Source organism: Myxine glutinosa, chromosome 6, assembly GCF_964187855.1.
Source record: "Myxine glutinosa chromosome 6, kmMyxGlut1.1, whole genome shotgun sequence".
Taxonomy (NCBI): Eukaryota; Metazoa; Chordata; class Myxini; order Myxiniformes; family Myxinidae; genus Myxine; species Myxine glutinosa.
The window spans coordinates 62,168,326-62,290,221 of record NC_136266.1 but is presented as its reverse complement, the minus strand read 5'-3'; the positions used below and the strand labels follow the sequence as shown (position 1 = coordinate 62,290,221).

The window sequence follows — 121,896 nt, the reverse complement described above, 5'->3', positions numbered from 1 at the left end:
TACGTACCCAACCCTTGTGGTGTATAATCTAGATTACAGAAGATCTTCCCTCAGTTCTGTAAGTAAAACTTACCTCACTGATGTCTGGATTTTCCTCCAAATTTCTTTGTGTATTGATATAAAGAGCATTAGCGACTGTTTAAAAAGCTAATCATGTGTGTTTGTGGTTTATAATATTTTACAAGCCGGCAATGCTGCTGTTGGACTTCCGGTCTTGTTTATTGTTCAAATCACTGCTGTTAATTACAATTCCTGATACTTGCCCACGTGGTGGTTGTATTAATTGGAGGAGAGAGAAGCCAAGGGTGTGTGTGTGTTGTGTGTTGTGCGTTGTGTGTGGTGTGTGGTGTGTGTGATAGTGATACTTTTCGTGTCTATTAATTACCTACTATTCAAATGTACCTTTTAACCCTTGAGACTGCTGAGACCCCTTAGAGCTCAGACCTTGGAAGACCCTTTAACACTTGAGACCCAAAAGTCCTTAATGACCCAAAAGTCCCCAAGGACCCAAAAAGTTTGAAGATGACCCAAAAGCCCCAAGAGACCCAGATGACCCAAAAGGCCTTGATGACCCAAAAAGTCCCCAAGGACCCAAAAAATTATTGATGACCCAAAAGTCCCCGAGCACCCAAAAGATCCCGAAGACCCAAAAGTCCATAATGACCCAAAAGTCCCAAAGGACCAAAAAAGTCCGTGATGACCCAAAAGTCCCCAAGGACCCAAAAGACCCAAATATCCCCGAGCACCTAAAATATCCCGAGCACCCAAAATACCCCAAAGACCCATTTGACCCAAAAGTCCTTAATGACCCGAAAGTCCCAAAGGACCCAAAAAGTCTGTGATGACCCAAAAATCCCCAAGGACCCAAAATACCCAAGAGTCCCTGAGGGCCCAAAAGAGCCAGATGACCCCAAAAGTCCTTAATGCCCCAAAAGTCCCAGACGACCCAAAAGACCCAGAGGAACCAAAAGACCCCCCCTGAATCCGGCAGGCAGGGATGCTAAACAGCCGGTGTGTAGGCCACGTTTATAGACGGTGAAACAGCCAGTATGTAACCACGTTCATAGACGGTGAAACCAGCCGGTATGCAGACCATGTTTATAGAGGGTGAAACAGCTGGTATGTAGACCACATTTATAGAGGCTGAAACAGCCGGTATGTAGACCACGTTTATAGACGATGAAATAGCCGGTATGTGGACCACGTTTATAGATGGCGAAACAGCTGGTATGTAGGTTTAAGGCTTGATCTCCACTTGTTTTTCTCCAAATCTTGATCTCCACTTGTTTTTCTCCAAATCTTGATCTCCACTTGTTTTTCTCCAAATCTTGATCTCCACTTGTTTTTCTCCAAATCTTGATCTCCACTAGTTTTTCTCCAAATATTGATCTCCACTTGTTTTACAGCAAATATTGATCTCCACTTGTTTTTCTCCAAATCTTGATCTCCACTTGTTTTTCTCCAAATCTTGATCTCCACTTGTTTTTCTCCAAATCTTGATCTCCACTTGTTTTTCTCCAAATCTCGTGCACAAACGATCCCATCCTGCCATGTTCCACATGTTACTTCCTCGAATTCATACCGGGGGTTGGAGATGGGGGATGTTTTATTTAGTTAGTTTAGGTGGAGGAAGTTGCACGTAATTATATATTGCGTACATAATAAATAGATGGTTTGGAGTTGCGCAGAAAATTGGAAGGACAACTCCGAAAGGAGTCGCAGCGATCCCAATTAATGGTCATAAAAAACAACAAACAAGAAAGAGCAAACACAGATCGCAAACCCTCGCCAGGATGTATTTTCAGTGTTTTTTAAGGCTTTTGTGTTAAAACAAATATGGCGGCCGAACCACGTGACCAATGACGTCATCATTTTTTTTTTCTAAACCAAATTATTCCTAGATTATGCTCAAGAAATTTCATCTTGATAGGATGAAGTTTTGTACTTGTCGAATTATAACGTCATAATGGAAGCATCTATGACGTCATCATTAACATATTTTATTCCCCATGGAGAGTTCTTTACAATGAGCCATGTCTCAATTTTTTCTATTGAGCGCTTTTGGAGATATAGAGGTGCAAATGTTTTCGGATTTTCCAAGATGGCGGCCGAACCACATGACCAATGACGTCATTATTTTTTTCCCCCTCTAATATATGCCGACATGACGCTCAAGAAATTTCATCTTGATAGGATGAAGTTTTGTACTTGTCGAATTATGACGTCATAATGGAGGCGACATCATCATTAACACATCACCTATGACATCATCATTAACATATATTATTCCCCATGGAGTTCTTTACAATGAGCCATGTCTCAATTTTTTCTTTTCGGCGCTTTTGGAGATATAGAGGTGCAAAGTTTTTCGTTTTTTTCAAGATGGCGGCCGCACCCCGTGACCTATGACGTCATAATTATCACACAAAAATTATACAGGGGGAGTTGCACCTATGGTGAAAATGTCCTGTCAATCGGATCAACGGTTGCAGTGAAAATCATATTTATTCTGTGTAGACAAACAAACAAACAAGAAGACGTCATGCGGAGCACGATAGTTGCAAAATCCGCCCCCCACCCCCAAGAAAAAAAAAATTCCATTGATACAGCAAATTGTCCATTTCATCAAGATTAAAATTGACAATCTTGAACAAAGCTCGGGTCAACATGAAGAAAAGTGATGATTTTTCAGATGAAAAATCATTTTGTAAGGTTAACCTTGAGTTGACCTTTGACCTTTTGACCTCAAATATAGTTAGTTTCCCTATATAGTGACCCAATGTGCAAATGCTGTTCAATTTTCAAGTCAATCAAATGAAAATTGGTGATTTTAGAAATTCGGCCTATGTTGACCTTTTGGCCTATGCTGACCTCAAAAATACTTGGTGGTTGAATTCAGTGACCATATATGCAAGTGCTCTTCAAAGTTCAAGTCAATCGGATGAAAATTGAGGATTTTAGAAATTTGGCAAAATTGGTGACCTTTGGCCTATGTTGACCTTTTGACCCCAAAAACAATAGGCTTATCAATTGGGACGACCTATACAACTTGAAGTTTTGTGACGATTGGTTTAGAATTGTGACCTGGAGACCGGTGACAAACAAACAGACAAACTAGAAGACGTCGATTTTGCAAGTACCAAGAAGTCATGCGGAGCACGATACTTGCAAAATCCGTCCCCACCCCCAAGAAAAAAAATTCCATTGATACAGCAAATTGTCCATTTCATCAATATTAAAATTGACAATCTTGATCAAAGCTCGGGTAAACAGGAAGAAAAGTGACGATTTTTTCAGATGAAAAATGATGATTTTGGAAGGTTTACCTTGAGTTGACCTTTGACCTTTTGACCTCAAATAGTTCGTTTCCCTATTTAGTGACTCAATGTGCAAATGCAGTTCAATTTTCAAGTCAATTCGATGAAAATTGAGGATTTTAGAAATTTGGCCTATGTTGACCTTTTGGCCGATGTTGACCTCAAAAATACTTGGTGGTTGAATTCAGTGACCAGATATGCAAGTCCTCTTCAAATTTCAAGTCAATTGGATGAAAATTGAGGATTTAAAAATTTGGCCTATGTTGACCTTTTGGCCTATGTTGACCTCAAAAATACTTGGTGGTTGAATTCAGTGACCAGATATGCAAGTTCTCTTCAAATTTCAAACCAATCGGATAAAAATTGAGGATTTTAGAATTTGGCCTATGTTGACCTTTTGGCCTATGTTGACCTCAAATATACTTGGTGGTTGAATTTAGTGACCAGATATGCAAGTCCTCTTCAAATTTCAAGTCAATCAGATGAAAATTGAGGATTTTAGAAATCTGGCCTATGTTGACCTTTTGGCCTATGTTGACCTGAAAAAAACTTGGTGGTTGAATTCAGTGACCAGATATGCAAGTTCTCTTCAAATTTCAAACCAATCGGATAAAAATTGAGGATTTTAGAAATTTGGCCTATGTTGACCTCAAATATACTTGGTGGTTGAATTCAGTGACCAGATATGCAAGTCCTCTTCAAATTTCAAGTCAATCAGATGAAAATTGAGGATTTTAGAAATTGGCAAAGTTGGTGACCTTTGGCCTATGTTGACCTTTTGACCTTTTGACCCCAAAAACAATAGGCTTCTCAATTGGGACGACCTATACAGATTGGTGAAGTTTCGTGACGATCGGTTTAGAATTGTGACCTGTAGGCCGGTGACAAACAAACAGACAAATGAAAAATCACTCAGGGAGAGACACTTGGCAAAACAGTACAAAGTAGAATGCCACTCAGTAGGGAATACTTTTAACCTTAAAAATAGTTGGTGGTTGAATTCAGTAAGCCGATATGAAAATCCCATTCAAATTTCAAGTCAATCGGATGAAAATTGAGGATTTTAAAAATTAAAAAAAAAGTGGTTGACCTTTGGTCTACGTTGACCTTTTGGCCTACGCTGATTTCAAAAATAGTTGGTGGTTGAATTCAGTAAGCCGATATGAAAATCCTATTCAAATTTCAAGTCAATCGGATGAAAATTGAGGATTTTAAAAATTTGAAAAACGTGGTTGACCTTTGGCCAATGTTGACCTTTTGACACCAAAAATATATAGGATTTTGTCGGACCACGAACTCCTCCACCATTTGGTAAAGTTTCGTGAAGATCGGTTTAAAATTGTGACCTGTAGGCAAGTATAAGTGAGCGGACACACAAACAAACAAATACACAAACCGGAGTGATCAACATACAACAACATTTTTTTGCCAACTAACAAACAGACAAAGAGATAGACAGAACCACAAACGCAACCGACCAATATACTTGAAAAATCTTCCACTTTGCAAGTAATAAACGGACAAACAAATGGGCTCAAATCAATCCCAAATGTTCAAATGCAAATGCAATACTCAGGCCAGGGTAACAAAGCGGCATGAGAAGAGTTCGCGGGATCGGGGTTCGTGTTGTTGATGCATGTTGTTGATGTCTCTCATCACCCCTCCTCCTCCCCGCCCTTCCCCGCCCCTTCTCCCCCTCCTCTCCTCCCTCCTCCGCCCCAGAGACCGAACGTTCATCGCACGAATAGCACAAATCTGCGGTGGGTGAGCGAACAGGACCAGCTCGGCTCAGGACGCTCGGTGACCGGCGCCATTTTCTGTTGCTAGAATCTATTTCCACAAGTGGAACACTCTAATCGGCAGTGAGAGCTTGCAGATCATCAGCCTTTTGGCCACGTTGCGTCATGTCGGTGAGTACATGTTTCGTGCCGGGAATTCCACCATCATGGTGCTGCAAGCCCACGTTTCCATCTTTTACTCTTCTCTTTTTCTATCGTACTAATGTACATATTAATATTACTAGGGCATTGCCCGTACTATATCTATATCTAAAATTATATCCCCCCCCTCTATTTACATGAAATGGTTTGGTCCAAAGCGAACGGCTTCCGGAGTTTGGTAAAGAAATCGCCATCGCGTGCACAAACGCGCAGGAAAGCGAATGAATCGCAAATTCGTTTTTATTAGTTTTAAAACATAGTTTAACGCCAACATAGTTTGCAAACGTGAAATAAATGAATACGCTCTCAAATGTGCCATCCGAGGCAGAGTGTGTCCGCCACGTTCGGCACACGCGATAGTTCGCTGCTCTCTGATTGGTTGAATCGTTTTTTGGACATAGCTCGGTAAGTAATTGTCCGATTAATATGAAACCTTGAAAAGGCACATCCTCGGGTCCCCAGCAATATACCTGGCAAGTTAAAAGTATATCGGACCCGTGGTTGTCGAGAAACAGCGGTCACAGACAAACAAACGTACAAACGTACAAACAAACAGAGATTACTGGAATTATAGATAGATGTGCTGTGGCAGAGTTCTGCATTGTGCAATGATGCGTTTGTTAAAGTTGTTGATACGTAAAGAGGATTTTTAAAATTATTATTCCGTCTGAAGGAACTGCGCTCCAACGCGAGTCGAAAGAATTGACGCGACCAAAGACGGAATTCGTCCGAGTTGCTTTATTGAAACAAAACAGCTCAGGTATTCTGACAAGCCCGTTTTTCGGGCAGCAATATATATACACATTTATGTCGGGAAGTTTGCCCGGCAAAAGCTATACCGGGCATGCCCGGGTATCAAGGGCGAGCCTTGGAAAGGCGAGTCTGGACCTGCCCGGGCGTGTTTGGCTGCGGCCTGGCAAGTCGAGGCTGGGCGTGCCCGGGCGCTCTGGTCGAGCACTGGAAAGGCGATAGCGGGCATGCCCGGACGCTCTGGGCGAGCCCTGGAAAGGCGATAGCGGGCATGCCCGGACGCTCTGGGCGAGCCCTGGAAAGGCGATAGCGGGCATGCCCGGACGCTCTGGGCGAGCCCTGGAAAGGCGATAGCGGGCATGCCCGGACGCTCTGGGCGAGCCCTGGAAAGGCGAGAGCGGGCATGCCCGGGAAAGACGAGACCGGGCGTGCCCGGGAGGTTCGGGCGTGCCCGGGAACAGTGAGTCCGGGCATGCCCGGGAGAGGCGCGTCTGGCCGTGTTCTGGCCGGTGCAAGGCGATTATGTACATCCAGCGGTAACCGCTACACACGCCCCTCCAGAATCGACCTGCACCGGCAGGGTCAATTTAAGGGGGGTCCGGATGACCCGGCCGAAGCGACCGCTGGAGGGTCGTGGGGAGGGGTCTGACGTGGTGGTGGGTGGTCGAGCGGGGGGAACTGTGGATGGGGGGCGGCCTCGCCGCGGAGGAAGGGCCAACCGTGGTGGTCGGTCGACGTCCATGTGCGCCGGTTTGAGGCGGTGCACAGAAATCCGGTCCGGCCGGCCGCCGAAGTCGACGATGAAAGACTTGTCGCCCCGTCGCAGGACCCGGAAGGGCCCGTCGTACGGCGGCCGGAGTGGCCCCCGGTGCGCGTCATAACGCACAAAGACGTACTCCGCTGTGCGAAGCGCCGGGGGGACGTAGGACTGGGGGCCACCGTGGCGGGACGTCGGCACGGGGGCAAATCGTCGGGCGGCCTCCTGGAGGTCCGAGCGCTGGCGAGCGGCGGACCAGGGACTGGTAGCGTCAGGCACGAATTCGCCCGGGACGCGGAGTGGCTGGCCGTAGACGAGCTCGGCGGCGGACGCCTGGAGGTCTTCCTTGGGGGCCGTGCGAAGGCCCAAAAGGACCCACGGCAGCCGGTCGGCCCAACCGTCGTCCTGAAGGCCGGCCATGAGTGCGGCCTTCATGGAGCGGTGAAACCGCTCGCACAACCCATTGGCTTGGGGGTGGTAGGCCGTGGTGCGGTGCAGCGTGACCCCCAACGAACGGGCGACCGCGCCCCAAAGCTCAGACGTGAACTGTGGGCCGCGGTCGGACGAGATGTCCGCTGGTGCGCCGAAGCGCGCGACCCAGGTGGCGATGAACGCCTGCGCCACGTCGGCGGTGGTGGTGGAGGTGAGGGGCACGGCCTCCGGCCACCTGGTGGTCCTGTCCACCATGGTGAGCAGGTGGGTGAACCCCCGCGAGGGGGGCAGGGGACCCACCAGGTCCACGTGGACGTGGTCGAAACGCCGTTCAGGCACGGTGAAAGGTGCCAGCGGGGCCTGGGTGTGGCGGTGGACCTTGGCTCGCTGGCAGGCCGTGCAGGCGTTGGCCCAGTCGCGGATGTTTCGTCGAAGGCCGTGCCAGACGAAACGTGCCGACACCAGCTTCTGAGAAGCTTTCCGGCCCGGGTGAGAAAGGCCGTGGATGGAGGCGAAGATGCGGCGCTGCCAGGAAACGGGCACGATGGGGCGAGGCTGGCCCTGGGAGACGTCGCAGAGCAGGACGGTGCCCGCGAAGGGGATGTCCGCCACGCGGAGTGCCTGCACCGAGGCGTCGGTGGTCTGGTCGGCCGCCATGAGCGTGAAGTCCACGCCGAGGTGGACCGCGTTCGCGCTGGCCCGCAAAAGGCAGTCGGCCACGGCGTTGTCTTTGCCGGCGACGTGCTGGATGTCCGTGGTGAACTCCCACACGGCGGAGAGGTGGCGCTGCTGGCGGGCCGACCACGGCTCTGTGACCTTAGCCATTGCGTAGACCAACGGCTTGTGGTCGACGAAAGCCGTGAACGGGCGGCCCTCCAGGAGGTGTCGGAAATGGCGAACGGCCAGGAATAGCCCGAGCAGCTCGCGGTCGAACGTGCTGTAGTTTAACTCGTTCGGCCGGAGTTGCCGGCTGAAAAAAGCGAGTGGCTGCCAAACCCCGTCCACCCATTGCTCATGGACGGCGCCCACCGCGTAGTTGGAGGCGTCCGTAGTGAGGGCGATGGGCGCGTTGAGCACCGGGTGAGCCAGCAGCGTTGCGTCGGCGAGGGCCCGTTTGGCACTGGCGAAGGCCGCGTCCATGGCCGCGGACCAAACAATGTCATGCTTGGCCGGCTTGCCCCGGAGGGCCTCGTAAAGGGGCCGCATGAGCTGAGCAGCGCGGGGCACGAATCGGTGATAAAAATTCACCATGCCGAGGAACTCTTGGAGGGCCTTGATGGAACGGGGACGCGGGAACGTGGTGATGGCCTCGACCTTGGTCGGCAGCGGCACGGCCCCGGTCTTGGTGATGCGGTGGCCCAAAAAGTCAACGGTCGTCGCGCTGAAGTGGCATTTGACCGGGTTGACAATTAAGCCGTGCTCGCTGAGGCGACCGAACAGTGTTCGGAGGTGGAGGAGGTGCTCGGCGCGGGACGTGCTGGCGACGAGGATGTCGTCCAGATAGACGAAAAGAAACGGCAGGTCGCGCAGCACGCCGTCCATCAAGCGCTGGAACGCCTGGGCCGCGTTCTTGAGGCCAAACGGCATCCGCAAAAATTCGAACAGGCCGAACGGCATGATGACGGCCGTCTTCGGGACGTCGGCCGCCCGGACAGGTACCTGGTGGTAGCCCCGTATCAGGTCAATTTTCGAAAAGATGACCCGTCCCGCCAAACGGGCGGAAAAGTCCTGAATATGCGGGATCGGGTACCTGTCGGGGGTGGTAGCGTCATTGAGACGGCGGTAGTCGCCACACGGGCGCCATCCACCCCCCGGCTTTGGCACGATGTGCAGTGGCGAGGCCCACGCGCTATCGGAGCGCCGCACGATGCCGAGGTGCTCCAAAGCGTCGAATTTGGCCTTTGCCACGGCGAGCTTGGCTGGGTCGAGGCGGCGGGCCCTGGCGTAGACCGGCGGGCCCGTAGTGGGTATGTGGTGCTCGATCCCGTGCCGCACCGCGACGGCCGAAAACGTCGGCCGCGTGAGGGCTGGGAATTCCACGAGCAGGCGAGCGAACTCGTTCGTTGCCGGGAGGGCGCACGCCAGTTCGGTCGGCGCGGAGCTGCTCATTGTGCACGCCAGGGAGTTGAAGGTCTCGGCGTGGACAAGGCGACGTCGTTTGACGTCGACCAGCAGCCCGTGCGCGCAGAGGAAGTCGGCGCCCAGCAAAGCCACGGGGACGCTGGCGGTAACAAAAGTCCATTGAAAGCGCTGGCTGCCGAAGCAGAGGGTGACGACGCGTGGGCCGAAAGTGCGTATGGCCGAGCCATTAGCAGCGACCAAAGAGGGGCCGCAAACTGCGTCCAGCCTGTCCTGCTCGGAGGCAGGTATGACGCTCAGTTGGGCGCCGGTGTCGCACAGGAAACGCCGTCCAGACGCTTTGTCCCGAATAAACAGCAAGTTGCCCGAGTGGCCGGCGCTCATGGCCGGGAAAGAACGCCGGCCCGGCCGTTTCCCGACCTGCCGAAAGTGCACGGGGGCCGGCACGTCCGAGCCTTGTGTCCGAACCTGGCGTGGTAATAACACCACGCCCGGTCAGGTGGAGGCCCCGGCCGTCGTGTCGGAAGTGGGCGGTGCGGCGTGGCGGCCGCCAGTTGCACCTGCAGTTCGGCCTCCAACCGCGCAGGGCGCTCGGGCGTCGTGGGCGTCGCCTCGGACGGCGGCGGGCTCCAGGTAACCGCGCCGATGTGCTGGCCCGCCGAGGAGATCTTATCGGCTTCCCTGGCGAGGGCGCGGGAATCCGTGATCAACGTGCCAGCCAGGGCCAGGCGTACCGGGTTAGGCAGCTGACGGAGGAACAGCTCCCGGAACAGGAATGCCGGAGAGTGCTCGCCGAGCAACGAGAGCATATAGTCCATGCGCTCGGACGGGCGCGTGTCGCCGAGCTCGGGCAGGTCAAGCAGGCGCCGTGTGCGTGCTGCCGGTGAGAGGGCGAAAGCGCCGAGGAGGAGCGTCTTCAGCGCGTCGTATTTGTCAGCAGCCGGCGGGTGCTGGAGGAGGCTCAAGGCGCGGGCCGCGGTGGCGGAACCGAGCGCCGCCACAACATGGTGGAAGCGGGTGTCGTCCGCGGTGATGCCTCGCAGGGCGAACTGGGAGTCCGCCTGGGCGAACCAAACAGCCGCGTGAGCCTCCCAGAAGGTAGGCAGTTTAAGCGTCACTGCCATATCCATGTCGGTAGGTCACCAATGAAGGAACTGCGCTCCAACGCGAGTCGAAAGAATTGACGCGACCAAAGACGGAATTCGTCCGAGTTGCTTTATTGAAACAAAACAGCTCAGGTATTCTGACAAGCCCGTTTTTCGGGCAACAATATATATACACATTTATGTCGGGAAGTTTGCCCGGCAAAAGCTATACCGGGCATGCCCGGGTATCAAGGGCGAGCCTTGGAAAGGCGAGTCTGGACCTGCCCGGGCGTGTTTGGCTGCGGCCTGGCAAGTCGAGGCTGGGCGTGCCCGGGCGCTCTGGGCGAGCACTGGAAAGGCGATAGCGGGCATGCCCGGACGCTCTGGGCGAGCCCTGGAAAGGCGATAGCGGGCATGCCCGGACGCTCTAGGCGAGCCCTGGAAAGGCGATAGCGGGCATGCCCGGACGCTCTGGGCGAGCCCTGGAAAGGCGATAGCGGGCATGCCCGGACGCTCTGGGCGAGCCCTGGAAAGGCGAGAGCGGACATGCCCGGGAAAGACGAGACCGGGCGTGCCCGGGAGGTTCGGGCATGCCCGGGAACAGTGAGTCCGGGCATGCCCGGGAGAGGCGCGTCTGGCCGTGTTCTGGCCGGTGCAAGGTGATTATGTACATCCAGCGGTAACCGCTACACGACTATTGATATATTCGAACGATGGATGACGTGTACAAATGTATGCTCACCGTCGTGATAAGCAAGGAGAAACTGCCTTTTCGGACTTTGCTCCCTTCTGAACAAAAGAGCTGGGAGCACGTGTTTTCCCATCCCCCATAGCCGGCCAGAGATCAGGTGAGGATCCACTCACTGCCGCAGGTAAGCGGCGTCTTCATCGCTCTCTGTCCATTTGTACAACGTTTGAATGCCTTATGGGGGCGTGGCCCGTGCAGGTAAAGGTGCAGCAATCAAGAAAGGTAGGAATGAAGCAGGTGAGTTTTTCTTTGTGATGAAATTATTCAATATCTACATTCTTCATTCTGCAGGAAGGATCAGAGACATGGAGTTGTGTGTAGTTTTGAAGGCGCACAGATTAGAAGCATTGAAGGAATGTTAAATGCCATTGTATTGGGTCATGGCAGAAGGTGTTGGTTGTAGTAACTTTTTGGGGAAGGTTTATTTGGAGGATTTCAAATACCAGGATATTGGGAAAGCGGCTGGAAGCAAAGGGTTCTGACGTCATGTTTTTGGGATTATCCCAAGATTAGGAAATGAAATATAAATTATGAGCAGAGCGATATACATCAACCTATGCCTGGAAGAATGGTGTATAGAGGAAGGTTTTGCATTCACAAAGCAGTGGGAATCATTCCAGGGACAAAGGGATTATTGTTTCCAGGCTGAAAGAGAAAGTTCTTTATACATTAGAAAGGACGAGGATATGAGAGGATTTGGATTTGGATCAAATGGATTTTTACCCCAATAAGCAGTTACTCATTTTGTTGACATTGGAAGGACGACAGGCTGAGTCAACCCACCTGGTGTTAATTCAACGGTTAGACAGTGACTCAAACTCAAAACCCTAAGACCGTAAGCCAGCCACCTTAACCATTAAGCAAACACCAGGCATAGATTGAAGTGTCATGTCTGAGAGGGTCTCTTAGAGGCATATTGCATGGTCACTGTTGTACATTCTTCACCCTAAAACTACCTTCATCCACCCCATCTCCCTTCTCCTCCCCCGTTTTGCGAGTGGAACACCTCCTCATGTTCGCAAAAATGGCCACAGTCGTCAAATTAAACATTGGGGCAATACCCCCAGCGCTCACCTGGTAGAATAAACAGCATACTGCACCGACTATTTTAAACCAATTTCAATGGTTGCTCGAAGACAGGGCAGCTTGTAGAACAATACTAACATAATCATAAGAACTATGAACAAACAAAGAAAAAATTCCCTATTTTGGGGGGCAGGATATTGGGAAAAGCGATTTGTCGTTAAGCTTTAAGGGCAGCACAGCCCATGGTTTATTGCGTGAAAGGAGTCGCCACAACAAATACTCAGGCAAGACTTTGCATTGTTTGATAAGGAATGACATTGAAAAAAAATACTGCTGTACTGTACAAAGGAGCTTTCTGTGGTGCTTGCAACAGGAAAAAGTTATTTCCACCCCCCCCCCCCCTTCTCCCTATTTTCTTTTAAAACCAATGGTTTAACAACATTAATTTGGTCCAATGGTCATGCATGATACATTTAACTTTTTGAAATATCGTGCTGTATATCATTTCTGCTCCTATCTCTCCATGGGGAAGAATCAATTTTAAAAACATTACAAGTCATGAGACGACGATGGTTCACGAGCGAGCGGTATTCAATGACAAAGGACGGACTGTAACCGAAATAGGCCGGACAGGCCAGGCCCGGAAATGTCAAAACGAAGGTTACTGACCTTGAAATGAGATAGAAAATAATGTATAATCAGTTATGAGGTTAGTTAGCTACGCAATACCGAAAATTCGGTGAAAAATGAAATGAAAAAAATGAAAAGGAAAAAAAAGAAAAAATGAAAAATCGAGCTCCGTGGGGCTAAACACATAATAATAATAATAATAATAATAATAATAATAATAATAATAATAATAATAATAATAATAAAGGAGTCTTATATAGCCCCATCAAGCAGAGTAAACGACCCTCATGGCGCTTTACATTATCATGTGAACGCACACACACCGCACACACACACACAAACACACACACACAGACACACCTTCACTCTTGCCCTATTCCTCTCCCTCCCCATTCAAAACCCACAGATGTGTACTCCCCCTCCTCCTCCCCTCCCTCCCCCGCACATGTACACAGACATACTCTCGATCTCTGTCCCACCTCAAACCAAAGGGAAAACAGGACTTAGACTTTGAAAGACTTGTGAAACAGATAGGTTTTGAGGGAGGTTTTAAAGGCAGGAAGAGAGTCAACATGTCGAACAGAGGAAGGCAAGTCATTCCAGAACAGAGGTGCAGCAAAGGAAAAGGATTTCTCACCAAACGAGCGGCGGCTCTAAGGTCATAGAGTCATCGCTTGAACGAAGCCGTCGCCGAGGTTCATAGAGAGTGAGCAAATCGGAGAGATAGTGAGGTCCCGTTCCACACAATGATTTATAACATAGTGTGCAAATTTTGTATTGCGCACGAGCAGAGACAGGCAGCCAGTGTAAAGATTCAAGAAGCGGAGTAACATGGTCAGACTTCTTCGCCTTACAGACAATGCGAGCGGCAGAGTTTTGAACCCTTTGTAACTTATCCAAGAGAAACTGAGGGCAGCCAGCATACAAAGAATTACAATAGTCTAGCCTTGAGAGGACAAGGGCACAGACCAGAGTTAGAGCAGCTTGACGAGTAAGAAAGTGGCGAATGGATGCAATCTTTCGCAGCTGAAAGTATGCTGATTTGCAAGTTTGAAGTACTTGCTTGGAAAATGTCATGTTACAGTCGAAAACCACACCAAGGTCCTTGGCCGACGAAACAAAGTTTACATCGGTTTCACCAACATGAATAGTGGTAGGAAGTGAACATTGTAGAGGACATCTGTGCGATCTTACAATCATAGACTCTGTTTTAGCATCGTTCAGCTGAAGTTTGTTTTGGGTCATCCACGCCTTCACGTCGGCAATACAGCCTTCTAACACTTCAACAGTGGGCACGATTTGTTGAATCGTGCTTACTTTGTACAGCTGATTGTCGTCCGCAAAGGCGTGGTGATCAACTGAATGTCTGGCAACAAGATCAAATAGAGGCTGAGTGTACAAAAGAAAGAGGATAGGTCCCAGGACTGAGCCCTAGGGAACGCCAAAGGAAAGTGGAGAAGGGGCTGATTTCTGGCCATTGACAACAACTGTTTGCACTCTATCAGTAAGATAGGACATCAGCCAAGAAAGGGGAGTACCAGTTATACCAAATGTGATTTCAAGACGACGAATTAAGACACTATGGTCAATCATGTCAAAGGCGGCAGACAAGTCCAAAATAGCAAGAACGGAAACCTTACCACAGTCAAGAGAGGTCAGAAGATCATTGGTTATTCATAGGAGAGCGGTCTCGGTGCTATGGCCTGGTCTATATGCTGATTGGCGAGAATTGAAAAGATTATTTGAAACTAGATGGTCATTCATCTGTGATAGCACAATTCTTTCTGTGATCTTTGACAGGAAAGACAGGTTGGAGATAGGACGGTAATTTTTCATGTCGTTAAGGTCAAGGGTGGGCTTTTTAAGAAGTGGTTTAACAAGAGCTTGCTTAAAGAGCAGCGGAAATGAACCCGTAGTCAGAGAATCATTGATAACTGCAGTAATAAATGGGAGGAGGGTGTCCAAACACTCAATAAACAAATCAATGGGAAGGGGGTCAAGATCACATGTTTTTGTGTTTGACTTGAGGATTGTACATTTGGCAATTTCCTCAGTAACAGGAGTAAACGAACTAAGAGGTCGTCCGTGAAAGCAGTGTTCAGCATCATCGAAGGAAAGGAGTAACTGCTTGTCAAGATTGTTTCTTATTGACTGAATTTTATTGTGAAAGAAATGCAGGAAGCGTTGGGGTAGTTCGTTTTGAGGAAATACAGTGGGAAGAACGGATTTATTTTTGGTGGCAAACAGGCGGTTGGTAATGCTGAACAGTTGCTTGCAGGAGGAGCTCCTAGTAATCCGATCAGAAATATATGACGTTTTTGCTTTCAGAATGATTTTTATGACGAGTCTTTTAGCTATGTTATACAACTGTTTATGGACTGTGAGGCCAGTCTTCAGCCACTGTCTCTCGGCACATCGTCGTTCCTTTTTGGCAGCCCTGACTTCGTCGCTGACTGTGCTGAACCACGGAGTACTCCTGCATCTGGGAACGGCGCGCCGTGTCGCTGGAGCATGACAGTCCAACGCTGTGCGGAGGCAACAGTCGAGGTCTTCTGCAGTGACATAGGAACGGCCAGAGAGACCGGTGTGAAGGTCCTCTTTAAAGGCGGAACGGTCGATGGCACGAATGTTGCGGGCAGTGATGAAGGTGGGCTGAAGACGAGGAACAGCAATACTCAGGTGGCTGGTGACACAGAAGTGGTCCGAGGTGATAGCACAGGTCACTGACATGGACTGCACCAACTGATCATCGCATCTGTGCACTAACCAATTCAGGATGTGTCCTTTAACGTGTGTAGGTTGGGAGACAGACTGAGACAGACTAAAAATAGAAAGGAGGTCAATGATCTTTGAAGTGAGAGGAAGTTGTGGTTGGTCGTAGTGGACGTTGAAATCTCCAAGAATCAAGACGAAACCAGGAAGAGTATTGCAGTGGTCGAGCAGATTAGGAAGCTGGGTCACGAACATAGAGTCAGTAAGCTTGTTTTTCCGGTTAGGTGGAGGTCGGTAGAGGCAGAAGAAATGAAGAGTGTTTTCTGACAGAGTGAAGGTGACATGGGCTAGCTCGTAGGATGAATGGTCGAACGAAAAAGTCATGGTGAAGGAGACAAAGGGAGAGAAGTTGTCTCTGTAAATAACAGCCACGTCCCCACCCCTAGAGGAGCGAGGAAATGACTGCAGGGTGTATCCAAGTGGGGTGAGATCAGCACATCTCGCTTCGTCACCATTGGGTCGGAGCCAAGTTTCGGTCAGAAAAAACACGTCAATATCGTTATCTTGAATAAAAGAGGTAATTTCGGTTCGCTTGTCAGGACTACTTACAGACTGAGCGTTGAATAAGGCGAGATACAGGTCAGAACGGTGTTGTTTTGGTGCTGTGTATGTTCTTCAGGGATAGATGAGGTTATTGAAGTTGACAGGGGACACTTTTTTGCAGGAATTATTAAAATGTGGGCCGGGCCGTCGCTGGTCACGAAGAGAAATCACAATCGGTATTTTTCTCTGCTTTCTCCTCCCGCCTCGCTTTGTGCGTTTTCTCGGGAGACCAACGCCGATTTCAAGTTCTCTGAGGCCTGACACGAGTCCAGGAGTTAATCGAGTGGTGTTGTTTAACGACAAAAGTTTTTGCCGAGTGTAGCGAATAGGCCTCGGGATAGAGGAGTTAGAGCGGATAGTCGAGCTCGGTACATGCAGCGTTGCGTGCAGAAGTGGAGCGAGCGATGGGGCAAACGGTGGGACGAGCGATGGGGCGGGCGATGGGACGAGCGGTGGGACGAGCAATGGGGCGAGACGGGGAAAAGAACTGTCTTGTTGAGAGGCGCACACCGGAGCTGCATGAGGCTCAACGAAAAAACATGGCGGGTACTTACAGTTCGAAATTTTCAACTTGGTGGCGAGTAAAAACCAAAGTACTGCAAATCTCACGGGCAGACACGCCGCCATAAGCCAGGAAACGAAACAGGGATCCATCACAATCATTCACACAAAGCACAACACGACAGCACACGCTAAATCCAACAGAATCAATCAAATACACAGGACGACCGACTCAGCTCAGCCTGCTAGGCGAATGACCCGGAAGTTCTTTTTCTTCCGGACATTGGCATTGGCCTAACCAAATACCGAAACCCCTGTCAGATTCCACCAAACCCCTCGGAGAAGATGCAGCTTGAAATCGATTACCCCCTAAAAAGACATCTTTTTTGGGCGTGGCTCCGCCCACAATGGGCGCAATACGCCCACTCTAGGCAGGACACAACTAGATGATGATATCAACCTCCCACCCAAGTTTCATCAAGATCGGATGATATCATCGGGTAGTTATGCTGCGGACAGACAGACACACAGACACACACACAGACAGACGCACACACATGACGAATATAGTGGTCACTTGATAACTCGTGAACCAATAGTACACAGATCTGGGATCCGGATCCAGATCTTCACCAAAATCTAATCAGTTTGTACTTCACACACACACACACATGTCCACCAAGTTTCATCCGAATTCATCCATAACTTTTTGAGATGTCCTGTTAACAGACAAAGACAAACAATAACAACAACATGCATTTTAAGGCCATTTTCCCTGCTAGAGCGGGGGTTAGCCTTGCGGTCCCCATGACAATCTTCTCCATTTTGCCCTATTTTCTGCATCTCTCCTTGTTAACCCCCTTGCCCGCATTTCTTCTTCCACCATCTTAAGCCAAGTCTTTCTCAGTCTTCCCCGTCCTCTACTTCCTTCTACATTCATTTCCATCACTCTTCTCAACCAGTCACTTTCATCCTTCCTCAACACATGACCAAACCATCTCAACCTGTTCCTCTTCACAGCATCCATCACAGGCTCTATTCCCATCATCTTTCGCAATTCATCATTTGTCTTCCTCTCTCTCAACGATACTCCACACATCCACCGAACCATTCGCATTTCCACCCTTTCCAGCCTTCGTTGCTGCTCTACATTAATGACCCATGTCTCGCTCCCATAAATCATAACACTTCTCACACATGCAGCATACACCTTTCCCTTCAGCTTCAACGACACTCCCCTCCTCATCAGCACGCCACTCAGTTCTCGAAACTTCTTCCATGCACATTGTTAACAGACAAAGAAACAGACAGAAAAGCAGGGGTGAAAACACAACCTCTGTCTACTTTCAGGGGCGGTCAGGGCAGTCCACTTTCAGTGGCAGAGGGAATATATAATGGGGAGGGGGACACGGGAAGCCAAAATGCAATTAAAAGACATCGAGATGTCCAAGGTCAGGAACACAAGATGAACAGGAGAGCCGACCGGGTGTATCGGGGTGTGTGTCTTTACTGGAATGCCAAGATGCGTGATACAGGTATGGCCTCAGAACCCCCTCTCAGTCTGGGCTAATTCCTAGCTGCCCCTTGCTGCGCAGCTCTGGCAAGGCTTCCCCACAGCTAGCTAAGTGGCTAATTTGACCCGAACTATTATTGCACTTTGGCTGAGTGCTCTGGGCTGGGTGTTCAATGGCTGGACGTCTACTTTCTGGGCGTCCGGGCTTGTGTGTCACAAGGTGCTATCATCGCTGCTTTACACAAGCATCCCTTTGGTCCCCTGCTCCACAGGTCTTGTGCATGTATGTGCTCGCAAGTGCTAGATAGCGCGTGTGGCTATGCCATGTTTGTAAAACCTGTGTTCGAGGCTTGAAATAACGCATGTACACTCCATGCTGAGGTATGATTTAAGAAACACACAAATGGGACACGAAAAAAAAGAGAGACAAGAGGCTGGGGGTGACAGGGAATCCAACGAGACACCCACTTGTGGTAAATGCTGATTTAAGTTTACAAGCACTTATGCTGATGCTCATTAAGATATAATGATTGGGTAATTACCTCCTAAGTCACTTTTGTTAACAATACAATGAAAGTCAATAAAAAAGGTGATAAAAACCCCAACCTCCCAAACCCATGTTGTTTCTTACTCCTCTCTTCCCTGACTCTTGACCCCCTACTGCCAGATGCCATTTGTTTTATCATACTTAATCTCTCCCGAATTATCCTTTTCTCCAGAAAAATAAACAAAACAAGTACAGATACATTCAAAGTACACCGCCCCCATGCCAAATAATTAAATACTAGCTGAAACCCGTGGAACATCCACAGAAGGGAGGATGTGGTGTATGGAAAGGGTGTACCATTATGGATGGCATAGGGGATTTGCTTGTCCGAGTAAGAGTTAGGAAGAAAGATGAGAATGAAGAGTGCATATATGAACAACGATCGCCGACACCGGCACAAATGCATGCTCTGGATTGTCCACTTAGTGGACTGTTTGCTTTCGCCTTTCGCCTGTCCAATCAGCGGACGGCTTGCTTCACCTTCGCCCAGCAGACGCCAATACGATGGCGTCGTAAGATGGCGTCGTATCGGCAGTTAATCGGATGCTTTTGGGCCCCAACGTCGGCTAATTCAGATTTTTCAAGTATGGCTGTACGTGATAAACAAAGAGCGTGGTTCGTAGATCGTAAATCCATTAGTGCCGTGGGCATCGGGTCACTGGGTGCGGCGTAAAAGGGATAACAAAGTTGAGTCCTTACGCTATTATTATATAGATCCTACAGCGCGGCATTGCCAGGGCGCCTCTTGCGCCCGGCAATACCGCAGTGCAGCTCATAGAGACTGCATTGGGAGGGAGAGGTGTACAATAATTGATTGATTAATTGTATAATTAAAATCGATAAAAGATTATCACAAAATATTTTCTTAATCAATTGGCTAATAGCATAACTAAACCACTTGTGCTTCATCCGAAGATGTATCTTTTAGAAATTTAATTAAATAAGTCATTAATAAAAATTAAATAATTAATTGATTAATCAATAAATAATTAATCGATTAAATGATTAATCAATAAATCAAATATATCCTTGATAGCCACATCACTTGTTCGCTGTCATGTCCAAATATTAGCTTCCTAGCTCAAAAGGTGCCTGAGATATTGGCCAAATGAGAAAGAAAATAAATAAATGATTACTAATGAAAATAAATAAATAATAATCATTAAAAAATGAAATTATTAATCAATTCGGTCATAGAACACATAAACCACCACCATTTCATCAGAATCTGTAACAAAAAAAAAAAAAAGTAGTCATTAATAATAATCGAATAATTAAATAATTAATTGATTAATTGATTAATGAATAAATCAAAAATAGCCTTTGCAGCCAAATCACCTGGTCATTGGCATGTTCAAATATCAGCTTCCTAACTCAAAAGGTGCCTGAGTTAATGGTCAGAAGAGAAAGGAAATTTAATTAATTAAATAAGTACTTAATCGCTTATAATAAAATAACTCCTCAATTAATTGATTAATCAAAAAACAAGAAATACCGTTTTTGACAAAGGACTTGCTCACTATTGTGCCGAAATTTAGCTTCCTAGCTCAAAGGATGGCTGAGATATAGCCCGGACAAACAAGAAAGCAAGGAAACAAACAAACAAACAAACAAACAAACAAACAACCAGAGTGAAAACTGAGTACAGCAATACCCCGGCCTACGTCATTAATTGGTTCCATAAGCCGTGACGTAACTCGGTTTTTGACGTAAACCGGGCGTAATGCTTTAAAAATGCCTTAAAATGTTCCTGGGCGGCTACGGTGTCGGCAGCTGCGGCTTCGCCCTGAATCTTGACGTTGTGCAAGCTGAAGCACCGTTTAAAGCGTGCAAACCATCCAGAGCTTGCAACGAAGGTTGTGTCCTTATCCTCTGGGTACTTCTTCAGAAGATCCTGGAACAAAGACTTTGCCTTCTCCATCAGCAGCTGGCTCGTTGGCATGCGTTCATGGGTCTGGCGGTCGATCCACAACGAAAGGAGTCTCTCCATCTCGTCGAAAATCTGACCCCTCTTCACATTCATGACAACTGTCTTCGCCTACGGCGCTTTTTCAGTGACGTATGCGAGAATACGTTCCCTATCATGAATGATGGTCAATACCGTCGACCGTGGCAGCCCGAAGGCATGCGCTATCACCGACACTTTTTCACCTTTTTCATACCTTTTAATCAGATTTAACTTATCTTCCATCGTAACCACATTACGCTTGGAAACACTAGCACTATCCTTCTTAGGACCCATGGCTAACACAGACACAGTAAAGGAATAATCACAAAAATAACAGCGAAAGGCAAAGCAAGCACACGACCACAGCACAGGATAAAATGCATATGGCGTCGCCTTTGTTTTGAATGAGAACCAGCAGCTACGCATACATATACTGTATGTACATCTTAAAAATATTTTTAATGTGCTTTTTATTGTATTTTAAATTGTTTTTTTAGCTTCTTTTATTGTTAATTTTGATGTACTATTTTATTTATTTTAAATATATTTTTAAGGAAAAATTAATTTTTTTCACGTGCTCCTGTTATGATGTAGGAGCGACGTAAAGTCGCACATAATGACGATCGCTGAACTGAAATTTACTCTAGAAGAGTGGCGTAAAGTCGGATTTGACGTAGGTCGAAATGGCGTAAAACAGGGTATTGCTGTACTCACTTTCAGTGTGTGTCATTGCCGAACCCCCTTCGGTGCCCGGCAATGACGATATGCAGCACCTGTAGATGGCATTGGAAATGTGCGGTGTCCAAAATACTGTTACATTTATGGGTGGCGATCTAACCCTAACAACTCGGGTGGGGTTGGGGGGGGGGGGCGGAGCCAGGGTTAGGGGGGCACGATACAGAGGGTCATGTTTGTGATAAGAGAGAGCGTCTAAAGTTAGTTAAACGTGTTTGAAACCTCTTGTAAACATCCACCGGGCGTGCCGGGTGACATCTCTGGAGAACAGAGTTTGCACCAGCCTAGAATGAAGGTGAAATAAAAGCCATGGGAGTCTTCCAGGCAAGGAAAGAAGGGGCGGAGCTATGAACATACACTGGAAGGGGGTGGAGCCCAACGCCTGCTGGTGGGTTGTCAAGGGAGACGAGGCAGGAGCCAGTAACTCTTGGTTCTCTTTGAAGTGGAGAACGGGAACAGATCCGAGGAGAGCTTACAGTTCTGTGAGGGAAATGCATGAGATCTGAGGAGAACTTGTTTTTTGTGAGAGAACCGAGGAGGACTGGTGAGAACCGAGGAGGACTGGTGAGAACCGAGGAGGACTGGTGAGAACCGAGGAGGACTCGTGAGAACCGAGGAGGACTGGTGAGAACCGAGGAGGACTGGTGGGAACCGAGGAGGTCTGGTGAGAACCGAGGAGGACTGGTGAGAACCGAGGAGGACTGGTGAGAACCGAGGAGGACTGGTGAGAACCGAGGAGGACTGGTGAGCACCGAGGAGGACTGGTGAGAACCGAGGAGGACTGGTGAGAACCGAGGAGGACTGGTGAGAACCGAGGAGGACTGGTGGGAATCGAGGAGGACTGGTGGGAACCGAGGAGGACTGGTGAGAACCGAGGAGGACTGGTGAGAACCGAGGAGGACTGGTGAGAACCGAGGAGGACTGGTGAGAACCGAGGAGGACTGGTGAGAACCGAGGAGGACTGGTGAGAACCAAGGAGGACTAGTGAGACATGAGGAGCACTGGTGAGAAATGAGGAAGAGTGGTGAGAAATGAGGAGGAATGGTGAGAAGTTAGGAGAATTAACAGTGTGCTGAGGAGCTTGTAGTTTGGTGAGGAGAATTAATAGTGTGCTGAGGAGCTCTCGTTTTTGTGAGGAGAACTGAGGGAGTTCTGAGCAGAATTGGAAGGAGAGCTTTAAGGAGGTTGTCCTGCCTGCCTGCCTTGACTCTGGTGTTCTTGTCTTCTCCCTTGCCTGTTGATCGTCCTGTTCATCTCCTCATTACCTCTTCATTGTCCTGCTGTCTCCTCATCACATTACACATCTCATTGCCTGCTCCGTAGGGGAAGGCGGGGCAAGTTGAGCATAGGGGTAAGTTGAGCCACCACCTCCCAGCCAGTTATGAATGAGTCAGACTTTGTGGTGGCGCCATCTATAGATGCCCCATTGCATAACTCCAAATTCTGCCATATTGTTTTCTAAATTGAAACAGAAACCAGTGTTGCAGAGGGAAAAATCCAATTTTCAGCCATAAAAGTAAAAAGGTGTAAAACAGGTAAGTTCACGTTTCTTCCACATGCAGCATAGATATAATATGGATATCAGATGACAATTGTTATCCAGGTATGTGTCTCCATTCTTGTCATAGACTTTAATACGATGGATGCATAGAATATGTGTGTATGTGGAGACATCTCAGAAAGTTCAGACTGGGGCAAGTTGAGGCAGACCCTACGGGGCAAATCGAGCCGTGGCTCAACTTGCCCCGTAGGGTCTGGCGCAACTTGCCAACTCATGTTGGTGGAGATAATAATAATTAGCATTTATAATGCGCTTTTCCCAAAAGGCTCAAAGCGCTTACAGAATACCATATTATTACCCCGGTCATTGGATACATTGCGAGCCTGCACCACACTGGGTGTACCATCTCCACTCCCCGGAGAGCATTCCTTGCCGTGCTGCCATTTCAAGCGCTCCGAGCAAAGTCATTCACAGAGGCTTTCACATCCTACCAGGTCCCCATTTCACTCCTGGGTACGCGGAGCGGCAAATGTGGATTAAATGCCTTGCCGAAGGACAAAAGTGCCACGATTGGGGATCGAACCCGGGACCTTCTGATTGAGAGTCAAGCGCTCAATCCACTACACCATGACACCCCCAGATATATATAGATATATTTCCTGGGCGAGCCCTGGAAAGGCGATAGCGGGCATGCCCGGACGCTCTGGGCGAGCCCTGGAAAGGCGATAGCGGGCATGCCCGGACGCTCTGGGCGAGCCCTGGAAAGGCGATAGCGGGCATGCCCGGACGCTCTGGGCGAGCCCTGAAAAGGCGATAGCGGGCATGCCTGGATGCTCTGGGCGAGCCCTGGAAAGGCGAGAGCGGGCATGCCCGGGAAAGACGAGACCGGGCGTGCCCGGGAGGTTCGGGCGTGCCCGGGAACAGTGAGTCCGGGCATGCCCGGGAGAGGCGCGTCTGGCCGTGTTCTGGCCGGTGCAAGGCGATTGTGTGCATCCAGCGGTAATCGCTACATATATATATATATATATATATATATATATATATATATATATATATATATATATATATATTGTTACGGTTGCGGTTTAGATGTTATGATGGGCCGAGCGGATGGTCCAACCGCGACCGTTACAGGATCCCCAATTGGCCCGACTCCCCCAACGTTGACCAGATCGCACCACAGATATTCAATCGGGAAACCTCTAAAGCGACCGAAAGAGAAGGAAAAGAGAAGAAGACAGAGTACGGAGGAAGAACAGATTTATTATACACACACAAGCAAAAAGAAGGAGCGACCAAAATTATTTACAAGCAATGGATGGAAGAAGCAGTCACACAGTGAATCGTTAGCTTATACTATTCAATTTACTTAACCCCAGGACAACGATTAAGACAGACGACGTTCACACTTACACGGGGGAAATTGCAGGCAGGATTGGCGGACGTGGGTTGCTGGAGAGGGAGGCAGGGTCAGGTCCCTGCAACCGGCAGGGCTGGAGGTAGCAGCTCTCAATTCTTCGCGTTTTTGGCGGGAAAACCCTCGGTCGCGTCGACGCTGCCGATGCTGTAGACGTCACGCGCTGGCTCGGTCACACCTGCTCCTCTCCTTCTGGTGGAGCCGTCTCCCTCCTCTCAGCGCGTCTCTTCAAAGCTGGTTTCCTCTCCAAGTATCTCTCCTTTTTGGTTTGGAGCGTCTCTCATCTCACAGCTCACAGCTCACAGCTCATCTCTCATGTCCTCTCTCATGTCATCTCTTCTCTCCTCTCCCGAAGCAGTCCCTTCCAGTCGCTTTTATTACTCGGGGCGGAATCAAGCCGCCGGCTGCGAGGGCACGCCTACCGGGTCGCTAACCGCGGTGCTGGTTGGCTGTTAGGGCTGTCCGATTCCTCCTTTGATCATGACGACGTGCCACACCTGTGAGTTGGCGGCTCCTACCCCCCTCTTCTCCGAGATGAGCACATGGGCAATGGCGGCTTGCGGGATTGAACACCACTCGCACCGCTTTTGAAAGGAACTTTGGAGAGCGGAGATGATTGGGGAAATTGAAAGGGGCCTACGCTTTATTTCGTTTGATGCAATGCAGAGTCAATCTAGTGGGAAACACATATTTAGCCTACATAGAATAAGGAAATAAACTATTTAAAAAGATATATCGTGGCCTGTGTGTAAGTTTCATGGAATTAACTAGGAGGACGGCTGCGACCATTATTTACATTACGAGGGTGTTACACACAACAAAACCATACTTTTCACATTCGTTACACTTTCTCCAAAATTGTTACACTTCTCCAAAACTGTTACACTTCTCAAATTCGTTACACTGCACCCTCCTTTCTTCAGGCCCGTCCTCGGACCTACAAAACTTTAACTTAGTGTGACACGTAGGTGTAATTCCCTCTACAATTAACCTGACCCTGAGTGTGACAATCTTAAAACACAAATAAGTATGTCCCCCTATTGCATTGCACCCTGTCTAACAGACTCAAGCCCACAGCTAACCGAATTACGGAATTGTTTTCAAACTATACATTTACGGTGGGGAGCATTATTTACAGTGACGTTATTTCTTATTTACAACGCAACCCAGGACCTGTGTTTTTTTTCTTTTTTTCTTTTTAGGGAACAAGAAAAAGAAATTCCTGTTGGGAGGGAGGAGACAGCACGCATTGCATCGATGCACCAGTACCAATACCACCAAAGCACCCAAAAGCACCAAAAGCACCAAAAGCACCACAAAGCACCAAAAGCACCACTCGGCGCACAGTCACCACGGTTCATAATAACCACAACAAAACAACTGGTGATGGTCTTCTCTTTCTCTGCTGGGCCGATGTTCTTCCCGACGTCTTCTGGCTTCATGCGGCCTACTTGGAAATAATAAAAAGCACAACTTGTGTTCGTTTTTATTTAGGGCCTCAGGGGCCAACTAAGGGTGGTCCACCTGTTTGGCATAGGTGCCGCCTTACCGAGGTCCGCAAGCAAGATTCCCTGGCCACTATGGCCGGTCTCCAACAGAGGTGCCCTGCCCCAGAACCTGGGGTCCATCAAGTGGTACTTGGCCGCAGAACAGCGGTCCATAAAGTGGTACATCAACGCAATGCATGCTGGTTCTGAGGATCTCGTGCGCACAATCGCCATCTCACGCACGCTCCCCTCGGCACCCAATGGCGCACAGGTCCTCAAGTGGGAGACAAAAGGGGGGAAGGCAAATGAGCGAGGGGTAAGGTCACAAGGGTACACGTCAATAAAGGCAATGCAGGGTGAAGTGCGTACGGAGAGCGAAGTGAGAAAAACTCGTCCCTACCGTACGTCACCCCCCCCCCCCCCCTGTCACCTACACTACCCTTGCCCTTACCCCATATTTACAAGAATTTACACCTTTACAAATTCGTCACTACGTCTTGTCTTCCCCATCTTTCCCTTCTACACCAAATTCGTCTCCAATCCCTCTACTTCAAAATTTGCCATCACCAATTCATCATCAATCCTCATAAGGAGGGAGAGATGGAATTATGCACAATGTCACACCCACGTCATGATGCGTCTCACAATCCAAAACATTTGCATTAATGATAATTAAACATGGCATGGTGTGGAGTTACCTCATCTCAGGTGAGTGGATGCAGATGGTGCGAGGAGACTTCAATCCTAACTATCCTCTAAATGACTTTAACACTCTTTACACTACCCGGGGTCTTTCCCTGCCAATCCATTGGCCACTTACACTATGGGTTCTAAAAACCAAATTCCCATTGACCAAACTGTGGTGCTTCTCAATTTGGGGTCTCACTCCCCCGATTCATCTCCCGGTGCCCTCGCACAATTTCTGGGCTGCGACGTGTAGCTCTCCCAGCAGGTCTACCCACCTGCACACCTCCACCACTGCAGTTGCCACCCGAGCTTACCTAGCTCCTCACCCTAACCTAACTAACTGGGGAAAGCCCCTCCTGGCTCTGTCACCCCACTCGGTGCCCTCTGGCACTGGGCTACCCGGGTCCGTCCTCCGGATCCTCGGGCCCCATCCACAACAACTACTACCGGCTCCCAGAGCCCACCTGTGGTCTCACCTGGCCGACATCCTCACAGTGGTGGAGTGCCCAAACCAACTACACACACTAACAGGCTACACGCCCAGCCATTTCCACAACACTAATGCACCCATCCAAACATCATTCTTCCACTCGCACCACAGATGCCAATATCCAACCACAATTTACCTATACCCTCTACCTAACACTTACTCTACCCGCCCCGGGTATCCGTGATGGGGGTCCACTCTTCCCCCATTCACACCTTCGCACCATCCACTCCACTCCATAGTTTCCACCATACTCACTCCACGACCATCCATCCCAATACGCCATATATCCCATACCATTTATTCCACACAACCATTCTCCATACCTGTTGTTGCCCACCTGTGCATTCACACCTGGTGCCACCTGCACCCTCCTTTCTTCCTGGACCATTTGGTCAACACAACACGCAATCACCATCACTCACTCATACACTGCTCCATCCACCTGTTCAGTTGCACACCTGTGCAATCACACCTGTTCAATCCTCACACACACGGCATCATCTCATGTAACTACTCCCCTCTGAAACTTGCGCTTCCCAGTCGTCCCTTTAAACTATTGCGCTCCCACGTCATTATCATCCACACTAAACTACCTGCGTCCCCACTACAGGTATCATTGTCACTAACTAATCTTAACGTTACCTAATGTCATCTTCGCTAGATCCCTACACACAATATCCTAACCCACCCGGGCTAGTTCTCACTGCCATCAACCCCATAAGCTAGTGCTCCTTTGCCCCCCCCCCTGTGAGGGATGGTGGATTTGCCATCCCACCACATCGGGGAGGTCCTACTATCAATTTCGCTCGTCCAAATCCAACAAATCAAAAATTTGTCATTTACTGCTAATCACCGTACCAATCATCAAATTTTGCCTTTTCTAATTTTGGGTCCAAAACACTATCCTCATCACCCGTCTACTTATTAGATCCTCTCGGTGCGCCAATTCCCTTCTAAAGCTCGGCTTCGTACAGCCGAGCAATGAATGCGGGTTGTTTTGTGCCAGCGGCTGGATACGTCCCGCATTCGGGGCAGGGACGGGGGCTTACCCGTGCCGAGATCCCACGCACCACCTCGGCGCGGAGCCATCCAATTGCCCGATCTCGACCTGCCGGAACGTCTCAATAAAAAGTGGTCGCCATGACGACCCTTCCTATCGGGCTGCCCGCTCCGCCTAGTGGAGCCCGGACGCGGCCGTTCCAAGCGAGGCACAGCGTGGATCGCGTACGGCTGTCCTTTCGAACCCGCCGTGGCTCGGATCCCCGCTGGTTCTCGCGGCACGCGAAGCCCGGCACGCACCGAGGGCCCGATTCGGCTAAAAGTCGCTCTAACCGCTAACCCGGTTACCGTCGATGCCTCACCTGGATGCTTACACGCATACGCTACCCCTTTCTTGCTACTACCTCCAGCTGTTCCCATGCTCCTCGTACCTTTCCTTACACACCTCGGTACACTCATTCCGCTCACAGACTTGGTCACACACCTGACCACCGAACACCTTGGCACACATTCGTCGCTCGCACACCTCACCAACACACCTCTTCGCGCCCATTCCTCGGTCACCTCTCTGTGACAATCACAGGTGTGCTTTCACTCGCACACCCACCCACGTGCCTCACGACCAACTCAAGTGTGCATTCCCACACACGCTCTACCATTCCAGGTGTGCATCCTTCCATTCCAGGTGTACATCCTCGCTCACCTGTCACAACCAACTCACGCTCCGTGCCACTCTCACTACTCTCACCACCACTCTTGACAACGCACTCACCCTTACTCTCGACAGCGCACTCTTTCCTCATGCACCTGTCCGTTACACACCTTTCTCGCGCATCCTCTCCCGTTACATCCTTTGTAACACTCACCACAGGTGTGCATTCTCCCTTACTCTTGACAGTATGCGCTTTCCCCATGCACCCGTCCGTTACACACCTTTCTCGCGCATCCTCTTGCGCACACTTTTCCGTTACTTCCTCCGTAACACTCCCCACACCGCGCTTCCAGGTGCTCCCTCGCACACGCGCTACTACCGACTCACTCTCGACAGCACACTCACTGGTCGGCGCGCACTTTTTCCTCACACACCCCATGGTCGGACATTCTCGCACACCTCTTTTTTCGCACACCTGACCTGTCACACACTTCACCAACGGCCTCTCATGAACACCCGGATCCAAACCAATCCCCAAGCCGACTGAAGCTTTCCTCACATCATGTACATTGCCACTCACCTCCGTACCTCGTCGTCGCACCTCCTCTGCCACCTGCAAACTTTTTATTTGGTTAGTGAGCAGCACATCACGATTCGAGCACAGACCTTGTACCAATTCCATTACTTCCTCCTTTATCTCCCTCTTAGTTTCCCTCCGTCTCTTCTTAATTTCACTCACCCCCTCTTCCACTTCCTCTAATTTTTGCTTCACCTCTCTTATTTCCCGGTGCTTCTCCTCAAGTTCGTCCTCTAAGGCTACCGTGACCGTCTCTATGTGCATCCTCACCTGCCGGTCCTTTGTCTCCATTATCTCTGTCACCTCGGCCACCCTCATTGTCAGTCCCTCACGTACCATCTGACATTGCCTCTGTGTCGCTATTAATTCGTTTTTAATTTCTTTTTGTGTCACCTTTAACCCTCCTAGTACCGCAGTGTTCCTTTGAACCTGCTCCACTAACTCAGTCTGTCCCTCCGTCAGCTGTTCCACCTCCTCCGTCAGATCTTCTATTCCCCCCTGTAACCTAGCCGTATTATTTCTCACCTCTTTCTCCATACGCTTCTCACCTCGCTTTACCTCCTCGCGTAGCCCCGAAACCTCCTCACCTACACCTCGTCGTATCTCCTCCATCTCCTTTGTAGATGCCACCCTCATCTGTCCCAATTCATCCCTCTGAGCATCCAGTTTACTTTCTAACCCGATTTGCACCTCCTCTATCTGGTTCCCCATTCGTTTGATTTCCCTGGCAGATTGTTCCCCTATTTCCCGCAATTTGTCCTCCATCCTATTTTCTAACCCCATTAACCCATTTTTCACCTCTTTTATCCCATTGTCTAACCCCTCAAAATTATTGTCTAACTTCCCAAATTTCTTGTCTAACTCCTCAAAATTATTGTCTAACTTCCCAAATTTCTTGTCTAACTCCTCAAAATTATTGTCGAACTTCCCAAATTTCTTGTCTAACCCCTCACCGGTACCCCTCACTTCGTCCCTCATTACCCCCAATTGCTCATTCTGAGCCTCCATCCGGTTCCCCATTACCCCCAATTGCTCATTCTGAGCCTCCATCCGGTTCCCCATTACCCCCATTTTTGCTTCTAGCCTCTCCATAAGGGCCCCCATTTGTAACATAAAAAGGTTCGAATCCACCAGCGGCGCTGCTACGGGCGCGGTCGCCGTGGCCATGTGCGAGGCGCCATTTTGCGCGCCCGAAACCTCGTGCGCGAGGACGCCATTTTGTGCGCCTGATACCCCCTCAACCGCCTCCTCATTGCTCTCCTCCTCCCTTTCTTCCCCTAAGTCCTGGGTTACCCCTAACCCGTCTATCTCCCCCACCGACATCCGATCGCCTTGATTGTCCATGGCGCGATCTCAAAATTCGGGTTTTATCTATCTATAATTCCAGTAATCTCTGTGTGTGTGTCTGTGTGTGTGTCTGTGTGTGTGTCTGTGTGTTTGTTTGTCTGTGACCGCTGTTTCTCGACAACCACGGGTCCGATATACTTGAAACTTGCCAGGTATATTGCTGGGGACCTGAGGATGTGCCTTTTCAAGGTTTCATATTAATCGGAGAAGTAGTTACCGAGCTATGTCCAAAAAACGATTCAACCAATCAGAGAGCAGCGAGCTATCACGTGTGCCGAACGTGGCGAACAGACTCTGCCTCGGACGGCACATTTGAGAGCGTATTCATTTATTTCACGTTGGCAAACTATGTTGGCGCTATGTTGGCGTTAAACTATGTTTTAAAACTAATTAAAACTAATTTGCGATTCATCGTAACTGCGATATGCGACCTTCCGGACAGTCAAATGAGGACGTCACTTCCGGACTTACGGATAGTCATAGTGACGACGTACTGATGCTGAACGTGGCGAGCAGACGCTGTAAGGTACGATCGATTGTAGTACACGTTTATAATAACTCTGCCGATACAGGCCCGATTAACTGCAGCGCCATCCGAGCTGCGGCGTCGGGACGATACATTCATTGTACGGTCACATCACGCACTTACGGGCACGCCCATGGGCACATGGGCACGCCCATGCATGCATGGGCGAAGACATTTTTTTTTTTTTTTTTGGCAAGGAACGGGCACCCACGTACGGGCACGTCCTAGTTACACAAAATTTCGGCAGCTCGTAATTTTGACCAAAATTTTTTTTTTCTACACCTTTTAAAAATTTGGTTCGGGCCTCGAATCCCACTCCCAGACACCAATTGTTACGGTTGCGGTTTAGATGTTATGATGGGCCGAGCGGATGGTCCAACCGCGACCATTACAGGATCCCCAATTGGCCCGACTCCCCCAACGTTGACCAGATCGCACCACAGATATTCAATCGGGAAACCTCTAAAGCGACCGAAAGAGAAGGAAAAGAGAAGAAGACAGAGTACGGAGGAAGAACAGATTTATTATACACACACAAGCAAAAAGAAGGAGCGACCAAAATTATTTACAAGCAATGGATGGAAGAAGCAGTCACACAGTGAATCGTTAGCTTATACTATTCAATTTACTTAACCCCAGGACAACGATTAAGACAGACGACGTTCACACTTACACGGGGGAAATTGCAGGCAGGATTGGCGGAGGTGGGTTGCTGGAGAGGGAGGCAGGGTCAGGTCCCTGCAACCGGCAGGGCTGGAGGTAGCAGCTCTCAATTCTTCGCGTTTTTGGCGGGAAAACCCTCGGTCGCGTCGACGCTGCCGATGCTGTAGACGTCACGCGCTGGCTCGGTCACACCTGCTCCTCTCCTTCTGGTGGAGCCGTCTCCCTCCTCTCAGCGCGTCTCTTCAAAGCTGGTTTCCTCTCCAAGTATCTCTCCTTTTTGGTTTGGAGCGTCTCTCATCTCACAGCTCACAACTCACAGCTCATCTCTCATGTCCTCTCTCATGTCATCTCTTCTCTCCTCTCCCGAAGCAGTCCCTTCCAGTCGCTTTTATTACTCGGGGCGGAATCAAGCCGCCGGCTGCGAGGGCACGCCTACCGGGTCGCTAACCGCGGTGCTGGTTGGCTGTTAGGGCTGTCCGATTCCTCCTTTGATCATGACGACGTGCCACGCCTGTGAGTTGGCGGCTCCTACCCCCCTCTTCTCCGAGATGAGCACATGGGCAATGGCGGCTTGCGGGATTGAACACCACTCGCACCGCTTTTGAAAGGAACTTTGGAGAGCGGAGATGATTGGGGAAATTGAAAGGGGCCTACGCTTTATTTCGTTTGATGCAATGCAGAGTCAATCTAGTGGGAAACACATATTTAGCCTACATAGAATAAGGAAATAAACTATTTAAAAAGATATATCGTGGCCTGTGTGTAAGTTTCATGGAATTAACTAGGAGGACGGCTGCGACCATTATTTACATTACGAGGGTGTTACACACAACAAAACCATACTTTTCACATTCGTTACACTTTCTCCAAAATTGTTACACTTCTCCAAAACTGTTACACTTCTCAAATTCGTTACAATATATATATATATATATATATATATATATATATATATATATATATATATATACACCCCCAGATATATTACGAAGCAATTCACATGGTATTTTAGATTTTTAAAAACAAACAAACACACCTGGAAAATCTGTTTAAATGTAGACAAAAAGGACCAAAAATCATTGTAGTATTTAGAGCATGTTTTGAGCCTATAGTTAATAGGCAAGTGATAGGCCTATTTGATTAAGAAAGGTCGTGCTGGAACTTGCCCCATAGCTTTTGTACACACGGCGGCCATTTTGGAAAAATAATATAAAATATCAAATAACGTGGACCTGCCTCCTCGTTTTTTAAAATCCTGATGAGAAACTATTATATTAATTCTTTTTACTTGGCCTTAAACTCATTGCATTGAAGTAATAACAATGTTTTGAGGTGGACTTTCATTACCATCTAAAACATATATATTAATATCCATTTTTCTCTTTCAGAAGCACATGAGAAATGCGTAACGACAAGCGAAAGACAAACCGAGGACAAACTCCCCACGATGTTATGGAACGAGCGGCTGATGCTGTTTCTGGCGGACAGAGTGTGCGGAGTGCAGCTAAGGACTTTGCCATCGATCGAATGACGCTTAAACGATACATTGGAAAGAGAGATAGACAACAAGGGACTGCCTATGCACCCGTCGCCTTGCGGCATCTGGTGTTTTCTCCTGACATGGAGAAAGATTTGGGCAATCATGTGAAACAGTTGGCAGACATGTTTCATGGTTTGTCGTTGAACAGGTGCTGTACATTGGCATATGAGTTTGCCAAACGAAACAATGTTGATGTGCCAGCCAGCTGGGATCGTGAGAAGAAGGCTGGCCAGGATTGGTGGTCAGGCTTCAAGAAGCGACAAAACCTGGCAATAAGGCAACCAGAGGCCACATCTTTTGGACGTGCCACTGCCTTCAACCGACCAGTGGTTGATAAGTTCTTCAACAATCTTGCCCAGGTGATGGACAAATATAAGTTTTCACCATGTAATATCTACAATACTGACGAAACTGGGTGCACCACAGTTCAAAACCCTGCAGCTGTTGTGACCGAGAAGGGAAAAAAACAAGTCGGCGCAATCACCTCTGCTGAACGTGGGGAACTGGTAACCGTTGTGTACACTGTGAGTGCAGTTGGCTCAGTCGTGCCTCCTTTAATAATTTTTCCAAGAGTACACTAGCCTACAGAGAACACTTCATTAGGGGTGGACCAACTCAGTGCATAGGCAGAGCAATGCGCAGTGGCTGGATGAATGAGGAGACATTCGTGGAATACCTAAATCACATCATCAAGCACACCAGATGTTCACCAGAGAGGAAGATTCTCCTGATACTCGACAACCATGACACCCACATTTCTCTCAATGCTGTGGACACTGCAAGATCTCATGGTGTTGTCCTGCTGACAATACCACCTCACACTTCGCATCACCTCCAGCCTCTTGATTGATCAGTGTATGGGCCATTTAAGACCGCTTACAACAGAGCCATGGATGGGTGGTTACGTTCTAACCCTGGGAAAACCGTGACAATCTACGAAATTCCAACCATCGTGAACCAAGCCCAAATGATTGCCTTGACGCCATTGAACATCATTGCAGGCTTTCGAGCAACAGGTATCCATCCATTCAACAGGGACATTTTCAGTGACACAGATTTTGCCCCTGCTGCCCCAACCGGCCGTGAGCAAGATGATGCTGTTGCAGATGGCGCTGAGGTGAATCCAATCCCTGAAGATGCAAGGCCACCAGATGAGACTCCTGCTGCTGACTTGTCATGTGATGATGTCCAGCCACAACGACAGCAAGTAGATGGTGTTCAACCAACCACCTCCGGGAAACACAATTCACCCAATCTGAGGGATGTCGTGCCTCCTCCATACGTATCACCATCTGATGTTCACCCATTTCCGAAAGCAACAGCAAGAAAGAAAACGAAAGCTGGTCGCAAAAAAGGCAGCACAAAGATTCTGACTGACACCCCAGTACGCCAGGAGCTTGCAGCCCTATCTGAAAATCGCAAACGGAAGCCATCAGCCAAGAAATCAAAGAGATGCTTGTTCAAAGCTAATGGGAAAAAGACATGTCCCCCAAGATCAAAAACCCCTAGTTCCAGTGAGACAGATGGTGATTCAGAAGTTGAGTATGATGACGAATCAGATGTGGACAGTGATATGGATATCATTGAAGGTGACTTTGCAGTTGTCAAATGTGCTGGCAAATCAAGATTTGTGCATTACATTGCTCGGGTTGATGTACTGAATGGAGAGGAATTTCAGTTTGAAGGTGTCTTCCTGCAGAAGGTTGCTGGAAAAGTTGGATCTGACAACCCAGTGTTTGTTCCAAACCCAAAGGATGAAGCAGGATTTGAACTGGAAGACATTGTGCGTAAGCTGCCACAGCCTAAGTGCGTTGGCAGTTCTGCCCGTTGTTCTGGACAGCTTGTGTTCAATTGTGACTTGTCAGTTTGGCAGTTTAATTAACTTGATTTCTGACATGTTTTAGTTTTAGTTCCAGATCCAAATGATGAAGCTGGCATTGATGAGCAAGATATTGTGCCTTAATTGCCACAGTCTGACTGTTGGCCTTTCTGGGTGTATTTGGGACACTTTTGTTTTATTGTGACTTAAAACTGTGGCAGCTGTTTTCAACTCAATCCAGCTGCCACATTGAATTATAACCATGAACACAAGGCACATGTAAATATTTCGTTCAGTGTTGTAACAAGTACATTAAATATTTTTCAGGCAGACCAATTTTTGTACTTCAGTTATCTTTATTTGGGGCAATGATCAACTATTTGGGATACGTTTTGTTTAATTGTGACTTGAAACTGTGACAGGTGGATTGAGTTGACTTTTCTTACCACAGTTGACAATCTTGTTTTTTTATGAGAGTGACTCAATTTGTTCGTAACTGATTACTATAACCATGAACACAAGGTAATCATTTCGTTCAGTGTTGTAGAACTTTACAACATTAAATATTTTTCTGGCAAAACAATGGTTTTCTACTTTAGTTATCTTTATTTGGGGCAATGATCAACTTACGCCTATGTGGTACAACTTACCCCAGAGGTTGGATCAACTTACCCCTCAGGCGGGCAAGTTGAGCCATTTGGCCTCCGTTTTTTCAAAGGTCACAGTGACTTTCAGTGTGGGGATAGAAAGTAAGAACTAGCTACAAAATGTTTCCCAAGGATTAAATTAGAAGGCAAGATACTCATTTGTGCAAGATCATCAGTAGGTTCAGTCCTAACATTCCAAGAACAAAAACTGGCTCAACTTGCCCCGCCTTCCCCTACTCATCCTCTCCTCCCCTCCCCTGCTGCCACCAGAGATAAGGTTTTGTCCCTCTTCCCCGTCTATGACTGGAGTGAGGGGCCTTAGTTTTTATACGATGTATTTTACTTAATTGTAAATAGTGACTGATTGATTATTTGATACGTGTTTCCCTGTTTTCCCTCCCCCAATCCCGTTGTCGAATTCCCCGTCGTGTCAATAAACATCGGGGTCAAATACCCTTGGTGCTCACCTGGTACAATAAACAGTATACTGCACCGACTAAGGTTATTTGAAAACAATTTCAATGGTTGCTGGAAGACAGGGCAGCATGGAGAATCATACTGACATAATCATAAGAACTTTAAACAAACAAAGGAAAAAAAATACCTATTTTGGGGGGCAATCCCCTCTCCCCCAAACCCATATACCTCCTAAGACCCCAATTTTTCGAATGCCTTGAACAAACATTGGTACATCATGGGTGATAAAGGTTGTGGTGAAGTTTCATCAAAATTGCATGTGTAGTTTTTGAGAAGAAAGCAAATACCTATTTTGGGGGGCAAACCCCCCCCCCCCACCCCCATAGATCCCCAAAGGGGCAGATTTGTTTAATGCCGTGAACAAACTTTGGTACAGCATGGGTGGTCTTGGTGCTGTACCATGGGTTTGGTACAGCACCAAACACGAAACTCAGCAACCACATGTCCAATTATTTCTCGGAAACCGCTGAATGGAAAAAATTTAAACTTGGCACATTGTCAAGTACTCCCAATGGGGAACAAAAGCATGATAATGATGACATCATAGGTGAAGTGGTCAGCCAAAAATGTTTTACTCGAATTCCTTATCCTAAAAATCTGAAATTGCATGCACATGATCTATGACCCATTTGTATTGAAATATTAAATTTATGACATCATAGGTCACATGGTTTGGCAGCCTTATTGGATTTAACCTAAAACTTTAAAAAAAAACACCTTCTCCCAAACAACCAAATCGATTGACTCGAAACTTTAAGTGTGTCATTGACTAGGCATGTCGATTACAAGTTGATCACGAAAACATCATTGGTCACATGGTATGGCAACCATATTGGATTGAAGGAAAATATTAAATAATTATATCTCTGAAACCGCTTACTCTATTGATGCGAAATTTTGCAAATATCATCTAACACCATTGTTGCATATGGTTTGAAAATGATGAAGTCCTAGGTCATGTGGTTTGGCAGCCATCTTGGATAGAAAAACGAACCTTATCCAATCAACACGAAACTTCACAAATGTGATCCCCTACCCATACAAATGCAGAGTGAACATTTTTTAAGGTCATATGTCACGTGCTGTGGCAGCCATATTAGCTTGAAAGCCGATATTGAAAAAAATCCCTTCTCTGAAACCGCTTCACCGATCGATGTGAAACCTGTCATGGCTGGTGAAAATGTTAAATTTGAAAACAGCTGAAGGGATTTAAATCAAACTTGTTTATTTTTAAGACAGTGAACGAGGGCATCTACTCGTGGGACGATGCGGAGGCACATTGGCGACAGTTGCATTGCTCTCGTTTTAAAATAACAATATGATGTAAAAGCAAATGTATAAATGTATTTATTATTTAGATATACATCTCATGCACTTCTTTCTTATCTTGCAATTGTGAGTACTGGATATCATGAATATAACTTATTGAATGCCGCATCCATGTACATTTAGACCTGAGTGGTGATGACTGTGATTTTGAAGACCATGGGGCAAGAAGTCATGTGGAATCTTTACGTTTTGGGGTTCTTTGTCTTCAACAGGCCATGATTGAAAAATTAACCTTCCCAGGGTGGCTGCAGACACGGGGCCTGAGACCAGAAACAGCCCAAGCCATAGTCACGGACCTGGACATTAAGAGCCGTGATGCGCTTGAGGCATGCACCGAGTCAGTTTTGTTGAGAACTGAGCTCCTCTCGCAAGCAAAACAAAAGTTTCCTTTTGCAATTTATGCGGAGATTCACCGATTCATGGAATCTTGTGTGAAGCCACGAGGAGATGTCCAGCCTACTGCCTCTTCTTTGGTTTGCATTTTCCGCGCGATGCTTGAGCCTGCAAGTCAAGAGTTTCATAGCTGTGCCCAGAAACTACGCCTCTTGAAATCTTCATTCACACGTGCTGGAGTTGGAAATGTTCAGATGCCCAGCACGAGTAGTGCACATGAGACCAAGATACATGACAACCGCAACCGCAAACGGAACAATAACAGAGTAAACCCTAACTCAGGTATGTGATATTGACTCGGGCAGCTTTTTCTATCAAATGTTTGCTTTCCAATATTTCTTTTTCTTTTTAGTTTTCAACAAAATTTCAGTGATATATTGTGTAGTTTGATATGTGTTATCCAGATTTTGAAGTTCAATTTAATAATTTTTGTGAATAAAGTTAGATATCCATAATTTTTGCCGATTCATAATTTTGCCGCAGTGTGTTTTTGTTTATTGCTGTCACCAAGTTGTTCAAGAGATTTCGTTTTTACCCTGACTCAAATATCGATAATATTTTTTTTATATTCAAAATAGTGTTTTCAAGCTTTCAGCACCTTTATTAACGCACAGGTTGTAAACCTGTGCGTTATAGCGTTTGCCTGGGAATTTCGGGCGCTCAAAAGTGAAGCTAGTAGTCCTTGAGCCAGACCAAAAGTAATGCTCCGGCGGAGGGAGTAATTCTCATTATGATTTTCCATTAGACCAATGTCTCAAGTGTCAGAAAAGGTGTGATGGACATCTGAGAACGGTAGCTTAGTGCCCGGATGGACGCCATCTTTGAAACCACCCAGCTCGAAAATGCCCATTTGGTGGGGTACATTGTTGCACGTGTATCTGGACTTCTATACTAGCTATCGATGTGCGGTTGACGACTAAATATACGTCCGATGTGTACCGTCTAAATAAAAAATAATATGAAGCATTTTGTTTTAGATTAATTATTATAAAAATCAATTATCGAAAAAAAATCATATATTTTTCAATATTTTATTATTAGACTTGTACTTTTTTTAGTGAAACAACACTGGTATGATTTTCCAAATTATGCATTGTGCTACACCGTTTATCTGTCTATAAAAATAACTCAAAAACTAAAACATATCATCCACCACGAGTTTACAACAAATAAATGTAAAGAGGCATAAAATGACTTAGGCCGCCGCTGGCATTATCTATTCTGACGATAACGCCTGTTAGGAATGTCGTCCGGAGAGGATTTTAACACCATACGATATCTAATAAGCAGGCGGAAATTGTTACATAGGAAATCTGCACTTTGGTGGCCATCTTGGATTTCAAAATGGCCGCCAATTATATTAATTATTCATTACTAGAGTTTGGAAAGACGTATGGAGCTGATTTTAACACCATACGATGTATATTCCTAATAAGCAAGCGGAGGTATCATTGAACATGTCATGTTTTAGTCAAATAACACCGGTATGATCTTCCAAATTATACATTTTGCTAAACCGTTTATCTGTCTATAAAGATTTTCAGGCAATTTGGCCTGCATTATAATAGAGAACAACATATGCTATACAATATACAGTGCACACAAAGTTAATCATCAGAGTCGCCATCAGAGTCATTGGCATCCTGAGCCACGATAGCATCATCCTGCACCATGTTGGAGCATCCCTGCAGCTTACACACAACAGTGCACTTCAACCCATTCAGTATGCAGGAGCAATCTGACGGTCGACACGTCCTTCTGCATGTGCATGAGATGAGATTCAAGACGACATCTGGAGCTGGTAGACCCGCCATCCATCGGATTGTGAGCGAACCGCCATCATCGAGTTCCCAACCATGTCCTGCTGATGGTGTTGGGACGTCTGGTAGGTTTTCAAGGCTGCGTCGCCAGATAGCCGCCTGATAGTTGGCCCTAAACGTATGCTGCATCAAGGAGTCTTCACAAGGCGGCAATTGTCCAGATTCGATCTGGCCCTTCTTTGCACAGAACATGTGATAACGGAGCGAATTAACACCGACGATCTTCGTGTTCTTGGCGTACAGCTGACACGTGAAGGCCTGAATGCTATTGAAGACGTCTGTTGGTACATTCCACGAAGATCCCAGATCTGTGAATGCTTGAAGATACAGCTCATTCGCTTGCACAAGCTTCAAAGCCTTTATCTTTCCTTGGCTAGCCAGAGCACTCACAGTGTCACACCCGCTCCTTGCGTGAAGCCCTGGCAATGCACTGCAAACTCCAGACCCCAATACCGCAGCCAACTTTCCAACGTCGATCATTCTGACTCGAACCTTTGTTCCTCGTCTGATGAAGAGCTGACTATCGATGGTTCTGCTGAGATGAAGACTGATGATCAGAACGTCGGTGTCATCTGCCACTAAGATGATCGTCTTGTAGTGGGTAGCGGCGTGCTTTGCGTGGAGAAACATACGCGTGTCTGCTTCCTCGTGGCTACATTCGAGTGCTTGCACCAACTTCCACCTATCGCGGGTCAGTACCAGACATTTTTCACCACAGGTGACATACAGTGTTCTGTTGCCTAGCTTTTCGCGATTTGTTTCATGTTTCCACGACTCCGCCAGAAACACAACCAGTTTCTCCTTTGTCTGGCTGCAAGCAAGGAGACGCCGCCAGTTCATGATTTTGTGTGCGGGTCTGATCTCGCTGAAACTGATGCCTTCATTTGAACCGCGGTTCACACGCTCAGCTGCTTTGATGGATTCTTCTGTGTATGTGTCAAAGACAACATCGATGCGCTCACTGCCTTGACCAGCGTGAAGCGCTGCAGCAAGGATGCGGTCAGATAGTTCTTCGAACGTGTCGTTCTCGCCATGCATCTTTTGTATGAGAGCCATCGCATCAATTATTGTTGCACTTCGCTTGTCAACGTTCTCGGCTGGTTCCACAAGACCTTCCATGTGTTTCGCAAGTGCAGCTTTGTTCGTTTTTTTCATTGACCCATCAACGTTTGCCAAAGACCATGGTAACGGCCCTAGTGGGTGACAAAGGACAAGTTGCATGTCGAGGTTCCTTGTCTTGGCGATGAGTATCATGGTGGCAAACAGTTGTCTGTCAGCTCTCAGGACGATCTCCTTGTTTGTGCCCTTCACAACTTTCTGCTTGATCTTACCAAAGGTCTTCAAGTTTAGCTTGTTCAATGTGTCATGAAAGCCTGTTCCCTCTTCAAGACGTTTCTGGAAGCTTTGATACGCCGCTTCCCCCTTTTGCAGGGTGTTGAGTAGGTCATTAGAAACGTCCTCCCTCGCAGCCGCTCCGGTAGATATACTGAGAAGACATGACGGATCATCGGCGAATGGATTGGTCCAGTCATTTTCCAGTAGATCACAGATAGCTGTGACGCCAGACTCATCACGTTTGATGCGAGAAGTAGACAAGTCAGGGTGCTTGGCGTGAGATGTGTCGCTGCCATTCACAAGGATAGTTTCTCGTAGTTGCCTCAGCGCAGTAGCCCGATTTTCTGCAGTTAGATAGTATCGTGACACAGCCCCTTGTCGAAGACTAAAACCTCGTGTTCCTCCAGCTGTTTGCGTATCTTTGTTTACTGTTTCTTCTGTTGTCTGATCAACAGCGATTCTGGCAAATGGATTCCCTGGTCTAAGCTGTACGGAGAAGTAGCCTTGATTGAAATGCCTGTACAACTCGGGGCATGTTTCGTGGAGTTGCGTCATCTGTGCATAGTACACTGGTAGATATCTAGCATAGTTCACCTTGTTCATTGCGAAACACCAAGGGATCACTCTTCTGACACAAGCCAAGTGAAGCATCCAGTCGCCTTCTCTATCCGCACGAATCAACCCCAGCAGGGTCTCTACCATATCAATATACATCATCCAGAAGCGAGCCAGGTCTCCATGTTTGGTTCGCAGAAAATGTAGGTATTTCGCGAACATGTCAAAGCTCTGTACACATGAATCATCATCGAGAGCAGCAGCGAGAGTCTCGTGGCAAACATCCTCCTTGATGCTGCGAATTTTGAGGTCAGTGCTTCGAATCTGGGGTTCCTTGTCAGGATGATTGCTTTCTATCCACACCTGGAAGCCCTTCCAAATGATGCGCATTAGTGCCTCGTACATCAACTTGTGGAGTCGCACAGCACGGTTGTATTGCTTGCCTTCCAGAACCCTGTTGATGGAACCTTCAGCGATTACTCCTGACTCAACAGCTACATCCCGAAGGCCTGCATCTCCAAACATTTTCCCAATGCTCGACATGAAGTTACAGATGGTATGGAAGTTCCCCATCATGAGCACGATTCTTCCATATCGATCGACATCTTTCCATGCTATTTCGGTCGCCTTAGCAAATAGTGCCTGGTCTAGCACCACCGGTATACGCTCAAGCTGAAGTGATGACATGATGTTCAGAGCTTCTCTGAGGATTTCTTGCACTGTTGCCATATCTGTGGCAGGCGCGTTTATAGTCGGCAGGTAGCCAACTACATCTTCCGTCACCTGAACACGATCTCTAGTCATGATGTTGAAACCAGTCCACGAACTGATTGTCTGGTCGCATGGTTCCAGCATGCGAGTCATAATCCATACGTGATTTCGGCGCTGCGCAAGGGATGTTGCGCCTGCAAGAGTGTCAGAAAGATCTGCAGGCTTGATTGCAGGTGGGCCCTCTCGTTTCCCACCGCTGTATATTGGAACTAAATCGCTGGATGACGGGATAGATCGCTTCTTATCTGCTTTGGATACTGCCGATGGAGGTTGGGGCGGCAAACACGACTGCGACTTCGGTTGGACGATGATACCGTTGACGCGATGCGATGTTCCGCCACCACTCAGCGATTCCTCTAGCCTGTCGATGTTATCGAATGCTAATACAGTCGGGACCGAAGGGTGCACATGTGACGGAAGTGGTACTGTATCTTTCTCCACACTTGCTAATTTGTCTATGCATAGCGCTGTCTCGATTTCTTCCAGAACTGTGTACGAACATCCGTGCCCGAGTCGATTCAATATTCTGATGACCTCTGTATTACCGGTGAGCGTTTTCATGACCCACGGAAGTAGGACATGCTTCGATGTTCTGATGGTACCCCGGTGTACAGCATTGATGATATCTTGAGCCATCGACCATACCAGTGTGTCGGCACGCGCAGAGCTACCCCCACTCCCGCAAATCAAAGTATGCAGAAATACACGAAGAGAATCTGGTATCTTCACGTAATCTGAAGTGAGTTCTGCTGGCTGAGGCGGCCAACGTTCATTGTAATGAGCATCTTTGATCTGGTGTCGCAGTGAAGTAGCTGCACGCACAATGTTACTTTCACCGTCCGTTCGTTCAAATGCTTTCACTTCTGCTTTCAGGTTTACGCACTCTGCAGCAATCTCTCGCTTTGTCAGATTATCGGGCATCAAGTATACACGGTGTTTCACATTGAAGAAGATGAGCGATTCTCCAAACTCTCTTTGTAATGTGCGCTGCAGATTCTTCTTGATGGAGTCACGAACATCAACTGAAAATGTATCTGAAGACAGGATATCTGTTGCAACATCAACTATTGGAACAATCCTCGGGTTTAAGAACAAGTCAGTGCGAATGAAATTGAATATACATCGTATCATTTCTTTTTTCTCGATATTATCTTCAATGTCAGTTTCTACTTGAGGTTTTTGGGGCCGTGTGTAGTTTCTATAGCAGGAGAAGTGGTAGTGAGCCTCAGCTGCAACCATATCTCGTGTAGTCAATGCCAAAACTCTCTCATCATTGCGAGCTGTCGCAGCATCTCTTATTGTCTTATCTGCTCGAAGTTCAACAGCCAAGACAACTGTTTCACGGGTACGACTGCCTTTTATGAATTTTGAAGCACGCTGGCAAAAAATGCATTTATCATCGTAGACCGTTGAAGTTGATCCTGTCTCTTCCCGTGATGATCGCCGTCGCACCGCATCGCCAGTATCAACTGAAGAACTTCTAGCTGCATTGGTCAAAGTAGCTAGGTGGTTTTTGTGAGTGAAGTCTGATCTACAAGCCCTATGGTATAATATTGGAATATTAGGAAGTTCAACTGCGCCTTCTTGGACTAGCTTTAGAATTGGATAAAAGTTTCTAACTGCGGCTGCGTCACACAATGTCTTCCAAGAACTGTTGCCCGCTGCCTTGCTTAGTTCAGAGAGTGGCGACTTCTTGCTGCACAGGATGCACGTTCCGGACTCAGGTTCAATCTTCGCCCGTTTCGCCTCGACACCGGCCATCTCAGCTGAAAGAACAAAAAGACTGACGTTAGATTACTCCGATATCCGAAAAGCTCGCCAGCTTACATAGACATACTCATCCAAGTCAGTGAACATGTTAGATGGCGCCACAATACAACTCTATAATAGAGTTGTATGTGGCGCCATCTAACATGTTCACTTTTAGTTCTTAAGCCACCCACCCCCCCCCCCCCCCCCCCCCTCAGAAATTAATCAGGTCACCGCAACAAATCTCAGACTGAGATATAGAATATAGAATATAGATATAGAATAGACTGACGTCACTTTCGGCACTGGGTTCTGTGGGTTGATTTATCGGCGGGAAATTCCAACTGACATAGTTTCGGTTTGTGGAAAGTGCATGCCTTTTCATATATTTTTTGTGTACACTCGTGGTGGATGATATGTTTTAGTTTTTGAGTTATTTTTATAGACAGATAAACGGTGTAGCACAATGCATAATTTGGAAAATCATACCAGTGTTGTTTCACTAAAAAAAGTACAAGTCTAATAATAAAATATTGAAAAATATATGATTTTTTTTCGATAATTGATTTTTATAATAATTAATCTAAAACAAAATGCTTCATATTATTTTTTATTTAGACGGTACACATCGGACGTATATTTAGTCGTCAACCGCACATCGATAGCTAGTATAGAAGTCCAGATACACGTGCAACAATGTACCCCACCAAATGGGCATTTTCGAGCTGGGTGGTTTCAAAGATGGCGTCCATCCGGGCACTAAGCTACCGTTCTCAGATGTCCATCACACCTTTTCTGACACTTGAGACATTGGTCTAATGGAAAATCATAATGAGAATTACTCCCCCCGCCGGAGCATTCACTTCAAAAAATGGCCGGTTGGCTCAAGGACTATAGTTTCTGTCACCCATTTCTGTCGCTCATTTCTGTCGCTCATTTCTGTCGCTCAGATGTGTAAACATGACGTCATCAAATCTATATTTATAGGATAGGTTATAGGAGATATATATATGTTATAGGATAGGAATATAGGACCCAAATGACCCAGAGGACCCAAATGACCCAGAGGACCCAAATGACCCAGAGGACCCAAATGACCCAGAGGACCCAAATGACCCAGAGGACCCAAATGACCCAAATGACCCAGAGGACCCAAATGACCCAGAGGACCCAAATGACCCAGAGGACCCAAATGACCCAGAGGACCCAAATGACCCAGAGGACCCAAATGACCCAGAGGACCCAAATGACCCAGAGGACCCAAATGACCCAGAGGACCCAAATGACCCAAATGACCCAGAGGACCCAAATGACCCAGAGGACCCAAATGACCCAAATGACCCAGAGGACCCAAATGACCCAGAGGACCCAGAGGACCCAAATGACCCAAATGACCCAGAGGACCCAAATGACCCAGAGGACCCAAATGACCCAGAGGACCCAAATGACCCAGAGGACCCAAATGACCCAGAGGACCCAAATGACCCAGAGGACCCAAATGACCCAGAGGACCCAAATGACCCAGAGGACCCAAATGACCCAGAGGACCCAAATGACCCAGAGGACCCAAATGACCCAGAGGACCCAGAGGACCCAGAGGACCCAAATGACCCAGAGGACCCAAATGACCCAGAGGACCCAAATGACCCAGAGGACCCAAATGACCCAAATGACCCAGAGGACCCAAATGACCCAGAGGACCCAAATGACCCAGAGGACCCAAATGACCCAGAGGACCCAAATGACCCAGAGGACCCAAATGACCCAAATGACCCAGAGGACCCAAATGACCCAGAGGACCCAAATGACCCAAATGACCCAGAGGACCCAAATGACCCAGAGGACCCAAATGACCCAGAGGACCCAAATGACCCAAATGACCCAGAGGACCCAAATGACCCAGAGGACCCAAATGACCCAGAGGACCCAAATGACCCAGAGGACCCAAATGACCCAGAGGACCCAAATGACCCAGAGGACCCAAATGACCCAGAGGACCCAAATGACCCAGAGGACCCAAATGACCCAGAGGACCCAAATGACCCAGAGGACCCAAATGACCCAGAGGACCCAAATGACCCAGAGGACCCAAATGACCCAGAGGACCCAAATGACCCAGAGGACCCAAATGACCCAGAGGACCCAAATGACCCAGAGGACCCAAATGACCCAGAGGACCCAAATGACCCAGAGGACCCAAATGACCCAGAGGACCCAAATGACCCAGAGGACCCAAATGACCCAGAGGACCCAAATGACCCAGAGGACCCAGAGGACCCAAATGACCCAGAGGACCCAAATGACCCAGAGGACCCAAATGACCAAGAGGACCCAAATGACCCAGAGGACCCAAATGACCCAGAGGACCCAGAGGACCCAAATGACCCAGAGGACCCAGAGGACCCAGAGGACCCAAATGACCCAGAGGACCCAGAGGACCCAAATGACCCAGAGGACCCAAATGACCCAGAGGACCCAAATGACCCAGAGGACCCAAATGACCCAGAGGACCCAAATGACCCAAATGACCCAGAGGACCCAAATGACCCAGAGGACCCAAATGACCCAGAGGACCCAAATGACCCAAATGACACAGAGGACCCAAATGACCCAGAGGACCCAAATGACCCAGAGGACCCAAATGACCCAGAGGACCCAAATGACCCAGAGGACCCAAATGACCCAGAGGACCCAAATGACCCAGAGGACCCAAATGACCCAGAGGACCCAAATGACCCAGAGGACCCAAATGACCCAGAGGACCCAAATGACCCAGAGGACCCAAATGACCCAGAGGACCCAAATGACCCAGAGGACCCAAATGACCCAAATGACCCAGAGGACCCAGAGGACCCAAATGACCCAGAGGACCCAAATGATCCAGAGGACCCAAATGACCCAGAGGACCCAAATGACCCAGAGGACCCAAATGACCCAGAGGACCCAAATGACCCAAATGACCCAGAGGACCCAAATGACCCAGAGGACCCAAATGACCCAGAGGACCCAAATGACCCAGAGGACCCAAATGACCCAAATGACCCAGAGGACCCAAATGACCCAGAGGACCCAGAGGACCCAGAGGACCCAAATGACCCAGAGGACCCAAATGACCCAGAGGACCCAGAGGACCCAAATGACCCAGAGGACCCAAATGACCCAGAGGACCCAAATGACCCAAATGACCCAGAGGACCCAAATGACCCAGAGGACCCAAATGACCCAGAGGACCCAAATGACCCAGAGGACCCAAATGACCCAGAGGACCCAAATGACCCAGAGGACCCAAATGACCCAGAGGACCCAAATGACCCAGAGGACCCAAATGACCCAGAGGACCCAAATTCTATGTATGTTTCTATGATGATGTATGTTTTGGTGAAAGTACATAATGTGAATACTAGTAGCAATTTTACAAAAACCATGGCATAATTTCAAATCTTGACCCGAGATGATAATTATGCTATATCATAATTTCCATGTGCCAACCTGGGCGGAATCCAAGTGGATTCACTTGACTTGTTTTCTGAAACAAGTAATGTGGTGAAGTACAAAGGAAACACCATCCTATTGGTGGACGAATGCATAATACATGGAAATTGTTTATGACTCAACTTTATTTTACTTTTTTATAATGGAAAGGTTCTGTTTTATTTTAAAGAAAGTGTTATTTTCAAGTTGATTCATTGTTTGAGGTTTCAATGTGGAACTGTGTGCTGGTGAAGATGATCCGGAAAAGGCAACAGATCTTGCTCGAAACACCCATAAATCCTCCGTTCTTATTAAAGAGTTAGAAGTTTCATCAGCACAAGAGTCCAACAATGCTTCATGTATTGATCCACGTTTGTGATTTTCAAACAAATTGCTTGATTCCACCAAAACCATGGGACTTTGTTCACCTTTCGTGAATTGTATCATTTAGGTTCAAATTATTGTTAGGGTTGGGGTTAGAGAACTCTCTTCATGGAGGAGAACGCTCTTCACGTTCAAGTTCGCAAAGTCATTTACTTTAGCTTCTGCCATGTCAAGCTCCTTCATAGTTTGAAGCCTTGCAATTTCCGCTTGAGCTTCTGTTTCACGCCTTGCAAGTTCTGCTTTTTTCTTGGCTTCCAAGTGGAAATGCATTTGTTTTGTCTTCAATGCAGTGCGTTCCCCCAGAGCTTCAGCTTTCGCAGATGTAGTTCATGCTTTTGAGGACCGAGAAACATTATATTTGGTAGAAGCTCGACTCTTCAGGGAAACCTGGGCGTCTTTCTGCCATCATGTGGCGAATATGATCTGCATTAGATTTGGACAGATGGTAACTATCCTGTTCCACAGATTGATAGTGCAAGTCAGTATCTGGATCCATGTGTGTAGATGGTGTTAATTGATCAAGTAAGTCATTTGAAATGTCATCCATGTGTGTCTCGAGATCTCATCTTTCTTTAATAACTTCCAAATCACACGAGTCTGACACCAGTGTTTCCATCCTTCTTGTCATCTTGCACCAGTTTTTAATGGCTAATTTCAAAATTTGTTCATGTTTGCCAAGCTTCCATCCAGTGCAATTATCGGTGGGTTTGGGTTCTCGACCTCTCCTTCATGCCTTTGTGTCTGTACATCACTGTTTACATCAGACATGACTCGTGGTTCTTTACCTGTGCTCATTTACAGTGTAAACAAATGATTACAAGTTCCAAACAACTTCCAAATAAAGTTATGGATCTAAATGTAAAAGCCCTACAGGATCAGGTATAATTAAGATCAATCAGGTATGGACCAACATCTATCGACTCATCCCAACTCTCTCTTCCTCATATGTGGTGACTTCAATTGTCACCATGCCAGTTGGCTGGGTGTGGGTACCTCTCTCACCAGCCATGGCTCCTCAGCAAAGGACTTCTGCGACTCACTGGGACTGACACAATCTTTCAATTTCCCGACCCGGATCTCAGTCAACGGAGCATATTCTCTTCTAGACTTGGTTATGACGAACTTCCCTGCAAATGTCTGCTGCTCTTCTCTTTGCTCCAATTGGCTCATCTGATCATGTGCTTGTTAAAGTGGACATCTCTCTGACCATTCTCAGAGAGCCTCCTCAGCGTCGACGAGTCTGGCATTTTACTCAGGCCAACTGACACGGTCTTCAAGCAGCCATCAATCTTCTGGACTGGTCTCCCATCTCCAACACCTCTGACATCAACTCATCCTGGGAATTCTTCCAAAGTAAACTGCTCTCTCTCTCATGCACAGATTTATCCCATCTCGTCTTCAGTTGTCATACCCTTCCTCCCGTCCATGGTTCACGGAATATTGTGGTGAGGCAGTTGCCCAGAAACAACTTGCCTTTGCCTCCTGGAAAGCAAATTCAACGGAAGGAAATCTCATTTCCTTTCACAAAGTCCGAAACAAGTGTGTGTCTACCCTCAGGAGAGCCAGGAAACAATATCTCTCCTCTCTCAAGACCGAACTCTCAAACCTGTCTCCTTCTTCCAAATCCTCGTGGCATCTGGTCAAATCTGTTTCTGGTGTTTGTTCCCCCTCCATCCCCTCCCTTACCTCAAACGGCTACAGAGCTGACTCCGCAAGTGAAAAAGCTGAATGCCTCAACTCTGTGTTTGCCTCTAAATCTTGTGTCCCAAACCCATCCCTCTCTGTACCCACCATGCCCAGTCGTACCCAGCTGCTGCTGCACTCTGTGTCCTTTTCTCCTGACAATGTGGAGAAGTTTCTGTCAACCCTCGACTCTGATTCTGCATCTGGACCTGACAGCATCAGCCTTCGGGTCGTAAAATCCTGCACTGCCGCGCTTTCACTCCCTCACTCTGTTCTCTTCACCCTCGCTTTTGCTCAAGGACATCTACCATCAGCTTGGAAATCAGCCAACATCACTGATTTACACAAAAAGGTGCAAAAACAGATCCTTGCAACTACAGACCAATCAGCCCTCTCCCAATTATCAGCAAAGTCATGGAATCCATCATTGCTTCGGATATCAAATCTTTCCTCTTCTCCAATGGCTTGGTCTCAGACCATCAATTTGGTTTCAGACCAGGTCACTCTACTCTGGACATGCTGCTTCTGCTATCTCAACAATGGATGGAGGTCCTCAATGCCAAATAGGAAATTAGAGCTGTCTCCCTTGACATATCACATGCCTTCGATACGGTCTGGCACCCCGCTCTGCTCACCAAAATCTCCTCCTATGGCATCCATGGAAATCTCCACGCATGGCTTGCGGACTTCCTCTCTAGTCGTAGTCAACGTGTGGCCCTGAATGGGTTTCTCTTATCTCCCCTTCCTGTTCAGGCTGGAGTTCTCCAAGGCAGTGTTCTGGGCCCTGTGATTTTTCTGGTCTTCATCAATGATCTCTCTGACTCTCTTGAAAATCCTCTCTATCTCTTTGCTGATGACTCCACTCTCTGCCGCTCCATTCCTCATCCCTCAGATCGACAGTCTGCAGCCTCCTCACTCTCTGCAGACCTGGACAAAATCACAAACTGGTCAAACAAGTGGAACATGTCTTTCAATCCTGACAAATCACACACTCTTACTATGTCTCTCCGAAAAGACCGACTGGACAGCCCTCCCATCTACTTTCTGAACAATCCTCTCCAAGAAGTTCTGTCGCTCAAGCTTTTGGGTCTCACTATCTGCCATGATCTTTCCTGGGAAAGCCACATTTCCAATCTGGCCTCCAAAGCCAGTCGCCGACTGGGCATCCTCCGTCGTGCGAAGTCCTTCCTTGGCACACCTGAGCTCCTCACCACATACAAGGCTTTCATCTGCAGCTCAATGGAATACTGTTCTTCACTCTGGGTCGGTGCCCCTGCCTCACACCCAGCTCGTCTTCACGCTGTTGAAACCAAAGCTTTCAGAATCATTGGAATCTCCCGCGATGAAGCTAACTCCGAGGGCCTTTCACTTACTCACCGCAGGCAGGTCGGTAGTCTTTCTGTCTTCTACTGACTCCTCTCCGGCCTTGCTCCCCCAGCTCTCTCTGGGCTCTGTCCCCCAAATATTCCTGCAGGTCGCACAACATCTGCCTGCAACCCTCTTATGGTTAAACTGCCAAAATCAAGACTCTCAGCTCACCTTCACTCTTTCATTCCTCTTTTCTCCCGCCTCTGGAACAAACTCCCTCACTCTCTTCAATCCCACTCCTCCCTCCAGGTCTTTAAAACAGCTGTTCACCACCATCTCTTATCTTCCCCTACCAAAACCTTGATCTTTTCTACCCCTGCTAATTTCACCCCAGATCCACTTTTTTGAAATACCAATACCAACTTCTTTCCTGGAAGTCCTTGCAGTGTCCTTGTGTTTTATACGTCTCCCACCCCCCACACCCATTCCCACACCTCCTCCCCCCAAGCCCTCTCCCTCCCACAGATCTCCCGATGTCGCTGCTCTCAAATGTTGTGTTTGTGTGCTTCCCCTTCTCTCCCCATCTTGTCTACCGCTCCCCTTATTATATGTTTTGTGTGTCTGTTAGATTTTTTGTGTGATAAATGTTAGCTCTTTCACGAGCCTCGATCCTGCATAAAAAAAAGGAAAAAAAGTGGGTTGACTCTTCCTTTCATCCTTCCAAGGTCAGCAAAATGAGTACAAGCAGATTGGTAAGTCCCTTATTGTGTCCAGTTGTCATCGAAGCATACTCCCATCTAAGCGAGAAAAAAAGTCACTGGTCTGGATCTCAGAAACTCGCATAATTTACATATAGTCTTGAGAAAAAATTCTGTAAACTCTAGAATTTTCTGTATTTCTGCATAAATTTGACCGAAAATATGATCAGATTTTCATTCAAGTCCTAATTAATCGATAAAGAGAGCCTGATTAATGAAATAGCACACAAAAAATATACTTTTTTATTTTGTTCATTGAGCAAAATGATCCAACGTTCAATTTCTTTGTGGGTAAAAGGTACGTGAACCTCTAGGTTAATCAGCTCAATTGAGGTAATTACAGTCAGGTGTTTCAATCAATGGGATGACAATCAGGAGTGAGTTTGGGTGGCCCTGTCCTAAATTAAAACATAAACTTTCTTCCTCACCATCAGTCTGGTCTTCACTACACAGGTTTGTGGAAGCGTGTCATTTCCCAATTAAAAGAGGTTTCTGATTACCTCAGAAAGTATTGCTGATGCTCTTCGGTCTGGAAAGGGTTACAAACCATTTCTAAATATGTTGGGCTCCACCCATCCACTGTAGGCAAATAGTGTACAAATGGAGAAAATTCAACACCATTGTTGCTCTTTCCAGGAGCCACTGTTCAATGAAAATCGGTATTAGTTTGGGAAAATTGGCATTTGAATTTACCCAGATAATAGCAGGGACCTGCGGAACAGTTCGTGGAAAACTCTCCCATTTTTTGGGCAGTGTATAGGCAATGAAGCGCTGCCTCGCATACTCCCGGAAGTTTATGTTTTAGCCATATAAATGTCGGGCATGGCAATTGTGGATATGACAGGTTTACATTATTTCGTGAGTAGTTAACATATAAACTTTTAACATGAACAAATGTCAAAATGGTTAACAAGATTGTAACTGTTGTCCTTGCAAATGACTGACAATGGGTTGTGTGCAGGTAATGAAGATCCAGATGATATGGGAAATAGCAGTGATGAAGAGTCAGATTATAGCAATGATGAAGATCCAGATTTTACAGTAAATGGCAGTGGTTCATCTTCTGAAACTGGTGAGCAGAAACCTACAATTGTTACGTTTTTAATAACAAAATCTAAGTGATGGATTGGTGACATTAACATGGTGATGGAATGAAGGGAAAACAAACATAGGCAGTGTAAGTATGGACGTGAAGACAGGACAAGGTAAGCAAGTGGGCCAAGTAGCCACAAAAAGCTGATAAACAGGGCAAATGTGGAGAAACAGTGAGAGGAAAAAAAGATTTGGAATAGGAATAGTGGATAACATGAAATGGTCATGGCTCACCACTTTTATAGGAGTGGAGACAAGAACATGATTGGATGGTTTGTGCAGAAAATTCCACAAAAGTGATGTATGATTTAAGTTAGTATGTGGTAATACTGAAGATAATAGTAATAATTAAATATGTTTGAATAAGGATATTGCATTGCTGTGTTGACTGACTGCCTCGGCACAAGTTTGAGGTTGTGGGCCCATTGATGAGTAATATACTGATGTGGACCTGTGGTCAGGGTTGTGGATCCCCCGCTTGGAGAGTTTCTGGGCTGAAAGGATCAAAACCGCTTTGCAAATCGGTGCCCAATTGATCCAGGCAATTGAAAAATCAGTCACTTGCTCTCAGGTTAAGGTTTCACTTCAAATATAATACCTTTTACAAGTACTTACAAGTACGGTGTGTGTGTGTGTGTGTGTGTGTGTGTGTGTGTGTGTGTGTGTGTGTGTGTGTGTGTGTGTGACAATTGAACATTCAAAGTGTACAATCTAATATTATATTACAGTACAATATAATACAAGTACAGTACAATATAATATTATTCATGAGATCTTTATGTAAATACAGTACAATATAATAATTAAATATACGACAAATTAATGTTGCTAGGAATCAGTGGTTGCTAGGATACGGCAGCATGCCAAAAACCGTTATAAATGACAGTTTGAACATTCAAAATAGAGTTTGATACAAAAGGTAGGTGGTGTGGTCATGCTGTTTGGTCGATTGATGTGTTTAAGGGTAAGATGTGAATGATTTAATGATATTATCATATTATGGAGTGTGTAAGGGAAGTTATAAATATATGATAACACATTAAATCCTATTGCAAGTAAAGTTGGAATAAGTGATGTTGCATTGATGGGTTGACGGACTGCCTGGACGCAACTGAGGTTGTGGATCCACTGATTTACCATCAATTGATGTGGATCCATGATCGAGGTTGTGGATCCGCCATTTGGAGAGGTCCTGGGCTGAAAGGATTGAAACCTCGAGGAAGAACGGTGCCCAGCTGATGATCCATGCAGTCGGGAAACTAGTCAGTTGCTTACGGGTTAAGGTTCTTGCTTTAGGTGGAGAAACGAAGTTTGAGGTTTACAATTTAAATAAAGTTGAATATGGGACGTTGTAAAATTAACATCATTTACAACAATCCTTTAAATTATTTAAGTTTAGGAACAACCGATGCTGTACAATTAATTAATAATAATAATATAATAATACTGTTACGGACCGCGGATAAGGTGTTGATTTGCCGAGCGGATGGCGGCCGCGGCCCGAACTATTAACAATGACTAAGACCCGATTCCTTAAACGTGGGCCAAATCGTGCCACAGATATTCAATGGGGAAAAGACAAAGGCGACACGGATGTGAAGAAGAGGAAGACAGAAGTAGGAAATACGAATATAATTTATTTGCTATTTACAACCAAAAGAAACCAAGGAGAAGGAAGGATAATAAAATAATTTACAGAAGAAATCAAGGAGACACAGTGAAAATTCTAGCTTACCTATGCAGTCTTACTTAGAAACCCAAGGACAAGACAAACAAAGACGGACTCACACGAATGGGGAATTTGCAGGCAGGAATGATCGGAAGGAGGAATAGCTTGGCGGGAGAGGAAGGTTCAGCGGGGATCGGTCGGGCTGGAAGCGGACAGCCGCCGTCAATACTCGAGCTGGGATCGCCAAACCGCCGCGGGTCCAAACTGCACGGCGAAGCTCCTCCGGTGCACCGTGCGCTCTCCAAAGCTGCTCCTTAGAACTCTCTCTTGGCGCTTCTCACTTGGCACTTGGCACTTGGCACTTGGCACTTGGCACTTCGCACTTGGCACTTCGCACTTGTTCTTTCGCACTTGGCACTGCGCACTTGGCACTGCGCACTTGGCACTTCGCACTTGGCACTTCTCACTTGTTCTTTCGCACTTGGCACTGCACACTTGGCACTTGTTCTACTTGGCACTTCGCACTTGGCACTTGGCACTTCTGCCGTATCTCTGACTCTCTCAAAGGCTTCTGCGCACGCTTTTTATATCCCGCGGGCGATCACGCCGGCCTCTAGAACACGCCCATCGGTGAGCTCGCCTCGGCCCTGATTGGTCGGCACGGGCTCTCTGGCTCCGCCCTTGATGACGAGGGGCGGCCAATGCCCTGGATTCGGCGGCTCCTCCACCTTCTTCTCCAAGCCCACCTCGTGGCTGATGGAGTCGCGGTGAAAACCGCCCAATAGCTGCGGCGAATGCAGTTGGCAATTGAGGCTTTATTAAATGAAAATGAAAGGGGATCTATCTATTTGAATTCGGTGCAATGGAGTGTCAATTAATGGAAGACACAGCCTTAACCTACATAGAATAAGGAAATAAACTACCAACAAGGAGGAAATCTATGATTGGCTAAACGTGATTGTTTATGACCTAATTACGGGACGCACTTTGACCTTTATACACAACTGGAGGAAGGAGGGCGATATTTTTACAACAATTTACACAACAATAAAAAAACACAATCCTCATTTCCACAACACTGCACCCTCCTCCTCTTAGGCACGTCTCGGGCCTATTACCTTTACGTTTAGTGTGGCACGTAGGTGTAGTTCCCTCTACATTTAACCTGACCCTGAGTGTGACAGTTTTAAAACATAAATAAATATTTCCCGCTGCTCCATTGCACCTTGCCTAACAGATTCACGCCCACAGCTAACCGAATTGCGGAATCGTCTTCAAACTATACATTTACGGTGGGGGCGCATTCTTTACAATGACTCTACTTTATTTACAAAACGCAACCCAGGACCCGTGATCGTTCTTTTGGGGGGGGAGACAGTCTGCCCTGCATCGATGCACCATGAAAGCACCCACAACACACCAACACACCCTCAAGCACCAATCAGTGCACAGTCACCACAGTTCAATAAAAATAAAAACAACAAACCCTGGTGCTGGTCTTCCTCTTCGGCTCCCTCTGCTGGCTATTGTTATCTTCCTGGTGTTGTCATCTTCTTTGCTGGCGGCCTATTTGCACATAAAATAAAATGCACCAAACGTGTCCATTTTTATTTATTTATGGCCCACAGGGCCGACTAGTGTGGTTCACCTGTGGGGCATAGGTGCCCTGTGACCAAGGTCCACCAGCAAGATATCGGGCCTTCATGGCCGGTTCCAGCAGAGGGGCCATGCCCCAACCCATGTGGTCCATCAGTGGTGCTCAGCCACATACATGTGGTCCATAAGGTGGTGCATCGATGCAGACAGCTGTGGTTGCGAGAGTTTCGGGCGCACAATGGCGGACTCACGCACGCTCCCCTCGGCGCCCAATGGCGCACAGTCCTCGTGTGGGAGACAAGGGGGGTGGGGGGGGAAAAGACAGATGAGCGAGGGGTAAGGTCACAAGGGTACACATCAATGAAGGCAATGCAAGGCGAGGTGCGTATGGAGACGGAGCGGAGAAAAGCTCGTCCCTACCGTACATCACTCCCCCTGTCACCTACTCTACCCTTGCCCTTACCCCATATTTACAACAATCTACACATTTACAAATTCGTCACTACTGTCACGTCTCCCCATATCTCTCCTACACCAAATTCGTCTTCACTCCCACTAATCCAAAATTTGCCATCACCCAATTCATCATCAATCCTCATAAGGAGGAAGAGATGGAACAACAGCACAATGTCACACCCACGTCATGATGCGTCTCACAATCCAAACAGTTGCATCAAAATAAAATAATAAAAACAACCTGGCATGGTGTGGAGGTACGTCATCCCAGGTGAGTGGATGTAGATGGTGCGAGGAGATTCTTAATCCTAACTACTTCCTAAATGACTTTAACACACTTTACACTACCCGGGGTCTTTCCCTGCCAAACCATTGGCCATCTTACTCGATGTGGTTTTAAGAACCAAATTCCCATTGACCAAACTGTGGTGCTTCCTCAATTTGGGGTTTCACTCCCCTGATGCAACTCCCTGTGCCCTTGCACAATTTCAGGGCTGAGTCGTGTAGCTCTCCCAGCAGGTCTACCCACCTGCACACCTCCACCACTGTAGTTGCCACCCGAGCTTACCTAGCTCCTCACCCTAACCTATCTACTGGGGAAGGCCCTCTGGTGCTCTCCCCACTCGGTGCCCTCTGGCACTGGGCTACCCGGGTCCGTCCTCCGGATCCTCGGGCCCCATCCACAACTCTAACGGCTCCCAGAGCCCACCTGCGGCCTCACCTGGCCGACATCCTCACAGTGGTGGAGTGCCCAACCAACTACACACACTAACAGGCTACACGCCCAGCCATTTCCACAACACTAATGCACCCATCCAAGTACCATTCTTCCACACGCACCACAGATGCCAATATCCAACCACAATTTACCTGTACCCTCTACCTAACACTTACACTACCCTCCCCGGGTATTCGTGATGGGGTCCATCCTCCTTTCCCCCATCCACACCTTCGCACCATCCACTCCACTCCACAGTTTCCACCATACTCACTCCACGACCATCCATTCCATACTCCATATATTCCACACTCCATGTATTTCACACAACCATTCTCCATTCACCTGCAGTTGCACACCTGTGCAATCACCTGGTGCCACCTGCACCCTCCTTCCTTCCTGGACCATTTGGTCAGCACAACTCAGATCACTATCACTCACTCATACACTGACTGCTCCATCCACCTGTTCAGTTGCACACCTGTGCAATCTCACTACAACTCACACTCACAATCATTTACTCATACCCTGCTCAATACACTTCCAATCCTCAAACACACGGCATCATCTCATCTAACTACTCCCCTCTGGAACTTGCGCTTCCCAGTCGTCCCTTTAAACTATTGCGCTCCCTCGTCATTATCATTCAAACTAATCTACCTGCGTCCCCACTACCGATATCATTGTCACTACCTAATCTTACCGTTACCTAAGGTCATCTTCTCTAGATCCCTATCATTATCCTAACCCTCCCGGGCTAGTTTTCACTGCCAACCCCATAACTATTGCTCCTTTGCCCCCGCTGTGAGAGATGGCAGAGTTGCCATCCCATCACATCGGGTATCTTCCACTACCAATTTTGCACTCAATTCCAGCTAATTAAAAATTTGCCAATCACTACCAATCATCTGCCAATCATCACTCTGCCAATCCTTGCCAATCATTAAATTTTGCTTTTTTATTTCGGGTCCAAAACACTATCCTCATCACACGTCTACTCACTTGAGCCTCTCGGTGCGCCAATTCACTTCTAAAGCCCGGCTTCGCACAGCCGAGCAATGAATGCGGGTTGCTTGGTGCCGGCGGTTGGATCCGTCCGGCATTCGGTGCAGGCAAGGTTTACTCGGGCCGAGATCCAACGCACCATCTCGGCACGGAGCCGTCCAATGGCCCGATCTCGCCCTGCCGGAACGCCTCAACAAAAAGGGGTCGCCATGACGACCCTTCCTATCGGGCCGCCCGCGCCGCTTAGTGGAGCACGGATGCGGCCGTTCAGAGCACGGCCCGGCGTGGACCGCGTACGGCGGTTCTTTCGAAACCGCCGCGGTCACAATCCCCGCGGATTCCCGCGGCACGCAAAGCTGCCCGGCACGCACCGAGGGCCCGCTTCGGCTAAACGTCGTTCTAACCGCTAACCCGGTTAGCGTCGATGCTCCACTCGCATGCTTACACCCCGCAGCCCGTTCCTTGCTCATACATCCAACCGTTCCCATGCTCTTCGTCATTGCATCTTCTCTTACACACCCAGGTACACTCATTCCGCTTACAGACTTGGTCACACAACTGACCACCGCACACCTTTGCACACACTCGTCGTTCGCACACCTCACCAACACACCTCTTCGCGCCCCCTCCTCGGTCACCTCCTCTGTGACAACCACGGGTGTGCACTCACTTGCACACCCAATCACGTGCCTCACTACCAATTCCAGTGTGCATTCCCATACGCGCTCTACCATTCCAGGTGTGCATCCTTCCATTCCAGGTGTACATCCTCTCTCACCTGCCACAACCAACTCACGCTCCGTGTCACTCTTACTACTTTCACCACCACTCTCGGTCGCGCATTCACCCTTCATGCACCCGTCCGTTACACACCTTTTTCGCGCATCCTTTTGCGCACACTCTCCCGTTACACCCTCCATAACACTCACCACAGGTGTGCATGCTTCCGTTACATCCCCTGTAACACTCCCCACTCCACGCTTCCATGTGCCCTCCCGCACACGCGCTACGACCAACTCACTCTCGACAGCACACTCACTCCTCGGCGCGCACTTTTTCCTCACACACCCCATGGTCGGACATTCTCGCACACTTCCTCTTTCGCACTCCGTACCTGTCGCACACTTCACCAGCGGCCTCTCATGAACACCCGGGTCCAAACTAACCCCCAAGCCGACTGAATCTCCTCTCACACCATATACATTTCCGCGTATATCGCCACTCACCTCGGTACCTCGTCGTCGCACCTCCTCTGCCACCTGCAAACTCTTTATTTGGTTAGTGAGCATATCATCATGATTTGAACACAGACCTTGCACATACTCCATCACTTCCTCCCTTATCTCCTTTTTAGTTTCCCTCCGTCTCCTTAATTTCACTCACCCCCTCTTCCACCTCCTCTAATTTTTCCTTTACCTCCTTCATTTTCCGGTGCGCCCCCTCAATTTCGTCCTCTAAGGCCACCTTGACCGTTTCTATGTGCGTCCTCACCTCCCGGTCCTTCGTCTCCATTGCCTCCGTCACCTCTTCCAACCTCTTCGTCAACCCTTCATGTACCATCTGACATTCCTTCTTTGTTGCTATCAATTCGTTCTTGATGTCTTTTTGTGTCGCTTTTAACCCCCCGATTATTGCAGTGTTCTTTTCCACTTGGTCCACGAGTTCCTTTTGTCCCACTGTCAGCTGTTCTACTCCCCTCGTCAGACCCTCTATGCCCCCCTGTAACCTAGCCGTATTATTCCTCCCCTCTTTCTCCATATGCTTCTCACCTTGCTTTACCTCCTCGCGTACCCCCGAGAACTCCTCGCTTACACCTCGTCTGATCTCCTCTCCCATTTCTCCCATCTCTTTAGTAGATGCCACCCTCATCTGTTCCAACTCATCCCTCTGGGCATCCAATTTGGTTTCTACCCCGATTTTCACCTCTTTTATCTGCTCTCCCATTTGTTTAATTTCCCGGGCCGATTGCTCCCCTATTTCCCGCAATTTGTTTTCCATCTTGTTTTCTAACCCCCCTAACCCATTTTTCACCTCTTTTATCCCGTTGTCTAACCCCTCAAATTTATTGTCTAAACCCTCAAATTTGTTGTCTAAACCCTCAAATTTGTTGTCTAAACCCTCAAATTTGTTGTCTAAACCCTCGATTTTATTTCCCATATTACTTAACCCGTCTCTGATTTCCGCCCTTGATTTGTCCCCCTGCAGGTTGAGGGACGCCTGCATTTGTGCCATAAATTGCTCCATGAGGGCCTGCATTTGGACCACCCCCATTGGCGCAGCGGGCGCGGCTACCGCGCGCTCGTGCGAGGCGCCATTTTGTGCGCCTGAAACCTCGTGCGCGAGGGCGCCATCTTGCGCACCTGATACCCCCACAACCACCTCACCATTGCTCTCCTCCATTTCCTCCCTCTGGTCCTGGGTTACCTCTAACCCCTCTTCTAGTTCCCCCACCGGCATCCCGCCGCCTTGACTATCCATGGCACGATTTCCAAATTTAAGATTTTAAATAAAACAAATTTTTTTGGCCACCCGTAATTTTGAGCGCGCTATTCGCGCTTCAGGTCCGAATCCCACTCCTGACACCAATTGTTACGGACCGCGGATAAGGTGTTGATTTGCGGAGCGGATGGCGGCCGCGGCCCGAACTATTAACAATGACTAAGACCCGATTCCTTAAACGTGGGCCAAATCGTGCCACAGATATTCAATGGGGAAAAGACAAAGGTGACACGGATGTGAAGAAGAGGAAGACAGAAGTAGGAAATACGAATATAATTTATTTGCTATTTACAACCAAAAGAAACCAAGGAGAAGGAAGGATAATAAAATAATTTACAGAAGAAATCAAGGAGACACAGTGAAAATTCTAGCTTACCTATGCAGTCTTACTTAGAAACCCAAGGACAAGACAAACAAAGACGGACTCACACGAATGGGGAATTTGCAGGCAGGAATGATCGGAAGGAGGAATAGCTTGGCGGGAGAGGAAGGTTCAGCGGGGATCGGTCGGGCTGGAAGCGGACAGCCGCCGTCAATACTCGAGCTGGGATCGCCAAACCGCCGCGGGTCCAAACTGCACGGCGAAGCTCCTCCGGTGCACCGTGCGCTCTCCAAAGCTGCTCCTTAGAACCTTTTCTTGGCACCTCTGTGTAACTCTCTCTTGGCGCTTCTCACTTGGCACTTCGCACTTGGCACTTGGCACTTCGCACTTGGCACTTCGCACTTCACACTTCGCACTTGTTCTTTCGCACTTGGCACTGCACACTTGGCACTTGTTCTACTTGGCACTTTGCACTTGGCACTTGGCACTTCTCACTTGTTCTTTCGCACTTGGCACTGCACACTTGGCACTTGTTCTACTTGGCACTTCGCACTTGGCACTTTGGCACTTCTGCCGTATCTCTGACTCTCCTCTCAAAGGCGCGTGCGCTTTTTATATCCCGCGGGCGATCAAGCCGCCGGCCTCTAGAACACGCCCATCGGTGAGCTCGCCTCGGCCCTGATTGGTCGGCACGGGCTCTCTGGCTCCGCCCTTGATGACTAGGGGCGGCCAACGCCCTGGATTCGGCGGCTCCTCCCCCTTCTTTTCCAAGCCGACCTCGTGGCTAATGGAATCGCGGTGAAAACCGCCCAATAGCTGCGGCGAATGCAGTTGGCAATTGAGGCTTTATTAAATGAAAATGAAAGGGGATCTAGCTATTTGAATTCGGTGCAATGGAGTGTCAATTAATGGAAGACACAGCCTTAACCTACATAGAATAAGGAAATAAACTACCAACAAGGAGAAAATCTATGATTGGCTAAACGTGATTGTTTATGACTTAATTACGGGACGCACTTTGACCTTTATACACAACTGGAGGAAGGAGGGCGATATTTTTACAACAATTTATACAACAATAAAAAAACACAATCCTCATTTCCAAAACAATACATTTATTTTATATAGCGCTTTTCAAGAAGCCCAAAGACGCTTTGACAGCGTACAAAAAAACAAGTGCAAAGAGACAAAAATCAACAGCTAAATAATCAAAGCAAAAGGAAGGAGAAGGAGAAGAGATAGTCAGGGGTTAAATGCTGTGGGTTAAATGTTGAATGCAGTGTTGAACAGGTGGGTCTTGAGTGATGTTTTGAATGTGGTGAGTGAGGAGGAGTCTCTGATGGTGTGAGGTAGTGAGTTCCAGAGGGTGGGAGCAGCGATGGAGTAGGCCCTGTCCCCCCAGGATCTGAATTTGGTCCGCATGGGGGGGGGGGGGGTCAGGAGGTTGGTACCAGCAGAGCGGAGGTTGCGGGTGGGAGTGTGGCTGGAGAGGAGGTCAGTCAGGTAGGATGGGGCCAGGTTATGGAGGGCTTTGTAGGTCAAGAGGAGGATTTTGTACTGGATTATCTGGGGGATGGGGAGCCAGTGAAGCTTGTAAAGGACGGGGGTGATGTGGTCACGGGTCCGGGAATGGGTGAGTAAATGGGCAGCGGAGTTCTGAATGTATTGGAGTTTATTGATGATTATTGAGGGTGAACCAAACAGGAGGCTGTTGCAGTAGTCCAGATGGGAGGTGATAAAGGCGTGGATGAGGGTTTCTGCAGCCGTGGAGGAGAGGGATGGACGGAGACGGGCGATGTTTTTCAGGTGAAAGAAGGCTGTCTTTGTGATCTGTTTAGTGTATTTGTCAAAGGAGAGGGTTTGGTCCAAGATGATGCCAAGATTCCGGATGTGAGGGGAGGTGGATACTGGGAAACCGTCGATGTTGAGGGCAAAGTTATGGGTGGATTTGGTGAGCGTTTTTGGGCCAATGATGATTATTTCAGATTTATCATAGTTAAGTTTGAGGAAGTTGATTTGAAGCCAGGATTTTATTTCAGTGATGCAGTTTGTCAGGATAGAGTGGGTGGTGGTGGAGATGGACTTGGTGGAGATGAAAAGCTGGATGTCATCGGCGAAGCAGTGGAATTGAAGACCATGACGGCGGATTAAGTGACCAAGGGGGGACAGGTACAGGATGAAGAGGAGGGGGCCAAGAACTGAACCTTGGGGGAGGGGAGCAGTGGGGGATTTGCAGTTATTGATGGAGATGAATGGGCGTCTGTCGGAGAGGTATGATTTGATCCAAGAGAGGGCAGTGCCGGTAATGTTAAAGGTGGTTTCAAGTCGGGTGAGGAGGATGGTGTGATTGATGGTGTCAAAGGCGGCGCTGAGGTCGAGGAGGATGAGAATGTTGAGGTTGCCAGCGTCAGAGGAGAGGAGAAGGTCTTTGGTGATTTTGAGGAGAGCAGTTTCAGTACTGTGGTTGGAGCGGAATCCGGATTGAAATGTTTCATACAGGTTATTGGCAGAGAGGTGATGCTTAAGTTGAGTGGCTACAGTGCGTTCCAAAACTTTTGACAGAAAGGGTAGGTTGGAGATGGGTCTGAAGTTGTTTAGGGTGTCAGGGTTGAGTCCAGGTTTTTTCAGAATGGGGGTAACAGCAGCAATTTTGAGGGATGGTGGGACGATGCCTGTAGACAGGGAGGAGTTTATTGTTGCAGTGATAAGTGGAGAGAGAGCAGGAAGGGAGGCCTTGACAAAGCTGGAGGGGATGGGGTCAAGAGTGCAGGTGGCAGTTTTCATTCCTATGAGGAGTTCAGAGAGGTCAGTAGGGGAGACTGGGGAGAACTGAGACAGGGGTTGGCATGATAAGGGGGGGGGCAGGTGGTTTGAGGGGGGGCAGGTGCGGTGGTGGTTAAGCTGCTGTAGATGTTGTCAATTTTGCTTTGGAAGAATGAAAGGAAGGAGATGCAGTTGTCTACTGTGAATGACTGGGTGGTGGTGTCCAGGGGGCTGAGGAGTTTGTTTATTGTAGAGAAGAGTGCTTTTGGGTTTCCAGAGCCAGAGTGGATAATTTGAGAGTAGTAGGCGAAGCGGGCGCAGGAGAGGGCATCTTTGTAGTGTTGTAGGTGGTCCTTGTAGGCTTGGAAATGAATTGTGAGACCTGTTTTATTGCGGGGTCTTTCAAGTTGGCGAGCACGAGTTTTCATCAGGCGGAGTTCAGGGGTAAACCAGGGAGCAGAATGGGTGAAAGAAACTGTTTTGGTTTTCACGGGCGCAAGCTGGTCAAGGCAGGAGGAGAGAGTGTGGTTGTAGTAGTCAGTGAGGTCAGAAGGGGTGTGGAGGTCAACGAAGGGAGAAGTGGACATTTTTTCAGAGGGTGGATGAGAATGAGTTAGGTGAAAGAGTGTTTAGCTTACGGAAATTGATAGTGCGATAATGCCTTGGTGCTGGGGTGGGGATGTTGATGGTCATAGTGATGGCTAAGTGGTCAGAGAGGGTGAGGTCGGAGCCAGAGAGATGGTGCAAAATTAATCCAGTAGAGCAGACAAGGTCCAGAATGTGCCCACGGTTATGGGTAGGAAAGTTGATATGTTGAGTGAGGTTAAAGCAGGTGAGTAAATCAGTGAAGTCAGTGGTTATTGTGGAGTCACTGGAGTCCATGTGGATATTGAAATCACCGAGGAGGAGGATTGAGGGGGAGAGGGAACAGAGCTGGGTCAGAAAGTAGGAGAAGTCAGACAGGAATGATGGGTGTGGTTTGGGAGAGCGGGAGACGACAGCCATGACTGACTGTGTGTGACCAGAGAGTTTAAAAGCCAGGTGTTAAAATGATGGAGCAGATGAGATGGAGATGAGGCTGGTCTTGATGTCCTGTTGGTGAATTACGGCAATTCCACCACCTCGGCCCTCCGAGCGTGGTTTATTGATGTAAGAATATCCATTGGGTGTAGTGAGGTTGAGTGAGAAGTAGTCCAGAGGTTGTTGCCAGGTTTCAGTGAGACAGAGAAAGTCCAGTTTATTTTCCAGAATGTAGTCGTTCAGGATGAGGCTTTTGTTGTTGAGGGACCGGGTATTGAACAGGGTGAGCTTGATGTTGCTTTGTACGGTGGGGATGAACTCAGGTGATTTAGCCAGTAGACTGCATGCTGACCCCGAAAATCTTTCACTTTTGTGACCACCGTGCTGCAACTACATAATATCCTAACATGATGTATATAAATGTATTTCAGTAAGTTTGTGAAACTCGTCAAGAATATAACTTGCACAAAAGAGAGAAAATGAGAAAAAACGAACAAAAAATTAGCTTTTCCTATCCAAAATATTGACCAATCACAGCGCGTGTCTTACGCGAAACCGCAATCGCCATCTCCTCTTAACCAATTATGCCTCTTGTTACATTTGCGCGATACTAAACAACATGGCGACCTACATGCCGTATGTGTCTTCCATGTCGTCTGAGGCAGATTCCGAAGGAAAATCTTCTGCATTTTGCTACATGCACACAGTAGACACGCATGGCAAGGTTCTTTCTTTCAGTGAGAAAAGTTTTAAAAAATTCAAAGAATGTGCCGAGCTGTGGAAAGAGTTGGATGGGAGCCCGGAAAGTGCGATTGCTGTGAATGCAGAAAGTCTGGAATTCGACCGGGATGGTGCTCGCATTAAATCACGCCATGGGTCAGGATCAAGTGAAGTTGAAAGTGGACATTCCACACGGTAGGCCTTCGTAAACAGTGTTTTAGATTGTGTATTTTGGTAGAGTCAATTTCGTTGTATAATGTCATGGTTTATTAGGTCTAATTTGTATTTTAAAACAAATAAATTAGGGGTCTATAGTCGGTCGCCGACCGTCGGAGCTAGTCTCGACCCTCCTCTTGTCAAGTCAAGCCAGGCTCAACTTCGGTTCGAGTCAGGCCAGGATACTTTCTGTATGATCTGACTCGGCTTTGAGTACAAAGAGTGGCCAGCAGTGGCTGAGTAGAAAGAAGGCAGCAAGATTTGTTACCAACGTAACACTCATCAAGGTCTATCACGTATCACTATCAGTATCAGCATTGTCAACCTGTGTTATCTTCTCTGCTCATGATCGATGATCATCAGATCAACACGAGAACAGTGTGAACACTAAATCCTGATTGAAAGTAAAAAATTCAATCAAATTCAGTTGACAATTACACCGCCCACGGTCCACAAGTCTATTCTATTCTATTCTTTTCTATTCTATTCTGTTACTCATCAAAGCCTGTTCACCGTCCTGATGAGGAGCGGCAATTGTGGATGAAATGTCCTGCCGGAAGGACATAACATGTGTCAAATACTCATCAAATGTGGAAGCAATATGAGAGCTGGATAAATAAAATGTATCCCAGTTGAACGAAGCTTTATATTTATGACTAATTTGGCACAACATCAGCAATTTGCACACAAGCACAAGTCACTGTACACAGGTACAACTCAAGTCATGATAACCTTGCTGGATTGTACAGAAACCTACACTACCGATACAGATAAGAATTAGATCTAATCATGGACCCCGCATGTTTCAATACGTAAAGAAAACTGTTTCTTCTAAGTTGGCTATGCTCAATAGAATTCGCGACTGTGTTCCCCAAAGCAGTCTGCACACTCTTTTTACAAGCTTAGTTTTGCCATCTAGAATATTGTTGTAGTATTTAGGGAGGACAGTACGAATCGCACAATACGATGCTGAAGCTGAATAAATGTTTAAAAAGAGCTGCAAGAATAATTCTGAAATGTGCCTTCTAAACTTCCTCAGCTGATATGTTTGCAACATTGTAATGGCAGCTTCGTCATCTACCGGTAATGCATATGGGTGTAGGTTACTAATAGTAATAGGCTAATGCATTGCCACTAATAGGAAAAACAATTGGTACCTAAAACTTTGAAAGTTAACACAGCTACAAAGTTGAATCTGTCACATCAAATCTAGTCCAATAAATCTGACGTTGCATAGATCGAGACCTTGGTCTTTTGATATGTTTTACTTTTTATCTGTCGCATCAGTCGTGTGAAAAAATTATTTGACGAGGTGATGATGTTACACTCTGATGCCCCATGATGGTGTTTAACAACACACTTCCATGATAAATCAGTGAAATTTTGTCGATTTTTGGATACGATGGTTCTAGCAACTAGCCCTGTCATAAGAGATGTAAGCTGTACTCAATAGTGTACAGCATACGTAATGTCTCGCTCTCAATTTCCAGCATGAGATGAATTCATTTTTAAAAATGGACCGAACTGGTCCTGAAAGCTATGTTCCTTATTATACACTTTATCTTATTTTTTCCAATCTAGAAAACATTGTGGTCAACCAGGATACCACACAGACTGTTACCGGCATTTCTGCAACATTACGACCATAAGGCGGGCACAGGATAGAGCTTCAAAGGCAAAGATCTTGCAAGGTACATTAATAAATTTTCTCTTGTGTGTAGGGTGCAGGCGATGAAGGGTCAAATGATGTGAAAGATTCCCTTTGTGATGGACGTATGCTGAGAATCGTTTCCTTCCCATATACCACCTGTTCTTTAGTGCATTTTATTTTTAGTGTATATTTCATTTATTTAATCATTCAATATTTTATTGATTGATATGCATTGTATATTTCTGTTAGATTTTCTGAATTAAACCAATGTAAGATAATTAAGTATCTTCTGAAATTAGAAACAAATGTCAATTTCCATATTAATGCAATATTAACTGTCATTAAGCTGATATATAGGGAGGTAGGGGAAATGTATGTTTGGAGTTTATTTCCTGACATTGTTCAACATATCACTATTTGGTATATTTTTAATGAATTGATGACAGTGTCTATTGTGAGGTCTTTTTAGTATGTTATAGGTAAAAGGGATTGGATTGATGATTAGATTACCATTTTCAGAGGCTATAATCATGATCTGCCAAAGCTGTTTTATCCATGTTTAGAATTAATATCTTTTTTCTTTGACAGAACAACAACTGTGTCATTCAACAGAAAGAGAAACTCATCCAGAGTCCACCAGTGTAGTCAAGGAGACACAGCCTCAACGACTTCTGCGATCCGATTCTACCGGCAACACACCATGTCCCGGCCGACCTCATGTCCTACCAGTGGAATGTGTAATATGTAAGCAGACAAAATATGTCAAAGAAAGTGTAACAAGTAAAAGAAAAGTAGAGAGGTTAGTTAGGTGTGAGACAATTGCTGGGGGGCAGCTCCTCAATGCTGCTTTAATGCGCAAAGATGAGCATCTGCTGGTACATGTGCGCGGTAGAGATCTAGTAGCACTGGAAGTGCGTTATCACCGCTCATGTTATTTATCTTACACAAGGGTAGTTAGAACAAAACAGGGGCTGGATGCAGACACATGCGAACTGTATGCACCATCATATGCAAGGTTCTGCCACTCCATCATTGACGAAAGAATATTAAAAGGGAAAGAAATACTGCGGCTGACAAAGCTTCTCAAGCTTTTTGTTAGGATGGTTCATGATGTAGAAGGGCTAGATGCATCAAGCTACAAGACCACTAACCTGAAGCGGAGACTTCAAAGATCGCATAGAGTTCTGTGCTTCATTCGGCCAACACGACAGTTTGAGAGTGACTTAGTATTTGTAGAAAGTCTAGGTGTGGAGGATGTCATTGAAGATGCTGTGGTAGATGCATCCAGTGAAGGTAGTGAAAGCGAAAGGAGTGTAGGAGCTTCACCGAGTCAATGTGTAGATCTTGATGGTTTGAGAACTTTGTATTCTGCTGCACAAATCTTGAAGTGTTCTCTGGACAGCATTGAAACAAGTTCGACATGGCCTCCAACTGCAGAAGACCTACATATTCAGACCACCAATCACATCATTCCATATCAGCTTTTCAACTTCCTTGCATGGTCTTCAGGTCTTAGCCAAGATCCTGTAGGTGCAGAGAGGGTCACAGTTACAAGTGACGAAGAAAGAAGGTTGCTCTCTATTGCACAGGACATTGTGTACTTAAAGACAAAGGGTAGAGTGTTGCTGCCAAAGCATACCTCCTTGGCCATGGCAGTGAGACACTTCACTGGTTCAGCAAAGCTGATAGGAATCCTGAATGGACTGGGTCACTGTGTATCAAACACAATGGTGTTAGATCATGACACTGCCCTTGCCAAACGACAACTTGCGCTAGGAAATGACCTTCTTCCAGCTGGAGTTCAGTCAATCTTCACTACTCTTGTTTTTGACAACAATGACTGTGGTGAAGAAACCATTTCTGGAAAGGGTTCAACACATAATACGAATGGGATCATCATCCAACATTCCACCAAGCCGCATGAAGGGATTGTAACGCCAAAGGTGACCATACCCAAGTCCCGTAAGCGATCATTCGAAGCTCCCCCCACTGACATCAAGACGTTCTTTGGCAGCAAGAAGACTGGACCCAAGCCATTTGGTGAGAAGATCAGTAGAATGACAAACACTTTGTGAATATATGATCTTCATTTGGTCATATTTGTGGAAGATGTTATGTGGGGATGAGTATCATATCTCCACTATATAATGTACATCCCTGTAGTGATTTCACTATAAATCTCAATCTAATTTTCAACAACTACTACATAAAGTTTAATCAAGTGTCTCATTTCATAAGAAGTTGTTTTAATTTGTTCCGACAATTGTTACAACTCACCAAAATGCTTGCTAGTGATTGGCCAAGGGCATATTTATATTTGTTATTGATAAGTAATTCTGAAACAGGACAAAGATGGTTAGGTATGTGTAACAGCATCCATAATCCATGAAATTATGAAATATTCAATGTTTATCTTGTCAACTAAACATATTAATGTGTACATGTCATATGGTGCACAATTACCATATACATGTAATTTAATGATTGAACTGTGTTTGGTTATGAAATTTTGTTGTCTTAATTTCTATTCTTCTTTGACACAAAGAATAACATTGTTTTATCTGGAGATACATTCTAGTATTGGATGTGGTTTATGGTATGATGGACATTGCCTCCGAAACGTTTCAGTTTTGTTTTGATACATATTGGCACTTAAAAAGCTTTTAAAGCTTTTTGTCTCGTCTTTGACAGTTCATCAATTTCAAATAAGATAGTAAAACAACAACAGAAATAAATGAAGAGGCTTGGTTTGCATGTGTCATGTTCACAAATAAAACATTTATTAATGAAAAAGAATGTGCATTTAAATTAATTAGCTGTTATTTCACAACAAATTGAATGAGACAAAGGGAAATGGAAAGTTTGTTCATTGTTGTAATGGAGTATGTTGCGAGAGGAAAGGAAATGAGAAATTCAGTGATTTTACAAGATGTGAAGAGTGGATTTGATGAAGTGGAATAGATGAATGGAATTGTTGATGAACCCGATGTCAGAGAAGAGAGAAAATTCATTTCAAGTAGAACATATAAAATGTAGCAGATAATAAACAAGAGAGAGGGGGGGGGGGGGGGGAGGGAGAAAAAAATGACCATGTCACAGAATATTCAAACTGGTTTTGACAAAAAATAAAGAAAGTAATTGAATATTAAATGAAATAATACATGGAGCATCTCTTGGATAGTTAGCAAGCTGTAATATACAAAATATGCTATGGATTGGTGTTGTATTTTGTTAGTGCCATTATTCTTTTTTTTTAAATCCGCTGGTGGTTCTAGACCAAAAAAAGCCACTAAATCATAGTTGTCAATGCATCCTTCAGATAGGATGTAAAACCAAACATGGTAAATTAATTTGCATAAAAAAACACCCACATGTAACATTTCTTTGACGAGTAATAGCACATATATGCCATGGATGGGAGCTCTATTTGCCATTATTCATTCAAAGAATCCACCAGTGATTATAGAAAAGAAAATACAGTAAATCATAGTTATCCAAGCATCCTTTGGGTAGGATGTAAACTCAAATGTGTTCCTGGATCATAGAAAATAAATTGAGTCTTCAAGATTTCATACCAAATTCGTATATCACGTACTCGCGGAGAGGATTCCGTTGGAAGTCAGTCAGTAATAATCCTTATTATACAATCCCCCAACAGGACTCAAGAGGGCGTCAAACAGAAGTTCTTTTTTTTTTTTTTTTTTTTTTTTTTTTGTATACAATATCGAGGCTCGTGAAAGAGCGAACATTAATCACACAGAAAGACAAACCGACACATAAAACATATAACATAGGGAGCGGTAGACAAGATGGGGAGAGAGGGGGAAGGACACAAACACAACATTTGAGAGCAGGGACCGAGAGACATGGAGACATCGAGAGATCTGAGAGAGGGCGAGGGCTTTGGGGGGGGGGGGCGTGGGAAGGGGGCAGTGGGAGAGGTATAAAACATATGGACACTGCCAGGACTTCCAGGAAAGAAGTTGGAATTTCAAACAAGGTGGATCTGGGGTGAATTAGCGGGGGTAGAAAAGATCAAGGTTTTGGATGGGGGAAGATAAGAGATGGTGGTGAACAGCTGTTTTAAAGACCTGGAGGGAGGAGTGGGATTGAAGGGAGTGAGGGAGTTTGTTCCAGAGGCGGGAGAAAAGAGGAATGAAAGAGTGAAGGTGAGCGGAGAGCCGAGATTTCGGCAGTTTAACCATCAGAGGGTTGCTGGCAGATCTTGTGCGACCTGTAGGAATATTTGGGGGACAGAGCACAGAGAGAGCTGGGGGTGCAAGGCCGGAGAGGAGTCGGTAGAAGACAGAAAGACCACCTACCTGCCTGCGGTGAGTGAGTGAAAGGCCCTCAGAGATAGCTTCATCGCGGGAGATTCCAATAATTCTGAAAGCTTTGGTTTCAACAGCGTGAAGCCGAGCTAGGTGTGAGGCAGGAGCACCGGCCCATAGGGGAGAACAGTATTCCATTGAGCTGCGGATGAAAGCCTTGTATGTGGTGAGGAGCTCAGGTGTGCCGAGGAAGGACTTCGCACGACGGAGGATGCCCAGTCGGCGACTGGCTTTGGAGGCCAGCTTGGAAATGTGGTTTTCCCAAGAAAGATCATGGCAGATAGTGAGACCCAAAATCTTGAGCGACAGAACTTCTTGGAGAGGATTGTTGAGAAAGTAGATGGGAGGGTTGTCCAGTCGATCTTTTCGGAGAGACATAGTAAGAGTGTGAGATTTGTCAGGATTGAAAGACATGTTCCACTTGTTTGACCAGTCTGTGATTTTGTCCAGGTCTTCAGAGAGTGAGGAGGCAGCAGACTGCCGATCTGAGGGAAGAGGAATGGAGCGGCAGAGAGTGGAGTCATCAGCAAAGAGATAGAGAGGATTTTCGAGAGAGTCAGAGAGATCATTGATGAAGACCAGAAAAAGCACGGGGCCCAGAACACTGCCTTGGGGAACTCCAGCCTGAACAGGAAGAGGAGATGAGAGAAACCCATTCAGGGCCACACGTTGACGACGACTAGAGAGGAAGTCCGCCAGCCATGCGTGGAGATTTCCATGGATACCAAAAGAGGAGAGTTTGGTGAGCAGAGCGGGGTGCCAGACCGTGTCGAAGGCACGTGATATGTCGAGGGAGACAGCTCTAATTTCCTGTTTGGCATTGAGGACCTCCATCCATTGTTGAGACAGCAGAAGCAGCATGTCCAGAGTAGAGTGACCTGGTCTGAAACCAAATTGATGATCAGAGATCAAGCCATTGGAGAAGAGGAAAGATTTCATATCAGAAGCAATGATGGATTCCATGACTTTGCTGATAATTGGGAGAAGGCTGATTGGTCTGTAGTTGCTAGGATCTGTTTTTGCACCTTTTTTGTGCAAAGCGGTGATGTTGGCTGACTTCCAAGCAGATGGCAGTTGACCTTGAGCAAAAGAGAGGGTGAAGAGAACAGAGAGAGGGTGAGATAGAGCAGCAGAGCAGGATTTTAGGACCCGTGGGCTAATGCCGTCGGGTCCAGTTGCAGAATCAGAGTCGAGGGTTGACAGAAACTTTTCCACCTTGTCAGGAGGAAAGGACACGGAGTCCAGGAGCAGCAGGGTACGACTGGGTATGGTGGGTACAGAGAGGGATGGGTTTGGGACACAAGATTTAGAGGCAAACACAGAGTTGAGGCATTCAGCTTTTTCACGTGCGGAGTCAGCTGTGTAGCCGTTTGAGGTAAGGGAGGGGATGGAGGGGGAACAAACACCAGAAACGGATTTGACCAGACGCCACCAGGATTTGGAAGAGGGAGACAGATAAGAGAGTTCGGTCTTGAGAACGGAGAGATATTGTTTCCTGGCTCTCCTGAGGGTGGACACACACTTGTTTCGGGCTTTGTGAAAGGAAATGAGATTTCCTTCCGTTGGATTTGCTTTCCAGGAGACGAAGGCAAGTTGTTTCTGGGCAACAGCCTCACCACAAGATTCCGTGTACCATGGACGGGAGGAAGGGTATGACAACTGAAGACGAGATGGGATAAATCTGTGCATGAGAGAGAGCAATTTACTTTGGAAGAATTCCCAGGATGAGTTGATGTCAGAGGTGGTAGAGATGGGAGACCAGTCCAGATGATTGATGGCTGCTTGAAGACCGTGCCAGTTGGCCTGAGTGAAATGCCAGACTCGTCGACGCTGAGCAGGCTCCCTGAGGATGGTCAGAGAGATGTCCACTTTAACAAGGACATGATCAGATGTTCCGATCGGAGCAGAAGAAGAGCAGCAGACATTTTCAGGGAAGTTAGTCATAACCAAGTCCAGAAGAGAAGATGTTCCGTTGACTGAGATCCGGGTCGGGAAATTGACAGATTGTGTCAGTCCCAGTGAGTCGCAGAAGTCCTTTGCTGAGGAGCCATGGCTGGTGAGAGAGGTACCCACACCCAGCCAACTGGCATGATGACAGTTGAAATCACCACATATGAGGAAGAGAGAGTTGGGATGAGTAGATAGAAGTTGGTCCATATCATCAGACAGCGAGATGTAGATGGAGTCATCACTGTTTGGTGGACGGTACAACACACATATGAACAAGAGGTGGGAGCGAAGGGGAAGCCGTAGCCAGAGGTATTCCTGGGGGTGAGGTGGAGAGAGTGCAGTGCAGGGCGAGTGAGGAAGAGAGTTTTTGATAAAGATAGCAACCCCGCCTCCAGGACGAGGCTCAGGTCTATCATACCGGAGGAGGGAGTAGCCCGGGAGAGATACTATGGAATCAGAGACATCATAAAGGAGGAAAGTTTCTGTTAAGCAGATCACGTCTGGTTTGACAGAAGCAACCTGTATGGAGAGATCGGTTAAGTTTGAACGAAGGCCCCGGATGTTTGAGGTCCATACCGTTAATGAAGAGGAAGGGGGAGCATCAGATACAGAACAGGGGGGAGGAGGGGTAGGGTAAGATGTGGAAGAGGTGGAAGAGGTAGGGAGAGCTGTTGAAGGTGTGTCAGAGATTTCAGAATAGCTCGGAGAAAGGGAAGGATGGGGCGGACAAAAGGTTTGATGGTGATTGGGTGAGCCACAATGAGGTGTTATTTGAGGAGGGGGAAGAGCGAGGCAGAAGGTTGGGGGAGATGGAGGTGAGAGTTTGAAGGGGGAAGAAGCGGGGAGGACGCTTTGAGGAGGGGGAGTGAGCGGGGGGAAATTGAGAAGCAATGAGGGTGGGGAGATTTGAAGGGGAGGGGTGAGGGGGGAGTTTGGGAGGGAAGGGACAAGGGGAGGGATTTGAAAGGGATGGGATATGGGGGAGATTTGGAGGGGAGGGGTGAGGCAGGATTCTAGGAGGGGAGGGGCGAGGGGGCGTCTTGGCGGGGAGGGGTGAGGGGGTAGTTTAGGAGGGAGGGGGCAAGGGGGGAGATTTGAAAGGGATGGGTGATGGGGAAGATTTGGAGGGGAGGGGTGATGGGGAAGATTTGGAGGGGAGGGGTTATGGGGAAGATTTGGAGGGGAGGGGTGAGATTGGATTTTTGAAAGTGTACGATTTATGGGAAACGAACATTTATTGCAAAATGAGTTTCTTGTGACCTTCGAGTTAAAAATACGTTTAAGGACGCTGGATGGAGGATGGAGTGCAGGAGAGTTTAGGGAATGTAGAACAAAGGCACTATAGGAGATGGATATTTTTTTTGGGATGAATTGATTTGGTGAGCAAGTCGAAAGCAGCCTTTTAAAGAAGAAGAAGAAAAAGGTGTTATAAAATATGACGGAATACATAACTTGAGGGGAAAGTGTAAACATTGAAGGTTAATGAGTGAAAACTATCTGGGGAAATGGGGGAGAAACACGTGGTCGAAGAACGAACGAACGAATAAGAATGAATAAACGAATGAGAACAGAGAAGGAAATGTTTTTTTTTTTGTTTTTTTGAGTTGAGATTTACACAAGGAAGTAGGCTATGGGTGAAAAGACTGGGAATACAGAGAACGAAAGTTATTGGATCACAAACGACGGACCACTGAGAGAAAAACAAAGCCTCAAGGTTGTACAGTGCACACTGTACAAGGCCTTGCTCGCGACACGGCAAACAGACGATCAATTTATGAAAGATAAACACCGAGAAACAACCAAAGTTGCACACAATAACTTCACACACCGAAAGATAAATACAGTTTCGACAAAATACAATTGTGAACAGACTTAACTTCGAAAAACGTGGAGACCGTGTGGAGCTTCGAAAATCCCTGCTGCCGTCTCCAAGATCTCGCGAGATCCCAAGATCCCATTCTCGCGAGAAGTTCTGAAATTTTAAATTACTATTACTAAATAATGTGCAAGTTTTATCCTTGACGACTTTGTGTGTTTATTCAATGTATTTTTCCTCATCTTTCTACAAAATTTCAAGTAGTTGCCAGATGGTGGTTGCAAAAGTCAAGAAATAGAGCTCTTTCTGCTCATTGCATTGCGGTCTACAGGGTTTGCAGACAGGAGGTGCGATCGTGTGCGTTGCTGTGACCAGGTGCGCTGGGACGATGAGTGGGAGTGCGCTGAGCCGACCAGAGTACGGGAATGAAGTGACCTGTTTGTAAATAAACAAACTTACGACCGGAGCCTCTATGAATGTATCTGGGTCGTCGCAGGAGTCCGTGGGATTTGATTGCAGAGATGCATGATGGGGTGGAGTGAGTATTGAGCAGAAGAAGCCTTGTGGCTGAGTACCTCAGAGCCATGCAGGCAGGAGCGAAGGGACAAGTAAGAGGCCAAGGTTGAGGAGGACGAGTAGGCCTTGCCGCAGCGGCAAACGACCGCAGCCGCTAATCAAGCAAACCAAGACCGAAGCGGCAAACAACGGCCACAAACAACGGGAGCGGGCCTGAGGAAACAGTGGAAGAGCCGGGCAGGCGGAGCCAGGAGCAGAGCCGGGACCGAGCAGAGGGCAGACCCAACAGCCAAAAAGCCGCCACGACCACCAGAAAAGCAGACTATACACAATGACCCAGTCGGAGAAGCGGCGAACAAGTAACGCCAGCGTCCTCTCCAGACCGAACCGGAAGCCCTATCAATTAAGTGTGTGTGTGTGTGTGTGTGTGTGCGCGCGCGCGTGCGTGCGTGCGTGCGTGCGTGTGTGTATGTGTGTGTGTGTGTGTGTGTATATGTCTGTGAATGAAAGAGAGGGATAGAATTGTGAGGAACAGAAATGAAAAAACGAGATGTGTATGTATATGTGCATGTGAATTGTTAGGTGCATGTGAATTGTTAGGTGCATGTGAATTTTGAACCAAACCTCTTTCTTTCTTCTTGGGACAACAGTGCAGTAATTGGTTTTTATTTTGATTACGAGTTGGCCTGGATTTGGGGAGGTGGGTGGGACCAGATTTAATTCCTGTTTTTTTTTTGGCATTTTCATTTTGATAAAAACAATGAGTCGGGGAGCAATAACATTTAATTCCTTGTTTTGTCGCTGGAAGCATTGTTTTCAGGTTGTGCGTCTGTCTGTCTGTCTGTCTGTGAGGTTTTCACCCCTCAGCCCAAATTGGGCTAAGGGGTATTGTCGTCCGGGCGTCCGTCAACTTTTGGTTTCCGTCAATTTCAAGGAGAACGGCTTGTCCGATTAAATCCATTTTTGCAGTGTGTGTTGGGTTTGAGTAGAGGAAGGTTCGTTACGAAAATGGGCGCGCTGCGATTTTCAATATGGCCGCCACGGCAGCCATCTTGAAATTGGTTTCCGTCAATTTCGAGCAGAACGGCTTGTCCGATTAAATCCATTTTTGCAGTGTGTGTTGGGGTTGGGTAGAGGAAGGTTCATGGGTGCGCTGCGATTTTCAATATGGCGGCCACGGTAGCCATCTTGAAATTGGTTTCCGTCAATTTCGAGCAGAATGGCTTGTCCGATTAAATTCATTTTTGCAGTGTGTGTTGGGGTTTGGTAGAGGAAGGTTCCTTTCGAAAATGGGCGCGCTGCGATTTTCAATATTGCCGCCACGATAGCCATCTTGAAATTGGTTTCCGTCAATTTTGAGCAGAACGGCTTGTCCAATTAAATCCATGTTTGCAATGTTTGTTGGGATTGAATAGAGGAAGGTGCCTTTCGAAAATGGGCGCGCTGCGATTTTCAGTATGGCCGCCACGGCAGCCATCTTGAAGTTGGTTTCCGTAAATTTCGAGCAGAACGGCTTGTCCGATTAAATCCATTTTTGCAGTGTCTGTTGGGGTTGAGTCGAGGAAGGTTCATGGGCGCGCTGCGATTTTCAATATGGCTGCCACGGCAGCTATCTTGAAATTGGTTTCCGTCAATTTCAAGCAGAACGGCTTGTCCAATTAAATCCATTTTTGCAGTGTGTGTTGGGGTTGAGCAGAGGAAGGTTCATTTCGAAAATGGGCGCACTGCGATTTTCAATATGGCCACCACGGCATCCATCTTAGAGGTCATGTTAAGTAAAAATTATGTTGCCGGGCCAATTTGTGAACCCGTGATGGGATTTTAAAGAAACTTGGTGCAAGCATATATAATGCAAAAATGAACTGATTGGATAATGGCATGAAGAGGTCAAAGGTCAGTGGTCATGTCAGGTAAAAATGTGATAACTTTAGATGAGCTGAAGGGGTTTGACTCAAACTTGAGAATTATGTGTCATAATGTAAAGATAAATAATAATAATAATAATACATTTATTTTATATAGCGCTTTTCAAGAAGCCCAAAGGCGCTTTGACAGAGTACAAAAAAACAAGTGCAAAAAGACAAAAATCAATAGGTAAATAATCAAAGCAAAAGGAAGGAGAAGGAGAAGAGAGAGTCAGGGGTTAAATGCTGTGGGTTAAATGTTGAATGCAGTGTTGAACAGGTGGGTCTTGAGTGATGTTTTGAATGTGGTGAGTGAGGAGGAGTCTCTGATGGTGTGAAGTAGTGAGTTCCAGAGGGTGGGAGCAGCGATGGAGAAGAAGTAAATGAATTACATTTTAGGGTCAAGAAGTCAAAGGTCAGAAGTCCCGTTAGGCAAAAGGTCTGTTAATGTCCTAACTTGTGAACCAGTGATGGGATTTTGACCAAATTTGGTACAAGTATATATTTGGATGAAAAGACGAACTTATTAGATTTTTGCCATCAAAGGTCCAGAGGCCAGGTCACTTAAAAATGTGACACTTGAAAACTGCTGAGGGGATTTAAATCAAACTTGGGAGACGTAAGTACAATCATGTAACAAGCGTTACGCCTAGGTCCCCCGTCGGTGAAGTGATGCGAGTTGATAAAGTGGAAGACGTAAGGCGGCCATCTTGGATTTTGACGTGGCGACCCAATTTCCAATAGCGTTCTCCCTTATGCGTAGATACACCCACACACCAGATTAGAAGTTGGTACTTCACTTATTTTTCAAGATATTCTGCTCACAAGGTTCAGACATACATGGCGGCGGCCATCTTGGATTTTGACGTGGCGACCCAATTTTAAATAGGGTTCTTCCTTATGCCTAGATACACCCACACACCAGATTATAAGTTGGTACTTCGCTTATTTTTCAAGATATTTCGCTCACGAGGTTCAGACATATATATGGTGGCGGCCATCTTGGATTTTGACATGGCGACCCAATTTTCAATAACTTTCTTCCTTATGCCGAGATACACCCACACACCAAATTAGAAGTTGGTACTTCGCTTATTTTTCAAGATATTCATCTCAAGGTTCAGACATACATGGCGGCGGCCATCTTGGATTTTGACGTGGTGACCCAATTTTCAATAGCGTTCTTCCTTGTGCCTAGATACACCCAAACACCAGATTAGAAGTTGGTACTTCGCTTATTTTTCAAGATATTTCGCTCACAAGGTTCAGACATATATATGGTGGTGGCCATCTTGGATTTTGACGTGGCGACCCAATTTACAATAGCGTTCTTCCTTATGCCGAGATACACCCACACACCAAATTAGAAGTTGGTACTTCGCTTATTTTTCAAGATATTCATCTCACAAGGTTCAGACATACATGGCGGCGGCCATCTTGGATTTTGACGTGGCGCCCCCAATTTTAAACAGCGTTCTTGCTTGTGCCTAGATACACCCACACACCAGATTAGAAGTTGGTACTTCGCTGATTTTTCAAGATATTTCGCTCACAAGGTTCAGACATATATATGGTGGCGGCCATCTTGGATTGTGACGTGGCAACCCAATTTTCAATAGCGTTCTTCCTTATGCCGAGATACACCCACACACCAAATTAGAAGTTGGTACTTCGCTTATTTTTCAAGATATTCATCTCACAAAGTTCAGACATCCATGGCGGCGGCCATCTTGAATTTTGGCGTGGCGACCCAATTTTCAAAAGCGTTCTTCCTTATGCCTAGATACACCCACACACCAGATTAGAAGTTGGTACTTCGCTTATTTTTCAAGATATTCAGCTCACAAGGTTCAGACATACAGTGGGGAGAACAAGTATTTGATACACTGCCGATTTTGCAGGTTTTCCCACTTACAAAGCACGTAAAGGTCTGTAATTTTTATCATAGGTACACTTCAACTGTGGAAGACGGAATCTAAAACAAAAATCCTGAAAATCACATTGTATGATTTTTAAGTAATTAATTTGCATTTTATTGCATGAAATAAGTATTTGATCACCTACCAACCAGTAAGAATTCCGGCTCTCACAGACCTGTTAGTTTTTTCTTTAAGAAGCCCTCCCATTCTCCACTCATTACCTGTATTAACTGCACCTGTTTGAACTCGTTATCTGCATAAAAGACGTCTCCAGACCGTCTCCGACCACAAAGACCGCAAAGACCGACCGCAAAGCCGTCTCCAGACCTGTCCACACTCAATCAGACTCCAACCTCTCCACAATGGGCAAGACCAGAGAGCTGTCTAAGGACATCAGGGACAAATTTGTAGACTTGCACAAGGCTGGGATGGGCTACAGGACAATAGGCAAGCAGCTTGGTGAGAAGGCAACAACTGTTGGCGCAATTATTAGAAAATGGAAGAAGTTCAAGATGACAGTCAATCTCCCTCTGTCTGGGGCTCCATGCAAGATCTCACCTCGTGGAGCCTCAATGATCATGAGAAAGGTGAGGGATCAGCCCAGAACTACACGGCAGGACCTGGTCAATGACCTGAAGAGAGCTGGGACCACAGTATCAAAGAAAACCATAAGTAACACACTACGCCGTCATGGATTAAAATCCTGCAGCGCACGCAAGGTCCCTCTGCTCAAGCCAGCGCATGTCCAGGCCCGTCTGAAGTTTGCCAATGACCATCTGGATGATCCAGAGGAGGAATGGGAGAAGGTCATGTGGTCTGATGAGACCAAAATAGAGCTTTTTGGTTTAAACTCCACTCGCCGTGTTTGGAGGAAGAAGAAGGATGAGTACAACCCCAAGAACACCATCCCAACCGTGAAGCATGGAGGTGGAAACATCATTCTTTGGGGATGCTTTTCTGCAAAGGGGACAGGACGACTGCACCGTATTGAGGGGAGGATGGATGGGGCCATGTATCGCGAGATCTTGGCCAACAATCTCCTTCCCTCAATAAGAGCATTGAAGATGGGGCGTGGCTGGGTCTTCCAGCATGACAACGACCCGAAACACACAGCCAGGGCAACTAAGGAGTGGTTCCGTACGAAGCATCTCAAGGTCCTGGAGTGGCCTAGCCAGTCTCCAGACCTGAACCCAATAGAAAATCTTTGGAGGGAGCTGAAAGTCTGTGTTGTGCAGCGACAGCCCCGAAACCTGAAGGATCTGGTGAAGATCTGTATGGAGGAGTGGGCCAAAATCCCTGCTGCAGTGTGTGCAAACCTGGTTAAGAACTACAGGAAACGTCTGATCTCTGTAATTGCAAACAAAGGTTTCTGTACCAAATATTAAGTTCTGTTTTTCTGATGTATCAAATACTTATTTCATGCAATAAAATGCAAATTAATTACTTTAAAATCATACAATGTGATTTTCAGGATTTTTGTTTTAGATTCCGTCTTCCACAGTTGAAGTGTACCTATGATAAAAATTACAGACCTTGTCGTGCTTTGTAAGTGGGAAAACCTGCAAAATCGGCAGTGTATCAAATACTTGTTCTCCCCACTGTACATGGCATCAGACATGCATGGCGGCGGCCATCTTGGATTTTGACGTGGGTTGCACCCACACACCAAATTGGAATGCGGTCCTTCGCTTACGCACGCACGCCCGCACGCACACACGTACGCCCGCACGCCCGCACGGACGGACGGACGGACACACGGACGGAGGGGAAAACCATAGTCCCCCTTTCGCTCCGCGGTGCGACGGGGGACATTAATGTGGGCGGAGGCACATCGGTCGACGTCGCAACGTCGAAGAGTGCCGTTGTACTTTGCCTTTTGATTCCGATAAAAACGAAACTATGAGTCTGGGAGTAACAAGATTTAATCCTTGCTTTTGTATTTTGATTCTGATAAAACTATGAGTCGAGGTCTCGAGGAGTAATATGATTTAATCCTTGTTTATTGTATTGTTACATTTGTGGGAATGTCAATCGTTTACAAAGTATGCATAGACGATTCATGTCATTTTGGCGTGTATTGCATTTTAAAAATGCCGGTTCAGCTGTGGATCCCCAAATAGGACCTTTTTGTATGTATTTTTTCTTTTTCTTAAATTTTAACCCCATATCCACTCACTTTACGCCACGTGATTTTGACTGTTGGTGGTGCACAATATAGCTTTGGAAACGATTCAACCCTTTTCCTTGGAAGCAAGAAAGTGCAGGAAAAGAGTGAGGAGGAAGTAGAAGCGCGTCTCTTGGCGGTGCGCTAAAAATGCGATCCTTGCTCATGGTGTGAACGGCTTCAGTAAGCATGTTGGTGTGAGAGACTCGATCTCTTCGAACTTTCTGAAGGATTCATTGTGCATGAAGGAGGTGGACAAAAAGGAAAAGAGTGTATTCTGTGGAAAAAGGTGCTTCTTTGGCTCTCTGTGGAAAACGATATATGCTTCATGCTGTGAATGGGCTCGGCGTGTGCTTTTGAAGGAGTCCACCTCGATGAAATTTCTGAGGGATTTGCTGTGTTGTATGAATGAAGTTGACGAAAGGAAAGGGATCAAAGGAGAAAGGAATTACAGAGCTTGATGACTGGTCCATTCACGTTTGCTCCTGCCAAGCCGCGCTCTGACGAGCGTCGATGAACGTTTGTTCCCGACGAGCATCGATTAACCCTTGTTCCTGCCAAGCACCGCTCTGACGAGCATCGATGAACCTTTGTTCCCGCCAAGCACCGCTCTGACGAGCATCGATTAACTTTTGTTCCCGCCTAGCCCCGCTCTGACGAGCATGGATTAACCTTTGTTCCCGCCAAGCACCGATCTGATGAGCATCGATTAGCCTGCCCTTCAAACAGGCCTGAACCCCATTCCATTCCCATCTTCATATCCCGGTTTATTTCAATTCCCTGTGAGTATTGGTTTTTTTTCATTTGCTTCCTTTCCCTTCCCTCGGTTATATAGAGGGTCTGTGTGTCTGATGTTGTGTCGGCCTTTCGTGTCGGATGTATGTGGCCTGTGTTAATCGTTTCAGTCTGTCATTATTAATTAATTACGTCCATCGTCATACTTGTATGATTTGCTTATTGTATCGTTTTGCATTCGTTGAAGTAAATTTATTGTATTTCATTTTGTTTGATTGACATTTTTTGGATCTGGTTGCAAGCTCTCCTGATCCGCCAGTGTGGCAGCTTAAACTCCTTGCACAAAGCCAAAAGTTCAAGCTTCCAACAACCTTATGCCTAGATACCTAGGAGCCTCCTCACTCTCTGCAGACCTGGACAAAATCACAGACTGGGCAAACAAGTGGAACATGTCTTTCAATCCTGACAAATCTCACACTCTTACGATGTCTCTCCGAAAAGACCGACTGGACAACCCTCCCATCTACTTTCTGAATAATCCTCTCCAAGAAGTTCTGTGTCAAACTTTTGGGTCTCACTATCTGCCATGATCTTTCCTGGGAAAACCACATTTCAAATCTGGCCTCCAAAGCCAGTAGCCGACTGGGCATCCTCCGTCGTGCGAAGTCCTTATTGGCACACCTGAGCTCCTCACCACGTACAAGGCTTTCATCCGCAGCTCAATGGAATACCGCTCTCCCCTCTGGGCTGGTGCTCCTGCCTCACACCTAGCTCGTCTTCACGCTGTTGAAAGCAAAGCATTCAGAATCATTGGAATCTCCCGCGATGAAGCTAACTCCAAGGGCCTCTCCCTCACTCATCACAGGCAGGTTGGTGGTCTTTCCGTCTTCTACCGACTCCTCTCTGGCCTTGCCCCCCCAGCTCTCTCTGGGCTCTGTCCCGCAAATATTCCTACAGGTCGCACAAGATCTGCCTGCAACCCTCTTATGGTTAAACTGCCAAAATCAAGACTCTCTGCTCACTTTCACTCCTTCATTCCTCTTTTCTCCCGCCTCTGGAACAAACTCCCTCACTCTCTTCAATCCCACTCCACCCTCCAGGTCTTTAAAACAGCTGTTCACCACCATCTCTTATCTTCCCCCATCCAAAACCTTGATCTTTTCTATCCCCGATAATTTCACCCCAATTCCACTTTTTGAAATACCAACTTCTGTCCTGGAAGTCCTTGGTGTCCTTGTGTTTTATACTTCTCCCACCACCCCCCCCCCTTCCCACGCCTCCTCCCCCCAAGCCCTCTCCCTCCCACACATCTCCCTGCTCTTAAATGTTGTGTGCTCTCAAGTGTTTGTGTGCTTCCCATTCTCTTGTCTTCCGCTCCCTCTTTTTATATATTTTGTTTGTCTGGTTGATTTGTTTGTGAAGTAAATGTCAGCTCTTTCACGAGCCTCGATTCAGTCGACAAAAAAACAAACAAAAAAAAACCGTTCGGTCAGCTTGCGGGCCTCGGCCCGGCGGGTTGGGGAAAGGACCTAGTGTCGCTGACATTAGTCACCCCGTAACACACTTAGTCGGGAGTGACGTTTGGGACTCTGGTCCTCATCCCCGTCACCCGCAACAGTATTTGGATTCTGATAAAAACAAACACTGAGAGTAACAAAATTTTATCCTTGTTTTTTGTATTTTGATTCTGATAAAACAAACAATGAGTCTGGAAGTTATAAGATTTAAACTGTGTTTGTTGTATTTTGATTCTGATAAAAACAAACAACAGGTCAGAGTAATAAGATTGAATCCTGTTTTTTTTTTTTTCATTTTGTTCTGTTATTTTAAAAAAACCAATGACTTCCTCTTTTGTATGTGTTTTTCCAGAACATTCGGAAGATAATTTTGAGAAAAGAAGGGTCACGCGCAGCAAGACAGCAAGTTCACTGCCTCAAGACATAACCATTGAATACAGATCCAGCTCCAATCATAACAATATGAAACTTAAGAGAAAATTGCTCAAACACAAGAGGAATGTTCTCAAAAAGAGAATACCATACAAGTGTGATGTATGTAGTAAGTCTTTTTCAGCATTGGTTGTCTTGAACATGCATGTGAGGGCTCACAATGGAGATCGCCCGCACAAGTGCCCTGAATGTGATAAAGCATATGCTCAGTTACATCACTTGACAACGCACATGACTACTCACCATGGAATGCACTTGCACAAGTGCTCTAAATGTGGTCGGGGTTTTTCTATGTTAGGATTACTCAAGAAGCATATGAGGTCTCACATGGAACCTCATCCATTCAAAGGCTATGGGACAGGATTCGAAAAAGTCATGCAAATAATATACGACAACAGCTATAAACAATAGAGCAAGAGCACCAAAACCATCAGGACTAACTTTCATTTTGAGTAATTGGCACCATGCTCTATTGTCTATACAAAGCATCGGTTCTAACGAAGCAGTTTTTTATGGTTACAATCCTGGACAGTTCACCACTCCAACGCAGCTTATTAGTACTGTATTTGTAAATAGCTCATCAATGGATGGGTCATTTTTGCTTCCATGGTGGGTGTTACCAAAGTGAGTATGTTGAGTGATTATTATTGCCGATTCATTTAACTCGGCAGTTTTTGCAACATGTTATTGGGAGTGTGTGGTTGACAAAGTTATTTTAATATCCAATATTTTAAAGTGACCACAGGCTCAGCGAGTAGCTTTATACATAACTCACATGCAGGACAGAAATTGATGTTGGTGTACTTTTCAATGCAACACAAGGGCCAAATTCAATATATGGGATTTGAACATACGTTCCCTGCATCATCAGCCAGGGTTTCCAATATAACATTAGCAGTTTTGCATAAACAATCTCAGTCACTGGAGTATCTTCTCTTCTCGACTTTGTCATGACAAACTTCCCTGCAAATGTCTGCTGCTCTTCTTCTGCTCCAATCGGTTCTTCTGATCATGTGCTTGTTGAAGTGGACATCTCTCTGGCCATTCTCAGAGAGCCTCCTAAGCGTCGACGAGTCTGGCATTTCACTCAGGCCGACTGGCACGGTCTGCAAGCAGCCATCAATCATCTGGACTGGTCTCCCATCTCTACTGCCTCTGACATCAATTCTTCCTGGGAATTCTTCCAAAGCAAACTGCTCTCTCTCTCTCTCTCATGCACAGATTTATCCCATCTCGTCTTCAGTTGTCTTACCCTTCCTGCCATCCATGGTACACTGAATCTTGTGGTGAGGCAGTTGCCCTGAAACTACTTGCCTTTGCCTCTTGGAAGGCAAATCCAACTGAAGGCAACCTCAGTTCCTTCCACCAAGCTCGGAACAAGTGTGTGTTTATGTCAAACCTCGACTCTGATTCTGCAACTGGACCAGACGGCATCAGCGCACGGGCCCTAAAATCCTGCTCTGCCGCTCTATCTCACCCTCTCTCTGTTCTTTTCACCCTCTCTTTTGCACAAGGTCATCTGCCAGCATCTTGGAAATCAGCAAACATTACTGCTTTACACAAAAAGGTGCAAAAACAGATCCTTGCAACTACAGACCAATCAGCCTGCTCCCAATTATCAGCAAAGTCATGGAATCCATCATTGCTTCGGATATCAAATCCTTCTTCTTCTCCAATGGCTTGATCTCCGATCATCAATTTGGATTCAGACCAGGTCATTCTACTCTGGATATGTTGCTTCTGCTGTCTCAACAATGGATGGAGGTCCTCATTGCCAAACAGGAAATCAGAGCTGTCTCCCTTGACATATCCCGTGCCTTCGATATGGTCTGGCGCCCAGCTCTGCTCATCAAACTCTCCTCCTATGGTATCCATGGAAATCTCCACGCATGGCTTGCGGACTTCCTCTCTGGTCGTAGTCAATGTGTGGCCCTGAATGGATTTCTCTCATCTCCCCTGCCTGTTCTGGCTGGAGTTCCCCATTGTAGTGTTCTGGGCCCTGTGCTTTTTCTGGCCTTCATCAATGATCTCTCCGACTCTGGAAAATCCTCTCTATCTCTTTGCTGATGACCCCACTCTCTGCCGCTCCGTCTCTCTTCCCTCAGATCGGCAGTCTGCAGCCTCCTCACTCTCTGCAGACCTGGACAAAATCACAGACTGGTCAAACAAGTGGAACATGTCTTTCAATCCTGACAAATCTCACACTCTCACTATGTCTCTCGGAAAAGACTGTCTGGAAAACCCTCCCATCTACTTTCTGAACAATCCTCTCCAATAAGTTCTGTCGCTCAAGCTTTTGGGTCTCACTATCTGCCATGATCTTTCTTGGGAAAACCACATTTCCAAGCTGGCCTCCAAAGCCAGTCGCTGACTGGGCATCCTCCGTCGTGCGAAGTCCTTCCTTGACACACCTGTGCTCCTCAGTCCTCACCACATACAAGGCTTTCACCCGCAGGTCAATGGAATAATGATCCCCCCTCTGGGCCGGTGCTCCTGCCTCACACCTAGCTCCGCTTCACGCTGTTAAAACCATAGCTTTCAGAATCATTGGAATCTCCTGCGATGAAGCTAACTCCGAGGGCCTTTCACTCACTCACCGCAGGCAGGTTGGTGGTCTTTCTGTCTTCTTCCCACTCCTCTCTGGCCTTGCTCCCCCAGCTCTCTCTGTGCTCTGTCCCCCAAATATTCCTGCAGGTCGCACAAGATCTGCCAGCAACCCTCCCATGGCAAAATCTAGGCTCTCCGCTCACCTTCACTCTTTCATTCCCCCTTTCTCCCGCCTCTGGAACAAACTTCCCCACTCCCAACAATCCCACTCCTCCCTCCAGGTCTTTAAAACAGCTGTTCACCACCATCTCTTATCTTCCTCCATCCAAAACCTTGATCTTTTCTACCCCTGCTAATTCACCCCAGATCCACATTTTTGAAATTCCAACTTCTTTCCTGGAAGTCCTTGCAGTGTCCATATGTTTTATACCTCTCCCACCTCCCCCCAAGCCCTCTCCCTCCCACAGTTCTCTCGATGTCCCTGCTCTCAAATGTTGTGTTTTTGTCCTTCCCCCTCTCTCCCCATCTTGTCTACCACTCCCCTTATTTTGTGTTTTATGTGTCGGTTTGACTTTTGTGTGATTAATGTTCGCGCTTTCACGAGCCTCGATCTTGTATTAAAAAAACAAAAAACAGAAACTTGTTTCAACTTTTATGACTGAATGTACAGTGGGAATGTGTAAAGCTTTTTAACTGCCTTGGTGCATGATGTTTGCTGGAATTTGAATCCTTGTTTTTTGGGGTCTCTGTCGTTGTTTGTTGGAATTTGTTTGCTGGAATTTGCATTTGAGGATTGGGAGTGGTGAGAAAATGCTGATAGTCCATCTGTGGTGCTGACGATGCATTAAGATTTGTGGATAACACAGTCCCCTTGTTTGAGCCAGCATTAAATAAATGACATACAAAAAAAAGATTGTTAACCCCAAAAAAGAAGGGGAGATGGGTGGAGACATGGTACCCACAAGTAAAATGGTAAAATGTCATGTAAAATGGTTGGAGGTAAAAATTCACGTGTAAAAGGAGGATGACCTGAGGTCATGGTGTACTACTGGCTTTTATGCCCTGGAAGGAGGTGGATTGAACAAACTAAGGAGCTGTGGTGGAATAACTCAGGGCTTCGTCAAGTTAAACCAGTTAACAGATTAGTTGAATCATTTATTATCGAGAACGGAACTTGGGAGAGCGTATGCCTCCGCCAAGCTGAACTGTTTATGGTTTTATTTGGATTTGGGATTTGGACCTGAACCAAAATTGAATCGGCTTGTTCTCGTCACCTCACCAACTCACTCCCCAAGTTTATTCATAACTCGTTCAGAACTTTTTAAAATATCATGTTATATATTGATTTTCACCCCCATCAACCAATGGTGAAGAATCACTTTTTTTAAATTATAGTATCCAGATGTTCACCAAAATCTAATCATTTCTTCCATGTTGCACACCCAACCTCTCCACCAAATTACGTCTGAATCCGTCCACAATTTTTTGAGATATCTTGTTCACAGACAGACAAACAAACAAGAAATATGTCGTGCATAGCACAATACTTGCGAAATCCCTAAAATAAGTTGTTTGCTTATGATGACCTCAAAAAGAATTGGTGGTTGAATTCAGTGACCTCGTATACGAATCCTCCTAAAATTTCAAGTCAATCTGATGAAAATTGAGGATTTTAGAAATCTGACAAAGTTGGTGACCTTTGGCCTATGTTGACCTATTGACCCTTTGACCCAAAAACAATAGGCTTCTTGCTTATGATCAACTCTACCATTTTATTCCAAGAGATAGATGGCTTTAATCAGAATTTTAGGTAAATATGGTTTGACAACCATTTTCTATGTAAAAAGAGGTGCTGATTCCAAAAAAAGCAGTCTTATTAATCCCAAGTAAGACAAAATTGCCATTTTGGCCTTTTTGACCCAAATTTTGACCGTATTTGGCCAAAATCCGCTTTTCTTTCTGAAAAATATAATTTTTACCCAAAATGAATGTGTAATAAATCAAATGAAAGCGCTTTACATGTAGAATACAGATTTGAAGTCAAAATGGAGATAACTGATGTCGTTTTTGAGATATTATTAAAATTGGCCACATTAGATCAATTTTTTTATTTCAGTATTTGTGAGTATAATATATATATTTGTACGTGTTTTATTTCAGATGGATGATCGTATAGAAGTGCCGTTGCAGTGTGTGCTGCATATGATTGGTGATAAAGAACACGATGGTGATGCAGTGGTTCCATTCACTGAACAGACATGGGGAACAGCTGCTGACATAGCCCAAGCCAGAGAACAGTATCGGAAGAGATCAAAGTACCTTGTTATATGTCAATTCATTAACTTTGAAGCTGAACCACTATCTCACTATGGCTTTCACAGTGGCTGTTATAGTATATTTACAGCTTATCAGATACAATCAAAAGAAAAGAAAACATCTTCTGATAAAGATATTACTGTTGAAACAAGATCTATGGTGGAGAAACCAGCAATGGCAGCTATCTCAAGTACTGGAGTGCTGGAGAAAAAGTGTATTTTCTGCAAAGGTCCAAACCGCAAGCATTTCAAAAGCGGTTTTGAAACACTAGCTCCATGTGAGACTATACAGGCACAGGACAGTATTATAAATGCTGCAAGTCAGCAGGAAGACAAACAGTTTCTTCGTGAATATGAACACATTGACTTTGTAGCTAAGGAAGTTAAGTACCATAATACGTGCAGAGGCAGGTATATTTCTAAGGGTGCCAAGGTCCAAACAAAAGATAAAGCCGCAACATACACAATCAAACGAGAAACTGCTTTCATAAGATTACTGTTATATATAAACTCTGAAATCTTTCTGAAAGAATCCTCAAAGAAATTGGTGGATGTCAATGAAACCTACACTAAATTCCTTGTAGAAGAAGGGTTTGAGGAGCCTAACCCAGAGCCATACCATCTTTTGTCCAAAATCAAAGAATATTATGGCAGTAAGCTTCTGGTTGGCCAAGAAAGTAAAAAACAAGGTATCTATATCTCTATTGCAAAGGATGCAATGGACAACGAAATAAAGAATGTAGGAAAGATGAGTTCGTCCAGGGATGCTTTGATGATCCTACCAGGTTTGAGAGGCCACTGCAAAGAAGAAAAGTAAGCAACTTTGCCAGTTCTGCTATAAAAAGCAAAATCCGAGGTAAAGATGAAAAGGTTGTTGAGCTGAAGACAACACGAGACTTGATGGGCAGATTGGTCTATCTTGCTTGTACCAGAAATATTGAGCTTGAAAAGGTGTTTCCTTTTCCACTTACCCCGGTCCCCCTCTCCTTGGCCAGCATTTTTGGCACAGTGAAGAAGACACCTAAGTACAAACTCTCCAAGCACCTTGAAGATTTGATTACACACACAGAGCCGACAGTGGTTAATACATTTCTTTATGATGCCATGTTTATAATCCAGTCATTGCCCACCAACTTGCCTCATAATTTTGGGAAAGTAGCAGAGCTGGTTCTGAAGATTATATGCAGTACACAGGCAGATGAAATACACTTTGTCTGTGACAGTTATGTGAAAAGCATAAAGAATGCTGAGCAACAGGCAAGAGGTGCAAATGATGGATCATTTAACATCACTGGTGCAGATCAGTTAAGTCCTAAAGATTTCAGATATGCCTTGAGATCACCAAATTTCAAAACAGTACTTATCAAGTTCTTCATGGAGGAGTGGAAACTTAACAATTATGCAGCTATCATAAAACAAAAAAAAGTTGTTCTTGCACATGAAAATCAGTGTCTTCAGTAAACAGCTACGCTAACAGGAAATGTAGAACACAATGAGGTACCAGACTACATATGCTCACATGGGGAGGCAGATACTAGCCTGGTGTACCATCTCAGCATAGTGTCAGAAGCATCACCAGGACAGAATGTCGTTGTCCGTGCAACAGACACTGATATCATGGTTATCCTCCTCTATCATGCCAGACAACTAAAGGTCAATGTGTGGATGGACCTTGGACATTCTGGTGATAACACTAGAAGGTACGCCCATATCACTGCACTAGCAAACCACATTGGTCCAGTACTTTGCAAGGCATTGCCAGGATATCATGCTCTGACAGGATGTGATTACACATCACCTTTCTTTAGGAAGGGAAAGGTGAATCCACTGAAGAAAGCTGAAAAGAGTCCTCTCCATCTTGAAGGCTTAGGCAGTCTCGGAGAGAACACCACCTTTGTTGATGATGACAGCCTTGTTGAACAATATGTCTGTTCACTCTATGGTCAGGGAACATTATTATCTGTGAATGAGGCAAGGTTGAGAATTTTCCTGCAGAAATACAAACCGACCAATCCAGACAGTCCATTGGAGAAAATAAAAGGAATTGATGCAGGCATGCTTCCACCCTGCAAAGATGTTCTGGTACAAAAATTGGCACGGTGCAACTATGTGGCATATCTCTGGAAACATGCACATCTAAGAGATCCACTAGACACTAGAGAATATTCAACCCACAGATCATGGCTGGAAGGAGGTTAATGGACTCTTCCTACCAGTATGGTTTACTGGCAGTGAAATGCCAACTATACTTTCTGAGACCATTGAACCAGAAGATATTGCAGATGGAGATGAGGATGGTGAAGACAATGACAGTATTACTGATGCTGATTCAGATGATAACGATGACAGTGATGATGAAGATGGAAATGACGGATTTTGACCAAATACGGTCAACATTTTGGTAAAAAGAGGCCAACGTGGCAAAAGCGTGTCATGTATCTATCTATAATTCCACTAATCTCTGTGTGTATGTTTGTTTGTATGTTTGTATGTTTGTATGTTTGTCTGTGACCGCTGTTTCTCGACAACTACCGGTCCGATATACTTGAAACTTGCCAGGTATATTGCTGGGGACCCGAGGATGTGCCTTTTCAAGGTTTTAAATTAATCGCAGAAGTAGTTACCGAGCTATGTCCAAAAAACGATTCAACCAATCAGAGAGCAGCGAGCTATCACGTGTGCCGAACGTGGCGAACAGACTCTGCCTCGGATGGCACATTTGAGAGCGTATTCATTTATTTCCCGTCGGCAAACTATGTTGCCGTTAAACTATGTTTTAAAACTAATTAAAACTAATTTGCGATTCATCGTATTCATCGCTTCACATTTGCGACAGTGAAGACTTCACTTCCGGCAGCCAATCACAGAACGCGTTGTTGCGAGCCCGAGAGCCTGCGCCATTACGGTTCGTAATTCGATTTCTTCCGGAGAAAATAATAATTTCTCGATTTCTTATGCGCATTATTTCTCCCAATTCAGTCAGAGCGAAGGGCGGAAGCGAAGAGCGTTGTTTTTTTTGTTTACGGGCGTACGGGCGGGGTAGAGCGTACGGGTAGCGTTTTTTTTTTTTTTTGGCAAGGAACGGGCACCCACGTACGGGCATGCCCTAGTTATTAAAATGTCTGTATCTTCCCTAAAAGTTAATCATTTTCAAATCTGATTTCACATTTGCAATCTCCATGATATAAGGTATCTTTTGATATATAATATAAGGAATTAATAGATGTTTATATTTTTCCTACGGGTCATAAACATAATTAATTTTCAGAAAAATATGAAAAAAATCAAAATTTTTACTCCAAAATTAACAATATCACAAAAACGACATCAGCTATCTCCGTTTTGACTTCAAATCTGTATTCTATATGTAAAGCGCTTTCATTTGATATATTACACAATAATTTTGGGTAAATATTATATTTTTCAGAAAGAAAAGCGGATTTTGGCCAAATATGGTCAACATTTGGGTCAAAAAAGGGCAAAATGTCAATTTTGTCTTATTTGGGGTTAATAAGACTGCTTTTTTGGAATCAGCACCTTTCTTTACATAGAAAATGGTTGTCAAACCATATTTACCTAAAATTCTGATTAAAGCCATCTATCTCTTAGGGTATTTGGTGAAAGTTCGTGAAGATCGGTTGAAAATTGTGACCTGTATGCGACTGACTGATTGATAGACAGAATAACGCAGAAGACCAATCAATTTTGTGGTACTTGAAAAATCTTCGATTTTCGCACTTAACAAACAGACAGGGATGAAAACATTACCTCCATCCACCTTCGATGGCGGAGGTAATTACGTCCGTGTATACGGCGAGAGAGATCATCTCAATAATTCCTTTCTCAACTCTTCTCATTCAAATTGTCTCAGATCGGTGTTTTGTAGTTAAAACCAAAATGAGGAAGTAGCAACATGGAGGCTACCAGCACACACCAGGGCCTTTGACATTTCAGGAAAAAAAAACGTCAGCAGTTTTCAAGGTTGTGGTTTGTCCACGAGATAAACCCCAGGTGTTTGAGCAAGAGAGAGTCCGACTTCTGCATTTCTCTGTGTGGAGCTGACAGTGCAACAATTTTAACACAAGCCTGGAAAAACAAGTTTTTAACACTTTGCTTGTAGCACTACCCAAAATGCTTTGCAGGACACATAATTTATAGGGCTCTGCACTACCCTGTCTGGTCATGAATACTCTTTTTAATGAGGAGTCTATGATTGACCATAAATAATTAATTATTTTCCTTCCACAGAACACTGTTCCACAAGCAGGATAAAAATAAGTCTTGGGAGTTTCACCAAGAGGGTGTTGCTGAAAGGAAGTATATGTCTTGGAAGTACCGAACTTGGGAGCGACGTGGCTGAAAGACCAGAGAGAACATGACCAGAAGAAATTCAATAAAAAGACGGAAGCAACCAGCTTATCTGTGATTCGTTGTGAGGGATGCCAATAATATTGAGAGAGCATTGGATTCCGTATAATGCAGAAAAGATGGTTATGGAGGAAGAAGCTGTACTCCATTGAACTATGTATGGACTTGGGCCTTTTAGGCCATGAGAAGTTCAGATTTGCCAGGAAAGGAGGATTCCCAACCCATAACTTTAACCAGGAATATTTCCATAATTGTAATGAGTACCCTTTCCATAACCATCTTTTCAGCTCATATTAATCTTGGCCAACTTAAGCTTTTCTTCCAGCTAACTGTTTCCTTTCTTCCTCCCTTTTTTTTTTATGGCTGCACTCTTCCATGAGCCCTTATATCAATGTACCATACTCCTGGCAGAGCAGCGGTGCTGCCAAAGCAGTCCTTGGAGATGTTGTGTTGGTGAGTTGAGAAGCAAATAAGAGCTGTGCTGCATGGATTGCCGTTGCCTTTCTAGCCCTCAGTCAGGCAGGGCAGGAAGTTGGAAGTGCAAGGCCCATCCATTTTTTTTTTTGTTAGCTCACCTGGAACGAAGTTCAGGGGAGTGTCTGCGATGGTGCGTCGTCCATAAACACTTCTTACTTCTTCTCGGAAACCGCTGATGAGATTGTGGCCAAATTTGGTGAGATTGTGGCAATGTTGTTTGTTAATCATGACGTCATGGGTCATGTGGTACAGGTGCCATCTTGGAAAAAACTTCGCACCTCTATATCTCTGAAAGCACTCCATGGAAAAAATTGAGACCTGACTCATTGTCAACTACTCCCCAACGGGAATAAGATATGTTAATGATGATGTCATCGGTGCCTTCGTTATGACGTCATAATTCGACAAGTACTACATTTATCCGATCATTATAAATGTATTTTCTCAGCAACTGTTGGTCTGATGGACATTAAATTTTTACCATAGGAGCACCTCCTGTAGAATATTTTAATGATAATCATGACTTCAGGACGTCATGTGGTGCAGGCGCCATCTTGGAAAAAACAAAAAACCTTTCACCTCTATGTCTCCAAAACCGCTCTATGGAAAAGTTGAAACATGGCTCATTGTAAAGAACTCCATATGGGGAATAGGTGGTGTTAACGATGACGTCATTGGTTCCGTAATTATGACGACATAATTCGACAGGGACAACGCTTAGTCTGATCAGTTTGAAATTTATTGAGCGTGATCTATGCAACAATTATGTCAGAGAAAATAAATTTATGATGTCATCGCTCACGTGGTCTGGCAGCCATATTGGATCAAAGAAAAAAAAACTTCAAAAACAGAAGCGTTGGCTCGCACCAAGTTGATTGCACAGGGTAAGTATTCTATGAATACCATCTGATATGTACTATGGGCACCTAGATTTATTATTCTGTTCACACTTTCATTCCCTGCAGTATAAAGATGTAGGGATGGTCCTTGCATATTTTTACACAATATACCATTTCTGCATTGTTTGCTTTGCATACTTTTTTGCATTGCCAACCCAAATAGTTTTGCATAAAAAAGTAGGTATATTTTTTTTTTTTTTTTTTCTGTCCTGCTTTTTTTCCTTCTGTCAGCATGTATGTGGACAACATATTGTGTATGGTTTATGTTTTACGATCCGAAACAAAAAAAAAATTCTAAAAATAACTCCAACGACCCCACGAGAAGGAATAACTGGAGGCTGTTTAGAGAAGTCATCGTCCAGATTATTTGTGGTGTAAATGGGTTTACAAGTATAAATTCCCACACAGGATGATGTTTTCTCGGAGATTCTACGTTCACAGTTGGCCGACGATGTGGGCTCATCTTCAGCCACTGTATTGCCACTGTGGGGAAGGGTAGGGAATGGGGAGGCAAGTGAAGGGTAGTTTTTTTTTATTCTTTATAAAAATGGAACAGATATTCACATGATTGGTTGCGGTAGATTTGTCCTGTCTCCTACCTTGTTACCCTCGCCTGAGGAGAGGGTATTGCATTTGAGTCCGTTTGTCTGTTTGTTTGTTTGTTTGTCTGTTTGTCCGCACAGAATATATATGATTTTCTCTGCAACCGTTGGTCCGATTGACAGGAAATTTTCACCATAGGTGCAACTCCACCTGTATAATCATTATTTTAAAAAAAGTTTTTATTTTTAAATAATACATTTATACATTCAATTTAAACATTTTAATACATTAAAACACATTTTAATGTATTTAAAAAAAAAGTATTAAAAATTAATATAAAAATAATAATGAAAAATAATTATCATTATTTTAATGATAATTAAGACGTCATAGTTCACGTGGTTCGGCCGCCATCTTGGAAAAACCGAAAAGCTTTGCACCTCTATCTCTGAAAGCAATGAATAGAAAAAAATTGAGACATGGCTCATTGTAAAGAATTCTCCATGGGGAATAAAATATGTTAATGATGATGTCATAGGTGCCTCCATTATGACGTCATAATTCGACAAGTACAAAACTTCATCCGAACAAGATTAAATTTATTGAGCGTCATGTAGGCATAAATTGGTGGACAAAAAAAAACATGATGACGTCATCGGTCACGTGGTTCGGCCGCCTTATTTGTTTTAACACAAAAGCCTTACAAACCACTGAAAACACATCCTGGTGAGGGTCTGCAATCTGATTGCTCTTTCTTGTTTTATTTTGTGTTGGAAGTGAGGGAGGTTATATTGACTATCGAGGTTTCTTGGGTAACAAGGTCACATGCCTTTGTTTATCCAACATCTTGTAGGTTTAAGTTTATTTAAACAATTATTAATAAATCACAAATTGAGTAATTAAGACAAAATGAATAGGAAGTGACATGGACGAGTCTATGTTAAAAGCCAGGTTTGTGTAATATTCTTGGGGAAAATGCCAGGGGCATTGAAAAGGCCCCTTCATGTGATATGTGCCATGTGGCAAAGTATAGAAAAGAAGGGACATTCGAAAAATCTCGTGTGCATGCTGGACTACCCTTGTGTTCTAAGGAGGAACCAAGTAATGCTCTAGAAAAGTTCATATAAAGCGCACACTACATCTGGCAAATAAAATACATTTACTTCTTCATGCAGGTGTTTGAATCAAATTAGCTTTTTAAAGGCTTTGAGTAGCACTTTAGGAGCGATGTCATTGGGGATTTCATGGGCAATCTTTGAACAAGACTGTGTCCACCGGTGAAAAGACAAAGACTCAGAGGACCCAAAATACCATAAGGACCAGAAGACCCAAAATACCCCCAAGGACATGGAAGGCCCCAATGACTCAAAAGGCCCCAATGAACCAGAAGACCCCAAGACCCTTAAATACCCAAAATACTCCGAAGACCCAAAATACCTCAAAGACCCAAACATCCCAAAACACCCTGAGGACCCAGTGGACCCCAAAGACCCTTTAATACCCCAGAGGACCCAAAAGATCCTGAGCCCGAGGACTTTGAAGAACCAAAAGAAGAGTAATTATGTCTTTTACATTTGAATTGTAGATGGTGGTTTGTAAACCGAGCCACAATGGCAGTGTACAGAAGCGTTTTGTTTTTTTAATCACAATAAATACAAGGAGCAGGAAGGTGAAATTCGTTCACGTTGTGCATGATGTGCAACGCACACAGAGTAAAACGATTGTTCATTTACGCCTGGAGGATATCAAATAAATAAAGAAGCAATAGGGAAGTTGCATGTGACGTCATCGTCTTAGTCACGTGACCGCTTGGGTGGCAAAACATTGCTTCTGCCACCATACGTAATGGCGGCAATTTGAAACTCGTCTCATATAAATTTCCCCCTACACGATGGTAAAGAGTTGTTGTGCTGTCGGATGTGCAGCCCGATTTCATAAGGGATCGGGCTTGTCATTCTACCGTTTTCTGGACTAAACGACGCTAAAACGACTGTGGAAAGCGGCGCCGAGTAGGAAAGACTGGGAGCCGACCCCCCACAGCTACGTCTGCAGCCATCACTTCGTCACCGGTAATACAACCGTGTTGCATTTATTCTGCTTTAATTTCACAAGTATGTGATATCTTCAGTATGATGAGGTATTTTGTAATTAACAATAACATGCGTATATTCCGACAGAAAATTGCACCAATTTAAAACACATCCGACCTACAAAGGTGCCACACCCACGCTGGGATTTCCGCGATGTCAATGGAAACAAAGGGTAACGGGAGGTAACTACACTCGCATTTTGATTTATTTGCAGGCAGAAGAAGTTTTGATCCAACCCACCCAGATTATGTTCCAACTATATTCAGCAATTCTACTCCATTCGCACAGGAGAAAATAGCCAAAAGCATGGACAGGTGAGAAGTAGCCTTGACTTTTGTAAATATTGTGTAATTTTGTAGATCTAGGCCTAATTGAAATTGTTTTGAGTCTAAACCTAAAATACATTAGAATCTAATTTGAAGAGTCTGCATAGTCTGTTTTAATTTGCAATAATGGAAAATACAAGAGATTATTCTGTACCTGCATAGTCTATTTAAATATTCCTGGAAGCAACTTTGTAGAAATTTAGTATTGAGTTTAAAATTGTTCAAATTTATACAAGGTGACTAATTTGGATGCCAAACAAATAGACCTTTGAAATACACTTATTAATTAATTTATTATATCAAATCGCAAATGCCTACTTTTCCTCAGCAGTTTTTAGGTAGAGCCTTTATTTTTATTTCATAGATTAATTTCTTAACCACACTATATAGTATCTATAGTACATGAATTTCATCTTGTATTAATTATAGATACAATAACGTGCAAGAGCGACGTGGGAAGCGAGAGGAGTCCATGAAGAGGCGAGTAGCAGCCAGTGCTCTCATGGTACTCACTCACCCGGAGGATGATGTCGAAGATGTTTATGATGAAACTTTCACACCTGTGGCATGCCAAACAGAATTGACCATGAAGGACACTCAGCGAGTTGGAAACAAGATCTTCCTTTGACTTCAATTCATTGAGAAAGGAAAATGAAGAGTATGTGAAAAGCATTAACAAATTGTCTGTAAGTGAGAAAAGCTTTCAGGTTGATGAGAAGAAGGTTTTGTTCTACACCGGTTTGCCTAATTTTGCGACTTTAATGTGCCTCTTGCAGATACTGTGTCCATGTGTGAAAGATTTTCAATCGAGGATTTTGACAAATTTCCAGCAGCTGATTATTGTATTAATGAGACTGCGACTGAATTTAAAGGGTGAAGATCTTGCATACAGATTTGGCGTTCGTCCATCTACTATATCTAGAATTTTCAGGAAGTGGATTCGTGTTTTGTACATAAGACTGAGACCCTTGATAAGATGGCCTACTCATGCTGAACTGAGGTGTACCCTGCCATTAGAGTTCCAGAGATGTTTCAGGAATTGTGTGTGCATTTTGGACTGTTCAGAGGTGTTTATTGAAAAACCGTCCGATTATAAAGCTCGAGCGCAGACTTGGAGCAGCTACAAACAGCACAACACTGTTAAGTTTCTTGTAGCAATTACCCCCCAAGGTAGTATTTCTTACATTTCCAAAGGGTGGGGTGGACGTGTCTCAGACAAATATATCACAGAAAACGGGAATCCTGAATAATTTTCTACCTGGGGACGTTATTCCAGCAGACCGAGGATTCACTATTGAAGATTCTGTTGGCATTTATTGTGCCGAATTGAAAATTCCAGCATTCACTAAGGGGAGAAAACAGCTATCACGACGAGAAGTTGATGAAACACGAGAAATTGCTCATGTTCGCATTCAGGTTGAGCGCGTGATCGGACAGTGGAAACAAAAATACACCATGGTGGAAGGACCAATACCTATCTCTTTAGTATGTGGTGATGCAGAAGATGATGTAAACATTGTTGACAAAATGGCTGTTGTGTGTGCTGCTTTATGCAATATGTGTCCATCTGTTGTACCCTTTGATTGATGAAATAATATATGCATGATATTCTCTCTGGCACATCAAAACATAACACTGTTTACAAAATATCAATTATTATTATTATTAATGTTCAACATATCAAACTTCTTTCAGCATTAAACTGACCAGATACATATTTCATTATGTTCTGTCAAACCTTTTATGTAATATCAAGGTGGTCTGAAAATGTAGCATTTCATTTTGAAACTTTTTCTTTACCAAGACTTGTTTAACATGAAAATTAATAAATATTATTGGTTCTATAATTAATTGACACTATTCAGTTCTTGTTCTCTGTTTGCAAGGCAAAGTTAAACAACACAAATAAAACTGAGCCATTGTTTACTGATTTCTAGTCTCTGAATATATTTTCATATCATTTGAACCGTACGTCACCGTAAGTATACCTACAGGATTTCAACTATCGGTACACACTTTTTGGGACAACTCAAGACTGTGGGTAAAATATTAGAAGGCTATTTCTCGTGACCTGTCCAGGTTTATCTTTTCAACACCTATGGGATGACAGGGTTTGGCATGATCAGTGCATAGGATTTCCCTTCGTCCTAATAACAGGGTTTTCACATGATCAGTGCATGGGATTTCCCTTCGTCCCAACTCTCTCAATGACCTCTTCAATAACATCATGAAACACGAAAGAACATCTATATATATTATATATATAAAACACAGTTTGTGTGTGTGTGTGTGTGTGTGTGTGTGTGTGTGTGTGTGTGTGTGTGTGTGTAATGTTACCGATAGACTCCTAAACGGAGAGGCTCACGTGTTTGATATTTGGCATAGACATGGCCATTGAGCCTGGGAAGAACATGGCCTACCTAAAAAAAAAATTTCATAATATTGTTACGGACCGCGGATAAGATGTTGGTTTTGCCGAGCGGAGGCCCTAAGTTACCCCGACTAACCCGATTCCTGAACGTTGGCCGGATCGCGCCACAGATATTCAATAGGGAAAAGACTAAGGCGACACGGATGTGAAGAAGAAGAAGACCAAAAGGTTGGAAATACGAATCTAATTTATTTACTATTTACAGGCTCAAAAAAACCAAGGAGAAGGAAAGATAAGAAAATAATATACAGAAGATATTAGAGACACAGTGCAAATTCCTTATACAAGCTTAATTAAATACCCAGGGACAGAACAAACAAAGACAGACTCACGCGGGGAATGATGATAGGACTGGCGGTAGGTGGATGGCTGGAGGGAGAGGAAGGTCCACCGGTACTGCAGCACGATTGGCGTGTTTGGCAGCCACCGTTCCTTCGCGGCCCCGCTCAAAACTGCCGTCCAGGCCCCAAGCTGCTGTATCTGAAGCTGCTGTGACTGCTGCTCCTGCTGCGTGGACGTCGCGTGCTTTGCCAGGACTCGTCTGGTCCAACCACACAACTGAACAACGTGCTTGCTTCTTGCCCAACTCTCTTGCTTGGTCCAACTTTGGCGAGCAAGGCGACGAATAGCAGGCTGTGTGCTTCCCTGGATGATCTTCTTAATGTTCTCTCTGGATGATCTCTCTGGATGATCTTTTTTGGACAAGAATCGCTGCTGGATGATCTTTTTTGGACAAGAATCGCTGCTGGATGATCTCTCGCAGTACCTTGCGTGCGCGCTTTTATAACGCCTCCGGCGATCAAGCCGCCGGCCTTCAGGACACGCTCATTGGTGTGCTCACCTCGGCCCTGGTTGGTCGCACGACCCTCTGGCTCCGCCCTTGATGACGATGGGTGGGCACGCCTTTCTTCCCCGAGCTGAGCACACGCTCAATGGTGGTTTTGGAGGGGATGTAAAATACCCCCGCCCCCTTGTCTCCCCTCCCTCTCCCCCTCCCGCCTCCCCCCCATTCCCCTCCCCTCCCCTTCCCCCTCCCCCCGTTTCCCTCCCCTCCCCCACCCGGCAATGCCGGGTACTTCTGCTAGTATTATATATACACACGGGGGGGGGGAGGGGAGGGGAACGGGGGGGAGGGGAGGAGAGGGGGGGGAGGGGAGAAGAGGGGGGGAGGGGAGAAGAGGGGGGAGGGGGAGGGATGGGAGGGGGAGAGGAGTATGAGGGGGAGGGAGGAGGGGGGGAGTGGGAGGGGGGAGGGGGAAGGGGAAGGGGTAGGGGGGAGGGGGAAAATGGAGGGGGAGGGGGAAAAAAGGGAGGGGGGGGGGGAGGATGGAGGGGGAAGGGGAGGGCCAGTCAACAATGACGTTGCAGTTCTCATGGTCGGAGAGCAGCACAACAATCGCGACATCGTCTTGCATCTTCGCAACAACACGAAGCGGATTTTTGGAGACTCACCGATCCTGTGACGCCCTCCAGTACCGGCGTTGCCGGGCGGGGGAAGGGAGACCTGTACATTCCCAACCCGTACATTCGCCCTCTCGACTCAAGCTCACTCGGACAAAAGCCTCGCACAAATTACACCGTGAAGGCCCAATGGCCATGTCTATGCCACAAATCAAGTACGTGAGCGAGTCGGGCGCACTGAATTGAAAATATATAGAATGCTCATACTCCGTGAAAAGAGAAGCCACCGTGTCGCCATCTTAGTTAGCACGACTGGACCAACTCGCTTCACGGATCTCGTTTGTTTTGAACATGTGAATTACGTGCGAACGCGTAACTGTGAGTTTATGGCGGCAAGGAGCATCACGTGATCGCTCTGAGCGAATCAGCGCACTGCTCTGCCACCTGATCAGATTCCGTGTATAATATTCCTCGCTGAAATGCGCTGAGGTAAATATGAATAAAAAAATATGGATCTCGTAAAGATGAAAGAAAAAAAAACCTAAGTGGTGTGAATGGCAATGTTCCTCGCTGAAATGTGAAAAAGCGCAATCGCTTTTCGCTCTGAAATACGTGCGAACGCGTAACTGAGTTAATGGTGGCAAGGAACATCACGTGATCGCTCTGAGCAAATCAGCGCGCTACTCTGCCACCGGTCAGATTCCGTGCATAATATTCCTCGCTGAAATGCGCTGAGGTAAAAATATGGTAAAAAAATATTATGAAATATTTTTTTTTAGGTCGGCCATGTTCTTCCCAGGCTCAATGGCCATGTCTATGCCAAATATCAAGCACGTGAGCCTCTCCGTTTAGGAGTCTATCGGTAACATTACACACACACAAACTGTGTTTTATATATATATATTTACATGATTCGGAGCCACGTTCAACAGAGGTCAAGAAGAATTCCATCTACCTACAGGTTAGAGTCCATCACTTCCACTTCAACATCAGAGTTCGCGAATCACCTTGCCGGGTACGGGTCTTAACCCCTGTTTGAAGTGGCCCCACCTTGGGCGCCAATTGTTGTAGAACAATTTGTGTACATAAACAAAGCCATGTCCACGCATTGACCACTTGTAAAAATTTAATAACACTGGGAAAATACTCATTCAGTTACAACAGAAATACATAGTATAGCCAACTCACACAGCACAAGGACCCCGGGTCGAAACTAGTATTCTTCCCCGATTCAGCTGTTTTTGCTTCATTTATAGTAATTCAAGACAAAAGGAGAAGATTTGGTTGGGTCCTCACAGTGGGAGGGGGTGGGGGGAGGAGATCGGGGGGCGAGGGATTCTGATAAGAGATTAGGGAGGGGTAGATTGGGGGACGGGGAATTACTGATAAAGTAGGGAGTGGTGAGGGGGTATATTGGAGGATGAGGGATCCTTGATAGGCCATTATCTTCTCAGTGGGTCACTTGATGAGAGAAGAAGTTTATCTTTGTACAACAAAGCTTTGACAGATCTTATCTCCAAATTCGTATTTACACAGAACTGAAAATGAATGGGAGATATGTATATCTTTCCATCACAAAGGCAACTCTTGAGTCAACCAGAGTCTGAGTTATACTCTTAAATTCCTAAGCTTGATTAAAATGTAATACATATATATACACGCATCCGTAATAATATAATTAGTCCTTTTTTTACAAGATTCTTATAAACAATAGCGTAGTATTGTTAAGATTCATCAAATAACTGAACTATTTCTATCTCATTAACAATACATCGGAGTTTGTTGTCATTATAATGCATTTTATTAATTAAGAGGACGAGGGACATATTTCAATTGGGATGCCCGGATTAACTTGCTTACTTCTGACCCTAGAAGTCTTTATACTGTCGCGCGAGTGCCCTCGGTTAATACCGTGGGCTCGCGGATGGCCAAATGAACTTTAATGGAGGAGACGATCAATGACGGATTTTTACTATGCAAGCACGGGAGGAAGAGGAAGAAGTGGCGAGCTATTTATTACCAGTGGCGATTTCACAGGCGGTCTTCAATCCTGAAGGGAATGAACTCAAAACGAACACGGGGGTAAAATGTACAAAAATAAAGATTTATTACGGAACCCGATACAAAGAACGCGACGGAAGAACTAATTCTAAATTGGGACGTCCCCACACACCTCACTTCAACAACAGCACAGGGGAATGAATAAAATAAAATAATGGTTTGTGTTGTGCACGTTGGTGGGTGCGAGCTTATCTGTCTGGCAGTGTAGCGTCATCAGGAATCGTCCAGCTCCGATGTTCGCGCGAAGCAGGCCTCCGTCCGCCTCGTTCAAGCTCCGCGAGGCCCCGAGCCACCCGCTCAGCGGCACGCCTCGCTCACCCCTCGTCGATCACACGCAAGGTCCCGTTTGCTCGTAGCACCAAGCCTCGCTCCAAGCACCAGCCTCGCTCCAAGCACCAAGAGCACCAAAAGCACCAAGCACCAAGACCAAGCACCAAGCAAGACGACGACGACAACCGCAGGGAAGAACGCAGGGAAGACGACAGGGAAGACCTCAGGGAAGAATGCAGGGAAGAACCAGAATGCCCGCGAAGAACCCAGGGAACTGACTGACCCAGAAAATGCCCGCGAGCCAGACGTTTTGTCACCCGCGGTGTGACGTCAGCTCTCTCGCGTTACCAATCCGTCCCTTGCTTCTGTGTGGTCTTTCCCGCCTTCTGACGTCACCGGCCCTTCCCATCTAATCAGCGACCTGCTTCTAAGTAGTGGTTTTGCGCCTTCCGCACTGATTGGCCGAGTGTTCGCGCCTTCCGCACTGATTGGCCGAGGTGTCCACGGTCGGTGGCCAATTAGTGTGCCGCTTGATTCCACCCTCCTTTCACCCATCAGTGGCCAGCTGGTGATGTAGCTGGCTGTGGCCCCCTCGACGGTGCCCAGATCTGGCTTCCTGCCTGTTCTTCCTGTAAGTCTTATTGTGGCGGAGGGGAATTCGCTCATTCTCGTTTATACACCACCCAATGTGTGTTTCGCTCGTTCTAATTTACACACCACCCAAAGTGTGTTTCACTCGTTCTCGTTTATACACCACCCAAAGTGTGTTTTGCTCGTTCACATTTATACACTACACAAAGTGTTTCGCTCGTTCTAATTTATACTCCACCCAAAGTGTTTCGCTCGTTCTCATTTATACACCACCCAAAGTGTGTTTCACTCATTCTCGTTTATACACCACCCAAAGTGTGTCTCACTCGTTCCAAATTATACACCACCCAAAGTGTGTTTCGCTTGTTCCTGTTTATACACTACCGAAAGTGTGTTTCGCTCGTTCCAAATTATACACCACCCAAAGTGTGTTTTGCTTGTTCTCGTTTATACACCACCAAAAGTGTTTTGCTCGTTCTAATTTATACACCACCCAAAGTGTGTTTCGCTCGTTCTAATTTATACACCACCCAAAGTGTGTTTCACTCATTCTGATTTATACACCACCCAAAGTGTGTTTTGCTCGTTCTAATTCATACACCACCCAAAGTTTGTTTCGCTCGTTCTTGTTTATACACTACCCAAACTGTGTTTCACTCATTATAATTTATACACCACCAAAGTGTGTTTCGCTTGTTCTCATTTATACACCATCCAAAGTGTGTTTCGCTCATTCTAATTTATACACCCCCCAAAGTGTGTTTCAACTTTCTGATAGAGTTGTCGTGGAGCTTTCTGATGTGGAATTTGATACACCAAAATCATCGTCATGATCTGAGCTGATTCAGCTATTTAATTACAAATAATCCGGAGGAAATTCCCATGTTTTTTAATGTGCGTCATGTTGAGGTGTATAGATGGCAGTTTCATAGATTTTCATTTAGCAGACGAGCACATTAATACATGCTTCCAAGACATGACATTCTAATTACAAAATAAATAACAAAAACAATGATAACATTGTGACAAAGCCTATCTATATCATTAAAACGCTTATTTCTGAAGTTTGTAATCGGAACTTTTCTCTTGAGGTGCGTGCGATTTGCACTTCTGGAAGTAGAAGAGCTCTCTTCCGATCTCTTCCGGTCGTTCGATTTGGACTCTTCTCTTCTCGGAAGCTCTTCTGCCTCTTCCCGTTATCCAGCAGAAGAAGCGGTTAGAAGAGGAAGAAGAGGCGGTTAGAAGAGGAAGAAGAGGCGGTTAGAAGAGGAAGAAGAGGCGGAAGAGGCGGAAGAGAAGAGGTTATACCTACGCAGCAAAACTTGCAAGTGAAAACACAATCTGGATATTTGCATCAACTTGTGATGTAGTGTCATCTTTGTCTCATTCTTCCATCATGAGCGCGAGTAATACATGTTTGGCCGCCATCTTGCTTCTCTTCTGCCTGTTCGGCGCAAAGCAATCTTCCGGAAGAGGCTTCTGTGTTCAGAAGAGACCAAATCGCACGCGCCTCAGGTATTACTCCTGATGCCCTAAGATATGTGTGATACTATGTAGTTATGACTAACCCTTCCATATAAGCATACCTATGTCTCCAAATGTCTATAAGTGTGGAATAAAAGCTGAAAATCAGTGAAAAGTTTTGAATAACTCGCGCCATTTTGTTTTACGCACAGTGAGATGCTGCACTTGATACGGAGGAGAAGAAGAAGACGTTCCGATGTGTGCCGGATGCGCAGCGACTCGAGAGGCATGCTATGCCTTTTAGCCGGCGAAGCCGGTGTTGTGAATGAACGCGTATCATGTTGAAAAGCCAGATTTTGCTGGATCCTTTGAGAATTTCGAAGCTTTGACGCACCAAATCGCCCCGTGGAGGCCGCCATCTTGTGGATACGGAAGTATGTATAAACAATTGCGAAAAAGTTCAATAGAGGCTTTAGCTTCGCCGGATCATTGCGGCTTTGCAGTAGGGTCATACGAGTACCCGCCTGCAAAGCCGCAATGAGCCGGTGAAGCCAAAGCCTCTTGCCACTATTTTACCCATCACTATGGCATCAGTAGGTTAGGTAGTTGGTAGTAGTTAGGTGTAGTAGGTACCGTACCTAGTTCAAAATGACACCATTTGCATTCTGGATGAGATTAAAATTTATAAAATTTCCTTCTCGATTAATTCGGTGAATTCTGTCTCAACTTCGGATATTTCCGGCCGTGAAAAACTATCCCCTACAGCCGCGAGATTTCTAAAAAATAATTCTTCGTCAATTTTAGAATATTTGATGCCGTTTTCAGCCTCCGAAACGCGGTAATAAGCTTTTTTGAAATATTTTTTTCAAATGCTCGAATCTCATTGGTTCCAGTGTTTGGTGACGATTGTCGTTGAAGATAACCAGGGCCCGTGCGGGCCCGGGGAACGAGGTTGGTCTTAAAGTATTTTAATTACAAATTAGAGGTGCATAAGATTGTGAATCAAAAAAAGACGGGTGAAACAAACTCCTATTTAACTTTTTCGCAATTTTTTATGCATACTTCCGCATCCGCAAGATGGCGGCCTCTATGGAGCGATTTGGTGCGTCAAAGCTTCGAAATTCTCAAAGGATTCAGCAAAATCTGGCTTTTCAACATAATACGTACGCGTTCATTCACAACACCGGCTTCGCCGGCTATTAATACAAATATAAATGCGATCAGAAATGTAAAGGGGATACTTACCAGTAACCACACGATAAGTGACAATACTGCAGTTGAATACAAAGCGATATTCAGGAGATCCGCCAGAATGATTGTTGGTGCCAACTGACACAATTATTTTGAAAGGAAGTGGGAAGGCGGCAGGAAATGCGCACGCGTGGCCGCCAATGTGACATCAGCCTGGATATTTATCAATACCGCAAGGTGGAAGCACGCCGAGCCAGCAAGCTGCGGCTTTTGTCCAGCCAGTTATCACTGGTTATGTTATCAGTACCGCAAGCGGATATGCAGTCTATACAACAACAACAACCGCAAGGTGGAAGCATGCCTGTGTGCTGATGCCAGCGAGCTGCGGCTTTTGGCCAGCCAGTTATCGATCGTTATCTAAAATGTTGCACTGAAGGAGCTGTGCTCCAACGCGAGTTGAAAGAATTGACGCGACCAAAGATGGAAATTCGTCCGAGTAGGTTTAATAAATGTATCACACTCGGGTACTCTGAAAAGCCCGTTTATCGGGCAGCAATATATATACACATTTATGTCGGGAAGTTTGCCCGGCAAAAGCTATACCGGGCATGCCCGGGTATCAAGGGCGAGCCTTGGAAAGGCGAGTCTGGACCTGCCCGGGCGTGTTTGGCTGCGGCCTGGCAAGTCGAGGCTGGGCGTGCCCGGGCGCTCTGGACGAGCACTGGAAAGGCGATAGCGGGCATGCCCGGATGCTCTGGGCGAGCCCTGGAAAGGCGATAGCGGGCATGCCCGGACGCTCTGGGCGAGCCCTGGAAAGGCGATAGCGGGCATGCCCGGACGCTCTGGGCGAGCCCTGGAAAGGCGATAGCGGGCATGCCCGGACGCTCTGGGCGAGCAATTCCTCTGGGCGGAGGAAGAGCCCTGGAAAGGCGAGAGCGGGCATGCCCGGGAAAGACGAGACCGGGCGTGCCCGGGAGGTTCGGGCGTGCCCGGGAGAGGCGCGTCTGGCCGTGTTCTGGCCGGTGCAAGGCGATTGTGTGCATCCAGCGGTAACCACTACACACGCCCCTCCAGAATCGACCTGCACCGGCAGGGTCAATTTAAGGGGGGTCCGGATGACCCGGCCGAAGCGACCCCTGGAGGGTCGTGGGGAGGGGTCCGACGTGGTGGTGGGTGGTCGAGCGGGGGGAACTGTGGACGGGGGGCGGCCTCGCCGCGGAGGAAGGGCCAACCGTGGTGGTCGGTCGACGTCCATGTGCGCCGGTTTGAGGCGGTCCACAGAAATCCGGTCCGGCCGGCCGCCGAAGTCGACGATGAAAGACTTGTCGCCCTGTCGCAGGACCCGGAAGGGCCCGTCGTACGGCGGCCGGAGTGGCCCCCCGTGCGCGTCATGACGCACAAAGACATACTCCGCTGTGCGAAGCGCCGGGGGGACGTAGGACTGGGGGCCACCGTGGCGGAACGTCGGCATGAGGGCAAATCGTCGGGCGGCCTCCTGGAGGTCCGAGCGCTGGCGAGCGGCGGACCAGGGACTGGTAGCGTCGGGCACGAATTCGCCCGGGACGCGGAGCGGCTGGCCGTAGACGAGCTCGGCGGCGGACGCCTGGAGGTCTTCCTTGGGGGCTGTGCGAAGGCCCAAAAGGACCCACGGCAGCCGGTCGGCCCAACCGTCGTCCTGAAGGCCGGCCATGAGTGCGGCCTTCATGGAGCGGTGAAACCGCTCACACAACCCATTGGCTTGGGGGTGGTAGGCCGTGGTGCGGTGCAGCATGACCCCCAACGAACGGGCGACCGCGCCCCAAAGCTCAGACGTGAACTGTGGGCCGCGGTCGGACGAGATGTCCGCTGGTGCGCCGAAGCACGCGACCCAGGTGGCGATGAACGCCTGCGCCACGTCGGCGGTGGTGGTGGAGGTGAGGGGCACGGCCTCCGGCCACCTGGTGGTCCTGTCCACCATGGTGAGCAGGTGGGTGAACCCCCGCGAGGGGGGCAGGGGACCCACCAGGTCCACGTGGACGTGGTTGAAACGCCGTTCAGGCACGGCGAAAGGTGCCAGCGGGGCCTGGGTGTGGCGGTGGACCTTGGCTCGCTGGCAGGCCGTGCAGGCGTTGGCCCAGTCGCGGATGTTTCGTCGAAGGCCGTGCCAGACGAAACGCGCCGACACCAGCTTCTGAGAAGCTTTCCGGCCCAGGTGAGAAAGGCCGTGGATGGAGGCGAAGATGCGGCGCTGCCAGGAAACGGGCACGATGGGGCGAGGCTGGCCCTGGGAGACGTCGCAGAGCAGGACGGTGCCCGCGAAGGGGATGTCGGCCAGGCGGAGGCCCGTGTCCGCCGCGCGGAGTGCCTGCACCGAGGCGTCGGTGGTCTGGTCGGCCGCCATGAGCGCGAAGTCCACGCCGAGGTGGACCGCGTTCGCGCTGGCCCACGAAAGGCAGTCGGCCACGGCGTTGTCTTTGCCGGCGACGTGCTGGATGTCCGTGGTGAACTCCGACACGGCGGAGAGGTGGCGCTGCTGGCGGGCCGACCACGGCTCCGTGACCTTAGCCATTGCGTAGACCAACGGCTTGTGGTCGACGAAAGCCGTGAACGGGCGGCCCTCCAGGAGGTGTCGGAAATGGCGAATGGCCAGGAATAGCCCGAGCAGCTCGCGGTCGAACGTGCTGTAGTTTAACTCGTTCGGCCGGAGTTGCCGGCTGAAAAAAGCGAGTGGCTGCCAAACCCCGTCCACCCATTGCTCATGGACGGCGCCCACCGCATAGTTGGAGGCGTCCGTAGTGAGGGCGATGGGCGCGTTGAGCACCGGGTGAGCCAGCAGCGTTGCGTCGGCGAGGGCCCGTTTGGCGCTGGCGAAGGCCGCGTCCATGGCCGCGGACCAAACAATGTCATGCTTGGCCGGCTTGCCCCGGAGGGCCTCGTAAAGGGGCCGCATGAGCTGAGCAGCGCGGGGCACGAATCGGTGATAAAAATTCACCATGCCGAGGAACTCTTGGAGGGCCTTGATGGAACGGGGACGCGGGAACGTGGTGATGGCCTCGACCTTGGTCGGCAGCGGCACGGCCCCGGTCTTGGTGATGCGGTGGCCCAAAAAGTCAACGGTCGTCGCGCCGAAGTGGCATTTGACCGGGTTGACAATTAAGCCGTGCTCGCTGAGGTGACCGAACAGTGTTCGGAGGTGGAGGAGGTGCTCGGCGCGGGACGTGCTGGCGACGAGGATGTCGTCCAGATAGACGAAAAGAAACGGCAGGTCGCGCAGCACGCCGTCCATCAAGCGCTGGAATGCCTGGGCCGCGTTCTTGAGGCCAAACGGCATCCGCAAAAATTCGAACAGGCCAAACGGCGTGATGACGGCCGTCTTCGGGACGTCGGCCGCCCGGACAGGTACCTGGTGGTAGCCCCGTATCAGGTCAATTTTCGAAAATATGACCCGTCCCGCCAAACGGGCGGAAAAGTCCTGAATATGCGGGATCGGGTACCTGTCGGGGGTGGTAGCGTCATTGAGACGGCGGTAGTCGTCACACGGTCGCCATCCACCCCCCGGCTTTGGCACGATGTGCAGTGGCGAGGCCCACGCGCAATCGGAGCGCCGCACGATGCCGAGGTGCTCCAACGCGTCGAATTCGGCCTTCGCCACGGCGAGCTTGGCTGGGTCGAGGCGGCGGGCCCTGGCGTAGACCGGCGGGCCCGTAGTGGGTATGTGGTGCTCGATCCCGTGCCGCACCGCGACGGCCGAAAACGTCGGCCGCGTGAGGGCCGGGAATTCCACGAGCAGGCGAGCGAACTCGTTCGTTGCCGGGAGGGCGCACGCCAGTTTGGTCGGCGCGGAGCTGCTCATTGTGCACGCCAGGGAGCTGAAGGTCTCGGCGTGGACAACGCGACGTCGTTTGACGTCGACCAGCAGCCCGTGCGCGCAGAGGAAGTCGGCGCCCAGCAAAGCCACGGGGACGCTGGCGGTAACAAAAGTCCATTGAAAGCGCTGGCTGCCGAAGCAGAGGGTGACGACGCGTGGGCCGAAAGTGCGTATGGCCGAGCCATTAGCAGCGACCAAAGAGGGGCCGCAAACTGCGTCCAGCCTGTCCTGCTCGGAGGCGGGTATGACGCTCAGTTGGGCGCCGGTGTCGCACAGGAAACACCGCCCAGACGCTTTGTCCCGAATAAACAGCAAGTTGCCCGAGTGGCCGGCGCTCATGGCTGGGAATGAACGCCGGCCCGGCCGTTTCCCGACCTGCCGAAAGTGCACGGGGGCCGGCACGTCCGAGCCTTGTGTCCGAACCTGGCGTGGTAATAACACCACGCCCGGTCAGGTGGAGGCCCCGGCCGTCGTGTCGGAAGTGGGCGGTGTGGCGTGGCGGCCGCCAGTTGCACCGGCAGTTCGGCCTCCAACCGCGCAGGGTGCTCGGGCGTCGTGGGCGTCGCCTCGGACGGCGGCGGGCTCCAGGTAACCGCGCCGATGTGCTGGCCCGCCGAGGAGATCTTATCGGCTTCCCTGGCGAGGGCGCGGGAATCCGTGATCAACGTGCCAGCCAGGGCGAGGCGTACCGGGTGACGCAGCTGGCGAAGGAACAGCTCGCGGAACAGAAAATCCGGAGAGTGCTCACCGAGCAACGAGAGCATATAGTCCATGCGCTCGGACGGGCGCGTGTCGCCGAGCTCGGGCAGGTCAAGCAGGCGCCGTGCGCGTGCTGCCGGTGAGAGGGCGAAAGCGTCGAGGAGGAGTGTCTTCAGCGCGTCGTATTTGTCAGCAGCCGGCGGGTGCTGGAGGAGGCTCAAGGCACGGGCCGCGGTGGCGGAACTGAGTGCCGCCACAACATGGTGGAATGGGTGTCGTCCGCGGTGATGCCTCGCAGGGCGAACTGAGAGTCCGCCTGAGTGAACCAAACAGCCGCGTGAGCCTCCCAGAAGGTAGGCAGTTTAAGCGTCACTGCCGTATCCATGTCGGTAGGTCACCAATGAAGGAGCTGTGCTCCAACACGAGTTGAAATAATTGACGCGACCAAAGATGGAAATTCGTCCGAGTAGGTTTAATAAATGTATCACACTCGGGTACTCTGAAAAGCCCGTTTATCGGGCAGCAATATATATACACATTTATGTCGGGAAGTTTGCCCGGCAAAAGCTATACCGGGCATGCCCGGGTATCAAGGGCGAGCCTTGGAAAGGCGAGTCTGGACCTGCCCGGGCGTGTTTGGCTGCGGCCTGGCAAGTCGAGGCTGGGCGTGCCCGGGCGCTCTGGACGAGCACTGGAAAGGCGATAGCGGGCATGCCCGGACGCTCTGGGCGAGCCCTGGAAAGGCGATAGCGGGCATGCCCGGACGCTCTGGGCGAGCCCTGGAAAGGCGATAGCGGGCATGCCCGGACGCTCTGGGCGAGCCCTGGAAAGGCGATAGCGGGCATGCCCGGACGCTCTGGGCGAGCCCTGGAAAGGCGAGTCTGGACATGCCCGGGCGTCCTGGACGCGGCCTGGCACGTCGAGGCTGGGCGTGCCCGGGCGCTCTGAGCGAGCCCTGGAAAGGCGAGAGCGGGCATGCCCGGGAAAGACGAGACCGGGCGTGCCCGGGAGGTTCGGGCGTGCCCGGGAACAGTGAGTCCGGGCATGCCCGGGAGAGGCGCGTCTGGCCGTGTTCTGGCCGGTGCAAGGCGATTGTGTGCATCCAGCGGTAACCGCTACAGCACCAAGTTAAATATGTGGATTTATGGTAATAATCACTTCTTAACAAGTTAGTTTGTATGAACATAAACACTATTTATGCCCGTGATTTTCACGGGTTACCACGAGTCTTACGATAATCCACCAAATGTCCGTCTGTCCGTCCGTCTGTTCCCAGGTACCACAAAAACGGCTGAACCGATCGCAACGATATTTTGGGTGGGTAATCCTGGGACCGCTTGGAGTAAAATAGGCTATTGTGGCGGACACAATGTCAGTGGGCAATAATTCCGCGCACCAGTGGGTGGCGCAAGTGTCCGGGCGTGGAAGCGCAGCTCGGGCCACGCCCGGAGCAAAGGCGTCACGAGGCGCAGGGTGGAACTGAGATACATGCCCCGCCTTTCGGCTGATCGGCCACGCCCGGGGGCAAGGCGTGGCCTCGGGATATATATGCGGGCTCGAAAGTCGAGCCCGCCCAGTGCTTACGTGCGAGCTGTTAATAAAGTGTTTCAGTTTGTACAACGCGTTGTGGCCTACCTTGGCAAACGAATTGTGTGTGCACAGCACCACACAGGTGACCCCGACTGGTTCAGCCGAAGCTGACCCCTGAACGCGCCATGGCTACCAACGCTGTCGCCGTCAAACTCACGGAGTTCTGGGAAGCGCACGCCGATGTTTGGTTTGTGCAGGCCGAAGCTCAATTCCAGCTTCGGGGCATCACGGCGGACGACACCATGTACTACCACGTGGTCGCCGCCCTCGGGCCCGGCACTGCCGCCCACGTCGTGTCCATCCTTCGGCGCCCGCCAGGCGCCCACAAGTATGCGGCGCTCAAACGTCCTCTCCTCGCCACGTTTGGGCTCACGGAGGCCGAACGCGCCGACAGCCTCCTGGACCTTCCCGCCCTCGGCGACACACGACCGTCCATTCGGATGGATTTTATGTTGTCCCTTCTTGGAGACCAGCACCCGGATTTCCTGTTCCGAGTGCTTTTCCTCCGCCAGCTACCTGTGCAGGTGCGGCTCGCGCTGGCTGGTTCGAACTTAACGGAACCCTGGCGGGAGAGGCGGACAAATTTTTCGCGGCCTGCGAACGCGGTCGGTGTACGGTGCTGCCGTAGTGGATCCTGGTGCGGAGGCTACAGCACCCCCTGCTTCCCTCGTGGCCGCTGCTACGCCCCGCCCACTACCGCCGCCGCCACCACCACCACCACCGCCGGAACGGCCGACACGGCAGCCACCACCGCAAACCTGGTGCTACTATCATTCCAGGTTCGGCCGCAAGGCCAGAGCGTGCCGCCCGCTGTGTTCTTTCGACGGGTCGGGAAACGACCGGGCCGGCGCTCACTTGCGGCCATGAGCGTCGGCCATTCCGGCAGCCTCCTGTTCATCACAGACACCTCGTCTGGTCGTCGTTTTCTGTGCGACACGGGAGCGCAGGTAAGCGTCCTCCCTGCCTCCGCGTCTGACAAGCAAGCCGCCGGCCGGGGCCCCGCCTTGCTCGCTGCCAACGGAACACACATCCGCACATTCGGGAAGCGTTGCCTCTCGCTGCGTTTCGGAGGGCAGCGCTTCAAATGGTCTTTCGTCACCGCCAGCGTGCCAATGGCCCTGCTCGGTGCGGACTTCCTTTGTGTGAATGGGCTGTTGGTGGACGTTAAGCGTCAACGCCTCGTCCAGGCCGAAACCTTCAGCTCGCTCGCCTGTTCGCTGAGCGGCTCGTTGAGCAGCTCACTGAGCGGCTCACCGAGCGGCTTACCAAATGGCTTGCTGAGCGGTTCCGTCCCGGCGAAGTTAGTCTGTACGCTTCCGGCAGCGGGCGAGTTTACCCGCCTCCTCGCCAGTTTCCCGGCACTTACGCGGCCCACCTTTTCAGCGGTGGCCATCAAACACGGGGTGGAGCACCACATCCCCACCGTCGGACCACCGGTCTACGCCCGGGCGCGCCGCCTCGACCCCACGAAGCTCGCGGTGGCGAAAGCGGAGTTCGCCACGCTGGAGCGGCTGGGCAGCGTACGGTGCTCCAACAGTGCATGGGCCTCTCCTCTGCACATTGTGCCCAAGCCCAGTGGCGGATGGCGGCCGTGCGGTGACTACCGCCGGCTCAACGACGCCACCACCCCCGACTGCTACCCGGTACCGCATATTCAGGACTTTTCCGCCCGGTTGCCGAAAACGACCATTTTCTCCAAGGTGGACCTCATCCGGGGCTACCACCAGGTCCCCGTACAACCGGACGATGTACCAAAGATGGCCGTCATCACACCTTTCGGCCTCTTTGAGTTCTTGCGGATGCCCTTTGGGTTGAAAAATGCGGCCCAAGCGTTCCAGCGGCTCATGGACAGCGTCTTGCGCGACTTGTCCTTCATCTACGTCTACCTGGACGACAACCTAGTCGCGAGCGCGTCCCGGGAGGAGCACCTGCTCCACCTCCGCACGCTCTCCGAACGCCTGGGCCAGCACGGCCTGATAATCAACCCCGCGAAGTGCCGTTTCGGCATCACCGCCATCGACTTATTGGGGCACCGCATCACCAGGCATGGGGCCATCCCTTTACCGGCCAAGGTGGAGGCGGTCAGGAGCTTCCCGCGCCCCCGCACGATCAAGGGGCTCCAGGAATTCCTGGGCATGGAGAATTTTTATCACCGGCGAGGTCACGGCGAGGTCACGTCTTTTAGAAGCTGCTCCATGCGCTCACGCTTTCGAAGCTAAGTGATATTTCTCAATTGTGTTTTTGTCGAGACTGTATCTATCTTTCGGTGTATGGACCTACAGCGTATCTTTTGGAAAATTTTCGGTGCTAATTTTTCGTTCATGTATACACAATCGTCGGTTAATGGTATCGAGTATTCTGCGGCCTAGTACTCGTAGGCTTAGACTACCGTACCGTCTCAGACCTTGTGGTTTGTTTTTCTCTCAGCGATTCGTCGAATGCGCTGAAATTATTTTCGTTCTCTGTTTCGTACCAGTCGTTCACCCCATACCTCCTTGTTTAATATCTGTACTCACAAAAAAAAAAAAAAAAAAACACAAAAAAAATTATTTCCTTCCCAGGTCTTATTCGTTTATTTGTTGTTCTTTTTGTTCGTTCGTTCTTCGTTCGCGATCACGCGGTTAGAAATGTATAATCTCTCCCCTGAACAACTATTTTCTCTCATATATTATAACACCCTTTTCTTCTTTTCCTACAAAAGGATGCTTTCGTCTTGCTCACCAAATCTATTCATTCCAAAAAATATATATAATACCATCTCTTACAGTTCCTCCTTTCTACATTCCCTAAACTATCCAGAACTCCATCCCTCCTCCAGTGTCCTCAAACGTATTTTTGACTCGAAGGTCTCAAACTCATTTTGCAAAAAATGTTCGTTTCCCATGAATCATACACTTTTCAAAATCCAATCTCACCCCTCCCCTCCAAATCCTCCCCATCACCCATCCCTTTCAAATCTCCCCCCTTGCCCCTTCCCTCCCCTCCCTCCTAAACTCCCCCCACACCCCTCCCCTCCGAGACTCTCCCTCGCTCCTCCCCTCCTAGACTCCCCTCTCACCCCTCCTCCTCAAAGCATCCTCCCTGCTTCTTCCTCCTTCCAACTTTCACCTTCATCTCCCCAAACCTCCTGCCTTGCTCTTCCCCCTCCTCAAATAACACCTCACTGTGCCTCACCCAATCTCCATCAAACCTTTTGTCTGCCCCATTCTTCCCTTTCTCCAAGCTATTCTGAAATCTCTGACACACCTTCAACAGCTCTCCCTACCTCTTCCTCCTCTTCCACATCTTACCCTACCCCTCCCCCCCCCCCCTGTTCTGGACCCGATGCTCCCCCTTCCTCTTCATTAACGGTATGGACCTCAAACATCCGGGGCCTTCGCTCAAACCTGACTGACCTCTCCATACAGGTTGCTTCTGACAAACCAGATGTGATCTGCTTAACAGAAACTTTCCTCCTTCATGATGTCTCTGATGCCTTGGTATCTCTCCCAGGTTACTCCCTCCTCCGGTATGATAGACCTGAGCCTCGTCCTGGAGGTGGGGTTGCTATCTTTATAAAAAACTCTCTTCCTCACTCGCCCTCCACTGCCCTCTCTCCACCTCACCCCCAGGAATACCTTTGGCTACGGCTTCCCTTTCGCTCCCACCTGTTGTTCATATGTGTGTTGTACCGTCCACCAATCAGCGATGACTCCATCTACATCTCACTGTCTGATAATATGGACCAACTTCTATCTACTCATCCCAACTCTCTCTTCCTCATATGTGGTGATTTCAATTGTCACCATGCCAGTTGGCTGGGTGTGGGTACCTCTCTCACCAGCCATGGCTCTTCAGCAAAGGACTTCTGCGACTCACTGGGACTGACACAATCTGTAAATTTCCCGACCCGGATCTCAGTCAACGGAGCATCTTCTCTTCTGGATTTGGTTATGACAAACTTCCCTGAAAATGTCTGCTGCTCTTCTTCTGCTCCAATCGGCTCATCTGATCATGTGCTTGTCAAAGTGGCCATCTCTCTGACCATTCTCAGAGAGCCTCCTCAGCGTCGACGAGTCTGGCATTTCACTCAGGCCAACTGGCACGGTCTTCAAGCAGCCATCAATCATCTGGACTGGTCTCCCATCTCTACCGCCTCTGACATCAACTCATCCTGGGAATTCTTTCAAAGTAAATTGCTCTCTCTCTCATGCACAGATTTATACCATCTCGTCTTCAGTTGTCATACCCTTCCTCCCGTCCATGGTACACGGAATCTTGTGGTGAGGCTGTTGCCCTGAAACAACTTGCTTTCGTCTCCTGGAAAGCAAATCCAACGGAAGGAAATCTCATTTCCTTTCACAAAGCCCGAAACAAGTGTGTGTCCACCCTCAGGAGAGCCAGGAAACAATATCTCACCATTCTCAAGACCGAACTCTCTTATCTGTCTCCCTCTTCCAAATCCTGGTGGCGTCTGGTCAAATCTGTTTCTGGTGTTTGTTCCCCCTCCATCCCCTCCCTCACCTCAAACGGCTTAACGGCTGACTCCGCACGTGAAAAAGCTGAATGCCTCAACTCTGTGTTTGCCTCTAAATCTTGTGTCCCAAACCCATCCCTCTCTGTACCCACCGTACCCAGTCGTACCCAGCTGCTCCTGGACTCTGTGTCCTTTCCTCCTGACAAGGTGGAAAAGTTTCTGTCAACCCTCGACTCTGATTCTGCAACTGGTCCTGACGGCATCAGCCCACGGGTCCTAAAATCATGTTCTTCTGCTCTTTCACTCCCTCTTTCTGTTCTCTTCACCCTCTCTTTTGCTCAAGGTCATCTGCCATCTGCTTGGAAATCAGCCACCATCACCGCTTTGCACAAAAAAGGTGCAAAAACAGATCCCAGCAACTACAGACCAATCAGCCTTCTCCCAATTATCAGCAAAGTCATGGAATCCATCATTGCTTCAGATATGAAATCTTTCCTCTTCTCCAATGGCTTGATCTCTGATCATCAATTTGGTTTCAGACCTGGTCACTCTACTCTGGACATGCTGCTTCTGCTTTCTCAACAATGGATGGAGGTCCTCAACGCCAAACAGGAAATTAGAGCTGTCTCCCTTGACATTTCACGTGCCTTCGATACGGTCTGGCACCCTGCTCTGCTCTCCAAACTCTCCTCCTTTGGTATCCATGGAAATCTCCACGCATGGCTGGCGGACTTCCTCTCTGGTCGTAGTCAACGTGTGGCCCTGAATGGGTTTCTCTCATCTCCTCTTCCTGTTCAGGCTGGAGTTCCCCAAGGTAGTGTTCTGGGCCCTGTACTTTTTCTGGTCTTCATCAATGATCTCTCTGACTCTCTTGAAAATCCTCTCTATCTCTTTGCTGACGACTCTACTCTCTGTCGCTCCATTCCTCATCCCTCAGATCGGCAGTCTGCAGCCTCCTCACTCTCTGCAGACCTGGACAAAATCACAGACTGGTCAAACAAGTGGAACATGTCTTTCAATCCTGACAAATCTCACACTCTTACAATGTCTCTCCGAAAGGACCGACTGGACAACCCTCCCATCTACTTTCTCAACAATCCTCTCCAAGAAGTTCTGTCGCTCAAGCTTTTGGGTCTCACTATCTGCCATGATCTTTCTTGGGAAAACCACATTTCCAAGCTGGCCTCCAAAGCCAGTCGCCGACTGGGCATCCTCCGTCGTGCGAAGTCCTTCCTTGGCACACCTGAGCTCCTCACCACATACAAGGCTTTCATCCGCAGCTCAATGGAATACTGTTCCCCCCTCTGGGCTGGTGCTCCTGCCTCACACCTTGCTCGGCTTCACGCTGTTGAGGCCAAAGCTTTCAGAATCATTGGAATCTCCTGCGATGTAGTCAACGCCGAGGGCCTTTCACTCACTCACCGCAGGCAGGTTGGTGGTCTTTCTGTCTTCTACCGACTCCTCTCCGGCCTTGCTCCCCCAGCTCTCTCTGTGCTCTGTCCCCCCAATATTCCTTCAGGTCGCACAAGATCTGCCTGCAACCCTCTTATGGTTAAACTGCCAAAGTCTAGGCTCTCTGCTCACCTTCACTCTTTCATTCCCCTTTTCTCCCGCCTCTGGAACAAACTCCCCCACTCCCTTCAATCCCACTCCTCCCTCCAGGTCTTTAAAACAGCTGTTCACCACCATCTCTTATCTTCCCCCATCGAAAACCTTGATCTTTTCTACCCCCGGTAATTCACCCCAGAGTCCTTGCAGTGTTCATATGTTTTAATCCTCTCCCACCTCCCCCCAAGTCCTCCCGATGTCCCTGCTCTCAAATGTTGTGTTTGTGTCCTTCCCCTTCTTCCCCCTCTCTTTTGTGTCCTCCCCCCTCTCTCCCCATCTTGTCTGCCGCTCCCCTTGTTTTTTGTGTTTTGTGTGTCGGTTTGTCTTTTTGTGTGATTAATGTTTGCTCTTTCACGAGCCTCGATCTTGTATACAAAAAAAAAAAAAACAACAAAAAAAAAAAACCGCTTTGTGCCCCGCGTCGCCCAGCTCCTGCGCCCCCTGCACGAGGCCCTCTGGGGGAAGCCGGGCAAAGGTGACATCGCCTGGACGGAGCAAATGGCCGCGGCGTTTGCGGGCGCAAAGCTGGCCTTGGCCAACGCCACCATGCTGGCGCACCTTGCGCCCGATGCACCAATCGCCCTCACCACCGACGCGTCGGACTATGCGGTGGGCGCGGTGCACGAGCAGTGGGTGAGTGGTGCTTGGCAGCCGCTGGCATTTTTTAGCCGGCAGCTCTGCCCGCACGAACGCCGGTTCAGCACCTTCGACCGCGAGCTGCTCGGGCTCCACCTGGCGGTCCGACACTTCCGCCATCTTCTCAAGGGCCGCCCGTTCACGGCCTTCGTCGATCACAAGCCCCTTGTTTTCGCGTTGGCCAAGGTCGCCGAGCCATGGTCGGCCCGGCAGCAACGTCACCTCTCTGCCGTGTCTGAGTACACGACGGACATCCGTCACGTTGCCGTAAGGACAACCCGGTGGCGGATTGCCTTTCGCGGTCCGTCGCACACGCGGTCCACCTCGGGATCGACTATGCCCGGATGGCGGCGGACCAGACCGCCGACCCCGACGTCCAGGCCTTGCGGACCGCCGTCACGGGCCTCCGCGTCAGGGAGGTGCCGTTCGACATCGCAGGCACTGCCCTCTTGTGCGACGTCTCCCTTGGCCGGCCTCGCCCCATCGTACCCACTGGCTGGCAGCGCCCGGTTTTTGACGCCATCCACGGCCTGTCCCACCCGGGCACGAAGGCCTCCCAGAAGCTCGTCGCGGCGAAGTTCGTCTGGCATGGCCTCAGGAAGAACGTCCGCGACTGGGCCAGGACGTGCCTCGCGTGCCAGCGCGCAAAAGTCCACCGCCACACCCTAGCCCCGTTGGCCCCGTTTACGGTGCCCGAGCGTCGGTTCGACCACGTCCACGTCGACTTGGTGGGACCTCTGCCCCCCTTGCGGGGTTTCACCCACCTCCTCACCATGGTGGACCGCACCACCCGGTGGCCGGAGGCCGTGCCATTGGCGGCTGCGGCTGACGTCGCGCAAGCCTTCATCGCCACGTGGGTTGCTCGGTTCGGCGCCCCCTCGGACATCTCGTCCGACCGCGGCCCCCAGTTCACCTCGGAGCTCTGGGGAGCAGTGGCGCAAGGGCTCGGCGTCAAGCTGCACCGCACCACGGCTTACCACCCCCAGGCCAACGGCCTGTGCGAGCGCTTCCATTGCTCAATGAAGGCCGCGCTCTGGGCCAGCCTCCGCGACGGCAGCTGGACCGACAGGCTCCCCTGGGTCCTGCTGGGCCTCAGGATGGCGCCCAAGGACGACCTGCACACGTACTCGGCGGAGCTGGTCTTCGGGCAACCACTGCGGGTACCGGGTGAATTTATCCCCGACTCCACGGCCCCTTGGAGTGGAGACCGCCAGGAGGTTCGCCCCGGTGCCGACGGCACACCACGGTTGCCCGTCCTCCCACGTCGCCCCAGAGCTTCGCACGGCTGAGTACGTTTTTGTCAGGCACAACGCCCACCGGGCGCCGCTGCGGCCCCCGTACGACGGGCCCTTCCGCGTGCTGGAGAC

The 121,896-nt window shown here is 47.6% G+C and overlaps 1 protein-coding gene and 1 long non-coding RNA gene across 6 annotated transcripts; both read left to right on the top strand.

The window, feature by feature from the left end:
• The first annotated feature begins 5,037 nt into the window (after window positions 1-5,037).
• LOC137429865 (uncharacterized) lies at window positions 5,038-85,269 on the top strand. 5 transcript variants are annotated; one of them, XM_078779932.1, is made up of 6 exons: window positions 5,038-5,227; window positions 37,694-38,156; window positions 52,670-52,780; window positions 67,366-67,475; window positions 68,024-69,475; window positions 84,640-85,269. In XM_078779932.1, the coding sequence occupies exons 5-6, from the start codon at window positions 68,287-68,289 to the stop codon at window positions 85,128-85,130; spliced, it is 1,680 nt and encodes a 559-aa protein (XP_078636058.1). In that variant the 5' UTR covers window positions 5,038-5,227; window positions 37,694-38,156; window positions 52,670-52,780; window positions 67,366-67,475; window positions 68,024-68,286; the 3' UTR covers window positions 85,131-85,269. The 5 variants fall into 5 exon arrangements, with proteins under 5 accessions (XP_078636058.1, XP_067976291.2, XP_078636059.1 ...); XM_068120190.2 differs by lacking the exon at window positions 68,024-69,475 and adding an exon at window positions 33,058-33,568 and having other exon boundaries at window positions 84,640-84,749; XM_078779933.1 differs by lacking the exon at window positions 84,640-85,269 and adding an exon at window positions 33,058-33,568 and having other exon boundaries at window positions 68,024-69,924.
• A 10,478-nt stretch (window positions 85,270-95,747) lies between these two features.
• On the top strand, window positions 95,748-100,003 carry LOC137429202 (uncharacterized). Its single transcript, XR_013623812.1, has 4 exons — window positions 95,748-95,820; window positions 98,173-98,272; window positions 98,714-98,942; window positions 99,061-100,003. It is a non-coding gene; the product is annotated as an uncharacterized LOC137429202 (long non-coding RNA).
• Window positions 100,004-121,896: the final 21,893 nt, after the last annotated feature.

What these genes read in the sequence shown, in the direction of transcription:
- LOC137429865 (XM_068120187.2), top strand. Translation starts at nt 65,468, where the DNA reads ATGGCGACCTACATGCCGTATGTGTCTTCCATGTCGTCTGAGGCAGAT. An exon ending in GAAAGTGGACATTCCACACG is followed by an intron (nt 65,764 to 67,365) that starts GTAGGCCTTCGT and finishes TTTCCAATCTAG; the next exon opens with AAAACATTGTGGTCAACCAG. An exon ending in AAAGGCAAAGATCTTGCAAG is followed by an intron (nt 67,476 to 68,023) that starts GTACATTAATAA and finishes TTTCTTTGACAG; the next exon opens with AACAACAACTGTGTCATTCA.